General features: G+C 36.8%; 6 protein-coding genes and 1 pseudogene across 12 annotated transcripts; 4 read left to right on the forward strand and 3 right to left on the reverse strand.

Moving 5' to 3' along the window:
• Positions 1–4,437: 4,437 nt before the first annotated feature.
• SECA2 (Preprotein translocase SecA family protein) lies at positions 4,438–57,128 on the reverse strand. Its single transcript, XM_088106773.1, has 31 exons — positions 56,814–57,128; positions 56,532–56,736; positions 56,383–56,447; positions 56,174–56,294; positions 55,971–56,062; positions 55,714–55,779; positions 55,544–55,608; positions 55,359–55,446; positions 55,142–55,207; positions 54,909–55,024; positions 54,196–54,286; positions 50,876–50,959; positions 50,689–50,781; positions 50,499–50,594; positions 50,300–50,385; positions 48,218–48,296; positions 47,978–48,091; positions 41,950–42,045; positions 41,808–41,871; positions 41,400–41,689; positions 40,193–40,248; positions 28,778–28,895; positions 28,148–28,228; positions 13,585–13,664; positions 12,025–12,079; positions 11,873–11,942; positions 11,565–11,754; positions 11,365–11,488; positions 5,351–5,425; positions 4,886–5,278; positions 4,438–4,798 (listed from the first exon to the last, which is right to left on the reverse strand). Exons 1-30 carry the CDS (start codon positions 56,976–56,978, stop codon positions 5,114–5,116), a joined length of 3,156 nt encoding a protein of 1,051 aa, XP_087962899.1. The 5' UTR covers positions 56,979–57,128; the 3' UTR covers positions 4,438–4,798; positions 4,886–5,113.
• Positions 25,074–26,063, forward strand: LOC148203974 (uncharacterized; annotated as a pseudogene).
• Positions 57,129–59,040: 1,912 nt separating the features above from the next.
• LOC148203975 (zinc ion binding protein) lies at positions 59,041–63,876 on the reverse strand. Of its 2 annotated transcripts, XM_088106774.1 has the most exons (7): positions 62,111–63,876; positions 61,653–61,708; positions 60,719–60,991; positions 60,389–60,625; positions 60,127–60,246; positions 59,871–59,999; positions 59,041–59,346 (listed from the first exon to the last, which is right to left on the reverse strand). In XM_088106774.1, the coding sequence occupies exons 1-7, from the start codon at positions 63,732–63,734 to the stop codon at positions 59,335–59,337; spliced, it is 2,451 nt and encodes an 816-aa protein (XP_087962900.1). In that variant the 5' UTR covers positions 63,735–63,876; the 3' UTR covers positions 59,041–59,334. The 2 variants fall into 2 exon arrangements, with proteins under 2 accessions (XP_087962900.1, XP_087962901.1); XM_088106775.1 differs by lacking the exon at positions 59,041–59,346 and having other exon boundaries at positions 59,871–60,009.
• A 73-nt stretch (positions 63,877–63,949) lies between these two features.
• LOC124830867 (keratinocyte-associated-like protein) lies at positions 63,950–67,657 on the forward strand. Of its 2 annotated transcripts, none has more exons than XM_047304719.2 (5): positions 63,950–64,089; positions 65,099–65,257; positions 65,713–65,764; positions 66,634–66,700; positions 67,365–67,657. In XM_047304719.2, exons 2-5 carry the CDS (start codon positions 65,102–65,104, stop codon positions 67,465–67,467), a joined length of 378 nt encoding a protein of 125 aa, XP_047160675.1. In that variant the 5' UTR covers positions 63,950–64,089; positions 65,099–65,101; the 3' UTR covers positions 67,468–67,657. The 2 variants fall into 2 exon arrangements, with proteins under 2 accessions (XP_047160675.1, XP_087962902.1); XM_088106776.1 differs by having other exon boundaries at positions 64,076–64,172.
• A 1,506-nt stretch (positions 67,658–69,163) lies between these two features.
• Positions 69,164–84,275, reverse strand: APPR6 (Tetratricopeptide repeat (TPR)-like superfamily protein). Of its 5 annotated transcripts, XM_088106781.1 has the most exons (5): positions 83,886–84,273; positions 82,457–82,627; positions 80,975–82,354; positions 80,351–80,743; positions 69,164–69,718 (listed from the first exon to the last, which is right to left on the reverse strand). In XM_088106781.1, the coding sequence occupies exon 3, from the start codon at positions 82,297–82,299 to the stop codon at positions 80,980–80,982; it is 1,320 nt and encodes a 439-aa protein (XP_087962907.1). In that variant the 5' UTR covers positions 82,300–82,354; positions 82,457–82,627; positions 83,886–84,273; the 3' UTR covers positions 69,164–69,718; positions 80,351–80,743; positions 80,975–80,979. The 5 variants fall into 5 exon arrangements, with proteins under 5 accessions (XP_087962907.1, XP_087962905.1, XP_087962906.1 ...); XM_088106779.1 differs by having other exon boundaries at positions 80,837–82,627; positions 83,886–84,275; XM_088106780.1 differs by having other exon boundaries at positions 69,164–69,655; positions 80,975–82,627; positions 83,886–84,274.
• LOC148203976 (uncharacterized) lies at positions 77,649–80,344 on the forward strand. The gene has a single exon (XM_088106782.1). It carries the CDS (start codon positions 77,649–77,651, stop codon positions 78,843–78,845), a length of 1,197 nt encoding a protein of 398 aa, XP_087962908.1. The 3' UTR covers positions 78,846–80,344.
• A 7,009-nt stretch (positions 84,276–91,284) lies between the features above and the next one.
• On the forward strand, positions 91,285–94,412 carry LOC124840851 (wall-associated receptor kinase 5-like). The gene is made up of 3 exons (XM_047316980.2): positions 91,285–92,344; positions 92,646–92,816; positions 92,954–94,412. Exons 1-3 carry the CDS (start codon positions 91,420–91,422, stop codon positions 94,156–94,158), a joined length of 2,301 nt encoding a protein of 766 aa, XP_047172936.2. The 5' UTR covers positions 91,285–91,419; the 3' UTR covers positions 94,159–94,412.
• Positions 94,413–102,513: the final 8,101 nt, after the last annotated feature.

Below are 102,513 nucleotides of genomic sequence, written 5' to 3' on the forward strand. Positions count from 1 at the left end.
AGAGAAGCTTGAAGCTATAATAATTTCATTTCCTTTTGTAAGATCAGAATTGCAATTGGTTGATGTTCTCACCAAAGGAGTGTCAAGAAGATTGTTTAATGAGTCTCTATTCAAGTTGGGAATGTGTGATATTCATGCACCAACTTGAGTGGGTTGTTAAGATATGCCAAATATTCTATTAAGGGATATTAGACAATCAAATATTGTGTTAGTTATAATTTAGATATTATTATAATTTGTGCAGATTTGTCCACCTGTCATTCCTTTAATAGATGAAGAATTATAGGATCATTGTATGTATATATATGATATTCTACTATTTCAAATAATACATCAGAATTATTCTTTAAACCTTTTAATACATAAACCTCTCAATTTCATCAATTAGGTATTCAGTTTCAGTTCTAGGTGCAAATCATATTTCCAATACATCAAGAACCATAATTCATGCATGGATAGCTAAACCAAAGCAAGCATTAAACATAGAAATTAAATACTAATATGAATTGGAAAAACATATATCATTAACATCACAAAATACATAAGAATTCCATGTTTTACTACTAATCTCAACAAATAGGAAAAATCCTCCATGGTGGATAACTTATGGTTCTACAAAATTAAAGAGAAAGAAATTGAAATCATAGAGAGGTGCACAACCTTTCCCAAGGTTCTTTGTAGCTGTTCCATGCTCCAATTGTGCTTTCCCTTCACATTTTCATTTCCAATTCATGACTCATCTTCTTCCTCAACCCAAAAAGGGGCAAAATCACCATTGATTAAGCTTAAAGACCTAAGGAGGATAATGAAGAGCTTCCCAGCACTCCAAACAACCTCCAAGGGTCTCTTAGTAGCTCTAGGTGAGGAATGAAGTGTAAGAAGAGAAGAATTCCCAAAAATCTCATGAAAACCTAACTAAATACCCATTTTTTGTGTTTTTAGATTGATAGACTCACCCAATGAGCATCAATTCTTGCCCAGTGAACATTGCCTAGTGAATAATGAATAGTGCCAAAGAAATACTTTTGTTTACTCATTGTGTTCGCAGCACGTGACTCTTATGACACCTAGTGTGGATATTCACTTAAAATCAATCTTTTGTTGTTCAATAATGTTTCCTTAAGTTTTAACTTATTTTCCTCTGCTAGAATTGCTTTCTATTTTCTTATTTTACACTCAAAGAGAAATCAGAAGTAAAACAATCATGTACTAACTACTATACAAAAAAACACACTAAATTTAGGGATTAAACAAGATAAAATTTATGAAAAAGTTAATTTATTTACCAAAATATAAACACAAAAACATGTAAAATCAACCATTATCATATAAGATTAAAAAGATTATATTTTTGAAAATTAATTTTCTACTTTTAAATTAGTGAAAATTAATAAAAGATTTATTTGTAAAAGATTATTCAATTAATTTGAAAAAGATTATTCAATATCAGGTAAGTAAAAACTTTTAAAAAAATTATAAAATTTATGGATAAGATAGTAAATAAGTGGGGAATTGAGTAAGTATTCATAATAGAATTAAATGTATTTATAGATTTTAATTCATTGAATAAAGGTTCAGAAGATATAATTAGTTATTGAATACTTGTTTGATGTTACATTATAATTAAGTTATAAAACAAATATATTCAAGTTTTTCAAATAACAAAAATATTGTTATGTATATTTGATTAGTATATATTTCCAAGTATCTCGAGATAAGATAGGTACATAAATCTTCCAAGTTCAAAAGCTATAACTGAGATGCAAATGGACTAAATTTTGTGGATCAAGAGTTTTAGTATTTTGTTGAGTTTTGGCTTTGACTAATTAATTCCATGGTTGTATTTTCACAACCATTGTTTGAGGTCAATGTTGTCGTGTGTGTTGAAGGTGTGATTCTCATTGTACATTAATGATGGATTTTTACATCTTTGAGACAAACGACTTTTTAGGGGATCACTTTTTTCGTACTATGTTGCCCTAGGACACAATGTTTTATGTGAATTTATCAAAATCTCTGTGCGAGCATTGCTCTTTCGTCTTCTTCTCTTACATATCATCTAATATCTTCTTCTTTCTCTAATGGGTGATTGACCTATAATGTTATATTTTTACCAGATGGGAACCCTTTATATTTGAAAAATAATACTTTGACATCCATAATTATTCACATTCATTTTATTTGATATTATTATTATTTTTATTTTTTATTTTCTTTTTTTAAAAAATATAAAAATTTACTATTTTGTAATTATTTTTACTCTTATAATATATGTGTCATTCTACCGTTATTCTTTATATTTACCTCTCACTTGCTTTGTTTCATTTACCCATCACTTCATATTAATACCTTAATTATGTTGCAAAAGCTATTTTAGTTTCCTAATTTTACCTTCTATCTAATAAATTTTCGTGGACAACTTTATCGTGATCGATTTCTTTTTGAGATATTTTACTTATTTATTATGTTTTTTTAGAAAAATAAATGAAAATTAAAAAGTAATAGTTTAAAGTAAGAAAAACCAATAGAGTAAAAGAAATACTTAAAAAAAATCTATGAAAAAATATTCAAAAACTTAAGAACCTTGATTAAAACTTATTTAACAAATTAATTAGTTTTAAGAGATGCTTGATTTGGTAAAGCAAGTAAGGTCTGGTAATTATTAGTAATGAGATATTGGTTTGACATTTATGTCTTTATGACGAGATAAATAAAACATCCTCTAATTATCTTGAGTCTATAACCTTTTCTACTTTAAAATATGATAAAAAAAATTAAAATTTAAAACTATTTTGAAGCTATCATATTACGTTAAAATTATAATTTTATACAACGGTTCTAACCAGTAAATAATTCTTAAACATTCAACTGAAAGAAGATAAAAAAGTGAGGATGAAAAATAAAAGAAAAGATACTAACTAAGAGAGACTCCCCATGCCATCCTCTATAGTTTTAGAGTAATTTATTATTTATAATAAAGTTAAAATTAAATTATGATATAGAATTTGTGGGGCAACTTAAGTTAGGGTATGAGTGAGTGATTGCAATAGGCAGGAGAAATAAGAAGTGGTATAGAAGGCAGTGACCACAAGCATGTCATGTGTAATAATATAACATAGCAGTAGCCAGTTGCCACCACAGACCATAATGAGGACAGCGCTATTCACGAAAGAAATGCGATTGAAGACGAAGCATATCCCCTCTACAAAATTATTCAAGATGCTACCACCTACTTCATCTCACCATTAATTGCATCTTCTATCCTATTTCAACAGACATTTCTTGCTTATCCGTTTCGATGCTTTGCCATGTACGCCAAACCAAAAACAAACACCCGAATAAGTTAGACACAGAGATGTCAGTAGCATGAACCAACTTCATGCAATTAAAGACTTTCATTGCAACACTATGAACCCAGGCCTTATCCTATCAACAAGTTCATACAGCCTTTTCCAATTATTGCAGTTAAAGAATCCCGCATTTTAATCGATTTCACTTCTATTTCTCTCTACTCAATTAATCACCCAGCCTCCACTTTAGTGCAAGCTACATCACCATCGCTGTCACCTCCTCTAGTTCAATTAGTGAGCTCATACAAAACATATTAAAGGATAATTTTTCTGAAGGGGAAAATAACAAAGAAATAATACGACACAATGTTTTGAAAAAACTACATACATTTACCAGGTAAAAATAATTCTTCTGCTATTTTCCAAATAATAACGAAGTCAAAAATAAATTTATAAATGTTTTGAAGTTATTGCGATATTGCTACACACATTCTCTTACGTTTACAGTTGTGCATAACTCTGATTTTTCAATTTTTATTCATCACTACACACAAGTTCCTATAACAAATAATGGAAAAAGCGTAATACAATATTTCCTACATCTCTGTCTGGTCAGTTTCTTCCTGCAGCTACTTTTTTTTCCTGCATCCCATAGAAATAAACTTCTGATTTTGTCCTTTTTGTACTGTACAATAAAAATACAAAATAAATTGAGTTATACATTTTCAAAGTTTTCACAATCCGAAAGTCATTTTCTTCTGTAAAATATAGTACTTGAATTACAAAATCTAGTAGAAGTCAAAATGATTTTCAAAGTGTGTAATCTAAAAGTAAAAATTAATTTTCCCATTTTGTAATTTAAAAGTTATTAACTTTCAGATTACCAATCTAAATCATTTTTGGCTTTTGGATTGTACCATTTAAAAGTCTAAAATAACTTTTGGATTACAAAAGAATAAAATGGAAAAAAAAATTACAGAACTGCAGATAGAAAGTTATCACTAATATCATATGCAGTCCCAGCTAGAACGCAACAATCAGCTGGGTTATTTTTTAAAGATAAAAACAAATGGCTTAGAACAGGTATACAAAAGGCGCCCTCTAGCTGTAACGCAGGAAGAGAAATAATTTTCAAAAGAAAAATGAATGAACTACAAATGTAATTTATTACATTAAACATTATTTATGCTTAATATTTTACATTCTGTACTTTTTTGTATAAACTCTCCGGGATAAAACATGATCCTCTACGACTTCCGTTAGTCCTAAACATGATCCACAATGACCAATGTCAAAGAAAAAATATTATGCTGGATTGTGCATAACTTGAATAGCTTCGTGTTCTTTTTGGAAGAGCAATTTGGATGGAAAGGATATTTGCTCGCCGTATTAGGCACAGCTCTTGCTAAACTCCAGGCACCATCAGTCCATCATGCAAACGTCATTTTAATCATGTAAACTAAGCAAAAGCACTCAAATAAATAGGATCGGCTCCTTTGTTACTTCGCCTGTCAAAAAGGGGAAGGGGGAAAAAGTTAAGACCGTTCTCCAAGCCTCAAGCAACGCAGCTATTAAATTTCTTTATCTCGTGATACCTATGTAATAAGGTGTACGCTCATCTCAAGGTATATTCCTTGTAATTTTGATAAAGCAGAAGGATAACACTACTGGGAGGTGAAGGAACCTGTGCTCCAAAAGCCATGTAACTTTTTCGCATCTACACCACGTAAACCAATTGACTAATTGAAACATCATTAGCATTGCGCAAAAAATTAGCCTTGCGCAAAAAATTAGCCTTGCAGAATTTTCTTGAATTATCAATTTCATGATAAAAATAGTTCATCAGATTCCATTGGAGATGTCCAATACCGCAGCAGTGCTTCTACAGTCAACCTCCGAGTGGCACTTAGCATTGAGATAAAAAACCGACAACCATCAATTTTATACTCTTCAAGAGGATTTCTATGGCCAAAGCTCCTAATGTTCACCTGCCACAACTCTGAGATAAGCCTTTAGCTGGTAAGAAAGCCAAAATATTTGAGAGCAAAAGGACATATTACCGCAGAGCTGAGTCTATTCATGTTTACAAGATGATCTCTCCAGAAACAATCAAGAGTTTGCAAAAGAACAGCTCTCTGTAATTAAGAAAATATTAAATGTAATAAATATTTTACTTTTAAGATAGAGAAACTGAAAACTCCAGAGATGGGGGAACAAGCAGCAACTAGAATAGAGTGAGCCAAAACAGATAATAGAAAACAATCTTATACTGTATATGGTATCAATGCAAAATTTACTATTTGTACAAAACGCATCAAAGGTTCTCCAAAATAGAAAAATGTTCATGTACAGATCCCCTTAAATCAATAGAAAGGGAGGAGCATTCATCACAGTAAAAAACAGAATCTAATACTAACGGTCTCCGGCACCTATCACTGTCGCCGTCGTCACCGCCGCCGCCGTCGCAGCCGCCGTCGCCGCCGTCGCCGCCGCCGCCGCCGCCGCCGTCGCCGCCGCCGGAGTTCCAGAATCGACCGGCGACCACACCATCGGGATCGTCTCGGCCGGGCGACCACCGTCGCACGAAGATCGCGGCGATCGGAGAACCCACGCGCCGCCACGCGCCGCCGCAAGATTCGCCGCTGCCGCCGCTGCCGCCGCGCGTGCCGGCGCGTCGCCGGAGCTTTCCGCCGCCGATCAGCACCGCCGTGATCGCCTCCTCGCCCTCTTTCCGGATCTGTGGTCGTTGCGTCAATCGGAGCACTTTGAATTTTTAGGGTTTCTCCCTCTCTATGGCGTCTTCCTCGTCTACAAACACCTCTGTTGGTGGCTCATCTTCTGATCCCTCAATATATACCAATTATGTGAATGTACACTTGTCCATTGACAAGTTAGATGGCACAAATTATGCAACATGGGCGTCCGACATCAAACTTTGGTTGAAGAGTCAGGGGTACTTAGATCATCTTACTCAAAATGTGACTATTGCTCCCATAGATGACACTTCCCGCTGGATGAAAATTGATGCTCAGTTATGTATTGTTATAAAGTCCACCATTCACTCCTCACTGAAACAAATGTTTCGATCCTATGAAACATGTTCAGAAGTATGGGCACAAGCGAAGTTGTTATACACCAATGACACTCAGCGTCTTTATGGTGTTTGTCAGGACCTATTAACTGTTATTGGTCCGCGCAATCCTGGTCCCATGGCAGATTATTTGGGTAAAATTCATGCCCTTCTTCATGACTTTAATGATATATTACCTCCTGCTTCCACTCCTGCTGAAGAATTGGAACAACGATCAAAGTTCTTCATGTTGTTGGCATTATACGGACTCTCTGATGATGTTTCTCATGTCCGTGATCAGATTTTGGGTTCTCCTGTCATACCCAACTTTACTTCTACTTGTTCTGCTCTTTTGCGTATACCGAGCAAACCCGTCACTGAGACATCCTCCCATACTGATGATTCCTCTGTTATGGCTGCTCAACGTGATGATCGAAGTCGGTCTCGCAAGCCAAGTAAAGGACGTCCAAAATGTGACCATTGTGGCAAGTTAGGCCACAAGATTGATAAATGTTATGCTCTCCATGGACGTCCTCCTCGATCTGTAGCAATGGCAAATTCTGATCCACCTCCCCGATCACCGTCTGCAGACCATCCTACTTCATCTAATACCATAGACAAACCTGCACTCTTCAACGAATTTCTCAGATGGTATGAGGATCATCAGCACTCTGGTTCCACTACATCTGCATCTGTTGCACGTACAGGTACACCTTTTGTTGGTCTAACTCACTCTCTCGGACCTTGGGTCCTTGACTCAGGCGCCACTGATCACATCACCGGTAACAAGTCTTTGTTTTCTTCCTTGTCATGTCCTGATAATTTACCCTTGGTAACAATGGCTGATGGGTCTAGAGTCTCATCTCATGGTATTGGTACTGTTAATATTTTTCCATCCATATCCATTGATCATGTACTTTATGTCCCTGGGTCTCCCTTCAACTTACTGTCCATTAGTCGTTTAACTCGCACTCTTAATTGTGTTATTTCATTTACTAAAGATTCTGTTTGGTTGCAGGACCGGAGTTCGAAACACATGATTGGCACAGGATGTGAGTCTCATGGCCTTTATCATCTTCGTCCTTCTCCACATGTTGGCGTAGTCATGGAGTCACCATCCCTTCTTCATGCTCAGTTCGGTCATCCTAGTCTTGCCAAACTACAACAACTTGTCCCGAGGTTGTCCACATTATCAAGTTTGTCGTGTGAGTCTTGTCAGTTAGGGAAGCATACTCGTAGTTCCTTTCCTCGTAGTGTCTCACAACGGGCGTCGTCTCCCTTTTCATTGGTTCATTCTGACATTTGGGGACCTAGTCGTGTTAAGTCCATTTTAGGTTTTCAGTATTTTGTTACTTTTATTGATGACTATTCCAGATGTACTTGGTTGTTTTTAATGAAGAATCGTTCTGAGTTGTTTTCTATTTTCCAATCTTTTTTCAATGAAATAAAAACACAGTTTGGGGTTTCTATTCGACATTTACGTAGTGATAATGGCCGTGAATACCTTTCTCAACAGTTTAAACAGTTTATGGCTTCTCATGGCATTCTTCACCAAACCTCATGTGCTTATACCCCTCAACAAAATGGGGTGGCTGAGCGCAAGAATAGACACCTTATTGAAACAACTCGTACACTTCTGATACACGGTCAAGTACCCTCACGCTTTTGGGGTGATGCAGTTCTCACAGCATGTTATCTTATCAACCGCATGCCATCTTCCGTCCTAGATAACAAAATCCCTCATTCTATCTTATTTCCTCAAGACCCTCTGCATCCATTACCTCTTCGAGTTTTTGGGTCTACATGTTTTGTTCATGATTTTAGTCCTGGTCTTGATAAGTTGTCTCCTAGATCTCACAAATGTGTCTTCTTAGGATTTCCCCGGTCACAAAAGGGCTATAAGTGTTTTTCCCCATCTCTCAATCGTCATTTTATCTCTGCTGATGTCACTTTTGATGAGTCTTCTTTTTACTTTTCACATCTATCTTCTAGTTCTGTACCTCTCCCTGTTACTGTTGATATTCCTCTTGTCTGTGATCCTCCTGGTGATACTCCACCCCTTTTGTCTTCTCCTTCTTTAGACTCTCATTCACCACAGGCTCATCCTTCACCTCCACCACTTCAGGTTTATAGTCGCCGTAATTGCCTACCTCATGACTCACTTCCGGTGCCGCCTCATGTGTCTCCTCCGGCTCCAGCAACTGAGTCTGACTTGCCTATTGCCCTCCGTAAAGGTATACGCTCTACCCGTAACCCTTCCCCCCATTATACTGTTCTTAATTACCACAGATTATCTCCATCATTTTATACTTGTCTCTCATCCATTTCTTCTGTGTCAATTCCCAAATCTGTGGGTGATGCCTTAACTCATCCTGGTTGGCGTCAAGCTATGATGGATGAATTAAGTGCCTTACAGGAAAGTGGAACTTGGGAGCTTGTCCAATTACCATCTGGAAAGTCTGTTGTTGGTTGCAGGTGGGTGTATGCTATCAAGGTTGGTCCTGATGGTACAATTGATCGTCTGAAAGCTCGACTGGTTGCCAAAGGCTACACACAGATTTTTGGTTTGGATTATGGTGATACTTTTTCTCCAGTGGCAAAGATGACCTCTGTTCGCCTATTCATTGCCATGGCCGCTCTTCGACAATGGCCTCTTTACCAACTTGATGTCAAAAATGCTTTTCTCAATGGTGATTTGCATGAAGAAATTTATATGGAGCAACCGCCTGGCTTTGTTGCTCAGGGGGAGTCATCTGGATTGGTATGTCGTCTTCGCAAATCCTTATATGGCCTAAAACAGTCTCCTCGGGCCTGGTTTGGTAAATTCAGTTGTGTTGTTCAACAATTTGGTATGTCTCGCAGTGAAGCGGATCATTCAGTGTTCTATCGCCACTCGAGTGCTGGATGTATCTACTTAATAGTGTATGTCGATGATATTGTTCTCACAGGAAGCGACTATCTTGGCATCTCTCAGATGAAACAACACCTTTGTCATCATTTTCAAACCAAAGATCTTGGCAAACTTCGGTATTTTTTGGGTATTGAAGTAGCACAATCCAGTGATGGTATTGTCATATCTCAGAGGAAGTATGCGTTAGACATCTTGGAGGAAACAGGGTTAATGAACTGTAAATCTGTTGAGACACCTATGGACCCTAACATCAAACTCCTACCAAATCAGGGGGAGCCTTTCTCAGATCCTGAACGGTACAGAAGACTAGTTGGTAAATTAAACTATCTTACTGTTACGCGTCCTGACATTTCCTTCGCAGTTAGTGTGGTGAGTCAATTTCTAAACTCCCCATGTGAAGACCATTGGGATGCAGTTGTTCGCATACTGAAGTATATTAAAAGATCACCTGGGAAAGGTTTGCTATATGGCCCTAACAACGATACAAAAATCGTTTGTTATTCAGATGCTGATTGGGCTGGTTCCCCTTCTGATAGGAGGTCTACTTCTGGATATTGTGTCTCTATTGGTGGCAACCTGATATCTTGGAAAAGTAAGAAGCAAAGTGTTGTGGCAAGGTCCAGTGCAGAAGCAGAATATAGAGCTATGGCATCAGCTACTTGCGAGCTTGTGTGGCTTAAACAATTGTTGAGTGAATTGAAATTTGGAGATGTCACTCACATGATACTTATATGTGATAATCAAGCTGCTCTCCATATTAGCTCTAATCCTGTCTTCCATGAGAGAACCAAACACATTGAAGTTGATTGCCATTTCATTCGAGAAAAAATCATATCCGGAGATATCAAGACTGAGTTTGTTAATTCAAGCAACCAGTTGGCAGACATATTCACTAAGTCCTTACGAGGACCTAGAATTGATTATCTTTGTAACAAGCTTGGAACATATGATTTATATGCTCCTACTAACAACCATTGGGATGATTTTATTCATCATTACTGCAGTAAGACTCAATATTTCCTTTTCTACTTTAAAGGATAGGCAATGACTGTGTAGGCCGGTATGATTACTATTGGAGTATCATTTCCCTACAGTACAGATTTTGGATCATAGCTTTGTAAATCTAATATGTCTAAGTAACTGTCAAAAATAAAAATTTCATTGTGTTTGAGTGTGGATGTTTAGGATGGAAAAACAGATGGTAATACTGATGAGAAAATGGAGTAAAACATTAGGCACACTCACTTCAATTCCTCTTAACTCAAGGCAAACTATTGTTCTATGGGCTCTATGTTATTCCTTTCCTAGGTCATTATATCAAAATGGTTCTCTAGAATCTATTTTCAATTTTCATTGCCTAGTTGTAGCTGATAGTACAAAGGGTCTGTTTGCACAAACTTATCTTGAAACACTTAAAAAAAATGAAATAGGTTTTACCAAAAGCTTAAATTATGCATAAGTTAAAAATCAGATTTTAGAGAAACTCAAGAAAAAGTTTTACTAATTAACTTGTGCATAAATTAGTTTTTAGCTTATTCATTTCAAATTTTCTTTTAATTTGTTTCTACTAGAAGTATTTATGATTAATCCTAACATTGAACATACTCCCACCGATCCTTAATATAAAAGTTTAAAGCATAATTTACAGGTAATTGATAGTCCCTTTTACAAGGCTTTTTATAGTATCTATGAAGCATTAGATTTCTGTTCTGTCTTTGTCCCTAATAAATATTAAGAATGTGTTTTTTTATTAATAAAGAATGAGAAGAGAATTTTAAAAGTTATCCATAATAAGAGTAAATTTGGTACATTGTTTTAAAAATTCAACAAAATCAACTGAATTAAATATTTTTATTGGTCCATGTGATTGTATAAGTCACTTACATCAAGGATCGGACCTGATGAAGTATCATGTTTTAATGTTTATGATTGGTTTCGAAATCTTTGAATGCAATTGCACTGAAATGAAATAATCCGTTTATGGTACTAACACAACTTTCTGTACGATTGAAGCTATTATTTACGTTAGTAAATATAAGGCAGGCAACAAAATGTTCAATTACAAGAAAAAATAGTTGAATAGAATATCTTACCTCAATTTCCTTTGCATGTGTCTCATCATAACCAGACTCTTCAACAACATGTAGATATGAAGCAATTAAAAAATCTCCAAGATACTTGCGAAGAAGATTAGAAGTGGTTTGATACTTCCCATTCCTACAATATGCTAATGATTAGTGACTATTAGAACTCCATTAAACTTCTATAATCCACAGTAAATTAAGTAGTTTACCCAATTAAATCATCTGCGCAAATAGCAAGCCATCGTCTTAATGACGAGCTCTTCCTGCGTATTCCCCTGAAGGCATTTGGAGGCGCTGGCAAATTTGGAAGAGAAAAGTTTACAATATCAACTGAACTCACATCATTTAGTAGCCCAAGTGAATTTAGCAAAGTGTGATCACTAATTCCTTCAAAAGATTCTGCCAAAAACCATTTCAGCGTGTCATAAGAAAAAGTTGGTTTAGCCAAACACAGAAAGTTAAAGAGGTTGATATATTTGTGCAGGTGAAAGGGCTTAGTTGTAGCAAATAAGCCTACCATGCAACAGCTTTCCACCAACAGTCACGAACTCTTTCAAGAGCTTACTCAAACCCCAGCTACGTGGATGCTGTAAAATCCATTCAAATCAATAGATTAAAGGAATGGGTGGATAAGAAATATGCAAAATGCTATAGGAAAAGCTGAACCACCTTCACTGGATCAATATTATTGAAGACGATCTCGTCAACCACTGCTTGCATGTACCTATAGGCAGTGCACACAAATCAAAGAAAGAAGGGAGGAAAGAGCAGTAGAAAAGAAAATATAACTACATAAGAATAAATCTCAATCACAAATAGGTGAACAAAAGTCAATGACTCCTATTCCAGTCTCAACAGTCAACACCCTTGTAAGTAAAAAACCCAAGCTAATTCAGCATCAGTTTCTAGACGCAGGTCAGGATCATGTATGTTATAACTTTAAAGCAGAAAGAAAAGGTCCAAGAAGCTAACTCTTGTGTATCTTATTGAATTAATTCACATTTTATATTACTTATTGCGGCCCAACTCAGAATACGAAGGTAAAGTTATTATTTATATCATAGTATCAATATTAGAGTAGGGTTAGAACTTAGATTTTCAATGAATACAGGAAATTATAATTATGATAGTGCCAAAACCAAGTACACAAGAAATATCTGTTTCAGGCCAGGTTAGTGAGTCATATCAAGAATTGAAATTATTCATGCTCCAAAGAAATGATAAAGACTCGGAATAGACTTTTAGCTGGAAAGATTGAGTCGGACCATACCTCAAATGAATTTCATCCTAATATTGAATAATAAAATAAGACATCAAAATGCCAAAATGTTTGAACAAATAGAATAAAAGACAAGAGACATTAAAATTTAAACTAAAAATAAATTAACCTGAAAAATAGCTAAAGATTAAAATGAGAAAAGTGGTTTGTCCTACTATGACCAGTATCAATAACACCAGAACTTGAAGGTTCCCTGCGAACATGATTCATCATCCCCCACAGAATTTGTACTTAAGAGTCTAGCTTGTAATGTGAAGACAGGACAAGTTTTATATGCTGTATTTAATCCATATTTCTAGTTGATGTTAGATCAAACACAACTCGTGAGATTACCAGTAACGCAACTCCCAAAGAGGCTGCAGCTAAGACTGGACTAGAGTGACAGCAACTAAGGCAGCTTTCCAACCCTCTCCATCCACCCACACATACACTTAGTCTACAAGCCTAGAGTGTGCCAATGTAGGTGGCCAACAGTGGATCTAGAATAAGACTTGATTCCATCATAGAAGTCAGACTTAAGACTTAATTAAACTCCACAAAACTTTAAAAAATGAGAAGTGTTCTAGTTTTATAAGCTCTATTTATGTCATGTCTCTAGTTGATATGGAATTAAACACTGCTTTTGATATTTCAATTGAGGCCACCAAAGATGCTGCAACTGAGGTAGGTTAAGGGTGACCTCAATCAAGGCGGCATTCCAATAATCCTTGATAGACATTATCAAATGGTAGGCACAAGATAGTAGGCAACTAGGCACTAGAGATTTAGAAGAAAGCTAACAATGAAACTCTAGGTCCAACCATGAGCTATATTAATTACAAAACAGAATCATCTAATTTAGAGCTAACTAATACTTTATAGTCACCTACAAGGCAACAATAATAGCTTAAATTACTCATCATATAAGTGCTTAAACCTAACAGCAACAATGAGAATTTAAAGGCACTCACTGGAGTATGTGTTGGGAACAGCTTTCATCATCTCCTGTTAAGATTAATTGCCTTAGGTCATAAACATGCTTTCGTTGCACCTTATAAAATAATAATACAAAAAAAAAATTAGTTGATAATGATTTTGCATACTTAAAGATAAATTCCACAATTCTATTCTTTATAAGTGGGCAAAATTTTACTCAATGACACACATATATATAGAGTTAAACATTTATGAATGTGACTCATATAAGTCGTCAGAAAATTATTTCTCAACGATATGTTAATTTTATCATACTGATTACTGAATAAATAGGAGATGGCACAAAAATTATATTTTGGGAGAATTAACAGACTGATATCCCTTAGATTTCTTTGTCCATTACTGCTCACAATTCTCCGATCAAATATTTGTTTATTAAACATGATTCTGTATGCTCCTGCAATTTCCATATTTTTAAGAACCCAATATGATAGATAAGCTAATAAACTTCGGCCCCTTTTGGCCTTATTTGACCGTGCTCCTTTATTGGTTTATCTTGTATGAGAATATGAAACAATTCTACTCTTTCTTTTTCCAATATTACTTTGTTTCTCAAACATTCTCCCAAAAGGTGAATCTTTGCCTTGGATGTGCCAACTTTGAATTCTAAAGCTTCTTCTAAGGTCAAAACATTCTTTTATCAATACTAATGACATTCTGCAGGCTAGATGGCCCACATTTCTTTCTCTATGCTAATATATATGTCATGTAGATTTGAATCTGAAATTGTGCTTGTTTGTTTCTCCATTGCCAATCTATGTGATTCCTTTGGAATAAACTATTTTTTTCATTTTCAAAGTATTTGGTTTGTTCTAATTCATTTTATCAATTTCAGCAGATTCATTTTTAGGGGTTTGGCAAGAAGCAACATGAAATCAAGTAAAACGTGTGTTAGAGAGTGGAAAGTGTATGAAAGGAGGAGAAAACATTAATTACCTAACTGTTTAGTAGTTAGGTAGGGCTGGAAGTATATCTGTGTATATAAGGTAGAGTTGTGGAGTTGTAGGGTACGATTGAGTATATTCTTTTGTTAGTTGCAGGACACATTGTCCTGGGAGGGGGATTAGGCTCCCTAGTGACTGGCTATACATGATTGTGGGAGATAATTCAATACAGAAACTATTCTTTTCATAGACGCATACCTGTGATTACTGTGTGTTAGTGTGTCTTGAGTGGGTTTCTCTTCCAAGAAACCTAACAACGTGTGCCAAGGAAAATGTGTGTTAAGAAGTGGATTTTAAACCTAACTCAACCCCACAAAACCGGCTTGTAAGGTGAGGTTTTCAACCACACATATACTATAAATTGGCCTGATCTCTAGTCGATGTAGGACTTCCAACACACACTCTCACATGAGGTACATACATCTCGTGCATGGAACTAGACATTAGTGGGTGGTTTGATAGCGACCCGATAGCAAGTGAAATGATATGCCCAACAAACACGAATCTCGCTAGGATAAGCTCTAACTTATGACTCTGATACCATGTTAATAAGAAGTAGGCTTTAAGCCTAACTCAATCTCACAAAACTGGCTTGTAAAATGAGGTTTGCACCTACATATATACTCTAAATTACCTTGATCTCTAGTCGATATGCGACTTCCAACAGTGTGTAAAACGTTGTATCTGTTTTATTTTCAAAGAATATAATACTATCATTGTAGTTGATAGTTGATTGTAGTATGTCGGTTCAATTGACACCAAGTGCAAACTTTTGTACCTACACATCTTAATAATTGTCAAATAGAATATGAAATTAAAAACCAACTTGATGGGGGGGATCTCCAACACAGGCTCTGCCATGACAATCGAAAAGAGAGTCCACAAGGGAACAAATGCTGGGGGAATAACATTTTTCTCAATTTATTGTGTTTTTCAGGACCTTTGCCACTAGGGAAAACATCTCCTTATGACTAATCCCATAAGTTTGGGTATATCCTTTTGCCACCAATCTAGCTTTATATTTTTCTATTGTATCATCTGCCTTATGTTTCACTGTGAATAGGGTGTAGATGGATATTCACAGTTCGAGTTGTTCTCACTTTGGCTGCTCATTTTGGATGAGACTTACACCAGTTGGATGAAACAAGGTATGCCTCCTAAAGAAAGCATTGTATTGTCTTAAGCAATTCCCTAGAGCATGGTTTGGAAGATTTACAAATGCAATGGTTTCCTTGGGATACAGACAAAGCCAAGGAGATCATACTCTATTCATAAAGCACTCTTCTACAAGTAAACTCACTCTATTGCTTGTCTATGTGGATGATATGATTATTGTAGTGGATGATATGATTATTGCAGGAGATGATGAAACAGAAAAACTATCATTAAAAGAAAAACCGATAGCCCAATTTGAAAGGAAAGACCTAGGAAAACTCAAATGTTTTCTTGGAATAAAAGTTGCTTACTCCAAGAACGGAATTTTCATCTCCCAAAGGAAATATGTTACTTGATCTCCTCAAAGGAATAGAAAAATTGGGATGTTGAACCTCGACAATTCCTATAGAATAGAATCACAGAATTGCAAGTGAAGAAAGTGCTCTGGTAGAGAAGGCCCAATATCAGAGATTGGTAGGAAATTTAATTTATCTATCACACATAAGACTAGACATTGCTTATGCAGTTAGTGTAGTGAGCCGATTTATGCATGACCCAAGAGAGAGACATATGCAAGCAGTTGAAAAAATTCTCCAATACTTAAAGTCAAGTCTAGATCAAAAGGGAAGACACATTGACTATAAAAATATATACTGATGCTGACTATACAGGTTCTATTACTGACAAAAAATCTACTTTTGGGTATTGTGTCTTTCTTGGAGATATATGCAAGCAGTTGACAAAATTCTCCAATACTTGAAGTCAAGTCGAGGAAAGGGGCTACTATTCAAAAGGGAAGACACATTGACTATAAAAAATATATACTGATGTTGACTATGCAGGTTCTATTTGATACGTACCCAGGTGTTAGGGAAATCAATGAACCCTTGATTCAAGGAGGAGGAAATAATAAAAATAGGTGGGGCAGAGTTTATAAGAGGAGAGAAAAGGGTAACGTGGCTTTGTGAGGGTGTTAAATATAGTGAAGAAGATTAGGAGAAATCTCCCTTATGTGTTTAGCATACACATAGGGTAGTTTATTTATAACGTAAGATAAGGGTTAAACCCTAAATACAGAATGGGCTAAGCCCAATTAACAGAAACACACAACTTAACATCTAACACTCCCCCTCAAGCTGGAGCATATAAATCATATGTTCCAAGCTTGTTACAAAGATAGTCAATTCTAGGTCCTCGTAAGGACTTGGTGAATATGTCTGCCAACTGGTTGCTTGAGTTAACGAACTCAGTCTTGATATCTCCGGATATGATTTTTTCTCTAATAAAATGACAATCAACTTCAATGTGCTTGGTTCTCTCATGGAAGACAGGGTTAGAGCTAATATGAAGAGCAGCTTGATTATCACATATAAGTGTCATGTGAGTGGCATCTCCAAATTTCAATTCATTAAGTAATTGTTTAAGCCACACAAGCTCGCAAGTAGCAGATGCCATAGCTCTATATTCTGCTTCTGCGCTGGACCTTGCCACAACACTTTGCTTCTTACTTTTCCAAGATATCAGGTTGCCACCAATAGAGACACAATATCCAGAAGTAGACCTCCTATCAGAAGGGGAACCAGCCCAATCAGCATCTGAATAGCAAACGATTTTTGTATCGTTGTTAGGGCCATATAGCAAACCTTTTCCAGGTGATCTTTTAATATACTTCAGTATGCGAACAACTGCATCCCAATGGTCTTTACATGGGGAGTTTAGAAATTGACTCACCACACTAACTGCGAAGGAAATGTCAGGACGCGTAACAGTAAGATAGTTTAATTTACCAACTAATCTTCTGTACCGTTCAGGATCTGAGAAAGGCTCTCCCTGATTTGGTAAGAGTTTGATGTTAGGGTCCATAGGTGTCTCAACAGATTTACAGTTCATTAACCCTGTTTCCTCCAAGATGTCTAACGCATACTTCCTTTGAGATATGACAATACCATCATTGGATTGTGCTACTTCAATATCCAAAAAGTACCGGAGTTTGCCAAGATCTTTGGTTTGAAAATGATGACAAAGGTGTTGTTTCATCTGAGAGATGCTGAGATAGTCACTTCCTATGATAACAATATCATCAACATACACTATTAAGTAAATACATCCAGCACTTGAGTGGCGATAGAACACTGAATGATCCGCTTCACTGCGAGGCATACCAAATTGTTGAACAACAAAGCTGAATTTACCAAACCAGGCCCGAGGAGATTGTTTTAGGCCATATAAGGATTTGCGAAGACGACATACCAATCCAGATGACTCCCCCTGAGCAACAAAGCCAGGCGGTTGCTCCATATAAATTTCTTCATGTAAATCACCATTTAGGAAAGCATTTTTGACATCAAGTTGGTAAAGAGGCCATTGTCGAAGAGCGGCCATGGCAATGAATAGGCGAACAGAGGTCATTTTTGCCACTGGAGAAAAAGTATCACCATAATCCAAACCAAAAATCTGTGTGTAGCCTTTGGCAACCAGTCGAGCTTTCAGACGATCAATTGTGCCATCAGGGCCAACCTTGATAGCATACACCCACCTGCAACCAACAACAGACTTTCCAGATGGTAATTGGACAAGCTCCCAAGTTCCACTTTTCTGTAAAGCACTTAATTCATCCAGCATAGCTTGACGCCAGCCAGGATGACTTAAGGCATCACCCACAGATTTAGGAATTGACACAGAAGAAATGGATGAGAGACAAGTGTAAAAAGATGGAGATAATCTGTGGTAACTAAGAACAGTATAATGGGGGGAAGGGTTACGGGTAGAGCGTATACCTTTACGGAGGGCAATAGGCAAGTCAGACTCATTTGCTGGAGCCGGAGGAGACACAGGAGGCGGCACTGGAAGTGAGTCATGAGGGAGACAATTGCGGCGACGATAAACCTGAAGGGGTGGTGGTGAAGGACGATCCTGTGGTGAATGAGAGTCTAAAGAAGGAGACAAAATGGGTGGAGCATCACCAGGAGGATCACAGATAAGAGGAATATCAACAGTAACAGGGAGAGGTACAGAACTAGAAGATAAATGTGTAAAGTAAAAAGAAGATTCATCAAAAGTGACATCAGCAGAGATAAAATGACGATTGAGGGAAGGGGAAAAACACTTATAGCCCTTTTGTGACCGTGGAAATCCTAAGAAGACACATTTGTGAGACCTAGGAGATAACTTATCAAGACCAGGACTAAAATCATGAACAAAACATGTAGACCCAAAAACTCTAAGAGGTAATGGATGTAGAGGGTCTTGAGGAAATAATATAGAATGAGGGATTTTGTTTGCTAGGACGGAAGATGGCATGCGGTTGATAAGATAACATGCCGTGAGAACAGCATCACCCCAAAAACGTGAGGGTACTTGACCATGAATGAGAAGGGTACGAGTTGTTTCAATAAGGTGTCTATTCTTGCGCTCAGCCACCCCATTTTGTTGAGGGGTATAAGCACATGAGGTTTGGTGAAGAATGCCATGAGAAGCCATAAAATGTTTAAACTGTTGAGAAAGGTATTCACGGCCATTATCACTACGTAAAGTGCGAATAGAAACCCCAAACTGAGTTTTTATTTCATTGAAAAAAGTTTGAAAAATAGAAAACAACTCAGAACGATTCTTCATGAGAAACAACCAAGTACATCTGGAATAGTCATCAATGAAGGTAACAAAATACTGAAATCCTAAAGTTGACTTAACACGACTAGGTCCCTAAATATCAGAATGAACCAATGAAAAGGGGGATGACGCTCGTTGTGAAACACTACGAGGAAAGGAACTACGAGTATGTTTACCTAACTGACAAGACTCACACGACAAACTTGATAATTTGGACAGACTCGGAACAAGTTGCTGCAGTTTGGCAAGACTGGGATGACCTAACTGAGCATGAAGAAGGGATGGTGACTCCATGATTACGCCAGCATGTGGAGAAGGGCTGAGATGATATAGGCCATGAGACTCACATCCTGTGCCAATCATGTGTTTCGAACTCCGGTCCTGCAACCAAACAGAATCTTTGGTAAATGAAATAACACAATTAAGGGAACGAGTTAGACGACTTACGGACAATAAGTTAAAAGGAGACCCAGGGACATAAAGTACATTATCAATGGATATGGACGGAAAAATATGAACAGTACCAATACCATGAGATGAGACTCGAGACCCATCAGCCATCGTTACCGAAGGTAAATTAACCGGACATGACAAGGAAGAAAACAAGGACTTGTTACCAGTGATATGATCGGTGGCACCTGAGTCAAGGACCCAAGATCCGAGAGAGTGAGTCAGACCGACAAAAGGAGTACCTGTGCGTGTAACAGAAGCAGATGTAGTGGAACTAGAGTGCTGACGGTCCTCATACCATCTGAGAAATTCCTGAAAGAGTAAAGGGTTATTCATGGTATTTGATGAAGTAGGATGGTCTGCAGACGGTGATCGGGGAGGTGGATCAGAATTAGCCATTGCTATAGGTCGAAGAGGACGTCCATGAAGTGCATAACATCTATCAATTTTGTGGCCTAGCTTGCCACAGTGGTCACATTTTGGACGTCCTTTACCTGGTTGGCGAGACCGACTCCGATCATCAAGGTGGACAGCCATGGAGAGGGAGAAACCCTAAAAATTCAAAATGCTCCGATTGACGCAACGACCACAGATCCAGAAAGAGGGCGAGGAGGCGAGGAGGCGATCACGGCGGTGCTGATCGGCGGCAGAAAGCTCCGGCGACGCGCCGGCACGCGTGGCGGCAGTGGCGGCAGCGGCGACTTTTGCGGCGGCGCGTGGAGGCGCGTGAGAGGTCCGTTCGCCGCGATCTTCGTACGACGGTGGTCGCCCGGCCGAGACGCTTCCGATGGTGTGGTCGCCGGTCGATTCTGGAACTCCGGCGGCGGCGGCGGCGACGGTGGCGACGGCAGCGGCGGCGATTGCGACAACAGCGGCAGTGATGGTGCCGGAGACCGTGGAGTTGACTGGAACTATTCCTGTGCTCTAGATACCATGTTAAATATAGTGAAGAAGATTAGGAGAAATCTCCCTTATGTGTTTAGCATACACATAGGGTAGTTTATTTATAATGTAAGATAAGGGTTAAACCCTAAATACAGAATGGGCTAAGCCCAATTAACAGAAACACACAACTTAACATCTAACAGAGGGAAATGTGTTAGTTAGAAGAAAGAGAAAGAGTATGGGTTGTTATATATTCTAAGGTGTAGGATGTGAGAGGGGACACTTTTTGTTTTCGGTGGAGTGGGAGGAGAAGAATTATTACGATTCTTCTCAGGAGCTTGCTCTGGGCAGAGGGTCCTGGAACCTTCTGAGTTTTCTGTTTTATCATAATAGTGAATTTTCACCATTTCACTTTTCACACTTCATATTTTTGATTGTTCCATTTATCCCTAAAACTCTAATTTCTATCAATTGGTCCGATCTGCCGAATCAATATTTCCTTATCAGAAACCATGCCACCAAGAAAGAACAATGTTCAAGGAGAACCAGCAGTTGAGGAGAATGAAGCGGAGCTTGTAGTGGGTGAGGTCGTTAAACTCAAAGCGGTGGTCGAGGAGCTTGTGGCTTGCAGAGCCAAACCAACTTGGAGAAGTTGCGTAAGGATTCAGCAGAACAGATCATAACCCTACGCAGAGAAGCCGCTAAGAACCAATCAAAGCTCCTTAACTTAATGTCGAAGTTCACCAATGTTAATGAGGGGGAGAACGAAGAGTTGGGGTCAGGATCGGTGAATACGCAGAGAACGAAAAGTATGAGACAACTGGAGGGGGACGATTTGACCGAATTTCGGCAATCGATGAAGAAAATAGAGTTACCACTGTTATATGGAGAAGACCCAGCGGGGTGGATTGCAAGAGCTGAAGTTTATTTTAACGTACAAGAGACACGAGAGGCAGTCCGGGTGAATCTCGCTCAACTTTGTATGGAAGGGAGCACGATTCATTTTTTCCACGCTCTATTGAATGAATATGATGAGTTAACTTGGGAAGAATTGAAAGGAGAGATGTTGGAGCGATACAAAGGTAGGGGAGAAGGGAGTATTTATGATCAATTGGCTGCCATAAAACAAATAGTAAGTATCGAAGAATATATTACAAGTTTTGAATGTCTCATTGCCCAGGTGCCACGAATGCCCGATGAACAGTATTTTTCGTATTTTACGCAAGGGCTGAAGTATGAAATACGTGCGAGAATACGAAGCTTGCACGTGGCACATCCTTTGTCCAGGGTGCGCATGATGAATGTCGCTCACGCCATCGATGTGGAGATATCAGGGAGAAATAAAGTATGGCAGGGAAGGGGAGAGTCACGAGGGGACAAATCTCAAGCAGGGTACCGACCCATTTCGACTGTGGTGGGAAAAACTGGTCCAAAACAAAATGGGGGAAGTTGGGGAGGAAATGGGCCTGGCCCAAGTGTTCAGAAGGATTGGGGTGCGAAGAGTAAAGGGGGGTCACGTGATAGAGGAGCAAATCATCTTTCCTATCAAGAACTTCTTGACCGAAAACAAAGGGGCTTGTGTTTCAAATGCGGTGGGGTGTACGGTCCCCTTCATCAATGTCCTATTAAGTAGCTGAGGGTGGTCATGGTGAATGAGGAAATCCAAGTCGAATGCGAAGGTGGTGAAGATGAAAATGAGGAGAGGGATGACGAAGATGAGGTGGTGGCAAAATGCACAACGTTAAATCTCTGCTCCCTCATGAGAGACCAGAATGATCAACCGAGGACTATGAAGCTACGTGGGCTGATTGGGGAGATTCCGATGTTGTTCTTGGTCGATAGCGGAGCCACACACAATTTTATTTCGCGAAAACTTGTGGAAGCTTTGGGTTGGCAGCGGGAAAGAACCAAACAAATGAAGATTTTGATGGGAGATGGACACAAATCCGAGACTCAAGGGATTTGTCGAGGTATCAAAGTAAGCATTGATGATGGTGAGTTTGAAATCGATGCTTTTCTCTTTGATTTGGAGGACATGGACGTGATATTGGGGATGTCGTGGTTAACGACGTTGGGAGAGACCACTGTGGATTGGAAAAAAACAGTGGATGAAGATCCAAACCCAGCAAGGCGAGCAACTACTAAGAGGTGTCCCCCATGGGGATTCATTATTAATTTCAATGTGCGAGGTGTTGGAGATAAGAGAGAAGATGGAAGTTGCAGAGTTGGGTCCAGAGCAATGGTGTGTCTTAAACCACTTGTTGCAGCATTTCAAAGATGTGTTTGAAGAGCCTAAGGGGTTACCTCCTATCCGTGTAAAGGAACACAAAATTCATCTCAAACCAGGACAAGAACCCATTAACGTGAGGCCTTACAGATATGCGTATCATCAGAAGAATGAAATTGAGAGACAAGTGCAAGAGTTGATTGAAGATGGTCATATCAGGCACAACCAGAGTGCTTATTCGAGTCCAGTCATTTTGGTGAAGAAAAAAAATAACAAATGGCGCATGTGTGTTGATTATAGAGCTTTGAACAAGGCCACTATTCCAGATAAATTTCCAATCCCAGTTAGAGGAGTTATTGGATGAGTTGCATGGGGCCAAATATTTCTCTAAGTTGGACCTCCGTTCAGGATATCATCTAGTCAGAATGAGGGAGGAAGACATTCCAAAGACAGCATTCCGAACCCATGAAGGTCACTATGAGTACCTTGTGATGCCCTTTGGACTTATGAACGCGCCGTCGACATTCCAATCTCTCATGAATGAAGTTTTTCGGATGCTGTTGAGACGAGGGGTATTGGTGTGTTTTGATGACATACTCGTGTACAGCCGCAGTTGGGAAGAGCATATGCAATTGCTTGAGAAGGTGTTGGAAGTGTTGAGAGATCACCAATTATTTGCAAACAAGAAAAATGTTTGTTTGGCCATGAGAAGGTGGAGTATCTAGGGCATATTATTTCCTTACATGGAGTTGCGGTGGACCCAACGAAGGTTAGTAGTGTGTTAGAGTGGCCAATTCCCAAGAACGTGAAGGGAGTTCGTGGATTTTTTGGTCTCACAGGCTATTATCGTAAGTTCATAAAAGATTATGGTAAGATAGCTAAACTACTAACAGGGCTTACTAGAAAGGATGGATTCGGGTGGAATGAACGAGCTCAAGAAGCATTTGATGAGCTCAAACGAAGGGTCACTTCAGCACAGTGTTGAGGCTCCCTAATTTTGAAGAAGAGTTCGTCTTGGAATGTGATGACGCAGGGACAGGGATTGGAGCGATCCTAATGCAGGGAAAAAGACCGGTGGCGTACTATAGCAAGGCCTTGAGTTCATGCAACTTGACTAAGTCAGCCTACGAAAGAGAGTTGATGGCAGTGGCATTGGCTATCCAACATTGGTGGCCTTATCTTTTGGGTCACAAATTTACTGTTTTATCAGACCAGAAGAGTCTTAAGCAATTAATGCAGCAAAGGATAACAACAGGAGGACAACAAAACTGGTTGGCTAGACTATTAGGCTATAATTTTGAGATTGTTTATAAGCCTGGCAAAGAAAATCAAGGGGCAGATGCTCTATCCCGAAGTAGAGATGAAGGAGAAATGAAGAGCATGGTGTCTTTTCCGGTTTGGTTAGATTGGCAAGAGCTTAATGCAGTGGTACATGTTGATGATAAATTGAAGAAGATAATAGAAGAAATGAAGGTTGGACAAGTTTATGTGGGATAAGGTGTTTTATATTATAAGGACCGCTTAGTGGTATCGGAGAAATCTATGTGGGTCAATAGGTTTGGAAGAAGCTCACTCTACTCCGCAAGGGGGTCATTTAGGGTTCTAACGAACTTACAGAAGAATTGCAGCCAATGTGTATTGGAAAGGAATGAAGAAAGATGTCCAACAATTTGTCCAAGCATGTGATACCTGTCAGAGGCAGAAATACATAACAGCAGCCCCTAATGGTTTATTACAGCCTTTACAGATTCCGGAAAGAGTATGGGAGGATATCAGTATGGACTTCATTACTGGATTGCCACGATCTAAAGGATTTGAAGCAATTTTGGTAGTAGTGGATCGTTTAACAAAATACTGCCATTTTGTTCCCCTTAAACATCCTTATACGGCGAAGTCCTTAGCTGAGATTTTTGTAAAAGAAATAATAAGGCTGCATGGAGTACCAAATTCGGTGGTGAGTGATAGGGATCCTATATTCACGAGCTTGTTTTGGAGGGAGCTCTTTAAGATGCAAGGAACAAAGCTGAAAATGAGCACGGCATATCATCCGTAATCGAACGGACAGATTGAGGTAACTAATCGATGTCTAGAGACTTACCTCAGATGTTTTATTACTGATCAACCAAAAACGTGGGTGATTTGGATGCCGTGGGCAGAGTTGTGGTTTAATATCACTTATCACAGCTCCACGCAAATGACTCCTTTTGAAGCGGTGTATGGAAGACCTCCTCCTAAGATTGTACAGGTGGTTCAAGGAGAGGTGAGGGCAGCAGCTGTTCAAAAGGATCTTCTGGAGAGGGATGAAGCATTAAGACAATTGAAGTCTCATTTATTGCGTGCCCAAGACAGAATGATTATTCAAGCTAATAAGCATTGAAGGGAAAGACATTTTCCTGTGGGAGATCTTGTGTTTTTGAAGTTGAAACAGAATAGATAACACTCGGTCATAAGCAGAATTAATCATAAATTAAGTGCTATAAATACTATGGACCATTTGAAGTAGAGGAGAAAGTAGGAGGTAGCATATCGTCTGAAATTACCACCTACTTCAAAGATCCATCCTGTTTTTCATGTATCTTTGCTGAAGAAGGCGGTGGGCAAGTATAAGGTTGAGGATGCTCTCCCTACCGGGTTAGATGATGACAAAGCCGAAGTATTAGTTCCTATGGCCATATTAGCCACTAGGAACTACACCAAAAGAGGGGAAACTAAGAAGCAAGTACTGGTTCAATGGAGGGAACACAATGCAAACGAAGCCACTTGGGAAGATGAAGTAAATATTAGAAGTCAATTTCCAGAGTTTAGCCTTGAGGACAAGGTTTTAATTCATGAAGAAGGCATTGATACGTACCCAGGTGTTAGGGAAATCAATGAACCCTTGATTCAAGGAGGAGGAAATAATAAAAAAAGGTGGGGCAGAGTTTATAAGAGGAGAGAAAAGGGTAACGTGGCTTTGTGAGGGAAATGTGTTAGTTAGAAGAAAGAGAAAAAGAGTATGGGTTGTTATATATTCTGAGGTGTAGGATGTGAGAGGGGACACGTTTTGTTTTCGGTGGAGTGGGAGGAGAAGAATTATTACGATTCTTATCAGGAGCTTGCTCTGGGCAGAGGGTCCTGAAACCTTCTGAGTTTTCTGTTTTATCATAATAGTGAATTTTCACCATTTCACTTTTCACACTTCATATTTTTTATTGTTCCATTTATCCCTAAAACTCTCATTTCTATCATTATTACTGAAAAAAAATCTACTTATGGGTATTGTGTATTTCTTGGAGATAGTTTGGTAATGTGGAGGAGCAAAAAACAAGATAGAGTATCTCATTGTAGTGCAGAAGTTGAATTCTAAGCTCTTGCTCAAAGAATGTGTGAAGGACTCTGGATGAAAATAATTTTGGATGACCTTAAAGTCAAGGTGGACAACCTTGTGCAACTACACAGTGACAATAAGTTTGCCATGAGCATTGTCCATAATCCAGTACATGACAAGACCATACACATTGAGATTGACAAATATTTCATCAAAGATAATCTAGAATGAGGCTTTGTGATTACAACTCATCTTCCTACAAAACTTCAGATAGGAGATATTTTTACAAAAGAGCTCTCTCTGGATAGATTTCAAGGTCTTGTAGACAAGTTGAGAATGATTGATCTTCATTTACCAACTTGAGGGGGAGTGTTGTAATTAGAGGAAAACCTTCCTAATTAGAGGAAAATCTTCCTAATTAGAGAAAATATCTATAGAATCTTCCTAATTAGAGAAAATATCTATAGAATCTTCCTAATTAGAGAAAGTATTTGTAGGATCTTCTAAATTATTTTTCAGTATATTGTTTCCTTATTTCTCTCTTTTAGAATATTAGATTGACAAATAAAGGTAAAGAGAATGTAATATGACATGAATGAAAATAATAAGAGTCATTCTCTTTCTCAATAATATCATACCTACAAATGTCCAATTTAGGTCAAAATTGACATACTTAATAACACAGGAAATGTCAATGATTTGACTGTTAAATTGATTATAAAAAGTTATTAACTAGTGTAAAGGGAATTTTCTTGACTCAAGGTATCCTATCGTACATGTGTGAGAGAGAGAGAGATTAAATAATAATTGTGTAACTTGTACAAACTATTAGTCTGTTCAATAACTTAAAACAAACTTTATATAATATTTTATATTCCTTCCCATTATTATTATGTTAATTCTACTAAATCATTACAACTTTTTATTCATAAATTTAGTTATATTCATATATTATTATGTGTTATATGTGTGTCTCTAATACATAGTTATAATTATGTATTAATATTTTCTTCTATATTCTTAATGGGAGTGCTTAGCTACACGATCTGTCTATCACACTTTCTACTATTGGTTAAAATTGATTAAAAACTACAAAATGATGTGTCAGACTCATTAAATAATTGAGACCCTCGAAATTGTGATTTCTAATAAATTTAAATCAATAGAAGTGTATTAAAAAAGTGTTAGCATTTCTCGTAAGTAGTGCAATGTACTTCATAGTTTTATAATAGTTTAATATACGACTAATAATGTTAGCTTTTATATTTAGAAAAAATAATTTAGAAGGATGAAAGATATATTATGTGAAGGAGCTCCAACAATATTTTATTCATGGACTCTTTATATAGAAAGTGAAAGTGTAACAAAATATCATACTAACAATATCTTATAATCTAATAGCTTTCTTTTATCTAAAAATGTTTAAAAATTGAAACATTAAAAATAAGCTCCTAAAAGCTAGTTCATTTTCCAGATATTTAGGCATATATTCTCAACACTCTTCCTTGCCTTAATATCCCTAAAGGCTCCATTTGAATTTCAAATTTAAAATTTGATCTCTTTTTATACTTGTTTTCTTCCTCCATTTTTTTCTTGTAATTCTTATCATTTTGTTTCCTACGTGAGATCACATCTTCATTCAATTTGACCTTTTTTAGCACGTTCATTTGTTTATCAACTTCATTTTCTGTTTCTAGTGGACTGTGATTGGAGTGCTATTGTGTGCTATTGACCACTACTGATATTCTAGCAAGTTATTCTTAATACTTGAACAAAGGTTTGCATGGAATAAAAGTCTATTTCATTCCAGAAAGTATTCCTAATTCCAGCTTTACGTAGTTGAATCAATACAGAATATCACAACAGAAGTTATAACTTGCTATACAGTAGACAACAACTAACTAATTGCATAACCTCTGGAATGTGTATTTTTTAAACATCTCTTAGTAGTCGAAAAATACCTCCAATACTTCATCAAACTCAACGAGGTTCTTCCTTATGCCAAAGAAGAATTTTTCTGCATTGATTTGCAGCGCCAAAAGCTGTAAACATGTGTCCCAGTTAGCATTGGAAATATGGAACTCATTAACATTAAGCACAGCAGCCAGACACAAGAATAAAAAAAGATGGGAAAAGAGACCACAAAGAAAGTATGTAAATAGAAGAAAAATCAATATTTTATTCTATTAGTTAATAAAGAAGAAATTTATCATGAAAAAGAAAGAAAAGGGGAGAAAAGCAGATTTAAGGGCCTATTTGTTCCTATTCTTGAAAAAAAAAATCGTTTGATAAGAATAGCTTCTGAAAGTAGTTTTCAGAAGTCATACTTCTTTCAGTTGTTAAAATAAAAAACGAGAAAGTCTTTGAAGTTATTTTGGTTTTCAACTTTCGGTTTTCATGTACTTCTTTGCACTATCCCATCTTCTTGACCCATTCCCATAATCTAGAAATTAGTTTTTAGTTTTTGAAAACTATTTTATATAATTACTTTTAAAAACTAAAACAAGAAAACTATTAAACACCCTAAATTCTTCTTAGAATAAATATTTACTTATCAATCACAATAATTTAAATAATTTATAGATAATAACCTGCTTTACGATGGCATCACCCTCAATTGGCAGATCCTCATCATTTGTAATCTTTGAGATAAGTCTCACTGCCCATTCAGTATCAAAATTGAACTTTTGAAACATCTCATCCTGCAAGCTATAACACGATGAGATAGTGTAAGAACTAACTGACAGCCCTTAATTAGTAAACCACACCCAGTCATGCCACTCCCCTCAAAATACACTACTAAGAATCTCAAATTTAGAAGGAATATTATTTCTTTCTTATTCTCATTATAAGGTTATTAACCTCTATAAATATACATGGGTTAGCTGCATATTTTAGGAAATGCAGACGGTTAATTCTAAGAAACAGATCCCTATGATTATGGGATCAACCATACATAAATAAACCTAATAAATGCAGCACATAACTGTTGCATAAATACAGCCCATCAAATATAAAAACATCCTAAAATATATCACGACAATTACTACCACGTCAATCATGGTTTTTGACACTCCCCCTCAAGCTGGTGAATAGGTGTTTTCCATTCCCAGCTTGGATATAATCCCTTCAAATTTACTACAGTTCAGGCCCTTGGTGAGGATGTCCACAAGTTGGTTCTGAGTGGACACATATGGTGTGCAAATCATGCCACTGTCAAGTTTTTCCTTGATAAAGTGTCTATCGACTTCAATATGTTTAGTCCTATCATGTTGAACCGAATTGTGAGCTATGCTAATTGCAGATTTATTGTCACAATATAACCTCATAGGTTCGTCCCACTTTATCTTCAAGTCTTCCAATATAATCTTCAGCCATAGAAGTTCACATATTCCGTGGGCCATTGCACGAAATTCTGCTTCAGCACTTGATCTAGCCACTACACTCTGTTTTTTACTCTTCCAAGTGACTAAGTTTCCACCGAGGAAGGTGCAGTATCCCGTGGTTGACCTTCTATCTACAACTGACCCTGCATAGTCCGCATCTGTATATGCTTCAAGACTTACACTCTTGTTCCGCATGAACAAAATTCCTCTTCCGGAGGTTCCTTTTAAGTACTGAACAATCCTAAGGGCAGCTTGTAGATGAGCTTCCTTTGGTTGGTGCATGAATTGGCTGACTAGACTTACAGCAAAAGCAATGTCTGGTCTAGTATGAGATAAGTAAATAAGTCTGCCCACAAGTCTTTGATACATTTCCTTGTCCACCGCAATATCCTCCTCCATACTTCCCAATTTTATATTTGGATCAACTGGAGTACTTGCTGGTCTGCAGCCTGTCTTCCCTGTTTCTTTGAGCAGATCAGTAATATACTTTTGTTGAGATATGAAGATCCCTTTCTTGGAATGAGCCACTTCAATTCCCAAAAAATATTTAAGCCTCTCTAGCGTCTTGATCTCAAATTCAGTGGCAAGACACTCACTTAACACTTGTTGTTCCTGCTTGTCGTCCCCACTTACTATAATATCATCTACATACACTAATAAAAGTGTTACTCCCCCTGAAACTGAATATTTGATAAATAATGTGTGATCTCCTTGGCTCTATTTGTAGCCCAGACCTGTCATGACCTTGGTAAATCTTCCAAACCATGCTCTTGGAGATTGTTTTAGCCCATATAGAGCCTTTCTTAGTTTGCAAACAGTTCCAGCAGCAACCCGATCATTGTAACCAGGGGCCAATTCCATGTATATTTCTTCTTCAAGATCTCCATGCAAAAAGGCATTCTTCACATCAAATTGCTGCAGATCCCAATCATTATTAGCTGCCAATGACAATATTACTCTGACCGTGTTCATCTTAGCAACCGGGGCAAATGTCTCCAAGTAATCAACTCCATAGGTTTGAGTGAAGCCTTTAGCTACCAACCTTGCCTTGTGACGTTCAATGGTCCCATCGGCCCTATACTTTATTGTATATACCCACTTACATCCAACTGGTTTTTTTCCAGGAGGTAGAGTGACAAGTTCCCAGGTTCTATTTTTGTTTAACGCATCCATTTCCACATCCATGGCATGTTTCCATTTCCTGTCAGACAATGCTTCAGATACAGAGGAAGGTGTGTGTGTGGTGTTGAGGTTAGTGAGAAAAGTTTTATGGGTAGGAGAGAATTTTTCAAAGGATAAAAAAATTTGACAGTGGGTAAAGTGGTTGTTGGGTGCATGTTCTAGTTCCCTTTCTAAGGGCAATGCGTAGGTCCAAAGTTTGGTCCACCTGTGCTTCTAGATTTTCAGACAAAAGCTCATTAGAATCACTTAAATTTATAGGATTTGAAGGTGTTACCTCATGCAGTGACGGTGGGTTGGATTCTTGGACATTGCCGGATCCTCGAATGGCCTTTTCTCTCCTTGAATATACCAGATTTTTCCCAAACTTTCTGCCTCCATCAGGTGCAGGTGCAGGCTGTTTTGCTGGTTCAGGTGCAGGAGTTGCAAGTGCAGGTTGTTTTGCTGGTTCAGGTGCAGGAGTAGTTGCAAGAGGTCTCACTGGTTCAGATGCAGCATGCTCAATGCTTCCCTCAGTTTCAGGGTCAATTTCTGGGCCAATTTCAGGTCCAAACATCATATTTGGGGACATGAGAGTCTCATCTTCCTGTCTTACATTCTCCCCCTGAAGATGAGGCTGTTTAAAGTAGCTTTTTTGTTCGTTGAAGGTGACATCTCTTGACACATAGAATCTTTTTGAGAGGGGTTGAAAACATTTGTACCCTTTTTGTGTGGTAGAGTACCCTAAGAAGACACACTTGACAGCCCTAGGATCCAACTTTCCCCTTTCATTACTATGAATATGCACAAAGGATACACACCCAAATATTCTAGGTTGAAGGTTATTTGTAGGATCTAAGTGTGGGTAGAACGAGGATAGAACTTCCATGGGACTTTTAGAGTTTAAAACCTTAGTGGGTAACCTATTAATTAGATAGGTGGCAGTAAGAAGGGCTTCCCCCCAAAATCTCTTAGGAACAATGTTTTGAAAAAGTAGAGCTCTAGTTTGATCTAATAGGTGCCCAGTTTTCCTTTCTGCAATCCCATTCTGTTGAGGTGTGTTTACACATGAGGACTCATGGATTATCCCTTCCCTTTGGCAAAAAGAGTTTAGTACAAGGTTAAGGTAGTCCTTGGCATTGTCAGACCTAATTCTTTTGATACTGACCCCAAATTGATTTTTAATCATTGAGACAAATTGGATAAACATAGAGCTAACTTCAAATTTTTGTTTCAATAAAAACACCCAAGTCACCCGGGTACAATCATCAATGAATGTTAAAAACCATTTAGCACCTGAGATATTAGGAACATGGGCAGGACCCCATACATCAGTGTGAACAAGAGAAAACGGGAGAGAACTCATCTTATTGCTAATGGGAAAAGGTACACGCTTGTGTTTTGCAAACTCACACACTTCACAATGGAGACTCTCCACATTTAAATTTTTAAACAGGGAAGGAAACAACACTTTTATAACACGGAATGATGGATGTCCTAGCCGGTAATGATGAAGTTGAGCTTTCTCTTTATTGGTCATGATGGATGTAGATATAAGACTCTTGGTAGGCAGATTAGGGTTCTCCATGTAGTATAGGCCATTCCATTCTCTAGCATGTCCAATCGTCCTCCCTGAGTTCTTGTCCTGCAAGATACAAGTGTTGTTGTAAAAGACAACATTACATGAAAGATCTTTGGTAAGTTTTTGTATGTAAATCAAGTTGGTGGATAGTTTAGGGACATGAAGGACATTTTTTAAGGTCATGGATGGGCTTATTTGGACCTCTCCTTGTCTGGCTGCAGTTATAAGGGTTCCATCTGCGGTAGAAATTTTCTTGTTGCTAGGACATGGGGAATACGTGGAAAAGTATTTGGGTAAGGGGGTCATATGGTCAGTGGCTCCAGAGTCTAATATCCAGTAATGTGTAAATGGTGTATCTGAAACATTGAGCCCAAACAGAAATGGAAACTTACCAGAGTATGTCAATGTACACGTACCTGTACTGGTGGGCTTCTCCAATTTACTAAGAAGTGCTCTTACCCGTTCTATCTCTTCATGATTCAACTGTGCAGATTCTTCACTTTGACCATTAGCAATGTATGCTTGCCCTTGCCCTCCTTTTTGCCCCCACTCTCGGCTTGGGTTTTTTGGCCCCCATTCTTGGCTTGGGGGTTTTCCGTGTAATTTCCAACACTTATCCCTTGTGTGGCGTGGCTTATTACAATGAGTACACCAAACCTCCTCATATTTTTTCTCCATATTGGGAACCCAGTTTTTTTTCTGGTTGGCAATCATGATTGTTCCTCCTTCAGCTATCATTGCAGAATTTTCGGTGGTTGAGGTTTCCAGCATCAGCCCTCTCCTGCTTTCTTCACTCCGGATAATGGCCACCACTTCATTAAGCCATGGAACCTTTTCTTTCCCAGGATTTGGATTCGAACTTGGTCATATTCAAGGTTTAGGCCTACCAAAAAAACATAGACCCTATCTTGTTCAATATACTCCTTTAGAATTGCTGAGTCTTCTGAGCATTTTGCTTTTATAACTCGATAGTGATCCAGTTCCATCCATAGAGACTTGAGTTGATTGGCATATTCTATGACTGATTTATTTCCCTGTTTGGCAGCCACAGTCTTCACTTTTACATCATAAATTTGAGCAGCATCCTTGGCCTTAGAGTAAGTTTGTTCAGCTGCCTCCCAAATTTCTTTTGCTGATTTCAGAAACATACAGGTATCACTGATTTCTGGGACCATTAAATTCCATAGCCATGCCATGATCATGGAGTCTTCTTCATCCCATGATTTGAATTTGGGATTAGTCTCATCTAGTGCATTAACAGTCAGGTGACTGATCTTCCCTTTACCTTTCAAGATGGTCTTAATGATTTGAGACCATTTGAGATAGTTCTTCCCATTTAACCTATAAGTGGAATGAATATTCTGCATTTCTCCAGTGGTTTGGGGACTGTCCCTAGTTTCCAGATTCACTACTTCAGCCATATCAAGGAGGAATCAAGGTGGAAGGAGTTACGCTGCAATGAAGGCTAGCTCCGGGGCGCAACAATAAAGGCTGCGATTTTAGGTTACAGATCGCGCAGCAATGAAGGCTGCGGCTACAGTTTGGTGGCACGGTCAGAGACTCCCAGGGATCGGGAGCTCTGATACCATCTCAAATTTAGAAGGAATATTATTTCTTTCTTATTCTCATTATGAGGTTATTAACCTCTATAAATATACATGGGTTAGCTGCATATTTTAGGAAATGCAGACAGTTAATTCTAAGAAACAGATCCCTATGATTACGGGATCAATCATACATAAATAAACCTAATAAATGCAGCACATAACTGTTGCATAAATACAGCCCATCAAATATAAAAACATCCTAAAATATATCACGACAATTACTACCACGTCAATCATGGTTTTTTGACAAAGAAGAAAATACTATTTGATAGTTCCTCCATAAAACTCAAGGTTTTCCCATTTTAAGCAAAAATCAAGACATCAATCCAAATTCACACATAAATAGTTAAATAAAAAAAGACAGTGTATTAATAGCAACTGTTTTGTATATTGGAAGAAACTTCAAATGCTGACAGAAAGTAAATTTTACTTTGGCCTTCCAATTCCTTTCAGACTATATCAACCCACAAAATTATTTTTGAAAGGAAAGTGTTGTGAACTGACTTATTAACCAATGGCCTCAGAATTGAAAGCCCTTAAGCCCAAAGAGTTAGAGATGTCAGCAAAAGAATAACTAATGTGCGCAACAGAAGCAATGGAACCGAAGGCCTAACGATCCCCGTACCATCCATGGAAATTGGTTGTAGTATGTTACAATCAAAAACATATTTTGCAGGAGCAGACTACACAATAGAATCCAAAAGAGCAAAAGTTTACTGCATGAGTTGTTTTAGGTGGTCAACCATGCAAAGCAAATCAATGGTGTGACAAATTTTGCTGCAATGGTCACACTTGAACCATGACCAATGATCACCAACCATGATCACCTCCTTGTGAGATCAAGGTTTGATTAATTGTGAGTCAGTGGTTGGTTTAGAAGGAATGCAAAGCAAAGAAGACCGAGTAGTAGACTTAGTGAGGGCAGAAGGGGATCCTAAAATCTAATCTGAACCTAGGAGTACTCTACAGATAAACCGTACAAAGTTAGCAAAACAAAAAGGCAACGAAGATTCTCCAATTCCTTGGCAAGGGCAGAAAATGACAAAAGTTCATTAAAATCATGAAGACCATTTAGACAACCTCAATAGGTTGACATGGTTCCATGAAGTGTCTGTGCCACAACCGCATCCATGTGGTGCTAATATACTCGATAGACATTTTGTATATCATTAGCATAAATTGACTTGGCCCGTGTCCAAACCAATTTACACTTGTCGTGGGAGTGAAAAAAATATATTTGATTGAGGAATGAATAGTAGACAACACCCAACAAGGTTGAGCATCAATGTTACTCCATTTAGGCTGGGTACTTTCAATTCAACCACAATTTCTTCTTTAGTGATATGGTGAAGATAACCTTGATGGCCAACATTTATGTTTGAGGACCAGGAATCATAATTATTGCAATCCAGTCTATTAAGTAGATAGCAAGACAACCACAAAGTTAGTGAAAATTGATGCATTAGGTTTCGTAGTCTTCATAAATCAGCCTCAGAGGGAGAAAAAAAGTCAAATAGTGTGAAAAATAGTCAAACAAAGAATACTCAGCCAAACAGAGGATATTAGCCAAACAATGTGGAATGGGAGAAAGACCACAAATCAAAAACCAGCATAGCTAGGTGAGTTTGGTCACAAAGATATCTATTAGAAACATAGCCGGATGTGCTGACATGTTCAGTGGAGGTGGCAGCAGAGAGTGAAATATGGTGAGAGGGGTGAGGGGGATGAGGGCATGGGTCATTCTATGGAAGAGAGGTTGTCAGGGTTAGTCCACAACAAGGCAATGCCAGTGGTTGTGATTGTCAGCCAAAAAGAGCTTGCCAAAACCTTGTCAGTAAAGAAAGGCGACGCTGACAACAACGAACAATAAAAGACAGCAAGAGAAAAAGTGTTACGGACCTGGGTACGTAAACTAACCCAATATAACCTTTCACACTCTCTCACACGTAACAGAACAATAAACGAACGATATTGGATGAATGAATCTCTTTTATTGATGGTAATATCTGAATAAACAAGGGTAAACAATAATTGGGAGCATAACCTCCTTCAATTACTTTGAGAGCATAACCTCCCTCACAAGACAATAATGTCTGTCACAAAACTCAATAATCAAAAGCATGTCTTTAACCCTAGACTCTAACTTTATTTATACTAATTATTTCCCGCCCATCTCTTATTAAATATTTCTCTAGAATATATTTAATATAAATATCCCTATATTTAATATTTAATATAAATATTCCTATATTTAATATTTAATATAAATATCCCTATATTTAATATTTAATATAAATATCCCTATATTTAATATTTAATATAAATATCCCTATATTTAATATAAATATCTCTTCGTATATTATCCTAGCATATATCCTTAATTATAAATATCTTATATTGAATATTTCCCAAAATATATATTTATTTACTCTAATTAACTTATACTATATTTATTTACTCTAATTAACTTATACTAAATATTCTCTCTGCTCATATACTTTCCAACCCTTATTATTACCCCTACCTTAGATCGTAACATTACACCCCGCTGCAAAACAACCTTGTCCTCAAGGTTGGAAACGGGGAGCTTGATCTCATGGCTCCTCATCAATTCATGTCTGGAGGTTCGGGTGGTGGTAAAACCTTCTCTAATGTCTTCCATTCTTCGTCCAGCATTCTGGTTACCACTTCTCCTGAATCATGAGCCCTGAGGGAATGGTTGTCAATGTCTTTCAGTACTTCACGTCGCTCTCTTCCTTCTGCCAGTGTACCAAACACTGCAAGCCCCCTGTTCTTTTTGTCGGCCCATCTCTTCACAGACTCCATGGTTCTCTCCAGGGTATTGATTCTTCCATCTGCCCTTCCTTCCAAAGCCTTCATTCTTCCTTCCAATACTAGACCGTTTGGTTCAGGTAGTTTTCTCACGTTCGGTTCTGGCTGTCTCCTCCCGTTCGGCTCGGTAAGTCCTCTCTCTGTAGGTTGCGTCCGTTCTTTCACGTTCGGATCCAGCAGTCTGCTATCGTTTGGCTCTGGCAGTTCGCTCACATTCGGATCCGTTAGTCCACTATCGATCGGTTTCAGCAGTCCCTTCCCATTTGGAGCTTGGACTTCATGGCGTATTCCACTCAACTCTGCCTTCAACCTCCTTAGGGACAACTCCATGTTCTTTAGTTTGTGCCCCATGCTCTCCAGTTTCCCTTCAATTGCATGCATTCTTCCCTCCATGATGTCTTTCACTCGTCTCTATTAGGATCCGACAGTTTCCTCCCTTGACGATCCGGCTGTTTCCTCCCTTGACGATCCGGCAGTTTCCTCCCTTGACGATCCGGCAGGTCGGACCAATTGTTACGTACCTGAGTACGTAAACTATCTAAATACAACCTTTCACAGTCTCTCACACGTAATAGAACAATAAACACACGTAATAGAACAATAAACGAATAACAATGGATAAATTAATCTCGATGGTAATATCTGAATAAACAAGGGTAAACAATAATTGGGAGCATAACCTCCTTCAATTACTTTGAGAGCATAACCTCCCTCACAAGACAATAATGTCTGTCACAAAACTCAATAATCAAAAGCATGTCTTTAACCCTAGACTCTAACTTTATTTATACTAATTATTTCCCGCCCATCTCTTATTAAATATTTCTCTAGAATATATTTAATATAAATATCCCTATATTTAATATTTAGGTTTAATCATTCACGAATTCTCTTTTTTCGCGTGAAATCTCAATTTAGTCCCTTTGTTTTTGGAAATCTCAATTGGGTCCCAAATTTATGAAAATTGCAACAATTGGATCCTTTCCGTTAAATTATCTCCAACGGCGTTAGTGTGTGTTTGACGTGGCACGCTGTAGGCAGTTTCTTAACTGACGTGGCTGACTGAAGTAGGGCAGCTCGTGGATAATTCAATTTTTTAAGTAAACCAAAAACAAAAATTATGTTATGAACAGTCAACTGAGTCATTCTGTATCCAACATACAAACCTTCAATCCCCCAGTAGCATACAGGCCTTGAATTCTTACAAATTACCAAGAACAACACATGATTCTGCTTAATTGTTTAAAGACTGTGACTTAAAAAGTATGGTAAAGGCCCTATACAACACTGTTGCAAAGAATTTAAAATCAGATCCATCAAGAGATTTTACACGCTGCAATTTCGTGTCCCTGGAGTTTCTTGACGCTGTTGACGAAGCCATCCGCTACACGCGGCCTCTTCTTGGCAGCAACGATCCTTCGACCGCAGCAAGGTTGAGGGCTCACACTAATTCTCTTGCCACCTTCCATTCCCTCAGAGGAGGAGCTGCTGCATCTGCTGCTACCTCAGCTCAATCCAACCCTAGCTCTTCGCTCCCCCGGAACAGGAACTACCGAAATTAGGCTTTCGTGAATCGGTGGGGAGCAACGATGGAGAGGCGTGTGTTATACGATGAGTGTGTCTCAGTGAAGAAGAATAGAAATGGAGTCAAGGTGTTCAACGGGCGTCGATCCCGTTTCAAAAATCCGAATTTGGATTCTCCCTTCACTCTCACATCTATGAGTAAATTAAAATTGAGAGATGCGCCCCTTGTATTAAAACTGAAGAAAGTCCCACAACTCCGACGACGACGACAACTGCACACTCTGTCAACTTGGATTAAACCCTAAATCCCCAAAATGATACCCCAATTTCTGAACTGGATTGAACTTTGGACGAACCCTAGAAAAACTCAAAAGAATCCCAATCCCTAATTCGATAAAATAACATTCTCAATCCCAATTTTGCTTTAAAACTTTCATTTTCTTTTTACTTAAAACACTGAATTATTCACGTGCTTCAGCTGTCCTACTTCAGTCAGCCACGTCAGTTAAGAAACTGACTACAACGTGCCACGTCAGACACACACTAACGCCGTTGAAGACAATTTAACGGAAAGGATCCAATTGTTGCAATTTTCATAAATTTGGAACCCAATTGAGATTTCCAAAAACAAAGGGACTAAATTGAGATTCCACGCGAAAAAAGGACTTCGTGAATGATTAAACCTAATATTTAATATAAATATCCCTATATTTAATATAAATATCTCTCCGTATATTATCCTAGCATATATCCTTAATTATAAATATCTTATATTGAATATTTCCCAAAATATATATTTATTTACTCTAATTAACTTATACTATATTTATTTACTCTAATTAACTTATACTAAATATTCTCTCTGCTCATATACTTTCCAACCCTTATTATTACCCCTACCTTAGATCGTAACAAAAAGAGAAATTGGAAAACATACACGGTTTCAATTCAAAAACTTTAACACCCAAGAGCAGTGGCAGTGGGTCCACGAGAAAGACACAAACTAGGATTCCCTTCTTGTTAGATTCGATACCATGTTGAGAAGAGAGAAATTAAGAATGTGTTAGGTTTCTTGGAGACAAGAAACCAGATTTCAAATTCGGTTTAAGAAATTATCACACAAATCTTACTGCACAATGTATGATCACACTTTAATTAGGAAAAACATAATACAAAAAACATTCAACAGCTTCCAAGGGAAGAAAATCCCTTCTGCAAAGGACAAGCCCTGTTCTAAAACGAAAATACGCACCCCTGCAGGAGGAGCCGTTTCCTCCTTAAAAGATAACCCCTACTAGACTAAATAACTTCCTCTAACCACCCATAAACTGTCCAACTACTGTTAACTGTTTTGTAACTTCTAATTTTGAACCTTTTTTCCAACATACACCTTAAAAGTCTTATCAAAATGTGTATGATGAAATTTGTTTGTTTAGACCACATTGGAGCTATTCAATTTATAGAGGAGAAAAAAATTACATAATATTCCGAATATCATCAATTGATAATTATATCATTAATTACTATATCTATAGGATTCAAACATATCTACAACCACAAGATTCTAACACTATTATACTCTCCAATACCTTGTTGCCATGTATACATTATGTTACACACTTCCACTAGTATAGACACATGAAAACCAATGAATTTGGTTATTGTCTCTCTTCTACTTAAAATAATAGTGTGTGTGGTTTGGCATTTAAAACCTTAGATGCATGTTTCAGATGTAAAAAATGGTAGCTACGGAGAGTAGTTTCAGCTTGGATGTGGATCACATATCACTTTTAATTAATTCAGTGTCAAACCCACCATCCATTTATAATATTATTCAAAAACAATTGCAGCACCCAAAAATCAAACAATAGTTTGCCAACGAGTAAGATTGAGAAGTGAGTAGTCTACTATTACTACCTGACCATAAATCGTGTTGATCCTGGATCCCCTTGTCTCCCTGCTCTGCCACGCAGCTAGAGAAAATAATATTAAAAGATGTGAGAACAAAAGTGCTAGGATGATGGTAGTAATAATAATAATTATTATTATAATTATTATTATTAATACTATTATTATATTTTTACGAATAAATGGAGAAGACCATAAGTTTTCCATCATTGAGGTACTTAAACTAGCTGAGTAGAACTTCAGTATACTGTCCCAAACTCTCACGAAGCCCCAATAATATATTATTGGAGGCATAAGTACTAATATTTATTACATGTTACAAATATGTCTACTGTACTATATGTTTTTTGCATATACAAGTAAATAACAATTTGATGCCAAGTTAACATTATTCATGATCAAACAGTAAACTATATAAAAAGAATATTCCGTATATAGCCAAATCAGTCAAGCAACTATATCATTTAAGCTGAAACCAAATTAGTCATAGATTGTGAAATTTGTTAAGGAGTCAGATCAAAGAAGCTGCAGTATAATTGTCTGTCAGCAGAAGCTAGACACATACACAAGTTCAGAAAACAATAGCAACCAAATGACATATGGTCATATCCAAAGTCAAATGTCTCTAACAGACTTCACAATACACAGGAACTGATACCCCCATTCAGCCACCACACAGTAAGGATTCTTCATGGGAAATAGCTTTTCCCGGTTCAAAACAATTTAACACTTTACTCCCTAACTAAATAAAGGATTTCAGAAGGATTACACAGGAATGATAGACTTTAGCATCTCGAACCCATTAATCATACAAAGCAAACAATACAGCAAAAACAGGTTGGAATGTTACACTTTTACCATGCTAAGTACTGTAAGGACCAGTCAGAGCAACAAACTTCAAGGGAAAAGGGTTTGAACGTGGGTTATATGATGAAAAAATAAGGGGTAAAAGGGTACCAGTGAAACAGGAAGTTAGAAGAGTTAGTTTATTCAGTTTTCCCTATAAATGAAGATAACGTTGGTAGAAAGGTGCCAAGGAGTAATATCCTTTGAGAGGTGTTTGTATACCATCGATATTGGCTACCATCGTTATTGACTAGTAATGAGTTTTCAGAACTAGAGGTAATTCAGAATTTTTTTTCTCCTTGTGTACTGTTGTCTCTTGTTAGGCTTTGAAATTCTTAATTCTGAAAAGAGGGTCTTAGCAATTACCCACCTGGTTATCTATTCTCCGGGACTCATGTAAAGATGTACCAATCACATGAAGTCCCCCAAGCCTTTTGACTTCAGAACCTTCATTCAAACAATGTTCTTCACAATCCTTCAAAACTGACAGATAGGTAAGTGCTACAGTTGGACCAAGAGGGTAGGTCTCAGATTCTTCATTAGCAAGCTTCTCCAGCTCTTCCAAACTATATGAAAGATTCATTTCAATAGCCTCCAAGATAAAAGATTTAGCTTTCTGATATGTCCAACTTTTACCCTCACTTTTGGATACGTATTTGGCTGAATAAATCATGTTGCACAGAATATAAAACTTTCAAGTTAAAAACATGTAATTATGATAAAAAAACTAACATAATTTCATCTGAAAAGAGAAAATTTCTCAAGTAGAACCACAGACCCATTAAGGATGTCTTAGCCAATAAGGCCATTGATGATGATCCAACTGTTATCTTTGGAAGCACCTACATCAAAAGATTAATGGTAAAACCGAAAGTTTAAATAAAGAAAATTAAAATACAACAAGTAAAAGTCACAATTACCATTTGTGAAATAGCTTCCCCTGCAAGTTCAACATTTGGATCCTCCCGTGTCAAAAATGAAAGTAAACTATCCTCTATAATTTCTCTGGCAAGCATCTGTATAGACCGGGAAGAAAATGTATGAAGTCATTTCCTAGATTCAACTCATGCCAAAGTGATGTATCAAATGGGTGGGGGGTGGCAGCTCAGTTACACTTTATGTCAGTCTAGTTTGGAATGAGTGGGATTTTGGTTTCTCAATTTTCTTTTGGATATAATTACATCTATCGTTAAAATTAAGCAAATTTGCCACCCCCCACCCCATTGATTTCCTTCTACTTCAAATTATTATTAATTTCTATCCAAATATTTGCAGGTGAGTGGTAGTGTTAGGTTCCAGACTTGGGAACCTAATATCAATTCTCACTTTCACTCCAAGAAACACAGAAAGATTGGAAGAAATCAATTGTATTCACAGTAAAAGGTTTGTACAAACAGCACCCAGAGGCATAACCCTCTTCAACAGGTAAGTACCCGTTAACAATCTAAACAATCAACAACCCATAACTCTTCTAACCAGCCAGTATTTATACAATCTTACACGCTCCCCCCCTTAACTGTCCTAGACAGTTAGTTTGTTATAGTCAGTTGCACTTATTCCTTCTCTCATACACTAACCACCTTTTCTTATTCCTATCAATACCCCCCCCTTCATCATCAACCTTGTCCCCAAGGTTGAAATCAGGGTACTGCTCCTTGATTGTTATTTCATCTTCCCAAGTGGCCCCTTCTGGCCCTCCTTGTTGCCATTCGACCAGCACCTGCTGCACACTTCTGCCTTCTTCGGTCCTCTGCCTCCTTCCCAAAATTTTCATGGGCCAAAACGAAGGCCCCTCTGCCTGCAGGTCCGGTGGTAACTCCCTCTCCGCCGGATGTTCTCCTAATGCCTTTTTCACCTGTGAAACATGGAACACAGGATGTATTCGAGCTGTCTCTGGCAGCTGCAGCTTACAGGCTGCCTCCCCTACCATCTGAATTATCCGGAACGGCCCAAAGTATCTGGCTGATAGCTTTGGGTGGAGTCTGGTAGGCATCGAGGATTGCCTATGGGGTCGTATCTTCAAATACACCCAGTCCCCTACTGCCACGTTCGCAACCCTCCTCTTTTTATTAGCTTGTCGCACCATAAGATCTTGCGCGCGCTCAAGATGAAACTTCAATTGTTTCAAAGCTTCGTCCCTTGTTTGAAGCTCTTGATTCACAGCCTCCACTAGAGATTCACCAGGAATGAATCTGTGCAAGGAGGGAGGTGCTCGCCCGTAGACAGCCTCAAAAGGGGTGCATCGGATTGCCCCTTGATAGCACGTGTTATACCAAAACTCCGCCCACGATAACACAGTCATCCACCCTTTTGGCTGCTCTGAACAGAAACACCTGAGATATCCTTCTAACACCCGGTTCACCACCTCTGTCTGCCCGTCCGTCTCCGGGTGATACGCGGTGCTCATTTTTAACTGCGTCCCTTGGCCTTTGAACAATTCATTCCAGAACATGCTTAAGAACAAGGGGTCTCTGTCGGTCACGATGGATTTTGGAATCCCATGCAACCGTACTACTTCTCTTAGAAAAATCTCAGCCACCGTCCTTGCCGAATAAGGATGCTTGAGTGGTATGAAATGGGCATACTTGCTCAGTCGGTCCACCACCACTAAAATAGCGTCGTACCCCTGAGACTTAGGTAGCCGCACCACGAAATCCATGCTAAGCTCTTCCCATATTGCATTCGGAATGGGCAAGGGTTGTAGTAATCCTTGCGGTGATGACGCTAAATACTTGTGTTGTTGGCACACAAGACATTTAGCCACGAACTCTGTAATGTCCTTTTTCATCCCCACCCAAAATAAGGACTGAGCTATCCTCCTATACGTCCGGTAAACTCCTGAATGACCCCCCATCTGTGTTAGGTGAAACTCTGCCATCAATCTTGGTAGCCACGAAGACTGCGCCGACAACACCAACCTCCCCTTGTAGTGCAGTCTTCCATGTTCTATCGTGTATGCTGGGTGAGAATTTGGGTCCACCTCTATCTCTTCTATCACCTTACGTAGTTTCTCGTCCTCGGCTACCTCCTTCATTACTTCTTCGAAATCTTGCCAATAGGGCCTGGCTATCACCGACAACTCCTTATCTTCGTCGTTCACCCCCTCATCTCTTCGGGACAACGCATCTGCCACTCGGTTGGTAGTCCCCACCTTATATATGATTTCAAAATCGTATCCCAGCAATTTAGCTATCCAGTTTTGTTGATTCTGTGTCGTGATGCGCTGCTCCAAGAGATACCGGAGGCTCCTCTGGTCAGTGTGGACTATGAATCTCTGTCCCAAAAGATAAGGACGCCAATGCTGGATCGCTAATACCAGAGCCATCAGTTCTTTTTCATAAATGGACTTGCTGAGAGCTCCTTCAGATAAGGCCTTGCTGAAAAAGGCTATCGGCTTCTTCCCCTGCATCAATACAGCGCCAACCCCTTTGCCCGACGCATCACACTCAATGTGAAAGGGTTGCTGAAAATTTGGGAGGGACAATACCGGGGCTGTCGTGACGGCTGTCTTCAACGCTTGCCATGCCTCCTCTGCTTTCTCATTCCAGGTGAATCCTCCTTTTTTCAATAGATCCGTTAGAGGCCTGGCAATTTTGCCGTAGTCCCTGATGAACCTTCGATAATACCCCGACAAACCCAAAAATCCCCTCACACTCTTCACTGATTTTGGCCGTTCCCAATCCACCACCGCCTTTATCTTTTCATCGTCCATCTCCACGCCTTTGTGAGAGATAATGTGTCCCAAGTATTTGACTTGGGTTTGCCCGAACTCACACTTCCTCCGATTGGCCACCCACTGATCCCGTCTCAGTGTTGACAGGACTTTCCCAACGTGCTCCAAGTGCTCCTCCCAAGTTCGACTGTAGACCAGTATATCGTCGAAGAATACGAGCACAAACTTCCGCAAATAGGGCTTGAAGAGATGGTTCATAGTGCTCTGGAATGTTGCCGGCGCGTTGGTGAGCCCGAAAGGCATCACGACAAACTCGTAATGTCCCTGGTGCGTGCGGAACGCCGTCTTCTCGATATCCTTCTCGGCCATGCGGATTTGGTGGTACCCGGCCTTCAAGTCCACCTTAGAAAAATAGGAAGCCCCCCCTAACTCGTCCAACAGCTCTTCTATCACCGGTATGGGAAACTTATCCGGCACCGTCGCTCTATTCAGGGCTCTGTAGTCTATGCAGAAACGCCAACTGCCATCTTTTTTCTTGACTAAAATTACTGGGCTGGAGTACGGGCTATGGCTCGGACGGATCACCCCCGATCGGAGCATCTCCGAAACTTGCTGCTCGATCTCATCTTTCATTACATGTGGGTATCGGTACGGCCTGACATTGATCGGACCAATTCCCTCTTTAAGGTGTATCTGATGCACCGTCTCCCTGCTAGGTGGCAACCCCTCAAGCTCCGTGAACACCACGTCATGTTGTTCTAGTAAATCCCCCATCTGCTGCTTCTGTTTTTCCGTAAGGCCTGAACACTTTGGGCTGCCTGTATGGGTCTCGCACAGGCCCAACTCCCAGACCAAAAAACATGTTGCCACCTCATCTATTTTTTTTAAAGCTTCGGGGCCCACCACCCTCCTCTCTAACGTGGGATCCCCTTGTACAATTATCCTCTTATCTCCTTGTCTGTACTTCATCGTTAAAACTCTCCAGTCCACCGTCACCTCCCCAAGCTTTGCTAGCCACTCTACCCCTAAGATGACCTCCACCCCTCCGAGCTCGAAGATGTAAAACGTTCCACAACTTGAGCCTCTCCTATCTCCAACGCTACCTTTTCGCAACAGCCACTGATTCTCTTCCTCTGCCCGTCCCCCAGACTCACCAAATACGGCTGTGTTTTTGTCACCGTCATCCGCAGTTCCTCCACCAACCGTCGATCAATGAAATTGTGGCTCGCGCCACTATCAATTAGAATTAATACCTCTCTTTGTCCGATGTGTCCTCGTAACTTCATTGTCTTGGGTGTCGTCAGTCCTCCGGCGGACAGTGCCGACAACTCCATTGTCGCAAGGCTCGTCTCCGACACTTCTTCGCCTTCTACCTCCTCCTCTTCCTCAACCACAATTAGCATTTTGAGGCCCCTCTCTGGGCAGCGATGGCCGGGACTGAAGGGTCCGCCGCATCTGAAACAACGACCCTCTTCCCTTCGTTTAAGATACTCCGGGTAAGGTAGATTGCGAACAGTCCGATCACCTCCGCCGCTAGTAGCCAGCCCCTTATTCCGTCCCTGTGTCGCGTCTTTATTAACAGACCCCACACTTTCCGCCGTTCCTCCTCGCACCGTCACCGAACCCGACGCCTTCCCCCAAGAATTCTGATTCTTGGATAACCACCCTCCTCCGGTCTTCGTGCATAATTTCTCCACATCCCTCGCCACTCGCATGGCGGTCATCAAATCCGGTGGATCATGTGGCCGGACATGATCGCCCACCTCTTCCCTCAGACCGGACAGGAAATACCCATGATCTGCTCCTCGGGTATCTGGGTCGTCTGCCCCACCAGAACTTCAAAATCGCGTATGTACTCCTCCACCGGTCCCGACTGTCGTATGGTTGACAGCCTTTCATACACCGTTCCTCGTGTTCCTCCTCCAAAACGGATACCAAGAGCTCTCTTCAACCCATCCCAAGAAAGGTTCTTGGTTTTCTCTCGCCAGAATCGGAACCAGCTTCCGGCGTAGCCATCCATACTGATAAAGGCCAGTTCCAGTTTCTCCTCCTCCGCCACCTTCTGTACTTCGAAAAACTTCTCTGCTCTGCCAATCCATACCCAAGGTTCGCCCCCCTCAAAGGCTGGTAATTCGACTCGTTTCCTCCATTGGCTCATACCTCCTTGGTTACCGTCTCCATTTCTTCCCCCTCCGCCGCTTGGACCACCACCATTATCGTTCACCGACGACTCACTCTCCCCCTGTTGCCTCCCGTGGTTATTGCGGTGACGTTCTCCAAGCGCCTTCAAGATTGCCTGGACATCCTGGCGTATCGCCGCCGTCTCTTGTCGCAACGCCCCCGTATCAGCTTTCGTCTCTGCTATTGCCACTTCGACCGCCTCTAAGTGCCCTTCGACTACCACCATTCTTCCCTCCATCTCTACGTGCGATAACACTCCGATTGGGTATCCGGCAGGTCGGACCAAATGTTAGGTTCCAGACTTGGGAACCTAATATCAATTCTCACTTTCACTCCAAGAAACACAGAAAGATTGGAAGAAATCAATTGTATTCACAGTAAAAGGTTTGTACAAACAGCACCCAGAGGCATAACCCTCTTCAACAGGTAAGTACCCGTTAACAATCTAAACAATCAACAACCCATAACTCTTCTAACCAGCCAGTATTTATACAATCTTACACGCTCCCCCCCTTAACTGTCCTAGACAGTTAGTTTGTTATAGTCAGTTGCACTTATTCCTTCTCTCATACACTAACCACCTTTTCTTATTCCTATCAGGTAGAATTGGGATATGAAAGATTTTGAAAGTTTAAACATATGAGTTTAAGTGGAAAGAAACTTAAAGAAATTTGAAGAATTTTATAAGATATGAACCAGGGTCTGAAGAAGAGAAATTTGGGATCTTTTTTATTTTGGGAGAAATTGATATTTTGGTTGATAGGTTTTGTACAAATCAATTTGTAAGTACTTTTAGTAGAAAAAGAGAACTTGAGGAGTTTGGGTACAAAAGCCTAACAAGGGAACCAAATTTTATTGATTTTTAAAGTCACGCTTGAAAGGCTTTAAAAAACCATAGCAGACACAAATCAGACAATCCAATTTAGAGGGACCATAAATGTAATTAAGCCAATAAAAAACCACCAACTTCAAAAAGTAATACAAACTGATTTCTGTTTTTCTAGGTCATTTTGGCAGTCTTAGACAAAGTATGCTAGGTTTCATATTGTTCTCAGAACCTAGCCACAAATAAACAAACCTATGGGCAAACCTACCTTTGGATTTCCTCCAAGGATTATATCTGTGCCCCTGCCGGCCATATTTGTAGAGAGGGTAATGGCATGTTTCCGTCCCGCCTGTGCAACAACTTCTGCTTCTTTTGCAGCATACTGTATTAAATAAGGCGGAAGGGGGCTAGTGAGGTAGGAAAATCTTTAAAAATAAAACACTAAGTCATACAAATAAAAAGACAGTATATGCTTTTGAAGATACCAACAACCTATAATTTCACAAACCTTGGGCCTAGCATTCAGAACATTGTGAGGAATATTCCATTCCCAAAGCATACCAGACAAAAGTTCCGAATTTTCTACACTTCATATGAAAAAAGAAGGAAAAATAATCATTCTACAAAGTTGCAAGACTATTGACTGCTTAAAACAGAAAAGCTTATGTGCATAGATTTGTAATATATAGCCCAGATAAGTAAAGAATCCAATGTAAATATTTGACAATGACAACATAAGTATAACGAGGAAGGGAAAAGGTAGCTTAATTTAAACAAAGATAAACTGGAGCAAGATTTAAAACTATACCACTGAAAAGAGATACACTAATGCCGAGACATAATCATCAAAACCTAAGCAAATTAAATTCCATTCCTTCAATAATAATGCAACACAGAGAGAAGATGGTTGTCAATAATCAAATCCCCATTATGTATAGAAACAGTAGACACATCGACACAGCCCTCTTTGGCTTGCCTCCTCTCAACCAAAAAGCAATTTTGGTCCCAGGCATGTACAAAAACTTAATTTGTCAGCAGAATTTTTCCCATTTCAACAACTACACTCTCTTAAAGCTGAAGCTGTCAGCAACAGACCTAATAATAGTTTATATCTCTAATAAAGAGATAACTTCTTGAAAAAATTGTGCCATTATTGATAATTTAAAAATTCAATTTTTTTTTTCAATTGATCAATTTTCTATTCAATATCAAGACCGTGTAAATATAAATATAACTTTTAACCTGCACAATGTTGAACAACAAATAATAAGATATAGACACACTATAACACTAACAACCAAGTTTTATCCCAGTAAATTGGGTTGGCAACATGGATTAATCATCAATAATAAGGCCATAATAAAAACAAAATCTCAGAGAAGCATTTAAGGTTTACTCAATGATTTTTCTTAACAATTTGGACACTAGAAACATAAAGTTAATGGGCAATTTGTAACAGTCAACATTAAACAGACCATAATTCCTAATTATCTGTTTATAAAAGCAATTTCAAGACAGCTAAGGAAGCAAAAATTTGATGTAAAACAAAATATCCATTTTAAATGGTACAAAAAGACATGACAAGTTCAAGTAGTAATATAAGTGTTCAAAACTAGAGCTGTCAAAACGGGTCACCCGGCCCACCACGGGTTGGTCACTTAGTGAGCTAACCCAACCCGACTCATTTATTAGCGAGCCAGAAAAATTCGAATCCGACTCGACCCACCACGGATTGGTGGGTAAACGGGTTGGCTTACTTAATTACAATTTTTTTAAATAAAAAAAAATTACAAACTTTCTATAATACAAATCTAAACAAATTTCACTCCCAACATGAATGTTTAATTAATTTTGAAAATAAGGAACTTAAATAATTTTTTCAATCAAAAACAAAATAATAAATATTTTTTTATAAAATTAAAATTAAATTTTAATAAAATAAAATTAGGTAGGTGGGTTGGTGGGCCAACCCGGCCCATCAGGGGTTCAACCCGCATGAGCCGTGTTTAAACGAACCGGGTTGAAATCTGACCCGCATAAAAAAAATACAATTATTTCTAACTCAACCTGACTCAAACCCGTGGTGGGCCGAGTTGGCTCGCGGATTGTGACCCATTTTGACAGCTCTATCCAAAACCTGTGTTAGTAGAAACAAGTTAGTTTGTATACGTATTTCTTATAAGTTCTTTTGTACAACTAGTAAGTCTCTTGTACAGCTAGTAAGTCTCTTGTACAGCTGTAGGCTTCTTTGTGAGCTAGTTTGCACAAATGTCAGTTCTTGTAAAGTTGTCAGTAAGCAATGCCTATAAATACATCTTGTATTTACGTTTCAGAAGCATGATAGATAATAAAAATATTCAATTCAATGTTCAAATTCTTCTCTCTAGTTTTACTCAGTTCAGTTCGTCTAAGACCCTGAAGAAATGGAAAGCACGTATGAGTTCTTTCTTGTTAAATAGTGTCTATCATGTGTTTCAGAATTCAGAGCATTAGGCTAAGAAAGAAATATTGCAATTATCATTTGTTCTTAAAAGAATGCAAAACATGTCCAGTGATAAACAGCACCCATCATAATAATCATAATACTTACCTAGTTGTTCCAACTAAGACAGGCCGACCTTGTCCAAACATATATTCAACTTCTCGGCGAACTTGCTCCCATTTCCCACGAGCAGTCTTGAATAATTTATTAATAGAAAAATCATACACTTAATAAAATTAGGATTTTTGTCATGGAAAAATGATTGTATTGAAACAACAGATGCTAAAGAAACTATTAAATGGCATACAGCAAAAGCTTGAATTGGTAAATCTTTTCTAATATTAGGAAGATTTGTGGGTACTTCAATGACTGGCATCCTAAACATTTTTAAGAACTCTTTCTCCTGCAACGATATATACCAAAATCATGAACTGATACAAAGCACAAATTGCAACAGTTAAACTTGAATACAATGTCAGAACTGTATAAATTTTTACTTCTGTTTTGGCAGTCCCAGTCATTCCTGACAACTTCGGATAGAGCTTGAATAATGACTGATATGTGATCTGTGCCACAACAACAGAATCTGCCTGTGCAAGTTTAAACCTTTGAACGTTAGAATCAATTAATTATGATGAGAAGTGTCATGATACGAAAAACAAATCAAAGAACCGATATATATACCTGAATCTTCAAACCTTCCTTTGCCTCCACAGCCTGGTGAATCCCTTCAGACCATCTCCTTTTCTCTTCAACTCTACCTGTCAGCTGAAATATTTTCGGGATTTGTTTCATCATATTATTAAGAAAACTAATAGCAAGCAAAAAGAAAATGAAAAATTATCTGTTTAATTATTAAATGAAAACAAAAGATTAACGCTTTTACTAGAAATACAAGAAACAATAATGTTCAAGATATAAACCTGTGTATTGGGTTCAACCCGATAACTTATGTGAAAATTAGTCCTCATTATAGCACCAAAGCCTCTAATGACCAAATTGTTAATAAATTCATTTTTTGCACCACTATTCTTCATAATTAAATTAAATTCAGCACAAGATAAAGTCAGCTTGTCAGAAGTCCAGACTTCAGGTCGAAAGAGCTCTTGCAAGAGGGAGTATGTTAGACATTATACTAAAGAAAGTTAATTCAATGCATCACCAACAAAAATCGTTTTGGGATAGTTGGTCCTTGCAAAATATCTCAGCCATGCATATTTACTGTTGAAGTATTAAGCAAATGCATATGTTTAATGTGCTCAATCTTGAGCTGTTTTGAACAACCCTGTATTACAATGTAGAATATAAGCTATCATATTTCAGTCTGTGTAAAACAAACACTTGCATTTATATTGGGTAGGGTTTTCCAAACATCCTCCAGTTTTATCAAATAGTAACAATACAACAGGTTTGAGAAATCGTACAAATCAAGTAAGGTGTACAAGCTCTAGGAAAAGTCGTTGATCATGTATTTCACTAGTTTTTAAACTTAAGATTTAGACAAATGTACATGAGTTTTAATTTTGCTAAGTGTTGTATCCAATTTACAAAGAATAATGAAACATAAACTTGGGCTTAAATATATTTTTATTCCTTTTAAATACGACTTGGTAAACCATAGGAAAGAGAGTGAGCTGAAATCTTACATTTCTATGACAGCACATACGTTTTATTTATATTGAGAAAACTAAGTCAATACAATAAATAGAGAGATTCTCTAATAATAAAGATATAATAGGAAAATAAAGAAAAATGTTTCTAGTAGTGCATGTACAATCTAGATTATATTAAGTATATAGGATATGTTCCACATGCCTATAATTATAACATGATTAAATTTAGTTATACCTTCCAATATTTTTCGTTGGTTTAATCCTCATAAATTTAATTTTACAAATTCTGCTTATCATTATTTAGTAGTGACATTACAAGCATCTAGACACATAATGTCAACATTATTTAGTAGTGACATTACAAGCATCTAGATACATAATGTCAACAAACACTGAGGTGGCAAGTTAAATGCATGTCATATCAATAGCAAGTAATGACAGGGAGTGCGTACATCTTCAAGCATTTTAAATTTGTAAGACTAAAGCCAACAAAAAATGAATAAAAGTGATAAAACCAAATTTAGTTTTATTTACAAGGACTAAAAACACATTTTACCCTAAAATTTATAATATTATGAAATTACATCAATGGGATTGAATTACTCACTTCTTCATTATGTGAGTGTGAGGCCAAGGTTGCTAATTCTTAACTGTATTATTTATTTACTTCATTCTCTAGTACTATAATTTTGTAATCTGCCCAAATATGAAGATAGCAGACAGCATCAGAAATGTATTCTATCAAAAAGATAGATTCTTGTCTCCACCCTTATAGTCTACAAACCGCAAACCCAAATTGCAGGTACCATTTCTCAGCATAAAAAATACCCTCTTTAAACCCATTCTATTGCCTTCAAAATCACCTGCTTAGCCCACAAACAGCCTCAATAACAATTTATTCTCATCTTTCTACGTCTTAGAATTTGGGCGTAGACATAAATCCATTCAAATGCTCATGAGGCAACAGTTGTCCTCCACTTACATACATTACTTTTTTCCATATGACTAATTGATGTGAGATCTTGATAAGGACTTGGGAATTATGGAATGCGTAAGTTTCACATCAAGTAGTATAAAATACTCAGTGAAGTATTTAAGTTCTTCCCCCTGGTAGGTTTCTCAAATACTTGGATGCTTATCAGATCTCTTAACACATTCTCCTTACTCCAAAAATTTAACATCTCAAAAACATGAACTTTAAATGTTTTGACATGTGGGAGTATACGAATAAAAACCACTAGAATAAGATATATTATAGAGTTTTGATTTAAACCTAATTCAATCCCAAAAACTAATTTATAAGGTGAGGGATGCTGTCACTTGCTAACATTACTTTTTGCTGTATCAATAGTCAATGAGACATCTTACCCCTGGCCCACAAAAAAAATAACCTACAATATTCATATTGTAAACTTTCCACTGTCCTAAATAACATAAGTGTTGTCCTGTAATAAGGCCAAAGCAAAGTGTGTTATCTTAAATAACATCCAACTATCATGCGAAACAATTTCATGAATCAGAAGCTAAATATCACATCTAACTAGGCTACACATGTTTCCAGCATAACAGAAGGGAGATTTTATGTGTGCACATTAGGCAAGGGCGGACAATAAGTAGCCCCTAGTACAGTTTGTAACCATTCTAAACAGACCCTTAGGTTAACCCAGTTTCCACTCCATTTGTTTGAAATCAACATATCTAATATAAGTGAATGCATGCCAAGTATATGCACTAAAACATCAAGTCTGTTCACATTTCTATAGACAATGCATAATTTGTAAAATCAAAGGTACATACTGCTAGTGAATTCAAAAAACAAAAATGGACTAAGTAACCAAGATTTCAGAGTACAAAAAAATACTACAAGCTTGTGAAACAAAATATACTAATTGTATGTATATATTCAGTTTAACCTCTTTTTTTTTCTAAATATCCTCTAGGATGTTAATCAGTATATTTTTCTCTACAATTAATTGATTACTGTCATTGAACCCCCTCTCTGAATCGTTAAAAGCAGAGTACCTTATTGTGGCTACAAGAGTTTCTCCTACGATGAATTTTAGAAAACAAAGGAACTAACATGTGGCCAAGAATCACAATATACAACTGATGTTTGTCCTATAAATATCCAATTTTAAAATGTAAAAATCTACTAAATTCCGAATCAAGGAGGAAAAGTAACTTCATTATTCCATTAACCTTGCATGAACAACAACAGGTATGCCCAACAAAAAGTCATGTTACTCATGTTGTGTATCTAAGTTGTGCCCTAGGATACAATAGATCAAATTTTGTGTGTTCCTGTGTCATGTTTTGTTGCAAGTGTTTGCTTTCATAGGTAAAAAAAAGTTGCATAATATTAAAAGCATAAAGAAACCTTGAAAGTATTACCTCATTGATAATCAAAGCCTTTCCATCTCTAACAATGTATTGCACATCTCGACGATAGAATTCTTTAGCTTTTATAGCATTAATCACAAATCTGCAGTAACTCAACTCCTACTAGTCAAATGTAATTTAACTGATTGGACAGGAATTTCAAATTCCAACATGTTAGCCAGAAACTTCATATAAAGCACCCACTATCAAATAAATATAACAATTATGATTATGATAAACTAATCTAAATCTCTGAGAAAGTGTATGCACTCAAAAAACCATGATTACAAATATAAGTTGTAAACACAGAAAAATATAAAGCACGTGATCTTTTTTCACAGGGGTGTCATTTACATATATGTCAAGGGATCAGGAGGTTTTACTATATTAGTGTCTAATTTGTCATGCTTTTGTTTTAATTTTATTTTCTCTTTTTTAAGGAGGACAATCCCTTTTTAATATTATTATTTTTTACTGAATAAATTTATTCTTTTTTCATTAAAAAAGAAAAGAAAAAATTTTAACTTGTACTCTATTGTTTAGCAGATTGTGATGTTAATGTTATATAATTCATCAAAAAGAGAGATCATAATGGAAAAAATGAATAAGATATGCTGACATTATGCTAGCCTACTTTTTTCCAAACTACCATTGGGATTACAAAACAAGTAAACACCAACCAATGTTAAATGAGCAACAAATTATTAGAGTATAAGAATACTCACCTTGCCCAGGGATCATTTTCATCCCAAAGGTCATTAGTTTCTAAAGCCATTTCGGCAAGAGCAATTCCTTCCTCGGTCAACTCCACAGAATTATCTTTAAGCTCCACTTTGTAATGCTGTTAATGAAAAAAAAAAAAATCAGTGTATAATACTATCTAGATAAACTGAGCAGAATGGAAAAAGGGAGGAAAACAGAGTAAATGACATGATGAAGTGCAAGAGAATGTACGCACAGTGCCCTGTTTAAGCAGATCAGCTACTTTTGCAGCAACAGGGAATCGTGCAGCATCTTTACTAGCCTGCAATAAAGAAGGAGAAGCAGTCATCTTTCATTGAGCTTGAGCAGTTGAAACATTCTTTCTAATACCGCTAACCTGGGTATGAAAGAAGGGGATGATAATGATTTAGCGAACCACAAGAAGCAAAATTAAAAATTAATGTTAAGCCTACCTCACCACTGATTAACAAAGGATTTCTTCCCTCGTCTATCAAGACAGAATCCACTTCATCAACAATTCCAAAATGAAAGGGCTTTGGCCTGTTTTCTTGTACAAGAGTCACTCGTAACCAAACATATTTAAAACCAAAAGAAAAAGAAGAAAATAACTTAGTTCTACCCAAGTAATACACACTACCATCTCATTACAAGCTGGTCACGGTTTCCAGCCAGATTATCTCGCAGGTAATCAAATCCAAGCTCCTAAAGTAAGAAAAGGACAAAAAGGAAGAAAAGAAAATAACATAAGTAAAAATATAAATGTACAGCTAAAAGGAAACAGTATAAGTAACTGATAGGTGTAATTACCGAATTATTGGTATATGTTATATCACATCTGTAGTTGATTCTTCGTTCTTCAGCATTCATTCCTCTCTGTGCATGCAAACATCAGATAACCAAGTTAAAAGAAGGTTGTGCAGTGCGTTCACAAATTAATTAATAAAAACTTCTTTACTAGACCCAGCCCATTCGTACGTTATATCCTTAAACATGTGCTCTTATCATCTCATCATCAAACACATAGCTGATGAAAACCAATTTTACCACCTGCAGAGAAAAATTACCTGAATAAGACCGACAGATAGACCTAAGAAACGATGAACGCGTCCCATCCATTCAGCGTCACGCTGAGCTAAATAATCGTTAACAGTTACCACTGCAAAGAAATCAAAAGTTAGAGAAATTTATTTTCGAAAAGACAAGTGCTGGCACCTGAAGAAACTCCCCTGGCTATTCAAGCTTCTAGAGTGTTGGCAGTAACACATACCATGAACACCCTCAGAGGTCAGGGCATTTAGATAAGCAGCTAGTGTGGAAACCAAGGTTTTACCCTCCCCGGTTTTCATCTCAGCAATGGACCCATCATGCAGCACTGCCCCACCAATAATCTAACATCAACAAAACTCATCCTTCAGTGACATGCAAAAAAGCACAATACAAGAGATATACACATGCAAGTCAATGATAGAATGAGACCTGAACATCGAAATGACGCATTCTAAGTTTTCTCCAAGCAGCTTCACGAACAACAGCGAACGCCTCTGAAACATTAATTACGATTCAATCATAAACACAGTTCAGAGACAAATCCAGCAATGACGCAACAGCATAAAAGAGTAGTGAACCAGCTTGAATGTCAGCAAGCGTAGCCCCTCGCGCGAGCCGGCGGCGAAACTCGGAGGTCTTCGCGGCCAGCTGTTCATCGGAGAGCGCCTTAATCTGAGGCTCGAAGGCGTTGACGGAGTTCACGAGACGATAGTAGTCGCTAACAACCCAATAGTTCAAGCTCGTGAAGTCAGTGAAACGCTTTTGAACACGACCGAGATTTCCCTGCAAGCAAGAAAGTGATGTGACAAGTGACTAAGGCAATTCGTCGAACAAGTAGCGGGCGCATAGCTGAAACGCACCTTGACGGAGGCAACGGCGACGAGAGCGGGTGCGCAACGACGTCGTCGAAGGCGAGGCCAGGGCGGAACAAAAGGGCGCGAACGAATGAAGAAAGAGTTGGCGTTGGCATCGGTAGAAGTGATTCTCTGAAGGGCGAAGAAAGGTGGATACGAGAGCGCTGCCATAAAGGTGTGTTGGCAACTTCAACGGATTAGCGCATATGCAAATGAGCTTAGCATACGATGGCTTTCTTCTGTGGTGTTTATTACGGCCCGAGAGGACTCCGGTGAGGGAGAAACAAACGCTTTGGCATTTGAATTATAAAATCAGTTTAATTTTAAATGTCTTTTTGTCCTTATAATTTACTTTTTATTATATTCTTTGTAAATTTCTATTGTGGAAAATGTTCCTACGAGGATGATAATTGTATCAAAACTCGATGAATACCCATTCACAATTTTTAATATCGTAAAGTCTTTGGACACTTAATAATATTCTATGTTTCGAATAGGAGTGAAAAATGTAAACAGTTTTATGTTTTATATTTAGTTTGAAATAAAAGAAAAGAAAGGAAAGTAACAGGTTTAATTTACTTACATTATACGTCTGATTTTTAAGTCAATTAACATGGTCAATTATAAACAGTGAATGTTGTTATCAATGGTATAAGCGTGCCTCTCTTAAATTACAATTGTATTTCCTATCAAAATATGTTTCTACCAACCTTCCTATACGGTTTTGCATATCCAATATGTTTACACATCACTATGAAAATCACCTATATTTAATTTTGCAGTGTTTTGTACATAAAAGTCATATTTCCCCCTTTTTGATATCCCATACTTCAGCATATCGTATTGTGTCTCTTCTCGTATCTTCATTGGTCTCGTTTCTCATCAAGCTTCCCTACTTTAAGTTGTTGTCATATTGTTTTTGGTCATAACAGTTTTATAAACTTCCTTACAAAATTATTTGAGTCTGTAAAAAGCACCAATTCAAGTATGTGAAATTGATATTCCTCAACTTGTTCTTTAGTCACTACAAACATCTTCTCAGCATTTGGCTTTCCATTTATGAAAATCACATCATTCATTTGATATCACCCACTACAAATAATGGTTGTGCGCACATACTCTTCCAAGCTAAGTTTCCCTTTTTGCTCAAACTACAAAAGTTATGCTGTAAACAAATATTTCTTATACTGTTTAGATTCACTATCTGCCCCTTTATCCATCTATTGTAAGCATTTCATAGACTGACTGTTGGACAGCTCCCCTCACATTACAACACAGGGATTTTCCACACTGATTTGTCTTCTGCCAAGGTTATTTTTTATTGCAACTCTATCTAGACCCAATCTCCATGTGAAATGAATGGCATTTGATATCACTGTCATCTCCCATATTTCATTGAAAAATTCCTCATCTGCCAAGGTTATTTTTTGTTTTTAGATCTCTTATTTTGTTTTCTCCAATGTTCATATGTTGATTCCACCACCTCCTTCCACAACCCTTGCTCATTTGTCATCAAACTCCACTTCCATTTTTCTAATAGAACCTTATTAAAACACCTTTATATCCTTGAATCTCAGCCCCTACACTTTTTCTGTTTGCACACTTTTTCCAACTAACCTAAGCTATACATCTTCCTTCCGATCCAACCCCACAGAAACTTCCTTTGCATCCTCTTGATTGTGTTAGTTAGAGTTTCCGTTATTTGTACATTGCTACAGTTGCAAAATGAGATAATGATTATATGTAATATGTAAAATTTTTATTGAAAATTGCTTCCTTCATTAAATCTACCTTTACAATGATTGAGATAAATATTATTCTGAGAATTCTTTATTTTTCAGAAAATATTATCTGGAATGTTGTTTTATCTTATTCTACGTATATTATATGATAAATATTATTAAAATTTTAATCTAAGTACGAAAAATATTTATTTTAATTTTTATATTATTTTAAATGTTAAAACTTATAAATTATGTTTTATTTTAATTTTCCAGTATCATAATTATGACGTTATAATTTTTAATATTATTTAATTATTATTATTTTTTTATTAATAGTAGTGGATCTGGTTCGACTTCAGTTGAAAATTTAAATCTGGATTCAGTAGTTTGACAGGTTTAGTTCTAAAAACATTTATAAAAACCAACAAGACGAAATCATTTTGTACCAAAAAAGGAAAAAGAAAAAGTAGAGCTAATTGGTGCAAAAATCTGCACTGAAACTTGTCATGTGTCCTGAATCTGAACTAATTTTCTTACTATGGTATATATTACATTAAGTATAGACTGCAACATTTTCAAGTTATATACAAACCTTAAGAATCAAGCCCGATAAAGAAATAGTTTATAATATGTACAGAACACCTTTCAGTATCACTTGGATCACACTATCTGCATCTGTGTCGAAAATGTCACCCGAAAACCTATCATCACAAGGATGATGCATAATTTAAGAAAAAGAAATGGCTGCAACTTGAGCAGTCAAACCAGGAGTTGAGCAGATGCACCCAATTAACTCTTACTATTTACTGATAAACCTGGAGGAACCAAATCAACAATAGGCGTTGAGTGTTAAAAATTCACAAGCATAATAAAAAGACAGAAATGCAGTGATAACAAGTCAACCATTATATCAGATGGTAGTGTCTTGCACTCCATAGATGTTTGTCAGACATTGACTTTCCTTTCAGAACACAATAAGAAGTCATGTTGCCAAATAATTGAGAGTGAAAGGACAATATTTCCCGGTTGATCATATCTGCCTATAGAATTCAATTGGCATGGTTTAGAATAAGCACTCTCTTCTATTGAGTGGGGAGAAAAGAGCAATCTCTAAATGGCTCCAGGCTGAATTATTCTCTCTTTTCCATTTAGATAGACAAATAAACAAGTGTGCAAGGGGAAATGTGTAATTAAAATGAACAAAATTTAGGGGCTGTGAGGTGTGACTTCTTTTATATCAAATATTTTATTAAAGCAACACTTAAATTAACTCTCTTAAATACACGTCGTCGAGCCTGAATTTAAAAATTTAAAATAATTGGATGAAGTGAATAAATACCTTAATAGACTTGTCAGCATATCCGACGTACAGTTTTCCCTGGCTGTATAATATAGCTGTAACAACAGAACTGTGTGGAATGGATCCATATGGTTTGACATCCAGTTCAAACTCGTCTCCAGATAATTCCTACAATTCACTAACTTCTATAATGAATTTCTATGCTATTTGAATAAATAATATTAAATAAAATATCATAAGCTGAGCAAATTGCATTGTAATTTCGTAGACAGAGCACAAGATTTTGCATTTCTACCTGTATATTAACATTTTTGTCCCAACCTCCTGTATAAAGACATTTTCCCTGCATACTCATTGCAATAATGGACCCATTATGCAATGTTTTGGAATTCATGAACACATCATTCCTCCAGACCTAAACAAACAAATGATAAAAGAGATGTTAAACAATATTGACTGGAGTTAATTGTGTGCGTCAAGTCCATATTTGACTTCAAGTGGGCTACAAAATTCATCATTAATCTTCAAAAGGCAAAAAATATGGAAAAATAAGAAACCTTTATGCATCCATTCTCATGTGCTGCAACAAGCAAATGCCTATCTACAGTAATAGCCATGATAGACCTCATATCTGCAAGCGTATCTTCCCCCAGAACTGTCAATGGACAGTGGTCATTTAGACTCCACAACCGAACTGTACCATCCCAACTACCACTGTAAAGAACCTCATCACAAACAGCAAGTGTGGAAACTACGGATCTATGACCAGTCATTGTGCATATCAAAGTTTCATCCTGGGAAATGTTATAGAAACCCAAAGAACGCATTTACAATGAAGTTTCTATTTTTGGCAGCAAACAAGTAATCAAAGAAAGTTAAAGACTAACCTTTAATGACCAAGCTTTGATTGTTCTATCTCCGCTTCCAGTGTAAATAGAATGATTTTTGGAAACAGCCAAGGAGTGTATACCACTAAAACGCCAATCCTTGTTCTCATTCCATTTCCTTAAGGGATCTTGCCTAAGAGGGGCAGCAATTCCCCAAATAAATATGCCCCCTCCACTGTCACCACTTATGCACAATGGTTCTTCTTCATCTAGATAAACTAGAGCCATGACTTTATTCTCATGACCTCTAAATGTGTGTAAATGAGAAAGGTCCTACATAAATTTATAGTAAATGAGAAAATCTCATTATATCTGAGAGTCCGTGAAACAGCTTGTACAAAACAACCACAGTAATCTATATTAAAATATCCCAGCCCTTCAAACTTTGTAATCATCATAAATCATGCTTTGATGTTGCATGACAATCTAGCATCCAAGATGGTTTTTTTTATCTATCCATGTAAGACAAAGAATGCAACAATTTTAAATAGCACAAAGTAGGAAGAGTCTACGAGCATCTGAAGGAAGTATTGCAGAAGCAATTTCTCTTATAAGTTAGAATTCTAATATTGAAATTCCACTTGAGCAGACCTACGTAGTTAGGCTGTGAATGCAAGTTTTAGTTTTTGAAGCCAGCAAATAACAAGTGAAAAAAAAAAGAATATCCCAACCATTTTGCTCTCTCTTCTCTTATTTATTTAGCTATTAATATTCTGACTAAATATTTATCAGAAAGTATCCACTAATGGAGTCACAGGAGGGAAAGAACCCTGAAGAACTCTATTTATCAGAAAATATCAAAACATATTTCTAATTCTGTTGCATTTACTGAAACAACAAGGAAGGGATCCTCGTCAAGATTATAAATGAGATCGTGCTATTTGGAATGTGCCCACTAGAATGGTGACACATCATTTTGTTTTAAAATTGGTACCTGCAAGGACCATACGCGAACAGTTTTGTCAAATGAGGAGCTGAATAAATACCCGCCTGCAAAACTAAACAAATACTCATTTAGAACGAAATATAGTTCTGCATTGCATAATCACCACATCTTCTAACGGATCAGAAACGTACAATGAAATGTATAATTGCATAGATGAAGCGGCCTAAATCCAGATACTGAATAAGAGCTTAGTTTATAAGTTTCATTAAACCATGTGGTTTCAAACTATTTTAATGCAATGCACAGAAAGCATGAGAAACTATGACCAAATCAATTGAAAAGCCTCACATTCAACTGGCCTTCAAACAATGAAACCCATGCCAAGTGTCAATTATCAGATAACTTATTTATCACCCATAACTAGTCTTGAGGATATTGTCACCCAAACATTCAAAGAACGGTAGCACGAGATATGATTAGTAGGAACATAAACTTAGAATTCAGACCTCCAACAGCCAATCCACTGACACAATCAAGATGGCTTCGCAGATCTTTGAGTTCAGTTAAGCCCCCAGATAAACCAGCAGCAGAGTACTCGTCAGACTTGTCTTGGCCATCTTGAACAAAATTTGGATGACCATCAATTTGTTTCTCCCGCAACTCATGCTCGCTTGGTTCGTCAGACCATTCCTTAGGCAACAGAGATAGCTCCCCTAGAACCAAACAGCGACCTGTACTGTCCTTACTTACTGTGACCTCTAAGTTGCCCAGAAATTCAAATTGAGGTTTGACTAACATATCCTGAATGCAGTTCCTTACATCTACCACATCTGGACGGTTTACTGGATTGACGTCCAGACATTTGCAAAGAATCTTCCCCAGTGACAGATACTCAGAGCCTAGTTTGTCTTCCAACACAGAACAAACTTTCTCCACCCAACACACATAACTAGCTGTGCTATCACCATCACTCTCTTCATTCATTTCCAAGGTATTCCGAGGCAGCACATTTCCAATAAGAAGCCATAGCAGTACACGGGCCAATGACCATACATCTGAGCCATACCCAATTGGATATCTCGAATGGCCACTATCTCGAGCAGATCTCCTCATGTGCAACAACTCATACAAAACCTCAGGACTTACAAAAATCTCATTTTCCAAGCAATCTTTAGACATTGCTTCTTTCTCATGTTTACCGGAAACAGCATGCAACCGCCTTCCCATCCCCAATACCTCATTCAAATCAACACAAATCCCACCGAGCTCATCAAAAGAGAAACAAGAAAGCCCCAAACAACCAGCAACTAAACCTTCCAAATGCAAAGAAAGCACAGCTTCACATATACCCCTTCCAATCATTAAAAAATTAAAAATCCCACCACTGTCCAACTCCAAACCACCCTCATTCCCACCAACAAACCCATTTCCCAATTCACCAAACTTGTCTAAAAGATTACCACTTTGCCTCTCACACACCATATACAGAGGTCCCTCCACCCCTTCACTCCACAACCCAAAAACCCGACACACCCTCCTCTGTCTCACGGAAGCTTCAAGAATCCATGCTAACTCCTCTCTCGCAGCCTCGCTCATCCCCTCCAAACACTTAATCACCCATGCAACATAGCTAAACCTAAACTTAGAGTCATCCCTAGGAGAGAAACAAGCAATCGGAGCGAGACTCACGCATCGGTTAACTCCGAAACAAACCCTACCCTTGGACGAACTGAACCGACCAAGACAATGGTCATCAGTTAAAACAGCGTCGAGCGGAAGAATCCAATTCTTCCATACATCATAGAACTCAGGGGACCAGAACGAAGAGTGATCGTTACAAGAATTGACGGTGGACCGTTGGTTGTGTTTGTGGGAATGATTAGAAGAAGAAGGGGAGTGTTGGAGCGAGATTCTGAGGAGGTCGATGTTTTTGGGAAGAGAAGAAGGACCTTGTTGAGAAGGATACTTCACGAGTTGGGTGCAAGCGGGGCACCGAATAGTATTCGGGTACCGTTGCGGAAGCTCCGCGAGACAAGCTTCGCAAACGGAGTGTCCACATGACAAGACCCGAGGAATTGCGTCGCGGTCGTCGAAGGATTGAAGACACACCGGGCACTCCGGCAGCTCCATTGCCGGCGGTGGTAAGCGAAGTTAGTAACTTAATTACAACACCAGAAACTAATTATTTTAAAACGGTGTCGTTTGTTATATGGGTTCTGTTTTTGTTTTTTACGTCTATTATGACGCATTTATCACAAACTTCAGTTGTACGTTACCCTGCTGACCTGACTCTTGGGGAAAAATTAATATCTAAAAAAACTCTTAAATATTATTTTTGTGGAAAAAATAGCTATTAAAAACCACTGGCTGAATTATATAGGAGCCAATTCCTAAATTGCCCTCAAGTATTTATCTCGTGCGTTCATTAAAACGACGATCTCGTGTTGCTGGAGATCTGAACTGAAACCGCTGCTTCCGATCTGAGGTGTGCTCTTCGTCTTCGCTTCTGTCATTCCCTTTTTGATTTTGTGTGAAAAATGTGAGACGTAGAGGGAATTAAGTGGATTGGTTAGATCTTTAATTCCTTGATGCTTCTGTTCTGCTTGTTTGAATGGCGAATTTTTGTTAGGATTTGATGAAACTCGGCTTACGTAGCTCGGAGTTAGGGTTTTTGGGAAGTTATTGTACATTTGGGATCGGTGTGCCTTTATAACATTGTTAGATCCGTTGAACTTAGGTTATTGACTTTTGTTGTTCGCGAACTTCGTAGCTTCAGCTGCTTGTAAGCGAAATCTGGCATTCAGGTTTCTGTATGCTTTGCGTGGTTGTTGAGTAGCATTCTTCGTATCATAGATGACTCTTCTTTAACACAGTGGCTTCTTTGTTTACTTTCGGCTTAGAGAGTGTGCTTATGCTGCATGTTTTAAAGTTTATAAACTGCCAATTTCGTCCTTCAACTATCATCCTCTCGCATAAGTGGTTTCTAAAGTAATATTTTAGTCCTAAGGTGATTTATAATAGAATTTGAGAATCAATTTTAGGCTTTTTTAGTATTTAGGATACTACTTATCATGATTTTTCTTACTTCCTGAACTAAAGTAGTTATTTACACTTTAAGGAGTGCTTAAGAGAAAGGATCAAAGGTAAAGGTAATACTTTGAAAATAAATTTGGTGGTTTAATCGTTTAAAACTAATTGAGCTTGACTTGTCTCGTATAGTGTTGAAAAGAATGTTCTGTCATGGATTCATTTGACTTAAAGTTAACATTTAACTAAATTTAAGTAGAGTATGTTTTAGTGGATTATACTTGTAGCTCTAGAGATATGTGGCTGCTAGACACATGGCAAGTCTTTGTTTTAATTTTGGTATATGGTAGTTTATATACTTATGCGCTATTTCCGTTTGCAACTGAGTGACAGGTGATAGTGATTTTTTTTCGTGCTATTCTCACAATTGTTTCTGTGTTCGTTGTTGCTTAACTTGCAATGAGAAGGCCATGGCGGGATCTGGGAGTTCCATGCTGTATTCCTTTCTTCTTTTCACAGTCATTCTCTCACTTCAAGAAATGTACCGTGGGAAACTAGCATCATCAGAACTGTTCACCATACTCGGAGGATTCATCAGCTCCCTCCTATTTCTTGTGCTCCTAACTGTGAGTTCTGAATCCGTTTCTTGATTTCTTTCTCTTCGGTCATAATCTGTGCACATTTTCTCGTCTTCAAAGTTTTATATGCCGATAATATTATGTTATTTTCTGAATAATAATATCATATGGTAGAAGGAATGAAAATTAATAGTTATTCGTGACATCAAAAAATAAAGAATGTTTATCACGTATCCTTTCCCATTGCATCCCTTTCGATACTATTATTTGAACATACATTATAATTCATATATGTGTACACACACACACATATACTTCCCTGGTTTTATACAATCCTTCTAATTTGTGAAAAGCAAGGTGACCTATTTTAATGAGAAAGATGTGAATTTTTATATTTATCCGTGTAGTTTCTCTTAATTAGTTTCTACTCATTATTCTTCCAATAATTCCATAGAGGACAAATCTTTCAAGGTAATTTAAGGTACTTATATTTGTGTTTCCAGTTCATTGGAAATTTGCAGGAAACAATTGGTGCAAGAACTGGTTGGGGTGCTGGTAAGTACACATTTAATTTTGAAATTTGAATATGATAAATGGTATCATTTTATAGTAAAGGAATTTAAAATCAATTTAACAGAATGAATACTGTTTGTAGCTTCCAATGTTGTGATGTTGAACATTGAGGCATACTACTTAAGATTAAAGCACTTATTTGTTAGTGACTTAAGTGTACACTCTTTTATGCATTAGTACTATTAGTTTCCACCAGTTTTTATGAATATGCTTTCCTTTCTCTGCCATAATACGTTCGCTCTTTCATTATGAAAAGAAGTCCAAGCCTATTGTTTTGTGGAAAGCTTTCTGCATGACGGTTTTACACATGCAGACTATATTATTCTGCCATATTTATAGAAGGCAAACGAGATTATACCAGCATTTACAGAGAGCTAAAGATAGATATCAATTTTTTATAAAGAAACGAAGATGTCATAAGAGACAATTTTGTCCCAGACAAGTACCATATTATAAATTGTGATACCTTTTTTGTGAACATCTGCAGTATTACATACTATTGGTCTCATAATATAGTATAGTAAGTTTGACGGTATAAAAAAGTTTATTCGCTCGAGTACATACACATGTAAAAAAAGAAACTGTATGATTACTAGATTTTTCCATAAAAAAATTTCGCAAGTATCTTAAACTATTAAATTTTTATCCCGAGTTTTTTTCTCTATTAATCTATCTATATTTGGTGTGTTAATGGCGAAATTATTTTTCATATACATTTTGTCTTTAGCAATAACAATAACTGCAAATTTTATTCTCTAGGTCACCTTTAAGGATTTGTGTCTCTAGAAACAACTTCCAATATTGCGTTTTATGTTTATGCAAATTGAAGATAGTTAATTTTTATTTTTCAGTCATAGTAGCAGAAGCAGTTGCTCTGATTGCTGCAAGCACTGTTCACCGAGTTTGCATCACTACATGGTATGCTCCTCCAATCCTCTTTTGCCTTATGAATGAATGAGAACCTCACTGAGAGGTGCAGTATGTGATGTATTTAATAGAGTATGAGGCGGGGACACATTCAAAAGCCAGTCATACCTCTTGTTTTAGAATAATCAAACTGCTGATAATTGAGTATAATATTGCTGGCAAACCTTCTTAAAGCCTAGTTAGTCAATCATACGACCTCAACAACTTATTGGTGCATGACTCTTTTATTAAGAAAAGATAGATCAACTACTTAAATAGAAATGTGCACGTTCTATTTAACATATTTCGAGAAAATCGCTTTTCATATTTTATAACTTTCTTGAGTGTGTGCATTATTTTTAGCTGCTTAATATATGCTTGCAAATTGCAAAAAATCATAAGGATGTTTCTATTTCAGAGGGTACACCTTTTTTAATGAAACAAAAAGGATTCTTACGAAGAATATATTAGCAATTAATGATGGCCTAGTGTAGCAAAGTATTGTCATTATCGTGGTCTGGCTTGTAAAGAGGAAATCATATCCAAAACTCAACAACATAATGGCTAGTGTAGCAAAGTATTGTCATTCTTAAGTATTTAAACACCATTAAAATGCATCATTTTCATATTTTCATATGAACTCGTTGGTGATGTCTTCATATTTGCACAAATGCAGTTTCCTGTTCTCGGCTGGATTGTTGTACGAGGTTAACAAGGTTTCTGGGTCTGCAGTCTCAACAAGCGACATCAGGACTAAAAAGCAAAGTGGAAGAGCTTAAGCATATGTATGCTTCCTATAAAGGCATCTTTAGAAAATTTTCCCCAGTAGTATTAGTTTTATAACCCTAGTATCATCATAAGTTATAAGAAGAGTGTTTTAAGTTTGTATGACATTTCTTTGTACAATTTCAATGATATATGATTTGAACGATCTGTTTCTAACGAAAAACCGATCAGACATATTTTTCACAGGTAGGCTTGTTTAATTCATCAAATAATGAGTTACGAGGGATTTAAACTTCTGATGGATCCAACTTCATATATATCGAATGGTTCTGGATTTTGTTCCCTGACAAGTGTGCCATTTACACTATTATCTGATATTGCCAAGAATGGAATGCCAAAATCAGTCAGTGTTACTTGACTGTGGCAGGATCTTGGAATTCTATCTAAGATGAACTTTGGTCTGAGTTCATGTATATTTTTAGCCCCTAGCAACTCGAGCGAGAAAGAACTCTCCACCTCCTTTGAAGTGGCATAGACTGAGTTTACACACTCAGCTGGTGTGGTGTGTATCCCCAGAGATTCGTGTTTAGATGAGTCATTTATGGATTTAATGGAAATTAAAATTTAAGGAAATTGAACTTCAAAAATTGAAACCGTCCCGAATTTCTCGTTTGGATATTAGTAAAACAAATTTTACAATGTAAAAACTTTCGCATGGATATTTTTTTTTTCTAACAAATATTAAACATCTAGATCTCGTGTTTAGCAACCTCTCTAATCTGCACAAAGAAAACCTGCACATCTGAGGAAAATAAGAATGAGCAACATAGATGAACTGAGGAAAACAAGAATGAGCAGCAAAGATAAACAGAGAAAAACATGAATGAACCAACCGAGAGAGGAAGAATAATTTTTTCTCTCTTTTCCCTTTACAACCAATTTGACCTTTGTGCTATTTTACTCATCACACATACTCATTTAAATCGTAAGTAGATTATTTGGAGTGTGGACTGTTTTTTTATTTTTTTTCATCATTTTATCAGCTGTCAGGTGACTGTGACTAGTTGTCCCATATTCTCCTCATTTGTCTCTTTTGTACTTCATTATATGTCCTTCTCCATTAAGAATAATCTTGTCCTCATGAATTATGAAAATGCAATTTCTAATGCAGTGTGATCCTGTTTGTGTGTTATTCAATCCCTCCCATTAGCCTAAGTGCTCTTGAACATGTTTACTGCCCTTGATAGTCACCAAAGACCGAAGAAAAATAGCTAGTCGAAGTCCTAGATGTGCATCATCGAAAGTTATTTCTAGCTCCTCAATCAACCCTTTAACTACAAGAACATTGTAATTCCCAACTAATAATTGGAAATTAGGTATGGGCTTAACTAGCAATTTTAAACACTGAGCAATCTTGGTTTATAAACAAATTATCCAAGCTGTCACTATCAAGTAAGACTTGCACCCACGTACTCTTGATAGATCCTTGGAACCTCAAAGTACTTATTAGAGAAGACTGGCCCTTTTAAGGCATTATATGATAAGTGACGCTCCTATACAAACAAAATTTCTGAGATGTCCAGCAGATAAGGCTGAATGTCAGTATTACCATCCTCTTTCAAATACAAGTATTGCTTATTTGCACACCTATAAGTTGGAGAAAAAAATTTCATCACATGTGAGAGAACCCATTCTCGGGTAATGATCAAAATATTGTTCAACCTTAAAGATCCATTGGAGAACATCAAATCCATCAAAACATGAAAATTCCAGATTAATGTTGCGATAATAAAAGTTATGAATTCAGTATAATATTCTAGTACGAAACTAATTTGAGTAAGTTTGAACAAATTTGATCGAGAGCCTTCATAAGGAGAGTGTCCAAACTCTGATTCTAGATCTCTAGTGAACACAAGTTATGATTGAAAAGCATTCCATCGTGAATCATCTGGAACCACAACGTCTTTATCGAAATGTATCATCACTATGGTCAATTGTTGTGCATCAAGTGGATGATAATAGTAAACATATTACTCGGCCTTAAATATCCATTGGAGAACATCAAATCCATCAAAACGAGAAAAAAAAACCAGTTTAACATTGCAAACTTGAAAGGGTGGGTTTGAAGAGCTAGAGTCCACCTACAGAGCACGTTTTAGCATCCTCCTCCATTGTTGATTTTATGGTTTTGAAACAAGTAGAGTAACCCTTGTCACGAGCTTTCATCATGTCCGTCAAACGCTTCACATCGAAGACAAGTCTTTCATGAGCATATTTTCCGCCATAATAAATGAAAGCACCAATCTAACAACGATACCAATAAAAATGAGTAAGAGAGAGCTATATGGAAAAAAGGAGTAATTGCATTATTTCCTGGAAATGGGTTTCTTATAAGAAAACAAACACTACTATGAGTATATTACATAGCAACAAAGATGAACATAGGAAAACAAGAATGAACCACACGGGAGAGGAAGGTTCTGCCCAATCCTTTTTCTCTCCACCATCAGCTTGACCTTTACTATATTTGTCTCACACACATAGTCCTTGAACCGTATGTTAATTATTTTGGGTTGTGGGATTTTCCTTATTTTTTCATCATTTCAGCTGCCATGTGACCTATTTCTAGCTGTCTCTATATTGTCCTCATTTGTCTTTTTTGTAATTGGCTTCATTGCAAATTTAAACCAGTAGCCGATGCACATTGCAGTGGTTAACTACAGCAAATCAAACGGAATATGGCCCAACCATATAAGTTTCCTGTTGTAATTTGAGATAATATCTTTAGAATCTTCTTAATTAGAGGAAATAGATACATAATCTTTTATTTTATTTTATTTTTTTCTAGTTTTCCTAGTTTCCCCATTTTCCTTTTTAGGAGAACTAAATTATTACAAATAGAGGGTATGAAAATGTATTTTTTATGATTTGAGAATAATAAAATAAGTCTTATTTTCAGCTTGGTGTCAGAGCTCCTGATTTTGGGGCTCGATTCCGCTGCAACAAGTCGCACCGCCGCTGCTGTCCGACCACCGCCGCTGCCGCCGTCGCCGGTTGGGGTCGTTAATAGGGCAGAAAAGTGCGCCCAACACCGGCGATCACAACGCCTGAAGTCGCTCCGTGAGAGGAGCCGCCACCGCGTGTAGCCCACGCGCCCACCTCCGGCGAGACCCACTCGCCGCCGTCTCCACAGACAGGGTCGCCGGAGCCCCCTGAGTCTGTTCCTAGGGTCGGTGACGACTCTTTTTGGCTGTATTTGAGTAGATCTGAATTTTAAGTTTTGCTCTTTTATTCTCGGTGTGACCCACTCGCCGTCGCCGCCACAAAAGAGTCGCCGGAGCCTCTTGAGTCTGTTTTTAGGGTTGGTGATGATCCTGTTTGACCTATATTTGAGTAGATCTGAGTTTTAAGTTCTGCTCCTTTTTTCTCGGTGTGACTCATACGCCGTCATCGTCTTGGAGACTCCTGGTTGCATTCTACGGGATGTCTGAAGTAAAAATTATTCCTTTGAAAACAATGGATGAATCAATGAGTAAGCCCTTTGGATCATGTACTCTGTCCATAAAAGGTAAGATTTGCCTCAATATTGTTGATCATGTGTCTCAAGGTATTTGGATCCTTGATTCGGGTGCAACTGATCATATGACACCTTTCAGTATGTCCTTCGACTCATATGGTAAAAGAAATAAAGAACAACTTATTACAGTTGTGAATGGTCAGGGTATACCTATATGCGGCTCTGGGAATATAATTTTGAACTCATCTATTGTATTAAAGGATGTTTTACATGTTCCTCAATTAGCTAATAGTCTTATCTCTGTGCAAAAACCCAAAGGATTTAAATTGTTCAGTAACATTTTTTCCAACTTATTGTGTTTTTCAGGACCTTGCCACGGGAAAGACAATTTTAACTGCTAAGGAGTAGAGTGGGTTGTATTTTTTAGTGTTTAATGACCAAAGCAACACAAAAATCATGAGTCAACAAGATACATCTGAGACGTGGGCAAGATATCAAATATGGTTACATCATCAAAGGTTTGGGCATCCTTCATTTAGTCTTATCAAGTCCTTGTTTCCCCATTTGTTTACCAGAGAGTCTATTGAATCTTTTAAATGTGATATTTGTCAATTGTCAAAACATCATCGTGCATATTATCCTATTAGTCACAAAAAGAGTATTTCTCCATTTGATTTAATTCACTCTGATGTTTGGGGTTTGGTCATAGATTCTATTTTCGGAGCCAAATGGTTCGTTACCTTTATTGACAATTGTATCCGTGTCACGTGGACATACCTTATTAAAAATAAATCCGAAGTTTTTCAAATTTTTGTTAATTTTTTCCATCTTGTCCAAAATCAATGTAGAAAAAATATCAAAAGAATCAGGTCTGATAATGATACTAAATATGTGAATCATGAATTTTTCAATTTTTTGTCTCATAATGGTATTTTTCAAAAACTAACTTGTGTTAACACCCCTCAATAAAATGGGGTTGTAGAAAGAAAGAATTGTCATCTTCTTGAAGTAACTAGAGCTCTTCTTTTTCAAATGTCTGTTCCAAAAAATTATCGGGAAGAAGCTGTGTTAACTACAACATATCTCATCAACAGGTTATCCACTCGTATCTTAAATGGCATTAGTCCTATAGAGTCTCTATTGTCTTTTCTTCCTTCTTGTTCCCTACTAACGAGTCTACCTAGTCGAGTCTTTGGATATGTTGTTTTTGTTCACTCTCATCATCCTAATCGTGGTAAATTAGATCCCAGAGCTCTTAAATGTGTCTTTATTGGGTATCCTTCTAATAAAAAAGGGTACAAATGTTATCATCCTCAAAGTCATCGTGTCTTTATCACCATGGATGTCACCTTTCATGAAACACAATCCTTTTATGTCAGTCCACCACTTCAGGGGGAGAAAGCGCTTGAAGTGGATGAACTCTCCTTCTTGTCTTTACCATGTTTGTCTTTGCAGGATGCCCAAGACTTAAGCAATGAAGCTACCAAAGTCCACAGTGAGGAAGAAGAGGAAGAAGACAGATTTTTTGGCAAAAAATATGAAAGAAGAGAACAACCCACTTCGACTCTCGAGCAAGAAAAATTGTCTACTAAAGAGGCGAGGATCCCTGAAGATATCAATGAGGAGAAGGTAAGTATTACTGAGGATTTACCCGTAAGTATTACTGAGGATTTACCCATTGCATTGAGAAAGGGAAGAAGATCATGTGCTAAATATCCTATTTCTCAGTATGTTTGCACTAACAATCTCTCTGATAAGCATAGAAGTTTTATTGCTACCATTGATGCCACAAAAATTCCTACCTCAATCCAGGAGGCCATGAAACTTGAACATTGGAATCAAGCCATGAAAGAAGAGATGAATGCATTAGAAAGAAATTCAACTTGGGAGATTGTTGATAAGCCAAGAGACAAGAAGGCAGTAGGGTGTAGATGGATATTCAGTGAAACATAAGGCAGATGGGACAATAGAAAGATATAAAGCTAGATTGGTGGCAAAAGGATATACCCAAACATATGGGATTGATTATGAGGAGACATTTGCCCCGGTGGCAAAGATGAATACAGTTCGAGTTATTCTCGCTTTGGCTGCCCATTTTGGATGGGACTTACACCAGCTGGATGTAAAGAATGCCTTTCTTCATGGAAATCTAGATGAGGAAGTGTACATGGAGATTCCCCCAGGTTTTGAAGTGAAAAATGAAAGAAACAAGGTATGCCTCTTGAAGAAAGCATTGTATGGTCTTAAGCAATCCCCTAGAGCATGGTTTGGAAAATTTACAAAAGCAATGGTTTCCTTGGGATACAGACAAAGCCAAGGAGATCATACTCTATTCATAAAGCACTCTTCTACAGGTAAACTCACTCTATTGCTTGTCTATGTGGATGATATGATTATTGCAGGAGATGATGAAACAGAAAAATTGGCATTAAAAGAAACATTGGCAGCTCTATTTGAAATGAAAGACCTAGGAAAACTCAAATATTTTCTTGGAATAAAGGTTGCCTACTCCAAGAACGGAATTTTTATCTCCCAAAGGAAATATGTTCTTGATCTCCTCAAAGAAACAGAAAAGCTAGGATGTAGAACCTCAACAGTTCCTATAGAACAGAATCACAGAATTGGAAGTGAAGAAAGTGCTCCTGTAGAGAAGGCCCAATATCAGAGATTGGTGGGGAAATTGATTTATCTATCACACACAAGACCAGACATTGCTTATGCAGTTAGTGTAGTGAGTCAATTTATGCATGATCCAAGAGACACATGCAAGCAGTTGACAAAATTCTCCAATACTTGAAGTCAAGTCTAGGAAAGGGGCTATTATTCAAAAGAGAAGACACATTGACTATGAAGATATATACTGATGCTGACTATGCAGGTTCTATTACTGACAGAAAATCTACTTCTGGGTATTGTGTATTTCTTGTAGATAGTATGGTAACATGGAGAAGCAAAAAGCAAGATAGAGTATCACGTTCTAGTGCAGAAGCTGAATTTCGAGCCCTTGCTCAAGGAATGTGTGAAGGACTCTGGATGAAAATCATTTTGGATGATCTTAAAGTCAAAGTGGAGAACCCGGTGCAACTACACCGTGACAATAAGTATGCTATTAGCATAGTCCATAATCCAGTACAGCATGACAGAACCAAACACATTGAAATTGACAGACATTTCATCAAAGATAATCTTGACAGAGGCTTTGTGATTACAACTCATGTTCCTACCGAACTTCAAATGGCAGATATTTTTACAAAAGGGCTTCCTCCGGGTAGATTTCAAGATCTTGTAGGCAAGTTGGGAATGATTGCTATTCATTTACCAACTTGAGAGGGAGTGTTGTAATTTGAGATAATATCTTTAGAATCTTCCTAATTAGAGGAAATAGATACATAATGATGGCAACCCCTTTAGGGACTTCCCATCCAAAGAAGTATCAACTTTACTCTAAAAGACCAAGAAAGGGAAGTTGAATAAAGGACTTAATCTTTTCTTTCTAAAGTCTTAGCATGTTCTTCTTTAACTAAATATCTTTATCTTGTTTTGTAGGTAGGAATCCATGAGCATCCATACTAGGAAGCTTAAACCAGCAAAAGAGAGAAAATGAGGCAAGTAGAAGTACATGTTGCAGCCAAACCGTGAAGCCTTCACATTGGAGCACATTTTCAACACTTTCCATGTGCAAAATAATCAACCATGCACATGTGGAGCACATTCCAGCCGTGGCCCATATTTTCCACGTGAAACACATTCAAACCATGCATCTCCTTCATCTAAAGCACATTTCCCACGTGAAACATCTTCAGCTGGTAGTCTATGCACGTTTGAATAGCTTCTTTAGCACATTTCAGAGGCTTCTCTTACTCTATAAAAGAGAGCTTCTCATTCTTGTAAAAGCAACTTGAATTGATATAGTGAAATGCTGTTGAATTGGTTCCAGCCACTTCTTCTTTCAAGTTCATTGACTTGTGCCTTCTTAGCACACTTATCTCTAGCTTCCTTCCCCCTTGGAAGGCTGTCTGAGCTAGAAACACTGCAAACACACCTCCAAAACCGCACCAAACTTTCCATCAAACACCTGGTGTGCACCTCCGTTTGCCATTCATCCAACCAGTCCGCTGCGTCATTCTGTCCAAGAAGCTGCTTCGTTCTTGAAGCTTGGAGTTGCTTCCATCATTTGGCATCAAGAGCCAGGTTCTCCATGCAAGTCTCCAAGAGATACGTCACTTTTTCAGTCATATCTCACTTTTGTCATGTGTTGTTCCAGAGTTGTCACTGTTTGAATTTTTTTTTCTCACTTCTATGGTTTGATTTCGTGTTTGCTGTGGATGTTTGATTCCATTCAATGTTTCTTAGTTTTTAATCATCATTTTAAACGGTGAAAATCCTTTGTTTGAGTTCATTCCAGCTTTCAAAGTCATTTTCTAGTTTTGTCCAATGTCATGTGCCTATGTGCAGTTTTAACTTCTGTCAGCATGCGTTTGAATCTGTTCTGCTGTAAATTTTTCGTTTAATTTGAGTCCCAGTGCATGTGTAGCCATAGATGAATCATATAAGGCAATGACACAATGTCTAGCCTTGATTATATGTGCTAAATCAGTCCACACATGATTCTGTAATCACAAATCTGCATCACATTTGCTTCTCTGGTTTTATCACGTGCAATCTGTTTTGTCTAGATTTCTTTGCATCTAAAGCTTTGAACAGGTTTATTTGGTGATGTTAAACATGTTCTAGGCAGTGCCAACCAGTATTAATCACTACAATGCAATAAGCATAGTTGAGTTCCTCAAAAATCTGGTTTCAAGTGCTGTCACAGTTTTCATTCAATCTTTTTCACCGTGATTGTTGTCTTTGATGTGTCTTAGGTGTTTAAAATTCTTCTAGCTGATATTCTGCAGTTAGATCTAGTGTTAGGACTTTCCTAGAGTCATTGTGTGTGCTTTCAAATTGTCATTTCCATGCTTTCAAAATCTGATGCAGTTTTGGTCCAATTTTCTTGAATTTTGGCAACTGCTACTGTCATACAAAGCTGCTGGCTGTTTCTATGCATTATGAACAATTGAACAAGTGTATTTTGTCATTTTCAACTTGTGTGCACTGTTCAAATGGTTCTTGAGAAGCCTATATGCAGATTTCTTCTTTACACCACCCTATTTTGTTGCATTTTTGGCTACAGCAGAGGTGATTTGATGACTCTGGTTGTTTCAGTGCAGTTTAACCATTTTTGAAAGTGTATTTTGCCATTCCAAACTTGTGTGCACTGTGCATTTGGTCAAATTTGAGCTGATATGAAAAATCACTTCCTAAACCATTAATTTTACCTAAATTTGGAAGTGAACTAGTGAATTTCAGTTGCAGTATGATTCCTTACTGTTTCAGTGTTTAAACATCTTCCATTTGATGATACAAACTTCCTTGAAGTGTCATTTGACCATTAGCATCACTCAAACTCATTTTTGCATCTCAAAGCACCATTTTCAAACCATTTTTCTGGTGCAGAATGCCTTTTTTGTGTGCTGTTTGGCATTAGCCATATTCTACTTTTCATCTTTGGATTGGCAAAAGCTGGGTTTAAGTTTCCAAATACATTTATTTGCTTATCCAAGTGTATAGCAATCATAAAAAGCAATTTAAACCCTGCAATCCAGATTTGAAAGGTCAAAAACCAGAAACCACAAAATTTGATGTTCTTTGTGGCATTTCATCAAACAGTTTCGAATTTTATCAAACAGTTTCGAAGCACACAATTTCATTACTGTTTTGAGTTTTTTCTTGCTTGTTTAATCCGTTCTAGTTCCTCTCCTAGGTTCCTTTAGTGTCCCTCCTGTGTTTCAAAGCTTAAATTCACTTGAATTCAACTTGTTTGCCTTCTAATTTGTGCCCAAAATCTGTTCTGCGAAAATTAAATCCTGGTGCAGCAGCTGATTTGTTGTTGACTGGTTTGGTGTTTGTTTTGGGTGCTGTGACGAATTGGTGCAGCTGTTTTACCTCAGATTCCTTGCTCCAAGAGGGTAGCATCTTAGGAAGTGGATGAGGTGTTAAAAGGGCTTCAAGCTTGGACTCCAAGAGCACTTTAACATTGCTGGTCCAGCAACCATTTCAGCAGCAAAAACACATCACCTTTGGTCTTCAACCAATCTGAACTAGCAGCCACACTTGGCTTTATTTCATTGTACCAACATTGCATTGTAAATTTGGCTTGGTATCACGGAACCTTTGTAATTTGTTTCCATTTTGTGTTCATTTTCAATTTAAAGTGACTTGGAAAAATGCTTTTCAAGCAATTCCAAGTGCACCATCAAACATTGTAATAGCTTAGTTTCCACTTCTTAGTGTGAAAGTGTGTCAAGGGACTCAAAGTGTCACTTGCACTTTCACTTAGGACCGCATAGCATTTTCCATTTGCATTGTTTTCCTTTACTTTGCTTGCTTGACTTTTATGTTTTAAGTCTCCGTGATACATAGGAGCGCGTTTCATATAGATAAACCTTCTTTTGGTTTCTAGGTTCATAGCTTTCTTGCATTTAAAAAGTTTTGAAAGATTTCTACCTAGACACTAAGGTAAGAAACAACCAAAGACACTCTGGCTAGGAAGGACAAGGTTCTTAAGCTTGTCCATTTGTGACTCACCTCTCCTTCCTGGGAGCTATTTGGTTCATTTTACCTCTAGAATCTTTCTAGAAATCCTTCACAAAAAAATCAAAAAAAAAGTTTTTGATGTCTTGTTATACTTCTTATCCGTCTTCTTGTTCAAATAGGTCCTCTTGGTCTTCTAGTTTTGATAAATCCATTAGTTTCAAAGAAATTAAAAGAAAACTTGATGAAGCTAGAAGAAGGACTTGTTCCTTTCATGAATTTGATCGGATTGAGGGTGAATTGTATAAACAAGCTAGGGCAAATATTCCATTCTTTGGTGCGGATATTGGTGCTTTAATATACCTAGCTTGGGAAAAGGACATTAATGACATACATCCATTTATTGCTAGAAAAAGTAAACCTGAATCCTATTTCCATTCTAGCAATAATGAATCTTATGTCCTTAGTCTCTACACATCTAGATTTGAAAAGCATGCAAGAGAGTGGTGGGATGAGAGACAATATCATGTTAGGATAGGTAGAAAATCTCCCATTCATAATTGGTCTGAATTAAAATCTTGCATGAGAAAAGAGTTTGTGCCTTCAACTATTAAGAGAAACCTACAATTGTTGAGAGCTTACATTCAAGATGGAAAAACATTTCTTGAAAGCTTAAATGACAATGGTTTCCTTATTAGAGAACTAGAATTTGAGATTAATCTTAAGGAGCTGCAAGCTAAGCAAATAGAATTAAAGTTAAAAAGAGATGTTGAGAGACAAGAAAGAGAGAGAGAAGAAGCAGAGAGAAGAAATAGAGAGAGAAAAGAAGAAGAGAGAAAGGAAGAAGAGAGACAGGAAAGAGAGAAAAAAGAAGAAGAGAGAAGGAAAGAGGAAAAGAAAAGAGAAGAAGAAAAGAAGAAAGCAGAGGAAAGTAAAGAGAAGGAGCTCTTGCTAATGCTGGCAACTCCTACTCTTAACATCACCATGGAACCTAAAAGGGAAGGGTTCTCATTCTTTACTTCTTTTCCATTTATTGTGCACTCTTCCATTATTCATTTTTCTTTTAAATCAATTGCCATCCAATATTCTGTGCAATCCTTTTCAAAACATGGCAATTCAAACCTTGAGTTAATGTTACCTTTGTGTAAACAAGTAACTCAAGATAAAAATCCAATAACTTGGGACTATGGAATTTTCCATTTTTCCAAGCCTAAATTTCTGAAAATCTTTTTCAAAAATACAAGACTTTTCTATTGTCTTCTTATCTTTGTTTACATCTTCTTCATACTCATTTTTGCAATCTTTTGTAGATATATTTTTGATCCCGGAGGAACATAAAAACCAAAGTTGTGCTTCTTTCTTTCTTCCCGATTTGAGGACAAATCGTTTTTAAAGAGGGAGGGAATGATGGCAACCCCTTTAGGGACTTCCCATCCAAAGAAGTATCAACTTTACTCTAAAAGACCAAGAAAGGGAAGTTGAATAAAGGACTTAATCTTTTCTTTCTAAAGTCTTAGCATGTTCTTCTTTAACTAAATATCTTTATCTTGTTTTGTAGGTAGGAATCCATGAGCATCCATACTAGGAAGCTTAAACCAGCAAAAGAGAGAAAATGAGGCAAGTAGAAGTACATGTTGCAGCCAAACCGTGAAGCCTTCACATTGGAGCACATTTTCAACACTTTCCATGTGCAAAATAATCAACCATGCACATGTGGAGCACATTCCAGCCGTGGCCCATATTTTCCACGTGAAACACATTCAAACCATGCATCTCCTTCATCTAAAGCACATTTCCCACGTGAAACATCTTCAGCTGGTAGTCTATGCACGTTTGAATAGCTTCTTTAGCACATTTCAGAGGCTTCTCTTACTCTATAAAAGAGAGCTTCTCATTCTTGTAAAAGCAACTTGAATTGATATAGTGAAATGCTGTTGAATTGGTTCCAGCCACTTCTTCTTTCAAGTTCATTGACTTGTGCCTTCTTAGCACACTTATCTCTAGCTTCCTTCCCCCTTGGAAGGCTGTCTGAGCTAGAAACACTGCAAACACACCTCCAAAACCGCACCAAACTTTCCATCGAACACCTGGTGTGCACCTCCGTTTGCCATTCATCCAACCAGTCCGCTGCGTCATTCTGTCCAAGAAGCTGCTTCGTTCTTGAAGCTTGGAGTTGCTTCCATCACATAATCTTTTATTTTATTTTATTTTTTTCTAGTTTTCCTAGTTTCCCTATTTTCCTTTTTAGGAGAACTAGATTATTACAAATAGAGGGTATGAGAATGTATTTTTTATGATTTGAGAATAATAAAATAAGTCTTATTTTCAACTTTTCCTTCCTTTAAAAGTTGTTGAGCAAAAATACAAACGAGTATGAGAAATTAGACAGAAGTAGGCAAGTAATTTTGGTTCAATCTATTTTTCAATGGTTCTAATTGGCTCCAACTTTTAGCCTCACTGCAAAGCCGGGACTTCCGCACATCTAACATCAAAGCCACTTCCCAAGATCCCAACTGACTGAGTTTTTCTTCCAACCAACCTTTATCTTAATCAAGGATTAAAATCAATCCAACTAAGTGTAATATAATAACTTTTCTAGTCCCAATAACAATGCTTAATTTGATTCCGGTTTTGCAGAAAATTAACACATTTGTATCATGTAGAACATTATTAAATTATATACAACATAAGCTAGTAACAAAGTGACATCATAAAATGCAGACCCACCTCAAATGGCATTTTAACAGCTGAAAATTTAGGCCAAAAGAAACAACATACTGAAAATCTAAGAATATCATTCTAAGTCTGCGATCAATAAAAGTAAGTTTTAAAGGGAGCTTTACCAGCAGGGTAAGTGACATCATTGATTTGTCAGAGATCATGAACAGCCACTAGCGCAAGGTTTTTCTTCACTAAATGATAATCAGGATATTTTCCAATTCACTATGGACAAATCCAAAGCAAATACTTTTAACCCCCGCTCACTTCCAATAAAACTTCATCAATCATGAAGCATCAAATCTTAACTCAAATTCAAAGGGTGAATACACCCATGCTAATTTAGAGATATTCTAACTTTGGAGGAAGTTTTCCCTATAACATGCAGGACATCATTATGTCACATTCGAAAATCTAGTGGATAATGGTCTTGTGATCTCATCAGCAATGACATGGCATACAATGTTTGATCATCAATGCATTTTATATTTGGGAAGGACTTGGCAGTATCCGCATATCTGCCAAAGGAAAAGGAAAATCTTATGAAAAGAAGCAACATAAAAAATTATAATAACAGAAATCAGAGTGAAAAAGTAAAGGAAAAAGTCTACCAGTAAGTTAAGCGGTCTGATTTCTATATTACATAATAGGCAGATCCCAAGTATACAAAACTGTGGTTACAAAACTGTTTTGACAACAAAATAGTATTCAAAGCTTGCTATATGTTTCTAGTTGCCAACTGCATTCACCTTTTTTAATCATGTAAAGGCTCCTTGACAAGAAGATTCATTTTCTCATGAAGAAATTTGAGCACATCTTCTCTCCCTTCCTTTAAAAGCAACTGTCTCAACCTCCCAAACGTAATACGTGATGGTCGAATTCCCTTCTCTATCATCTCTTCAAGCACAACACAAGCTTTTGCGGCATCACCTTTTTCACACAGCCCCTTGACAAGGGCAGAAAAGGTGTGCATGCTTGGAACAAATTGTTTTGACTTCATAAACTTCCATATTCGCAGAGCCATTTCCAGATCATTTTTCTCACAAAACATTTTTATCATCATTGTGTAAGTGTCAGCATCCGGTTCACATAACTTGATCATCCGGCGGAAAACTCTAAAAGCTCTGTCAGTCTGTCCCTGACCAATCATACTGCTTATGATAACATTGCAGGTCCTTGAATTCGGCGCAACGCCATTGATCTCCATCTCCTGCAAGACCCTGTGCACATTTTTAAACTTATTTACTTTACAAAAGGCACCAATCAAGGCATTATAAACCACAACATCAGCCTTGATTCCCTTCCTCTCCATCTCCTGGAATGTATCAATAGCATCTTCAATTCGGTGCTCCACTCCATAAGTATGAACCAGGACACTATAAATGAAAGATGTAGGCCTGCAATTGCTCTCATCCATTTCCTTCACAACCTCAACTGCTTCATCGACCCTCCCTGCTTTGCAAAGAACATCAACCATTATACCATAAGTAACAACATCAGGATCACACCCACCACGAACCATCTCTCCAAAAACCTCCCTTGCCCGGGGAAGATTGGGAGCTTTTCCCCACCCCTCCAGCAAAATGCTATAAGTTTTCGCGTCTGGTTCAAATCGACCCTTCATAGCATCAAAAATCTCCTGAGCCTTCCTCACATTGTTGGACTTGCACAAAGCACTTAACAAACCATTAAATGCAGCAAGATTTGGGACCACATCGTACTTATCCATGACATTAAAGGTGTAAACAGCCTCGTCGACCTTGTTAGCCCTAGCATACTTTCTCATCATGATGCAAAAAGTCTCCACATTTAGCATGCCCTTTTTCCTCATGGCATTAACAAGGTCCCACACGATCTGGTACTGTCTAATCTTAGCCAGAGATTCAATCATCAAGTGATATGCCCTTATGCTGTGCGAGTACCCTCTCTGCTTCTCTGCCCACTCAAAGAACCGAAATGCTGACATGCCCGCATTCTCAAATCGTCTGAGAACATCTTCAACTAAATCAGGGGAAACTTTAACTCCAGTTTGATTAAGAGCAGTGTCAAGTGCCAGTGTGGGACACGTCATCATAACCTTGCTCACTCTCTCGCTCGCTTCTCCAACCTCCTGAATTGCCTCACTTGTGCTGTGCATTTTTGCAAACAATACCCATTTGGATAATATATTTTTTCTATGGGAACAAAGCTTAATCATTGCGCGGACAAAGCAAGACTTGCAAATTATTCACCTGAAGCAAGCTCCACAATGGAGAGTCTGCAAACCCTAACGGGATATGACGATTGCTCAAGTCTGAAGTGGCGATTGCCGAAAAATTACTGGTATTTCTGTGAAACGAGTTTCAGGTCGCCATGGTTTGATGGTGGCTGATAGTGGTGAAGCCGCTGTTGTGTTCGGAAATCTCTCGAATTGGAGTGGTGAATGGATGTTGTTCACAAACACAACTTAGTCAGCAAAACCATTTTTACAACTCCATACTAAATGCAAGAATGGATTTTTGTTTTCTTAAAGTTTATAATATTCTATATAAAATTAAGTGTATTATCACATAAGAAATTATAAAATATTTTAAACCATCTTCTAATGTTTAATATGTAAGATAATTAATAAGGAAAAATGTAACAAGATGATGTATAACCATTATTCTAAATGTAGATTCTTAAGTGGAAAAGAGACCATTTATTTAAAATGTATCTTTTGCTCTTGAAAATTTAAAGTTGTAATCATGATAATTTCGACTTTGATTAATCTTCTCCTGGAGTTGTGAAATCTAACTAGGAATTATAAGAATGGTTGTATATTTCCAATATTTATGTTTCTAATATTTATGTTTAAATTTTGAGTTTTTTTTTTAAGTTAGATTTAGATAGATTTAATTGTTTTTTCTACAATGTGTTAAGTTAGTCTTATCTTTTAAAAAATTTCAGTTTCGTTTAATAAAATTTGTTTTAATCAAATCCCTTCCCTTAAATAAAAACAGAGTTAATTGTTTGTCAGAAAACTATAGTAACTTGTGTGAGAATATTGACCTTAAAGTGAATTAGAGGTGAATTAGAGGGTGACCTGAAAATAGAGTTTACAATAATAATTGGGAAAATGTTAATGTTAATACCATTAGGAATTTTCTGAAAGAAAGCAAATTTAGGCATTTGTGATAGAAGGGTACTGAGTTTATCATCGAAAAGATCTTGTCATCTACGTTATGAACAGAGAAGAATCACAATTGGGGTTTCAAAGTGTTCTTCCCTCTTTAGTAGTTGGTTGAGGAAGTGTTTTTTTTTTCTTTCGTTGGGACTTCATTGAATAACTGTTGTTCATCTTGTAATGATATAAACCCAAAAAAAATAATTTGAAACGAAATCCTTGCATTTCAATTCACAAAACTCATAACAAAATAGAAACGCCAAAATCAGAGAACAATTAAAACCCTAATTCGCAGAATCAAGAACCCCAAATTCCCAGTTTCAGAAAACCCACATCTAAAACGCAAATTAAAATGCAGAAACCCAAAAATAGGAAAGAGGAAGAAATGGTTCTCCCCAAGGCTGAATCAAAACGCAGCAAAGAAACCCCAGATTGAAACCCTAAATCAAGGAAACTGAGCTAGAACCGAAAATAAGAGGAAAGAAGAAACTGCATCTCCTTGCTATGAAACTTACCAGAAACGAAAGAAGAAAAGAAGTCTCTCTCCCTATGAAAAGCGAACCAGGACAAGGAGAAGGAGGTCCCCTGTGAAGTTGAACAGAGGACGAAAAGAAGATGAGTGTCTTGCACCAATTCCAAGAGGTAATATCATTGCGAGTTTTGGATTGTCCTCATTTCTTGGACTTTGATATCCCATGCCAAGAACCTTGCCCTCTTTAAGACCTTCTGCCTGTACTTTTAGTTCTTAATAAGGAATATGTTGATTATCCAACATTCCTTCTACGAACATCCTCATTAAGGATTAAATCCATGATTCCTTGAAAGATTAATTTTGTAGTCCCAAACGTATTAGCTGTTACTCTGACAATTCCTGACCAACTATTAGGCAACGAAAGTAGCAACAATATGGCTTGTACTTATTCTCAAATTTAATATCCACTAAAACTAATATTGACAGGAAATAATTAAATTTTGTTCACATGATCTTTAACACTAACACCTTATCGCATCTTCATATTAAATAACTGACGAATCAAGAATTTGACGTTGATAGCTTTTTATTCATGTTTAATAATGCCTTTATCAAATCATATGTTGTCTTCTCATTCTCATTGACAATATTGTAAGCGAAATGCTTCATCAATGTTAATCTCACGACGCTCAAAGCCTTTCAATCTAGTAACTCCCAATATGTCTAAGCCATAGTCTTTGATTTATTCTCGAACAAAAGCTGGTACAACTTTCTGATACATATAATCTTCAATCTACATCTCCCAAGATCCAAACTCACTCTCATCGAATTTGTTAATCTTCACTTTTCCTTCTTCTTCCATTGCTCTCTCTTATGTGAAATCCTAAGCTCTTGATACTAATTACAAAATTATTCTGAATAACTTTTTATAAAATCAATATTTATATATTCTTTAGAAATAATAGATTAGAAGTAAATATAAATTAACTTTCATTTTTCAAAATCTTTACAAAATAATTATTACACTATTTTCTATCAAAACTACATTTTTTATTAGATAATAAAAAACTACCTTATGCAATAAAATTCTTAAACTATAATTTTTTTATATTCAATATTACAGAAAAATGTTTGAAGTAAAGAAAAAAATATTGATAAAATATTATGTGGAAACTACTAGATAAAAATTGTAAAACAAATTAAAAAAATAATGAAAAATATATTAAAAATAAACTAATTTAGTTTTTAAACTCACCTTGAATTTCTCGGTTTTAAGAAAATTCTTATTACATAGGTTAAAAGATAAAACTTACTTTTAGAAAGTGTCATAATCAGCCCATGAACTAGATAATCAAATGAGAGCTCAGGAGATTAAGGTTTGGACATTGTAGCATGGATTAGGCAAAGTATGCGCTATTGCGGTAGGGAGATTTTTCTTTGAAAGAATAAAGTGATAAAATAACAGAGTATAAAATTGACCTAAACATGTTATATTAACATCACAGTAACACATTGATATCAAAAACAGCTGAAGCAAAATGAAAAAAATAATATGCGTACCTCCTCCCGTTGCAATTTTGTAAATCCAAACACAGAGAACTTTGTTTTCTAAACCTTAACTCACTCAAACTCGATGGTGTGTTTTTTGAATAGAGGAGTAGGCTTAGTGATCAAAACTGAGAGTAACTCATTCCCTTATATAAAGTCTGACCATCACAGGTTTCAAAATAAATGGGCTTTAAGTTTAAAAATTAGTAACGGCTCCATAACCTCTATGTAGTTAAAAAGATAAAAATAATGGATTTTGCAGACCCATCTACATCCAATGGATTTTACACCATTAGGCAACTAAACGAGATCCCAGACTTTGTTGAATGCCATTGAATCCATCTTATCTTTCATGGCATCATACCATAGGTCTGATTCTTTAGAACTCATGACTTGTGAAAACATTTCAGGATCATTTGCAACTCCCATATTGTAGTCAACTTCTTGCAAATACACTACATAATCACTAGGAATTGCTGGCCTTTTAACTCTAGTAGATCTTCTTAATGTTGCCTCATCATTTTCTTGAGAAAGTTGTTGTTCAAGCAACTGTTCAGTAGGTTGTTCAATATCATCTTGTTATTCCTCATTAGCAACTTGATCTGTAAGGTCATTTTCAGCAGGTTGTGAAGCTGCAATTATTGTTTGTCTAACACCCATTTGTGTTTTAGGGGTGTGAATGACAACTAATCTATCACTTGAGCTAGAGGGTTGAGCTTCATAGCGATCCCTTTCATTCCCAATGTTTGGAAACCGATCACTCCTACTAACTAAGTCATTCTCAAGAAATTTTGCATTTCTTGACTCCACAATCCTAGTGTTATGCGATGGACAATAGAATCTATATCTCTTAGACTTTTCAGCATATCCAATGAAATACCCACTAATAGTCCTTGGGTCTAGTTTCTTCTCTTGTGGTTTATAAATTCTCACTTCAGACGGACATCTCCAAACGCGTATATGTCGTAAACTTGGTTTCCAACCTTTGAATAACTCAAACGGTGTCTTTAAGACGACCTTGGTTGGAACTCGGTTTAATATATACACAGTCGTTTTCAGTGCTTCAGTCCACAAGAATTGAAGAAGTTTTGAATTACTCCTCATACTTCTCACCATGTCCATTAAAGTTTTGTCCCTTCTTTCTGCCACACCATTCTGATATGGAGAACCAGGCATAATGTATTGGGCAACAATTCCATGTTCTTGAAGAAACTTCGCAAACGAACCAGGTGTTTGTCCATTCTCCGTGTATCTACCATAATACTCTCCACATCTATCTGATCTCACAATCTTGATTTTCTTTCCGCTTTGTAGCTCAACTTTAGCCTTAAAAATTTTAAAGACATCCAAAGCTTCATCCTTAGAACGAAGTAAGTAGAGATACATATAACGTGAGTAGTCATCTATAAAGGTGATGAAGTATTTCGAACTACTTGCGTCCATATCCGGACAACAAATATCTATATGAATAATTTCTAGTAAACTTGAACTCCTCTTAGCACCTCTTTTGGACTTGTTAGTTTGCTTGTCCTTTATGCAATCCACGCAAGTCTCAAAATCAGTAAAATCAAAAGTACTAAGTACTCCTTCATTTACTAATCGCTTAATTCTCTCAATGGAGATATGTCTCAATCTATGGTGCCATAAAATAGAAGAATTCTCATTCATAACACATCTTTTTAACCCAACAGTAATATGCATAGAATCATAAGCGATATTGTTTTGCAAAATAATGGAATAAAGACCATCACACAATTCACCAAAACCAACAACTTTAGATTTATTCATTAAGGTAAAACCAAAATATGAAAAATTAAAAGAAAAACCCAAAGGTAAAATCTTGAAACAGAAATCAAATTCTTAGAAAAACAATGAACATAAAATGTCTTTTCCAAATGCAAAACAAAACCACTACTTAAAACTAAGTTGCACATTCCAATGGCCTTCACATGTGAGCTCATCTTACTCCCTGAGTAGATATATTGCTCACTTCCCACTGGCCTCCTTAGGTTTTGCATACCCTGCAAGGTATTAGAAACATGGATTGTAGAACCAAAATCAATCCACCATGTGTTATGATTAAAACTACTCAAATTAGATTCATAACAGACAAAAGCAAATGGAGTACCTTTCTTATCAAGCCAATTCTTAAATTTTAAGCAGTCTTTATTCATGTGTCCTTTCTTTTTATAAAAGAAACATTTGGACTCCTTCTTAATAACTGGCTTAGCAGAAATCTTTCCCTTCTTATTAACTTGGTTCTTCTTATTCTCAAAAGAAGTAGTCAAGTTCACCTTCTCCCATTCTTCTATTAATAGCCTTTCTTCTTCTTGAACACACATGGTCAATAATTCATTAATATATCACTTATCCTTATGTGTGTTGTAAGAGATTTTAAAGGGGACATAATGGTGAGGCAAAGTGCACAAAATATAGTGTACCAGGAAAGAGTCAGACATGGTAACTTCCAAAGCTTTTAGTTAAGCCACAATGTTGCATGATATGATCACGTACTCTCTTAATTCCAGTGAGCTTTAAGGATGAAAACTACATTATAAGGGTGCTGACAAGAGATTTATCAGATGTCGTAAACTACTCATTAATAGCCCTTAGTAAATCTTTGACATTCTCATACTGGTCAACTGAACCCCGGATCCCAGCGGAAATGTTGGTTTTTATGAACGTTATGGAGAGACGATTTGATCTCTTCCATTTTCATAAAGATCAATGGCATATGGAGTGCTAGTATCAATAATACCCGGTGGTTCTGGTTTTCTAATAGCATAGTCAATGTCCATCCAACCTAAATGAAGAAGAACTCTTTCCTTCCAAACCTTATAATTATGTCCTTTCAACTCGGGAATACCACACTTGATATCTGAAAAATTCACAAATTGAGAAACTGCAAATTCAAAGTTACATGCTTATTATATAATTTGAGACTAAAATAAATGTCATGTTTACCAATGCAAACATGTCTTTACCAATGAGTTTATTAACATAAAACTTGTCTGTGGGCTAAAGTCCTACTCAATTAGACTCATTATCTTAATGATAAAACTATTCCTGTGGGTAAATTAAGAAATATAATTTAATATTTTATCCTAATTAATCATATAAATATGAAAAAATTCCTGTGGGTAGATTTTATCATATTAAATATAATTATTTACAACTAAGGTTTCTCATGTAACAAAATTTTATATACAATTTTAATTGATTAAAGATGTTGTGACTACTCTTTAATTTATTAAAACTATATTACTACTAAAACATTAATAATATATAAATATTTACATAAAATTCATAATATGCAAATATAGTAATAATAATGTATATTTTAGTTGCACGTATAACAACAAATATATACATACAAATAATATCCAAAAAATATACATAATTATCAATCAAACACACACATATATATATATATATAAAACAGGTTATGTTTGCTTATCATAATAAAACATATTATATATTATATGTTAAAATAATAATAATAATAATAATAATAATAATAATATTTAAACATGAAAGCACCAATGCAATAACATTTAATGTTTGCGTGAAAAAGAATAAAGCTGCAATTATCATGTGCGTGGCAGAGGCTTAATTCTCATGTGCGTGGTGGTGCAACACGCAAAAACGAGAGAAAAAGAAAATATAAGGTTCAAAGACAAAGTTGTAGTTACGACGCGCATAAACCCTTTCTCTATCTTTAAAGACTCAGTTCTCCACCACGAAAATTCAACAGACCCTTCTTCATTCCCTTCATCAAGCAACAACACAAGTTCAAGAATGGCCACAAACAGGGACGAATCGCTGCAGAAATTGGTGAAGAAGCACAGTCATAGAAAATAGTCGCTCATCTACAGGTTAATCCCAGGATGCTATGGGAAATCCTACAAACTCTGATGAACAACCAGATATCACCGCAGGTCAAACATCATATTATCATGCCGGGGAAGACGATTCAAAAGACAAGAAGGAAAAAATTAAACAGAAACGGTTCATCGTTAATCTGGGAATCCTAAAGAGGCTAATTTTATTGGTTTTTAAAAAATAAAAGCTTCGTTTAAGATTACAAGAAATTATTACAAGAAATTGTAATCAGATTTTACGTTAATTTGAGAATTTTGTTTGGATTAAATGAATCAAAATAATAATTCCGTAAATCTAAAAATCCAAATCAACGAAAACATGCAAGGTAGAGGAATAAACTTGCTCTTATACCAAATGATAAAATAGCAGAGTATAAAATTGACCTAAACATGTTATATTAACATCACATTAACACATTCAGATCAAAAACAGCGGAAGCAAAATGAAAGACCTCCTGCCATTGCAATTTTGTAAATCCAAACATAGACAGTTTTGTTTTCTAAAGCTTAACTCACTCAAATTCGATGGTCCATTCTCTTATATAAAGTCTGCTCCATAACCTCTATGCAGTTAAAAAGATAAAAATAATGGCTTAATAGACCACTTTATGTTCCTTAAAAATAAAAACTAAAAATACTATAATATTTATTTTATATTTAAAAATAATGCTAACATAAATCAGTTGAAGAAGGTGCGAGAGGAGTAGTAATTGGGACTGCAAAGAAAGGAACAGAGGGTTCAGAGAGAAACATTTTGTATAGTTTAGAGAAACTGAGAAACTGGAAAATATGAGACAGTAGGGGACACAACGAGATTTAAGTGCCCCAAGAATCACACTCTGATGTTTGGTTTGTCACCATGTCCGATAGTTGCTTCATTTAGCAAAGATTTGAACTTTGCTTTTTTTTTTTTAATTATTTTAGTGAGTTTTGTGGTTGTGACACCTATAAAAGTTCCATCTGTGTTCCCTTCAATTGGATATATACATATACTATAAATATAAATACTACTAATTATAGATATGTAAAAACATAATTTTCTCTGCTTATATACAAAAGTCGTACATTCAAACTGATTTCTCTTTTTAGCCGTTTTTTTATATAACAGAAAAATATGTTTTTTAATGTTTTTTTCATTTATTAGCTTAATTAATTTTTAAAAATCTCATAAATTTTGATATCTTTAATTTAGTTGGAATTGATTCATTATTTTATGAACATGAGTAGCAATTGGTATTTCTTAGTGCCAACATGGGGTGTATGTCAAGGTGAAGAATAAAATTTGAAATCGGATATCATTATCATTTTGGAAGTAGATGAAATTGAATTTCATAAATATTGTAAATGAGTTCGGAAAGTGAGTAATTGTATATAAATGTCAAGAAGGTAGTAGTTATTTATTAAGGCTACGCACTTATGTGATCTCTGTCTGATTCATGCATGCACTTTTTAGTCTCATTTAACAAAACACGATTTAGTTCGATTTAGTTGTTTCAGAAATGGTCATAATAAAACAGATATAGACATATACTTCATTTTATTTATGGAGATAAAATTATATTTTGATGTATGAACTTTTCACTCAACTTTAGAAAAAAGTATCCTTTATAATTATACATAGAAGGAAAACTTCTTCCTTTAAAAATCGCCTGTAATATATTAAAATATATTTGTGGAATTTTGCTTAAATTATACCATTTTGATAAAAGATATTGGGAAGGATTCTGCCAGAAGTAGTTGAGTTGAGATTAGTACATAGGTAAACATCCGACATCTAATATTTATTTCCTCTATTTCTATGACAAAATATCCTATTCAATGTATTTATTATTCATAGAGAAAAAGTCGTTTTGGTTGATCTTTCAACAAGCTGCTTGCTCTCCACTCATAATTCCTTCGTTCGTAGATGATAATCAATCAATAGTTGACCCCGAGTCTTCACTTCCCTTCCATATTATTTAAAAAAAATAAAAAATATTGTTTCATGATTTGACAACGTTGAATGCATTGTTGGGAAGATCATTGGAAGGGGCAACTGAAGCTTATCATTGACCCCAAGTCTTTCTGAATCATTCATTGCATATACTTAGTAAATGATAGGAGCACACACTCATGATTAGATCAAGCTGAAAGAAAAACAAGGTGCAGATGAGTGTCAATTCAAATCATCTGCTACTTGTTGTGCTCCTGATTGCAGCGGTAGCAGCAGCTAAAACTATACCTATGTCAAAGCCAAACTGCCCATCAAAGTGTGGCAACGTTACCATTCCCTTTCCCTTTGGCCTCACAAACCCCTGTTCTCTCAACACCTCATTTCTCATCACTTGCAACCATTCCATTCCATTCCTCAATTCTAATGTTACCACTCCATTCTTCAGATCTAATGTTACCACTCCATTCTTCAATACTATTAGAAAGGTGAAGGTGCTGGACATATCACTCGACGGCCAACTTCACGTTTCATTGCCAGTTGCCACAAGTTGTGTCAATAACAAGAATGGTGAATCAGACAAGCATTCCTTTTTCTTCAGCTTATACACACCTTTTCACCTGTCATCTCGGCAAAACAAGTTAACTGTATTGGGCGCTTACACGGCAGGAGTAGTATATGATGGCTATTTAGGATTCTGGAGAACATACGATCCCACTTATTGCGTGTCCTTCTACAGCATTTACAAGATGGACGAGTCATGCTCCGGCACTTTCTGTTGCGAGACTCCAATTCAACATAGGCTATCGGAATTCTACTATTCTTGTGGTGCAAATATCTTCGACTATAACTCAACCGATGAGGCATTTCAGTCCTACCCATGTGCTTATACATTTCTGGTTAAGGAGGGAGCCTACAATTTCTCCATGACAGATTTCATCAATTTTAACACAAGCAACAGCTTTCCCGTGGTTGTGGATTGGGCAGTGGGGAACACGTGCCTAGATGCTCAGAAGAATGCTTCAAGCTATGCGTGTAAGTCAAACTACAGTGAATGTCACAATGCAACGGAGGGACCTGGTTACCATTGTAAATGCTTCACTGGTTTTCGGGGAAATCCTTACCTATCTGATGGTTGTCAAGGTCTCTATATTCTCCTTCTTTTAACATAACTCATTTTTAATGTTTATCAATTTTATAAAACTACCTTTATCAGTTACTTCAAATTTGATGCACACAATATTAAAGCACTGTTACATTCATTATTTATTTTAGGATGAAATTTAAATACCAAACTTGTTGAGTTAAAACATCACATATTGTGAAACTGGTATATATGTTAATTATTTCGTATTTAGTATTGTTAACAAGTGTACAAATTAATGGAAACTATACACAAATTGTGAACATTTTTTTCTTTAAAAGTCGTTAATTATCTTTCCAGATGTTGATGAATGTGTTGAGGAATCCCATGACTGTGTAAAGGAGAGATCAACATGCAGTAACAGCCCAGGGAGCTACAGTTGTTCTTGTCTAAAGGGATACGAAGGAGATGGAAAAAATAATGGAAGCGGATGTGTTATCAGAAGTAACCGCAAAATCATAATTGCTTTAAGTAAGTATTCTTTTGTTTATCAAAACATTATATTCTGCACTCCAGAACACGATTAACTAGCTTTACTATTACAATATAATATTCCTGAAAGAAATTTCACTGCTATAAAATACCATATTAATATAAACGATGATCAGGTGTGACTGGAAGTATATTGGCATTTGTGGGGGGAACCTTATACGTGTACTGTGCATTAAAGAAAAGCAAACTCAACAGACTTAAAGAACATTTTTTTCAACTAAACGGTGGTCTGCTATTACAACAACAGTTAAACAGGTACAGTGGATCAAATGAATTGACAAAAATATTTAATGTGAAAGAACTAAAAGAGGCCACCAACAATTTCAATGAAGAGATGGTCTTAGGCGAAGGTGGGGAGGGAACAGTTTACAAAGGAATATTACCTGACAATAGAATTGTAGCAATAAAAAAGTCGAGAATTAGTAATCCAAACCAAATTGAGCATTTCATCAATGAGGTGATTCTTCTTTGTCAAATCAACCATAGAAATGTGGTGAAACTCTTGGGATGTTGTTTAGAGACAGAGGTTCCCTTACTTGTTTATGAATTTGTTCCCAATGGAACTGTCTATGAGCATCTCCACGATCAAAGCAAATCTTTAAGACTTACATGGAAAAGAAGATTACAAATAGCAATTGAAACTGCTGGGGCCTTGGCGTACTTGCATTCTGCTACCCATGCACCAATCGTACATAGAGATGTGAAAACTTCAAACATACTACTTGATCACAATCTCACTACAAAGGTTTCTGATTTTGGAGCTTCAAAGATTATTCCTCTTGATCGAACTCAGTTAACCACTTTGGTGTTGGGGACACTAGGGTATCTTGACCCAGAATACTTCCACTCAAGCCAGTTAACAGAGAAAAGTGATGTCTATAGTTTTGGAGTTGTCCTAGCCGAACTACTAACAGGAGAGAAGGCACTCTCTTTTGAAAGGCCAGAGCCTCACAGAAACCTAGCGATTCACTTCCATTCTTCAATGAATGAGGGTCAATTACTTGACATTGTCGATGGCCGCATAATAAACGAGGCAAATGTTGAGCAACTAATGGATGTTGCAAATATTGCAAGCCATTGTTTGAGGTTGAAGGGGGAGGAAAGACCCACCATGAGAGAAGTGGCAATGGAACTTGAAGGGATCAACATTGTGGAGAAGCGCCAATGGGAAAAAGTCAACTTGTCATCAGAGGAGACTGAAACTCTTCTCAAAGCAACACCATCATCTTCTTTTAGTGTTGATGGTGTTAATAGAAGAAGCATGCATTCTGGCTCTGATATTTTAAACCGATTGTCCTCCTCCTTAACTAGTGGAAGATGATTAGCTGATATTATTATAATAATTCACAAGACCGTCGTTATTCAAGACTAGATTCAGAGTAATGGATGTTATGTATTATATGTTGTATTTTTTTTATTGCACAATGTGTCATTATTTTTATTATTAAATGTTGTGTACTATTGATAGACTTTTTAGTTAATTCATTAGGATTATGTGCGGAGTTGGTGAATTGTCTCTCAAGTTATATTGGTTTTACAATTAATATTCAAGTGGAAACTGTGGTTGAGATGAAATGTAGCGTGAAATATCATATGCTTTTCTCTTAAAAGTTATCACTAATATTTAATTAATTTTGTCAAGAATTATTAAGAGGAGTTGATGAGTGTTTTCTCAAGATATATTGGTTTTACTTTACAATAAAGGTAAAATTATGCCATGTTCTTGAAGATAAATAAGGTTTGTCAAAGTTGTTGTTTGTAGGCTCATTAGGTGGTTTGTGTGTGCATGTGCATGTGCGTGGAAGTGGACATGTGTGGGTCCATATACTAATTATATGAGTATAATAAAAAAAATTAGATGAATCACTTCATATAATGATTAACGAGTCTAAGTATACACTAAATACATGAGTATAACATGAAATATTAAACGAGTTAGTCGTTGCACTAATCAGACAAATTTAATAATAAACAATAGATTAGTATATCCATACAATCACTAGATAAGCATAGATGAATCATTTCGCACATTGATTAGATGTGTTTACGAATACCATTAGAAAAATTTATCCATGCACATAGCAACAAACACTAGACGAGTTTATCCGTACATTGATAAAATGAACTTGACAATATACATTGTGCAAGTCTGTCCATACATAACTGTCCAACATGTTTGTCCATTCAATGATTAATCAAGTCCTCCAATACACATTAAATGAGTTTGTACATATATTGATTAGATGACTTTGTCCATGCAATAATTAAATGAGTCTAACAATAGACTATAAATGAGTATTTTTATACACTAATTTAACAAGTCTAGTATACATTAGATAAGTCTCTCTATACACAGATTAGACGAGTTTATTAACACATATTAAATGAGTTTGTCCGCTTACTAATTATATGAGTCTTGAAATAACCATACATGTTATACGAGTATATTCATACACTGATTAAACAAGCCTAGCAATGCATATTAGACGAATTTATTAATGTATTGAATAGAAAATCTAACAATATACATTAGATGAGCCTTTTCATACATTGATTACACAAATATAGCATAAAAGTTACATAAGTCTAACGATAGAGAAATGAGATTGTCCATATACTAATTAGATAAGTATAACAAAAAGTATTACAAAAATCATTTCATATGTTGATTAAAGGTCTATAACAAAAATTATTAGATAAGTCTAGGAATACATTGATTAGATGAGTAAAACAAAAAACATTATACGAGTTTATCAATGTATTTAATATTCGAGTCTAACAATACATTATACATAAATCATTCATATATTGATTACACGACTATAGTAATATACATTAGACAAGTCTTTTTACACACAAATTAGACTTTTAATGCAGATAAATCACTCTATTAATACACATTGGACAAGTCTTTTAATGCAATAATTAAATGAATATTGCAATACATATTAAACAAGTTTTTTCATACACTGATTACATGAGTATAACAAAAGACATTAGATGTCTATCCATGCATCGATTAGACGAGTATAGAAAAATACATTAGAGGAGTCATTCCATACATTGAATGAGTCTAAGAATACACATTGGACGAGTATGTCCATACACTAATCCGACGAGTCTTACAACACACATTAAACGAGTTTGTCTATACACTGATTATATGAGTATAACTATATACATTAGACGAGTCTATTAATACACATTAGATGACTTTATCAATTATTTGATTAAACCGGTCTTACAATATATATTATATTGGTCCGTTTATATTCGATTAAATAAGTAAAACAATACACGTTAAACGAGTTTATCCATATACTAATTAGACGAATCTAATAACACATACTAAATGAGTTTGCCAATGCACTAATTAGACAAGTCTAGCAATATAAATTAGTTGTGTTTATTCATACACTGATTTGTATTTTTAGTGAGTTTACCTTACATGTTTTTACACACCCTTATATTTTTAGACAATCTACTCTATAATTTACAAATGTTTATCCTATGATTTTTACAATGTCTACTATTCATATTTTTACAAATATATTGATATTTTAAACTTATAAATCATTTTTCAAGTTGATTTTACTTAAAACTTAATTATAAACTTAAAAATATTTATTATTATTTTCTTAGCATTTAATCTCTTATAATAAACACATAAATAAACTCCAACCCATGGGTAGGTCTAAATTTAAAACTATTTTCCTCATAAAAAATTTGATGCACAAATAAAATACGTCAATGTAAACCTATGTGAAACACGACTCTCGTGATTATATTTCAAATTAATTTCAAAAGCTGTCTATACAAAATGTCAAAAGACAAAAAAAAAAAAAAAAACAAAATTCTATCCTATTAAGTTCATATTGCTTTGCATTTGGTTTGGTAGTGATAAAAAAAATAAGAGATTTCCAAAAAAGGGTTAGAATTAATAAAAGGAAAACATACTAGTTTTACGGTTCATCAAACTAAAACTAATTTTCTCTTCTATTTCTTCACATAAACTATTACTTTTTATCTTATAAAACATTGTCGATGTGTTCTTTCTAACCGAAGTCCCTTTACGTCTTCCTAGTGTGGTTTATATAACATTATTAACTGAGTTCTTATATATACAAAAGAGAAATAATACTGACATACTTTTACACTTATTTAACACTTATAAAAATATGAAATTTTGTATTTTTTCAAGAAAGAAGAGAAGAAAAAATAAATAAGGATAGTGTCAAATAAATGTAAAAATTTTACATGTTTCAAAGAATTATTTTTCTATACAAAATAGAGTTATGAATGTTATGCAGATATAAAAAAAACTAAATTAAAAATATATTAGGTACAGTTGAATCAACAAAATAATATTATTAAATCAAGAGTTGGTGAAACAAAATGTTGAGAAATTCAATCGATAATATTTTATAGAATTAAATATGTTTTTTGGATTTTAAATTTTAATATGTTTTGATATTTAAATTTTAAAAAAATATTTTTTCTTAATTTAATAATATCTTTTAAAACATTTTAAATTGATATTCAAATTCATATATGTAACAACCCAGAAAATAGAGTATTAGAGTTGATAGGTGTTTTAAAATAATGAGATCGAATATTTTATTTTAAAATAAGCCGATAATATAAATAAAATTTCTTAAACTCGTCTCATTAATAAAACAAAGTTCATCTCTCTAAAACTCTTTCTCTTTTCTTCCTCTCACTTCTCTCTAAGCTTTCTCATCTCTTGATCATTTGTTTAATGATCAGGAAGTTCCTAGGAGATCACAAATGAATTATCTCCACTTCTATCCGAATAAAATTTGTCATAGAACATGTAAGTTTCGACTTATTTTTCTCTTTTTTTTTTCTTAGTATGAAATTAGAAGAAGCGAACTGTTGTTGCATGTGTAATCTTGCTTCTTCTACTTGTTCCTGGATAGTCTAAGGTCTTAAGAATTCTTTCCGCTTTCAATTTAGTGTTTCGTAGGTGTTTGTAGAATTTCCTTGTATTTTAAGCAATTGGGACACGTTCTTAGAGCTTGATAGTTTCTTATGAGGTAAGGGGAGCTAATTCTTCTTCCATGTAAATTTTATAATGTATGAATTATTGCGTTTAGGATGTGTAGTTGTTGATATTGGATGTTTATGATTGAAATGCTAATAATGTGAATTGCTGTTATTGAATAAGAGAATTTGATCACATGATGATTGTTAATGCCGAATGATTATGTGTGAAACTCTAAATGTATGAAGGATTATGTTCTGGAGATGTTTAGTGATGTTGAAATTGGTTAAAGATGGATGAGAATGGAACTAAATGGTGTAGTAGGTGTTTTTGGCTCAAATATGAGGTTTTGGTGTGTGAGTTTTTGAACTAAGAGTTAAAATGAATTGATTCAGTTCTAGAGAATGTTTAAAGGTAAAATTAAGACTTGTTAGAGTGACTAATTAGTTGAAATCCAGTCAAGACAGTGTTAGTAGTATTTTTGTTAATGTTTTAGATTGGTTTTAAGTGCATTTTTGGGGATTTAAAGTAGTGAGATTTTGAGTTATAGGTTATGAGTCACATTGGTCAGTTCAGAGGTTATTGGTAAGTCATTTATGACTTGTTAGAGTCCCTAAGCTACTTAAAAATGAGCTAGAACATGTAGATTTCAATTTTGATCTCTAAGTTGAGATTTTAGTTGTGTGTGAGTGGATACATTGTTGTAAACAGTTGATTATTGGTTTAATATAGGTTATACGTTGTTAGTTTAGGTCTAAAATAGTCCATAATCTAATCTAGGAGTGTTACAAATTAGTAAAACTGATTAGAAGTGGTAATGGGTGGTCTAGAAGTGCTAATTTTGCAGTTTTTACTCTTGTACAATTATGTAGTCTAGTTGGGTGAGCAGAATTGGCTAGTTGGGTGAGCTAGCTCACTTAGCTTAGGGAGCTTATTGTTTTGGCTCTAGTTGGGCAAGCAGAATTGGCTAATTGGGCGAGCCAATTCGTTTAGCTTGGGAAGCTTGTTGTTTTGGCTCTAACTGGGCGAACAAAATTGGCTACTTTGGCGAGTTTTTTTTTTTTTGGGGGGGGGGGGTTTGGCAGAAAGTTGCAGTGGTTGAGCGAGTCAGTTCGCTCAGCTTGGGAAGCTTACTATTTTGCCTCTAGCTAGGCGAGTGGGTTTGTTTTCTTAAGTATTTTTGAATCCTTTTACCTATGTGTATGGTTTTAAAAGATATATTGGTTTGTTGTATGATATGTAGAAATGTTTATAAGTTATGTTTGAATGAAATGAGATGTATAAGAGTCCTAAGGAGGATTCTTTAAAGTTGTTTCAAAGTGTTGATTAGAAGGAATACAGGGAGATCAGTCTTATGGGTTATCCTATCACTCTAATGGTCTTTCATTCTCAAGTAGAGAAGATTGACGTATGTGATGAGAGTAACAGGAGGTCTTAGTTTAGGTGCTTCCAGTATGGCCCACGACGCAGTATAGACTAATCTTGTGTGGGTGGTAAAGTGAAACACATTAACAATGACTTTGCAAAGTAGTACAGGCCACCACAAGTCCACAACCTGCCATAGCTCGACATTCATTCTAAGTTTGGACAGTTATAGGTCATTGTATGTTAAGATGTTTGGGTTGGATTAAATTATATAAGATTCTTATATGAAATGCTTTAAACTTAGGATGTATTGCTTTTGTATCTAGCTTACCCTTTTCTTTGTGATTTTGTTGTATGTTTCTTTTGTTTCTTCCTTGGCTGTGATTATCCGGTGGGTGTGAGTAGATGGTGATGATATTTCTCTAGAGCAGGCTCTTGATGGAGGGACTGTGGATGCTTAGTTCTCTTTTAGTTTTATTCTTGTAAATAGTTTTAGTTATAGATGATTTGTATATATAAAGTCTCTATTATGGTTACTTATATAATTGTAATAACTTTATATTTTTGTTTGTCGACTGATCTATCTTATTGAAAATTTTGATGACTATTTTATAGTATTTAAACTATATTTTGGGATATTACAATTTTTGTATCAGAGTAGTTCTTTCCTTAGAATCTTGTAGGTTATGAGTGTACTATGCTTATGTTGTGTACTCATGGTTATGTCTAGTTAGAATTTCAGTTTCTTTGAGTTAACTGATGGTTTTTCTCTATATGAGCAAAAGATGGCACCTAGGCCTCATCCTCCTCCACCCACAAATCACGATGCTCCAGATCTTATGAGGATGATTGAATCCTGTATGATGTTTTATTCATCAAAACACGGTGGCCTTGCAATAGTTAGAAGCTGTTACGTGTGAGCTAAGACATCGCAGAGGCAATATGTTAAGTTGATGAGCAGTGGTAGAGCTGCAACTATACCTTCCTCTTCTTCTTACACTCAGTCTCAAGAGTAAAGTCTTGAGAGTTTCCTACAACATCACCTAACCAAGTTTAATGGCAAAGTTAGTCCATATGAGATGGATTAGTGGTTTCCTGATATGGAGAGAATCCATAATGACAAGTGGTGCCCAGAGGAGAATAGGTTGACCTACACCGAGTACTTGCTGACTGGTGAGGCTAGCCATTGGTGGAGCAGCATGAGATCTTTACTTGAGGGCAGTGGTACCCAAATTTCTTAGGGTTTTTCAATAAGAAGTTTTATATTAAGTACTTTCCTGAAGTTAGTAAAGGAAGTGGAGTTTTTGCAGCTGGTGTAGGGTAGTATGTTAGTTTTTGAGTATGCTAATCGGTTTAAACATCTTATCTGTTTTCACATGTTGACCATGGATGAGGAGTGACAATGTAGGAAGTTTGAGAATGGTTTGAGGGGTGATATTAAGTTGTTGGTTGTCGGCTTGTGCATAAAGAAGTTTCCCACCTTAGCTAAGAGAGCACGAGTGCTTGAGAAAACCAATAAAGAGGTGGAGAGTCAGTCGTTGAGGGTTGATGGGCCATCTGGGTCCAGGAGTAGTTTCAGTACTAGGAGGACACCTTACTTTAGGCTTCTTTCTCATGGGTCTAGGAGTTTCTCTTCTCAGCAACCAGTTCAATCAGGCTAGTCAAGCTAGTCGCGGAGCTTGAGATGTTATCTTTGTGGAGTTCTCCATATACTTCTGTCTGCATGTCCTTAGAGAGCAGGATTCAGGAGGTGCAACAACTGCAGAAGGGAAGGACATTATGAGAGAGATTGTCCTTTGACTAGGAGGGTAGGTTCACAGGCACAATAGTTAGGGTAGTCTCATTAGAGGAGGGGTGTCAGACCTTAGGCATCGAGTCGTGTATATGCGTTATCAGGGGCAGAGGCAACTAGTTTAGGTAACCTTATCATTAGTAGTTGTTTGTTGCATGGTAGGAGTTGTTGTGTTCTGTTTGATTTTGGAGTGACACACTTCTTTGTGTTAGAGGCTTGTGTGCTTGAGTTGGGGTTGTTTGCGAGTGAGCTGTAGTACGACCTTGTGGTGTCTACCCCAACTTTTGGTTTGGTTAGGAAATCTACAGTATGTGCTAGATGTCCAGTGCTGGTTGAGGGGCGTCAATACAGAGTAAATCTCATCTGCTTACCTCTAAACGGCTTGAAGGTGATCTTAGGGATGGATTGACTATCTGCCAATTGCATTCTCATAGATTGTAGTGAGAAGAAGCTATTGTTTCATAAGATGGAAGAGTCAGTTTTGTTGTCTTCGGGGAAAGTGTGGATTAAGGTAAAGGAGGGGTCGTGTTGTTTTCTTGTGTTGACCCATATGGAGGTTGATCCGAGTGGATGGAGTTTGGATCACTCAGTGGTGAGTTATTTCTTAGACGTGTTTCTTGACGAAGTGTCGGGATTGCCTCCTCAGAGCGTTGTTGAGTTCTCTATTGATTTGGTGCCAAGTGCAGCCCAATATCAATAGGTCCTTACAGGATGGCTCTAGCCGAGTTAGTGGAGCTGAAGAATTAGATAAAAGAGTAACTTGAGAAGCAGTTTATCCAACTGAATGTCTCGCCAAGGGGTGCACCGGTGTTGTTAGTAAAGAAGAATGATGGGAGCTTCAAGTTATTTGTGGATTACAGGTAGCTAAATAAGTTAATCATTAAGAACAAGTATCTGTTGCCCAAAATAGATGACTTGATGGATCAATTGCATGGAGCAACAATGTTTTCCAAGATAGATCTGAGGTCGGGCTACCATCAGATTCTGGTTAAGGCAGATGATGCGCAGAAGACTGCCTTCAGGTCTACATATGGTCATTATGAGTATGTGGTCATGCCTTTTGGTGTGACTAATGCTCCAGCCTTATTCATGGACCATATGAATATAATCTTCTGATCGTTCTTAGATAAGTTTGTCGTAGTCTTCATAGACAACATCCTTATTGTTGAGATTGTTGATAGGGGAGCACTGGTTTAGCTGAACCCACAATCTCAACAATATCTGTGTTTTTTATGATGACAACACATAATTAATAACACATGAGTATTCTGTGTTACATGTTCTTTGATTACATGTTATATGCTTTTGTTTATTGTGATAAATCTGTATAAGTATATTTGTGAACATGATTGTGTTGTTCATTGCATATCACTGTGTTTAATATGTGATTCTATATGTGTACGCATGACATAAGGTGTTGGAAATGAAAAACCACGAGCACTTTGGTTGAACTTTAATGTGTGGCAAAACAAACAGTTTTAAGTCGATTACATTATGGGACGAATTGATTAAAA

The sequence above is a fragment of the Vigna umbellata genome, chromosome 2 (assembly GCF_029865625.1).
Source record: "Vigna umbellata cultivar VRB3 chromosome 2, Vumbellata_1.0, whole genome shotgun sequence".
Lineage (NCBI taxonomy): Eukaryota > Viridiplantae > Streptophyta > Magnoliopsida > Fabales > Fabaceae > Vigna > Vigna umbellata.

What these genes read in the sequence shown, in the direction of transcription:
- SECA2 (XM_088106773.1), bottom strand. Translation starts at nt 56,978, where the DNA reads ATGGCAGCGCTCTCGTATCCACCTTTCTTCGCCCTTCAGAGAATCACT. An exon ending in CCCGGAGAATAGATAACCAG is followed by an intron (nt 40,249 to 41,399) that starts GTGGGTAATTGC and finishes TATTTTCTCTAG; the next exon opens with CTGCGTGGCAGAGCAGGGAG. An exon ending in GTGATGCCATCGTAAAGCAG is followed by an intron (nt 28,229 to 28,777) that starts GTTATTATCTAT and finishes ACATGTTTACAG; the next exon opens with CTTTTGGCGCTGCAAATCAA.
- LOC148203975 (XM_088106774.1), bottom strand. Translation starts at nt 63,734, where the DNA reads ATGGAGCTGCCGGAGTGCCCGGTGTGTCTTCAATCCTTCGACGACCGC. An exon ending in ATGAGAATGGATGCATAAAG is followed by an intron (nt 60,247 to 60,388) that starts GTTTCTTATTTT and finishes TTGTTTGTTTAG; the next exon opens with GTCTGGAGGAATGATGTGTT. An exon ending in ACAAAAATGTTAATATACAG is followed by an intron (nt 60,000 to 60,126) that starts GTAGAAATGCAA and finishes AGTGAATTGTAG; the next exon opens with GAATTATCTGGAGACGAGTT.
- LOC124830867 (XM_047304719.2), top strand. Translation starts at nt 65,102, where the DNA reads ATGGCGGGATCTGGGAGTTCCATGCTGTATTCCTTTCTTCTTTTCACA. An exon ending in TATTTCTTGTGCTCCTAACT is followed by an intron (nt 65,258 to 65,712) that starts GTGAGTTCTGAA and finishes TTGTGTTTCCAG; the next exon opens with TTCATTGGAAATTTGCAGGA. An exon ending in CGAGTTTGCATCACTACATG is followed by an intron (nt 66,701 to 67,364) that starts GTATGCTCCTCC and finishes GCACAAATGCAG; the next exon opens with TTTCCTGTTCTCGGCTGGAT.
- LOC148203976 (XM_088106782.1), top strand. Translation starts at nt 77,649, where the DNA reads ATGTCTTGTTATACTTCTTATCCGTCTTCTTGTTCAAATAGGTCCTCT.
- APPR6 (XM_088106779.1), bottom strand. Translation starts at nt 82,422, where the DNA reads ATGATTAAGCTTTGTTCCCATAGAAAAAATATATTATCCAAATGGGTA.
- LOC124840851 (XM_047316980.2), top strand. Translation starts at nt 91,420, where the DNA reads ATGAGTGTCAATTCAAATCATCTGCTACTTGTTGTGCTCCTGATTGCA. An exon ending in CCTATCTGATGGTTGTCAAG is followed by an intron (nt 92,345 to 92,645) that starts GTCTCTATATTC and finishes TTATCTTTCCAG; the next exon opens with ATGTTGATGAATGTGTTGAG. An exon ending in CAAAATCATAATTGCTTTAA is followed by an intron (nt 92,817 to 92,953) that starts GTAAGTATTCTT and finishes AACGATGATCAG; the next exon opens with GTGTGACTGGAAGTATATTG.